Source organism: Apus apus, chromosome 1 (assembly GCF_020740795.1).
Source record: "Apus apus isolate bApuApu2 chromosome 1, bApuApu2.pri.cur, whole genome shotgun sequence".
NCBI classification, from domain to species: Eukaryota; Metazoa; Chordata; class Aves; order Apodiformes; family Apodidae; genus Apus; species Apus apus.
The window spans coordinates 67,788,647-67,932,825 of NC_067282.1; positions in this window are offsets into that span (position 1 = coordinate 67,788,647).

The following is a 144,179-nucleotide window of genomic DNA, read 5'->3' on the forward strand; positions in this document are numbered from 1 at the left end:
ATTATGTTTTGATAAGACAAAAGAAATTGATCCAATCAAAATTTGGACATTCATGCATATGTAAGCTAATTCAAAAAGAAATCAAGTCAAGGAGCTGACTCATTGCACAGGTAACTCAGCCCAAAAAAAGCCCTACCAGCTGTTCTCAGTGAAAGCAATGAGATAGATGAAATAAGAAACGGATTATTTTACATCTGCAAAATGAACTCTAATTAACATCCATCAGAGGTCTCCAGCTCCCTAAGAAGAACTTGAGTCAAGAAAAGTCTCCATACAGAGCAACTCTGAGAAAAATATCTAAAAACGAAAAGCAGGAGAGATGTCTGGAAGCAACAGCACTTTACAGCTTCAGCAACAGTTGCTTTAAGGGGTGCAGGGTGAGAGCAAAACTAGCAAAAAGTGGGGGGAAAAAAGAAGTTAATTATATTCTTGTTTTATAATCTAAATGTAGCATTTTGAGCACGCACTTTGACATAAAGATGGCCTGAAGTGGTATTACTTTTAGCTTTCGGTAACTAACCACTGACTATGAGGAATTTGTAAAAATATCTCAAACCAGGATGTTTTGTTGGAAGGCACTTGGCCACTAGCAGGCTCATGCAGCTCAGCCTACTGGCAGAAGGAAGCTGCCTATCACCACCCTTCCAGGGCCATGGCACTGACCTTTCCCTGCTGTCTACCAGTGCCCCAGAAGGGTGCATGGACAAGGAGTCCAGTGCTTCTCAGGTGCTGGGGGACTAATTATGGGAAACAGAATACCTGGGAAGGAGCAGCTGCTGCCAAAAAAACTCTGACTAATTCAAAGGGGCTGTATTGTAGATTGGGTTTACTGCTCTGGCAGGAGCAGCAGTCTGCTCCTGCCTGTCATCTTTGCAACATCCCTGATGCCCTTCCCTCCCTCCTTGCATGGCTGTGTGTGTTCCCATCAAGAGATGCTGAAGGAGCAAAAAGATGATCCTGGAAAAGATGGTGGTTGTGATGTCACTTGGTTGTCCCCATACAGCTTACAGCCTGTTCTCCGTTCACTCTTGGAAAAGAGGGAAATAATAATCAAGCTTGCTCTCTTTGGCGAGAGCTGTGTGGTTTAGGACTTGAATATGAAGGTGTCCGTTAAATCAGAAGCAAAGGGGCAGCAAGATCACATGGAAAAGTGTAAATATGTCAAATCAATAGTCACAATCTTTTAAAGAAGCATCAGAATGTTTTGCTGACTGCCTATTTAGTAAAGAAACCACAACCTGACTATATGAAAAAATATAGGAAAATGCAAACCTGACTGACAGTATACAAAAGAACAGCAGATCCTTGAAAGGTAAGGTACCATATGGTTTGTGCTCTGCTTTTTACAATTTGTACTGCTTCAAATATAAACTGTGTTCTTGTGACAATATGGAACAATTGGAACTAGACTAAAAGCATTTAACTTGCCTTTAAACTTCTGCAGACCCATTGAAATCATTAGGGTTATGCAGCTGCACCACTGTATGCAGTGTTAAACCCTCAGCATGAACAAAGACAGGTTAAATATGTGCTTTTTCTGAGTTTTGCAGCAGGAGGACCACTTTTTTTTTTTTTCCTAAAATGCCATAAACATTATTTTGGGATTTAATTTTCACCTGTTTCTTACAAATCTATGCCTGTTAAAATAAATCAAAACTACCTTATAAAGATCCACTAAAACTGCTTCTGGGAACAATATTCTTGGTTTTGTATTTGGTATGAGAACAGAGCAGTCTATAACATGCTCTTAGTTTTGTGACACATCACTCTTTTAGATAGGGATGGGTGGCTTAAGAGTCAAGAATGTAGTCTCCTCACTGAACCTGATGCCTCTTATCACCCAATCTGATGCTGTTTTATTTTATTGTCCCTATTTCAAAGTTTTAACGCTAATGTATCCAAACCACCTCCCCCCTCCATTCCTTGTTTTATCAGTTTAACTTTTGACACACCTCACTCCATGACCCTTTCTACCAATATGATGCTGCATGAAGAGAGTTTTAGTCGTGCAACATCAGGGTAGCTTAGACGGACATTTTCCATCAACACTTAAATGTTAAGTGGAGTATCCACCATCTGATAATACAGTAGAAGACAACAAAGGGTAGTTGAATTAAATTACTGCCAAATGCAACTGAAGAGAACAGGCATATATCTCAATCAGACATAGTATAAAAGAAACCATATTGTAAGTTACTAGCTGCTCCAGTCATTAACTTCCTCTCCTGAACAACCAAACCATCTTGGGCTATCTCAGCCTGGCAATTTCATTCACTAACCCAGTCACCAAGGAGAAAATAATATTTATAAAGGAATGGTGGGAGGGCTGAAGCCAAACCAAGAAGCAGACACTACGATTTTACAAAGTCTCTTAGTGGTGAGCCATAGTTCACACTATTTATCAGCCTTTCTGCAAAGCCTAAGTGTCCATTTCACAAAGACAAAACCAAAAGCAAACAATTGCAAGAACTTATCCAAACCCAGTTTACATAGTTCACTGCATCCATTCACTTCAGGAAAGTAAACCCTTTGGATAGGTTGCATTTGGATCCTTGGGATAGGTTGGATTTGAATATAACCATGATACCATTTTCCCAGCTCATCTAAAAATGCAACAAGTTAGAGGGATCAAAAAGAGGTTTATAGGTGAGTCACTTTAAGCACCACAATAAATTGGCATTGCGGTCTAAGAACATGTCACCTCTATAGATGGATGCTGTCTTCTAAGCAAATGCAGAGCTTTATTAAGTGTTAGTTTGGGAGACAAGTGGGTGGGGGAGGAAAGATTCGGATCCAAGGGATACTGTATAGCATAAGAGCAATGCTAGCTTTATTTTGCAACCCATTATTTTCACAAGAACATGAATCAAAGAGATAAACTATGCCAATTTCTTCATAGCTGACTTGTTACAGGATATTGTTTGAGTCTTCACTAATGACTCCTTGAGGTTAGTTATTACTGTGATTAGGAGTTGGGAGGATAGAGGTCTGAGACCTTTCAAAGGAAACATTTTGTTCAGAACTGTTACAGAAAATAAAGTCAGCATTACAGTAACTTTAACAACCCAACCAGGATAATGGTCTGTGCATGCAGACAGTGCTTTTGCTATTTTAAATGAGGGAGATAAACTCCACATAAGAAGCAAAGCTGAGATAACCAGCTATTCAGTCTTGGGGATCAGAAAGCTGTCAGCTTGAGAAATATGAGTATCTCTGGAAACGCTCTGGAAAAGAAAGGATGGTGAAGCTACTAGCAGGTGGCAAAAAAAAAAAAAAAAAAAAAAAAAAGAAAAAAAAAAGGGCTTTGCTTTTTGTTTGTGGCACAGATAAATAAATTAAGGAATCTGAGATGTTTCAATATCCTTGGTAGCCTACTAAGATTTTGTTTATCTTTTTATGCAAAAGCAGACTGTATGCAATGTTGTTCTGCTCTGACAGATACCCCAAAAAGATTGGTGGCCATGCCCATTACTGAGGTCAGCAAGAAAAACTCTACTGGCTTCATTAAGAATGAAGCAAAGAGGTAGCTCTGCACCGTGTCTCTTTGTAACAATGGCAGCTAAAAAGCATTCCCTGAAGACAAACGCAGGTTTTATGCGATCTGGTTCCCGCCCCCCCCACAGCCTCCTATCTACTTTAGTCACCAAATCTTAGTTTCTTCATGCCATAAAACTGAGATTAAAATAACTCACTTCCTCAGAAGTTGTGATGGGATGTATTTCAAAATTAAGAATCCTTTTCTTTCATTATCAACTCTATCATTTATCAACTCTATAATTTATCAGCTCTAGCTTTTATCATCAGCATTGAGCACTTGCCAGTGTGGCAGGATCAGAGGCATTGTGTTTGCCCAGATCCCTTTGGTACCTGAAATAGTGCAAGGTACCTGGCAAAGGTAGCACTGTACTGCAGTGAACCTTCACTGGAGGATTTTGGGTTAACCATGTATTCGAGAACAGCTAGCAGGTTTCTTTATTCAAAGCACCAAGTAATTTCCATTTCAGTGCAGGTGAAATGATGAAAAATACTGAGGAAAAAAATGTCTTCTGTATCCAGAGCTTTTAAATGCACATGGTCATTAATACCTGTTTTATGGGCTAAGCTCATGTTCTCATCCTAAAAGAGCCTCACAGAAAAGTTGTAGACTCAACTAATGACCAGACTCTATTTACTAAGAAAGCTATAGAGAAAATGCATTTGTTTCCTCATAATATGTTTTCCTGGGGACTGGGTGATGGTAACATATACCACATAACCTGGCAGATGAGCACATTTTATAGCATCAAAGAAGGGAGACGCATGCAGGCAAAAAAACCTTCCCCATCCACACCATAAGGAAGTGATCACTGTGAAGGATTTAATGGATTCAGATTGTCAAAATGATGAAGCTGAAAAAGCTTTTACAGAATATGTCCATGACAAAAAACTTTAGCATAATGTATATAACACAGAGTGGTTTTTGTCATGGCAAAAAGAAAGGAATATCATTAATTTAGACACTAAGTGTAAGGTTCTGCTGAAAATCTCCATGGGATAAATTGCAGAAATACAGACTTGACCAGACAAATGGAGCCAGGCAAGTCCCAGCTCCTTTTAGAAGTTATCGAAAGTGCCATTGAGTTTTTAAAGTCTGTCATCTCTGGTAGATGATAAGAAAAGGGTTGGGCTGTTTTCTTCAGATCTACAAGCATCTGGCTACAGTCTTGCTGAGGCATATACATGATTGGAATTGAAAATGAGCTCTTTTAAAAGTACTTCTTAAAAGGGACCCTATTCATACGTGGCACTTTCTCCCCAAATCTTTTATGGGAAAGAAGCTCATTACGGTCACACAGACAAATGCCGTATAATCTTTCACCCTGTCCACTAGCAACATGTTCAATCCAATTTACAGCACTTCCTGCTATTCTAGTTCTGGACTCCCCACACAGCTCTCCTAAATGCATACCCATCCTGACCCACTGCTCCCCACCTGCTGCTCTTTCAATTTCAGGCTTCCCTGGAGCACTGACTGCCATTCATGCTTAATAGCAAGGTGGAGCAACTTGATTATACAACTCTGAAAAGTGAAATTTCTGTGCCTTTTGTGCTGAAATGCCATAATTAAGACACATATTATTGTATCCTGGAATGCTCCGAGATAGGGATGACAGTAGCCTTCACTTCAGGACATGACATTTTATGCCCATGACAATTTATATTCATCTAAAAAACAAAAGTTTCTGATTGAAGCTCCTTTAAACTCCTTCCCAGCTTGCTGACAGATCTATCCCTGCTCTTTGCATCCACTTCCACGTTAGCACTAAGGGAAGTTGGGACTGGCAATTAGCAGCAAGAAATTTTCAAGGAATTATTTACTTGGCTGATTCATGTCCTTGTCTGCTTTTGGAAGGTCCACCAGCAGATTGCGTTTTTTTGTTTTTGTTTATGTTTTTTTTTTCCAATGCAGCCTGTTTTATTCTACCATTGGCAATGATGTTCACTAAGCATATATAGTCTGCTTCATGGCCTTGACATTTGGAGCAGGGGTGCATAAGTGGGACTGAGCAATACAATAGACCACATCATACCACAGACATACAGCACTGTTTTTACCTCCTGAATGGATTAATGTTAAACCCTTGAGCCCTGTACTCAACCCTTGAACCATGTAGTCAAGCCTGTGCTTAACTTCAAATGTGTGAATGCAATGGGACTCAAGCATGTAATTAAAATTTAACCTTTACTTCAGGTTCCATTCAACAGACATGGACTTACTCTATTTAACAGAAATGGACTTATGCATATGTTTAAATGGCTTGCTTTTTAAGAGACAATTTATTGAGCTGAAGTAAGAACTGAGAAGAGATGAAGACATCACTGGGATTTGGATTCATTCAGGATTAGAGAGGAGAGAAATGTTACTATGGAAGTATAAAAGACAGAGACTTATTTTAGAAGACAAAAAGCATTTTTTATTAAATACTTGATTCACTGATACTCTATAGCTCCCTGCTTAGGACAGTTTGATTTTCTCTCACCATTTTTCAGTGATGTCCAGTGATAGGACAAGGGGCAATGGGTGCAAACTGAAACATAGGAGGTTCCATGTAAACATCAGGAAAAACTTCTTTACTGTGAGAGTGACAGAGCACTGGGACAGGCTGCCCAGAGAGGTTGTGGAGTCTCCTTCACTGGAGACATTCAAAACCCACCTGGACACGTTCCTGTGTGATGTGCTCTGGGTGACCATGCTCTGGCAGGGAGGTTGGACTAGATGATCTTTTGAGGTGCCTTCCAACCCCTAAGATTCTGTGATTCGGTGATTTTTACAGATATGTGAATGTTATATATACGTCCATCACCATTTGCAGAAGGTTACAGAATTATAGAATCACAGAATCCACACAGTTGGAAAAGACCTCTAAGATCACCAAGTCCAACCAACCACCCAGGGTGGGAGGAGGAGGGAACAACAGAACCCACCTGAGCAAACAACAACAACAAAAAGCCATACAACCACACACTGCACAAAATAAACAACACCACACAACCCACAAAAAACCCACCATGCCCATTACAGCATTCCCTGAAGTGCCACATCCACACATTTCTTTAATACATCCAGGGATGGTGACTCCACCACCTCGGTGGGCAGCCCATTCCAGTGCCTGACTACTCTTTCAGTAAATAAATTCTTCCTAATATCCAGTCTAAACCTCCCTTGGCACAGCTTCAGGCCATTTCCTCTAGTCCTGTCTTTATCCACTTGGGAGAAGAGGTCAATGCCTGCCTCACTACAATGCCAACTCCTGGGCTAACTCACTTGCCTGCCCCAGGGAATGTGGGAAAGCTGCACAAAACCACCTCTTGCAGCCCTCATCACTCACAAGTAAGCTGACAGTTCACTACCTGAACACATATGAGCATGTGATTTTTAAAGTGGGCTGTTTGCTCTCACTAGAGTAAAGCCTGCCTGCCTGAATGTTTGTGAAAAGCAAACACGTGAAGGACGTGACTGCAGCTGGAGCAAACCCATTTGTAGAAGTAAGAAAATACTCATGGACGTTCTCTGTGTGTGTGTGTGTTAATGTCCACACAGTTGGTCTTTTAATAGCTTCGCTGGTTGACAATGGGAAAGAGTGCATCAGTGCTCATCCCAAGAAAATATTCACATCTGCCAGCCTCCCTCATCTGTCAGTGTGCCCGCGCACAGGGTAGGAGCAGGGGTGAATCAGAAGGACTGTGCACGACTGACAATAGAGCTTGCATCAAAGGTAGTATTCCTCTGCCTTTCTGAAATGCAGACATTTCACAAGCCTTTCTCCCTGAAGGAATTAGGATTAGACTTCAAAGCTGCAGAACAAAACGGAGTCATACAGGCACACAATTACTGGCCTAAGTCCATGGACAATGATACCAAGGGGTTTAATGTTCATGAGATCTCTTCAGACTATTGTAGTATCCTCTCTGCTCTCAGTCCTCCGCCCAGAGAAAGCCTCTGACCATGGCCGCTGTATTAGCTGGTGTGACAGCACCATGTGTCCCCTGCCTCACCGGTGGTATTGTGTTCCCACTAGAAAGATTCAGTATACATCTTTCATGTTTCTTAATAAAGGAAAGGATTACAAGGTACGAAGAGTATCAGGCACAACCCCACCAGTCCCTCTTTCACCCTAATTCTTTTCTCCCAAGCCCCTCATTACATCAACTCTGAATTAATTTCTCTTAGGTAAATAGCACAGAAATATTATAAACGGAATCAACTTGTCTTCAACTTCTTACATTTTTTTTCCTTTCACATTCTTCAGAAACAGAAGTGGAAAAAAATGATATATGTACATAACAGCAAATGTTCTCTCACTATTTTTCTTTTTTTTCTTCTTTTTTTTAACTGTTTTTATCTTATATAAACAGTGCTGATGGAATTATAAACACCATTATTCCACCTCCATGTTAATACTCTTATTATCTTGCGTAAACAGAAGTGAACGAGTATGTACATGACACCAATCAATCCTTATAAAAAAAAAAAAAAAGGAGAGAGAAGTTTTTATCTTTTATAAACAGCAGAGGAAGAACTTAATGAATTCAAAATGTAGTTTTCCTGTTTATATTATTATGATCTGAAAGTAGAAACCAAATGGATGTATATTCAATATCGTGCAAGCAGTCAGTTATGAAACACTTTCTTTTTGCTGACTTCCAGAGTAAATGCAGTATTAGTGAAATCTGCTGGTCCAAGAGATCTGAAAACTGATGGCCTGAATTTAACCACAGAGCAGGCAGGCCAGGGGCTGTGCTGTCTTCTCCTATGATCCTTTTGCCCAAGTTCTTCCGGCCCTTTCTTGAAGGGCCACCCAAGATAAAATAGGACGGCTCAATCTCTGTGGTAAACCGTTAGTACTTGGTCTTTCTGTTGAGATTGCCAGATATAGGGGGCCAATTAATACAGATGGATTTTGTGTAATGTGGACACCTGCCACTAGAAACTGGGCTCAGACCCCTAAGTCATTTCACAGAGGCCACCCAACAGCTGTTTGACAGTAATCACTTTGGGGCATGAATGACCTAGGTCAGATATAAACGTGTAATTTCAAGCTGATAGGCTCCATATGTCAGTACTAATCCCCATAACCACCCACGCCTTCTGCTTTCTTATTTTTGCATGTGTTTATTTCTGGCTCATCTTCTAAAGTGCATCTCTGAGCCTGGAAGATTCTTCCCTCTGCCTGATATGTTAGCCTTAACCAGGATGAAGAATAGTTTCAATTTATTTGCCCTCTACCATACTCTCCTATGGTGGATCATCATTGCTTTAGTCATGTAGAGTCTACCTCTTCCTCATCCTGAAGTCAGTCACGACAACTGACTTTCCCACAAAGAACAAACAGAGGAGATTTTTTTCAGAGTCTGCCCCTTTTCAAAAATGGGGCTGCATCAGGTTGAGGATGCTGCTGTTATCCTTTGCAAAAGCAACATGAGTTTTGTTTCAGCTAGTCTGGGTATAAACAGAATCTGGAGTCTCCTACGTAGCTGGGTGCAACTGGCATCCCAGGTGATCTTGCACTTCTTTTAAAAAATGTTTCTTCTGAGGTCCTGGCCTGAAGACAGCTCTCTGAGGGGTGCAGGTGTTAACTCATCCTGCTTTCCCATTCCCCACAAAGTCGGGACCTTTGTTGATGAAGAGAGTATAATTTAAAAAATTAGGACCCAATTCCACTGTACAGATTTTAATAGGAAGGATGGCCTGAACCACCTGCTAAAAGGCAAAAATCTTGTAAGAGTTATTTTATCTCCTAAGAAAATTCAGGGGAATTAGGGAATCAGGGAATGCAGAGTACCTCTTTTTAAGGACTAGAAGAAAGAGTTTTCCTTGGCAGCAATCTGCTTTTCTGTATCTTAGGCTATGCAAAAATTTCCTTAAAATAATAATTACACAGATGCACTGATCATGAATATAGAAAACAGTGTTGTCTCCCCTTGTTTCACTCCTTTATCCTCTTGTATTACATTTTTGTTATTTGTAAATATTCCAAGCTCAAATCAGTGAACCTTTTGCTTGCTGTCAGAGAAGTGCCCTGAGATGCAAAGTTCTGGCCAGTAGGACCTATGTCTGCATTTTCCCTCTTCATAGGGATGCTTACATCTAAATTTTGCAGCATAAGGCACCTCTATCTAAAAAGGCTTCTTAAAGCACCAAATTAAACACGCAAGGGAGAAGTTAGGCCTTTCAGAGGAGGGTAGCCAAAAATAGAAGGAAAAAAACATATTTCACCATTTGTTTTGAAAACACCAAAAATGATTAAAACATATTATAAATGAAACTAAACTAAAAGAGAACCAGCCTTAACATATGAACAAATTCCCTGCCAAGTTCCATTTTTAAATCAAAGCCATTTTAAGCTCATATGTCGAAAAAGAGTCTTAAACTAACAAACTTATGTAATGGATTTTAAAAAAACTGCACAGACGTGCTTAACTGAAATTGCCAAATCTGTTCAGACTACATGAGGGGAGAGGAGGAGGAAAGGGAAGGATGTACAAAGGTTTGGGATTCATCTGTGCAACTACCCCCAAGTTGAGACTCCCTTTGAAGCTGGTTCCGACTTTCAAGGAGCCAAGATAGATGACTCACTCCAATCTAGTTTCCCCTCCTGCCCCCATTCAGCAGATCTCAAAATTTGAGACAAATACAACTAGGTTTCCTTACTATGAACTTACATATTAGTAGCAAAGGGAAAATAAAGGGAAGGAGGAGGGTGAGTGAGAAGAGAGATACAACTATATCCACAAGGATTCTCATATAAGAAGCAACAAAGGGTAGGATGCTTTTCAGGTTGGCAGAAAAATATACACTGTAACCTAGGAGAAAAAGGTAAATCCAGTTGCAAGCAAAATGCTGCTAAGCAGCATGAATAGAAAAATGTAAAAGACAATTACATATCTGTATATCTAAGCTGGCTTTTGGATAGCTCTTTTCCACTTAAGAAGTATCAGGTTTCCTTTAGCTAAGAGGCTATCATTACATTCTAAGAAAGTAGAAGAAAATATAAATAATAAGAGAAAGGATTACTCAAGTCAGCTGTGTCACAACTGAGAAGGCAAATCTGGATGTCTCAACCTGTCCAGGCAAAGACTCCCTGCTCCTCTTCAAGCACTACCTGTCTTCTTCCTTCTTAAAAAGCATCCTGATACTCTTAACTCCACGCAGTGACATCCCCATGACTTCCTATTACCTTTCCTCTGTGAAGTATTGGGACATGTGAGACCTGCCTCGTATCTGTCCCTTTGAAATTCTCCATCAGCCAAGTAGAATACCCTCTAAGCTACTCAGGTGCACCTGCTCCTCTCTTCATGCCAAATTTTGGGTGGCCAGGAAGGTTTGCTCACCCTCTCTCAGATTGCCCATGTAATCTTCCAAGTCTTCCTAAGAGCCAGTCATGTTCCTTCATCCGACATCTGCCAAGGTCAACTAGCAGGCCGCTTTCTTTCCTCTCCAACAGGTTCCTGAATCAAGTTTTGTCCCTTTAGGATTTCAGCATTAGCAATAACAACAACATTACTTCTGCATCTGGTGACTGCATGGCCTTTCTTCCCTGGCACGTTTCTGCATTTGCTTCCTGCTGTTCAGAAAAGATTGTGTCTGGATACAGGTTTAAATAGCCCTTCAAAGCCCATGGCTGGTGGGGTGGTTCAGGGGCAGCCTCTCCCTGTACTAATCTAGCAGGAATGCTGTGAAGACCAAAGGGTAAAAGAGTTATAATTGCTTAGTATCATAATTATAGGAAGGCAAAGAGAGTTCTGCTACTTTTTTAAAATAAAAAATGTGTGCAAGTTCAAGAACACTCCTCTGTCAAATTTACACAAAAAATAATCTCAGTTTATAATAATGAACAATGACTTAACTGGAAAATAAATCACAGTCAGAAGGCAGGTCCCAGGATTGTGCAGTCAGTACAAGATATAAAATCCTTCATGATATAAGAAAAGTTACAATAGGGCCACAATAAACTATGCAGATTTGGTGGTCTAAATCACTCTCCTTGTTAACTCCTGTACAACTCAGACATCTACAGATGTTTCTTCCAGTCACACTTGTGCAACCAAAAGGCCTCAGAGACACAGTTGGTGACCCATGCTCTACCCCACTGTCTTCGGTGGAGCAGCAAGTGTGTAAACTAGGGAGAATTGAGCTGTTTGGGACAAGGGAGTTCAGAAATCACCTCAGGAACGTCTCATTACAGACTCGGATTTACAGACTTTATACAGGCACATGCCGCACTATGCTCTACAGTCCTTGTTTAGATGAAGGTCCCTGCACATGAGGAGCTGGAGTTCTGCGTTCCATGGCGCTGCCTCTATCAATGACACCAAACCACCATCATGCACCATGAGGCACATGCCAAGGGCATGATGTTTTCAGCCCCACATCCCTGAAAGAAAAGGTTGGATCAACAGTTGGAAGATCCCAAGTGTAAGTGGCCATAAGCTCAGACTGAGGAAGGTCCAATCTGAGTTTAAGTATCCCTTTGTGTCTGAGGCTTTAACCTAGGAATTCCAAAGGGAGGAGTTGTACCAGGCGTACAAAAAACCTGTACTTGTGCCTGAGCCTGGCCACTGTTCTTGACCGAATCTTTAAAATAGACTGAGAATCTCCAGGGAAGGTGGTAATGAAACAAAATGCCTATGCTAAACTAACCCCTTTGAAGGGTCTTCCCACAGCAGGAAACACATGCTATGGTAAACCATTATTTATTTAAGACATGCTATGAACACTGTGCATCAGACCAAGCACATTTATTCAATACCCAAAGAGAACTGGGACATTTAAACTAAAGTATACAACTGGTTACAATAATATAAAGAAAACAAGAGCCTGAAATATTCCTTCATTTGCATTTCCAGTTGAGGAAGACTGTAGAAGTTGTGTAGCTAGAGGCAGAATTTGGTTCAAAAGCTATTAGATGACTGATCCTAGAAGGTTCTAGGGTTCTTGGTTTCCACCCGTTTCCAAGGAAGTTGTAGGTGCTCAGCACTGTATCACAATGGTGTGGAGTCATACATATTCTGAGCTTCTATATTTGAAATTTCAGAAATTATCCTCACCAGTAAAACACAGAATGACACCCACACTTTTGTTTAATTAAAAAAAAAAATTAAATAAACCAAAAGTAGAAGTCCCCCAGCTTCTGTTCACCTTTTATGCATGTACAGAATTATCTTTCCTGGTAGAAGAGCAAGACCATGATGGGAAAATAATTTCCAGCTAGAACAACGTACATAGAAAAAAAAATGTAATTTGATCAAGAGAGTGATATCTCTTCCATTCTCAATTCAGTATTTGCTGCCAGATACGGGAAAGCTGTGACTCAAATCTGTAAATGCTTGTGAAAACATGATGGTTTGCAATAGAATACGCAAGCATTTTACTTACAACCACCTCTTTAAACACAAGGACGGAAGGAAGCACAGCCTAGAGGCTAGGGAGGCTTTGCAAATTATCACACAATTCTACCAGTCTCAAGGTGAAGAGCTGCTCTACAGAAGTTATCTGGCACCACTGGCCTGACAGTCCTGTGATGAACAGCAGTGAAAAGTGTGAAGCTCTTTTAAGCCCTCCATCAACAGCCCACCAAACCCTAATCCTTCCCCCACTTCCCTGCACCCTAGAGAAAACAGAATTTGCGAGTAGCTAGAACCAATTGCTAAGGAACAAGAAGACCTGAAGGACAACCTCATTTTTTCATGGGGACTCACAGTGAACCCCAGGGCAAGTAAGTTCACATGAACACTTCTAACCAGTCAGTTGCTTGGTTTTCCACAGGGCTAAAAAGGCATGAAAAGTACAGTAGGAGACTATTAAAATGCATCACCACACTACAGCAACGCCATGTTCTTTTAATGGGCCCATTCCTTTAACAGATGTTTGAGCAGTGGGCCGCAGCCTGCTATAGCTGAAACCCACAGAAAATGGACATGTGCATTGTTCAGTTTTTGGAAAGTACTCTGAGGCCTTTTTAGAGCTGCAGTCTAAATGTAAGCCCTACCTGATCCCAACTCCCAGAAATAATTAAGAGTCAGTGCCAACATTTATTCCAAGAGCGATTTACAGTTCTTGTCATTATAAATACAACTGTCCTTTTCTGCCACAGGGAAGGGTGAACTGCCTTACAAAAAAATGCAAGCCAGTCTGATCTTTTACCCAGAACACTGCTGAGTAACTAATCCTTTAGCCATGCCAGTTTGCGAATGAACAACAAAGGCAGCAGGCATTTTGTTCTGGGAAGTGTTGCATATTTGGCCCCTGAATCTTCTTAAAACTTTATAAATGCTGATGGAATTACTGAGCTCTTTATTACTAAATAAATACAATGAACTTTAGAAAAAAAAGTTTAGACATACAATGCATTTTGCTAGGCCTGTGACACCAAGCAACAGAATATTCTGTTCAACACAGTCCTTATGTAACTTGTGCTTTTGTTTGAAAATACAAATATTCAAGGACCCATTCTGGATACTTAGCTAAACTCATCTTCCTAGTCCTTTAGCTATAAGTACTCAAATGAAAGTTAAATGGACAGAAAACATGAAGATTCTGGAGCTATCTTCAGAAAACCTAGTCCCATCGAAGTCAGCTTTGACTTTGATATCAAGAAGCCAGCAGCATCCTCTGCTTTGATACTCACTCCCTTGTATGATCTATCAATTTTCTGCCTCAGTTTCCCCTTGCCACCAGGGAAAAAATTCAGTCGTAAAAGAATCTGCTGTTTTAAAATGATGATATTTTTTAAAAAATCCACAAAAACAACATACAAAACCCACAACCAAAACCAACATCAAATAGCCCTAGATCCGTACAAAACAGTTCAAAGAGGAGGGAAGACTCTAATATTCCACCAGCCCTAAGACAGTCAATATCTAAGCAAGACACCAAGAGCCTCAGCATAAAAGCTGAGCCTGTAGTGAGCTTTCTTACATCTTCTGCTCATGTTTCTGAAAACCACAAATCCTTCGGAAAACCAAAACTGGATCAGTATAGAAAAGAAGGGCTCTGAAGGGAGTTTAAAGAAAACTTGCTCGCTGCAACTCCCCCGTTGACCATTGAAGCATGAAGTTTGAACATTTCCAGCCAAGCCTTTAAAAATACATACACTTTGTGGATCTCCTCAGAGCCTTTTGTCTTTTTAAAATCTAACAGTCAGGTAGATACATCACATTATGTTCAGAACACCGGATCAGCTTTTGTGCTAAGCAGATGGAGCATACATGAAGGACACATCTGACCTCAAATGTAGAGCACAAGGAACTGGTATGTCTTAGAATCAGTCCTAGGCATTAGGATGTCAAATGTTGCTGCCACCCCACCTCTCTACGCACCACTGATACATTGCTGCCTGAAATACTCATGAAGTAGGTTTTGAAATGCTAAGACCCACAGTTCAAGGCTATAAAGCAAATCAGAAATGGGGATGGTTCTCTTTAAAATGTTTGGTAATAAACTGTCATAGTTCAAGGAATGCTTCAGAAGGAGCTCAGATGTCTGCAGAGTTGAGAGAGCAGACACTGCAATTTGTTGGCACTCATGAGTGAAAATTCTTGGGTTTTCTGCTCACCTGAAGTGCATCCCTTGGTGCCACAGCAGAAATCGCACAATCAGAGAGAACTGTGTTTCCCTCCCACCATCTCCCCTAGATTCTGGACTAATTTTCTTTACCGTCTTAGGTACTTATGCAGTCCACACCAAGCACTTCCCATTTTTGCCACAATTATCTTTATAGTACCCTTTATAAACTAGAGAGGTGTACCTACAGGAAGGAAGTGGTGCACAGAAAACCTAACACTGAGGTCTAAAATGGTATCTTGATTCTGATTTCCTAGTAAATCAAAACCAACTTTATCATTCACTTCATCTGCTAAAGAATAGTGTGAGCTCAATTACCTGAGCATCATGAAAAAAACACTAGTAAGTATTTGGCCAGTCAAAGGTTCAGATAACGTAGGCATTTTTCATTGGAACAAACAGACTACAAAGGACACAACCCAACCTGAGATAAATGGAAATTATTCTGTATCCTATGTCAAAATTTGCTGAATTTAAAGCTGTAAGTGATGCTTTGACTCTAACCTGGTTATTCTGAAGTGCAAGCATAGGCCTCGGTGTCATTTCCACTATCACTTTCTTATTTCCTTCTTTCTGTACCAAATATCATATGATGGAACATATAATGAAACTGAGTATCATCTGAGTGAATGCAACTAGGACTACTTGAGATTTTTCCAGTAGAACATATGGTCACTGGAAGATGCCGATTCATCAAGTGTGAAACACCGAAAATACAACAATTTCAATGAAATTTTCTTTAGAAAAAAGGGAATGATCTGCTACAATCAAGTCAATATTGCATCTCAAAATTGCACCTTCTAGAGGGCTTTTTATTCAGACGGAATCGCACAGTAGAAATTAAAAATAAAAGTAGAAGTCAGAACAAATGCAGTTAGTTTTTAACGGACTATCAATTAATATTTTGGAGCAAAATTGGGGCACTTATGCCAGAAAACAAAAAAACCCACCACACAGCAACAACCTCCCTCCCCAAACCAACTCACTGAATCCTACAGCTGTCTGAAAATCTGAGAACTAATTCTCTCCTAGTTCTGTGCACATCCTAAAATAAAGAAAAATCAGTTCAGCTTTGTTATGCAAATGACAGTGGAGCACATGGAGATAGGTCTGCTTTTCCTAAATGCCACTGAGATGCAATGTTTCAGGACCATCTGGGGAGTGGCAAGAAGAGTAAGTAATGGAATAAATAGCATGGCTTAGTGAGTTGTGTATACAGGATCTTCTTGCTAAATCCTACACATGTAGACTTAGTAGTATCAGTGGAGTCTCCTGGAGTCCCAGGGCTACGATAATTTCTGCAGTGGCATCAGTATGTTTGTGGGCTGGGACAAAGTCCCTTGCAGAAGGCAATTTAATGGGTGACGTCACATACTCCCTCTGACTTTTTTGCCTGACTCTAAAAGACTGGATCTGGAAAAAAAGCCTTTCCTGGACTACACAATCAAAAGATGAGAATGTCCCTCCTGAGACTGATTTCAGCATGACCCAGACTCCATAGTGCTGCTGCAGATCTGATGGGTCTGTCTTTAACGAAGCACCACTACTGAGCCTGTGCCTATTCATGCAGAGATGGTACAAGCATTGAGGTATTTCAAAACATGGACGCATGGCAAATTCCACACAGAAATATAACCTGAGGTTAAACCCCCCTAACTAACTCTCAAACCTCTTTCCTGATTATGTTAAGCCTCAAGCCCTGTCTTCGTCTAAGCAGCGTGGTTCTTGAAGAAACAGCATTACATTTTGCTCTGACTCCATGGGGGAAAGAACCATTGTTCCCATAGCAATCAGAAAATAAAAGACATATGAGGACATAGTTCAGGCATGAGACAACCTTACCCTAATTGCCGATTACTAAAGTACCATAATGTGCTAGAGAAGAAAGGATTCCTGAGAACATCAGGACAGGACATTAGCAGATTAATATTAATCTCTAGAGTTCCAGATTCATTTCCTGTCCATGCTAATGTCCTCTTGATTACTGCAGAAAACAATCACACAAAAAGTTCAATTACAAACAGAAGAGACTTAAAATATTAACTATTTTTGGAGCTTTCAACCAAATATGTATAATTAAACAAAAAGCTAGGCTAATGCAATGTTAAAGTTGACATTTTAATTGTGCAAAGGTCATGGAGTTGAGCATCAAAGTTCATCAGTACATTTAATCATACTAGGCCAAAGTCTGCTCTCAGTTACATTGGCATAAACAAAGAACATCTTTATTTTATTAAGTAGAATTATTTAAGCGCCATGTTACATTGGTGTGCATAAACACTAGAACTCCCTCACAACATATGCAATATAAAAGCTATACAATACAAAATACTACACTTGTACTAAAAAGCACATTGTAGACATGAGACGAAGCATAGTTGAATTTCATTACATAGTCTGTGAAGAAGATAAATGAAAAAAAAAATAAAAAAAATTGCAGGAGACTTCATAATTTGTCAAATGATTTCATATTGTCCAGGACAGCACAATGAAAACTTGTATCCCATGCTGGAAGACAACAGAAGTATATTCATTGTACTTCTGCAGAAGTAATAAATATCTGGATATTCAGACTGAGTTAGCATCAGTACACAGCTAAGGACCTATATTCAAAAGATGGCCTAATTTTGTCTGTCTAACCTTGCTCTGTGTAGTCCAACTTGCATATGCACTCTGTTAACTATCCACTGCAACCACAAGGGATTGAACTGTTGTTTTCCTGCAATGAACAAGACGCTGAACCCCAAAAGCTTTTGCAACCATAAACAGTCCTGTTTGTGAGCTAAGTGTAGTACAAGTGTGCTTGCCTGCACAGAATTGCATGTGAACAAATCTCACTTGAAGCCTGTCTAAAAATCAGATATAAAATGTCCTCATTCTCTTTTAAGACAACATAATTTAAAACAGGAGAAAACAGAATAATAATGTACTTTATTGGAATAAGTAGGTCATCAAAAAATAAATGCGTCTATGTTTATTGGAATGTCTAGTCCTCATAAATGGCTTAATGGATTTTTTTGAAACTTACTGAGACATTATTCACCTCTGAGCTTAGAACAAGCTTCAGAAATTTCAGCCAAAAAGGTAATTGCTTCAGAAAGTTATAAACCACCAAAGATAGGGAGCTTGCAATAAAAGCACTGTCTCAAACACAACTACAATAAATACAGCTAATGAATAAATGCGGTCTGGCAAGAACAAATAAAATTTGAAAAGTCTGATGTGGCCTGTACAAAATGCAGGAAGGCAACTGAGGGAGTAAATGTCAAATGAAGGATTATCCTGCCTTCTGAAGAATTCATCTCAGCACAAGATTCAGTTAAGGACTTCAGGATCCAAAAGCAGAATAGCTACGCTTTGCAGGGAAGGAAAACCTCTCCTTCTTTATTAGCCATTGTATCTGATGCCTGCAAGCAACAATGATGCATCAGAGATTACATATGACTACAGTCACCTGCACAGGTAATCTCTAACTGAAATGCTGGCAAGACTCTACCTTTTTCTTTCACAACATCCTGTGCTTAAACTGCAGCAGTCTACACATTGTAACATTCAGATACCATCCTTCCAGTGGCAACCCTGTTAACCTAAATCCTATCTGAGTTGTCTTGCGACATATTTCTGTATCTGCAGCACCATCATCTGTACAATTCACACCTTTATGCTCTAGAACCTACAGACACCAAAAAGAATATTTTATAACATAGCAAACAGAAACACAAGGAAGGCTATAATTACTTGGCTTGGGTACAAAAGTAAACAGTTTTTGGAGGGTGTACTTTGGCTGTAAGATGCTCAGAAAAACCTCTAGATAATGAGGACTGCCCACCAATATCCACTAGACACAGACAGACATTGCTTTCAAAGAACATTACCATCTTATGACACAGTCACGTCCTTGTTTATATGCATGGAGACACAGTCTCAAAAATCCTTCAAAAAGGGTAGAATTATTTTCAATTGGATTCAAATTGCCACTGTAAATAACCAGAAGGTGAATGTTCCCTGGTGCCATCTAGATATCAGTAAAATATTCCTCTAACAATCATTCTTGAAAAATACAGCACAGAAATCTTGTGAGAAAAGCTAGTCTTGCGTCATTTTGGATCAAGATATGTAGACAGAAAACTACAAGAAAACCTTCAAAACGACCACTGATTCTGCCTTGAAACCCAGCCACATCCATTCTTCAGTGTGACCTTTTTGGTTCAGCTGTGAAACGTGATACTTCAATTAAAATGTCATTCTCCACATCCTAAGGCAACGTTTGAGGAGGATTTGGCAACTGAGGTATGTTGTTCATTCCTCAACTGCCTGGATGTTATAAATGTCTCCACCAAAATAAACTAACAAAATCAAACAAATTCCGAATTGCGACAAACTATAACAAGTTAAGTAATTTCTGAAATTGTAAGTGAAAATTCCATTTCACAGCTGGTATTTATGCTTTCCAGGTACTGAAGTCAAGGGAAGAACTGAATGAGGTAAAGACTGAGTCCTTGGAGTCCTTTTATCATCTCAGTCTTAACCATAGATGCTATTTAGGACACTGGACTATCATTTCTTTATACAAGTTCTGCTGAAGTTCGTACAGTGCAAAAAAGGAAAGAAAGCAAACAAGAAAGTAATCCATAATCACCCTAACAAATGTTGCAAAGGCAAACAGTGCCACAGTTATTTAAACTTTAAACCAATAAAGCTCTAATTCAATCAAGGTCCAGCTCAAATCCTACTTCTGAGCAACCTTTTGCAGGCGTTTTACTAGCTAAAATCCCACCAAATTCTCCTCTTGTCACTCATTTTGCCATGTGCTTTGTATAGGACACCACCTTCATCTCTCTTTAAAAAAAAATTATTAGGAGTTGCCAGAGATCTGGACTAATTGTGTCAAATGAAGTCTAGGAAGATATGTAATTCAATGCTTGTGTTTTCATCACACTTTGTGAATTAAAAGGTTCCCAAAACCTTTTTCTTCCTATTTTTAGGGGTGCTGAATTGCCCTTAATCTGAGTCAAGGCACATTGAACTTGGTGGGAATTTCTCTATCAGCTCCAATAGGTTTTTATGTGGTCCTTCTAGATAATATAATTAAGTAAAAAAGATACTTATTAAATCATGTTATTTCAACTATTATCTATTTCTTATAGCATGCTTTCTAAAGCATTTCCAAAACACTTCCCAAATTATAAAACCTCCCAGATTCCTATAAAATGCCAATTGTGTTGAATTTCTCCTTGTGCAACTGCTAGGAGTTCCATTGCTATGTGTCATAGCTGTTTTGCTAGAAATTCTCTGTACTTTTTGCTTCATTCGCTAGAGTAAGGGTATCTATGGCTTTGAAATTTGTAGATTCAGGTTTGTCTCACATTTTTCTTTAGATGTTTTACAATTCAAAAACCACAAAGAATAGGACCTGTAACAAGCAGTGACATTTCCATTTAATTTGGTTTAAAAATCTGTGTGAAATTTTAGAATATCAACACCCCTATAAAATACTTAACCACACACAGGGACAAAGCTCTTACTTAAAAGAATTATTGTAAAAAAAGGACTGGATATTTTGCAAGTATAACTTAGGATGTTTCAACTAAGATCTAAATAATCATATCAATTTTACAACCTCTAAAAACGTGGCCAGACATTCTTTTGGCTAGTCAATATGCTACTTCAACAGCTTGGTATTTTATAATTTCCTTCTTGCTTGATACTTAGAGCCATCTTTACTCTATCGTGTCACTAAATGTACCATTTGGAAGCACATAATAGTCAAAACATAACATAAAGCAAAGTTTTTCTTTCTGCTTGGACTGGTGACGTAGATACCTTCTTCTGAGAGGCTATTTATCAAGCCAAACTGTGCTTCCTCTTGAATGGCTGAAGTTCACATTGCAGATGATTTGTCTGTTGAGTATTTCAGTGTGAACGTGAAGCCCACCAAGCCTGCCATCCCTCAAATCCATCTCCTCCCTGCTCAACAAACATAGCACAATGAAAAAAAATGTGGTGTCATGCCTTTCAATGCAGTCATCATTGCACAAGCTTTCTCTATCTATTTTCAGCTGAAATCTATTTTTCTAGCTCTCTCTTCTTTACACCCTCTTCTCATACTTATGTATTTCTGAATAGTTTGAAGGAAGCACACGGGAGCCATATCACACCCTCACACACTTCATACAGGAGAAGGCTTAGAGGGTACTTCCAGCTCCACTGGTGGGTGCACTGGCAAGCCTTGGAGACGGCAACGAAGATCTTTAGAGAAATTGTTATAATGCAATATAACAGCAGGCAGAGACCAGAATTTTAAAAGGCATCCAGTGCCAAAGGAACGACCCTAACCTGCTAATGTGCTCTTGAAAATACCTTCAGGCAATCAGTGACATATTTAAACACCTAAATGCTTTTGATAATCTGGCATTCAACAAATAGATCCCTCCACTGCAGTCTTTGTAAATGAGAAAAGTGACAACAACAGCATGTACGTGTAGTGAAATGCAACAAATAAAAACCTGCTATAACGCTGACATTCACCTCTCATCCTGAATATTGAGGTACAATCCAGAGAGGCTACACGGTTTACCACTCAGCAATACACTATCTTGTTCTAGGTAACTCATCATCCCCGCGTGTGACAGGAATAACAGCAATCTATTCTGCTTCTGTACAAAGTGAGGGTGACTGTGAAACTCCAGACATTATTTGCCCCAGGCAAAATCTGCATTCACTCCAAGGGTTCAGAGAGTATTGTTCATTTACTTTATTAAAGCATTTGTTCCAGTTTCAAAATATAGCAAATCTGAGAATTATGAAACATGCCCAGTCAGTCAGATGTCTGGGTACAACCAACAATCAGGTTGGCACGCCATTTTGAAGTCCTGTTTTATGGTAAAAAATCACCGATCAGGAAATTGTTTCTTTTAGCAAATAATGTTTGCAACTCAAAGGATCTAAGTAGGTTCTCCACTTAAAAAAACAACAACAACAAACAACAAAGCCTAAAATCAATGACTAGGTCTGATAAGCAAATGGTTAAACTAGTTAGAAAGCAGGGTTACTCCACACTTTAATTTGATTTCACTTTCAAAAGTACCAGCACAAACTGTTATCTTACAGGGAGCTAAATACCAGATATTCCTGAAGCATTAGGAGAGTGAAGTAAGGGTTCAGGTCCTGTGAACCTCTTTATTTATTTGACTGGGAGCAGGTAAAACATTGTCATTTGCACTTGCTCAGCTCTAAAATCCCGGGTACATCATGCCCACTGGCATTTCATGACTCCTGAGGGGGGTGACTGTCTGTTGCAGAGCAATGCCAGCCTCCTCCTATCCCCCCAGTTCCTGCTGGCACCCTGAGGCAAGCATCTGGGAGTGTATGCTGCCCCTCTCTGAAGCAGGTGCAAAGAATGGTAGTCAGTGTGTTCGCTCCCCATGAGCCTGCTGCAGGCAGACAGAAAAGCCTGGAAATCCCTCCAGTAACCCTCCCAAGGGAGAATGAGAATTTAGCCAAGTGCACTTAAGACCAAAATTGTTGCAGAACAGAGACACATACACTTGTTAAAATCCGTCTGTAACATTCCCTCCCACCCTCCCCTTACTGTGGACCGATCTGGATTTCTAAAGAGTATAATTATGTCTTGTACAATTATTATGAGCTTTGGGAGCTCTCAGAGAAAATTTCCTCACTGCACATGTGGCCATTGGCTGACATACCAAACACATATCACTCCATTTGTTATTTATTTCTTTCTTACGCTACATTTTGCTGGGAGAGAGGCCAAAGAGGAAGGACAGACACCCAAGCCCAGGGACAGTTTCTGCACTACGTTGATGTGTCCTGAAGGCCAAAAAGCTGTAAGAATGACCTTTGTTTACTGATGCTCCTCTGCCTGCCTTCCTTCCTACTGTACACAGCCGGATGTCTCATCTATCTGTACATCACCAACAGACCCTTTACCAAGAATGCATTGACACATTCTTGATTTGCCCCTCTTGTTTTATCTTTTCCCTTAAAAGACATACAAAAGAGATTTTGCCTTCCCCAAAGCAGATGCTCAGAATTCACTGTATGCCCACGCAGTGACATTAGTTTACAATCATTGTCAAGCTACCTGGTAGCTTTTAGAAAAAAAAAACAACAACATTGACTGGTAAAATGCTAACAGTAAAAATTGCTGTAATACACTATTCCTGTTTTTAAATGGATCACTCTTGGGCTGGACATCAACTTTGTCAATGGGATATGCCTTTCTACTGAGTACAAATAATATTTTCATAGAATCATAGAATGCCAGGTTGGAAGGGACCTCAAGGAAGGTTTTTAATGAAAAAAATCTTTCCTGAATGAGACGACACATTGTCCACTCATATGAAAATGGCACTACTATGTATCAGAGATTATACTGCCAGTTGAGAAGAAAATAAACTATTTCACCTGCATGCTGTGAAAATTTCAAGGCACCTGCACTTGGTAAAATGGAAGGTAGTCGGTCAGCTTGTATGCCTGAGGATAATGGACATAATCCTTTTTCCCACCCCAGTCACCACCTTTTCCATTTCCAAAGGGCCTCCAAAGATGAAAATGAACTAGACAATCATTCTGCAAGGCAAACTGATTCTGATTCTTCCAGTCACTTTGTAATTCACTGCAGATGGTGAGACTGAGATGTTTACTGGCTGGCAGGTAATGAGCCTCGTTGCAGATAATAGTGATGGACAGGCAATCTTGCCTGCTGACATGAAGTCAACTCAACATGGGCACATGGCATTCATCCATGACTTCACGTAAAAGGATAGCTGTGACAAAGTACACAGGCTATAAACTACCCTCCTCTGTTAATGTCAGCATGCAGCTACACTTAAGACGTTCCAGTTCACATTTACGTAGCATAGAATTGATCCTGATTGTCCATGAAAGTAGAAGAATCTGATTTGTGACCTAATGTTTTCTCTTCTGTGAGAAGAAACTAGATTTGTTTAAACATCTAGATCTTCCCTCTTCCCAGGTAACGCCATTCATCACAGCTGTCAGTGCTTCTTTAAAAGAGAAATGCCCCTCAGGCATACTATAAAACTCTGTGGAAGAAGCATGTACACCTTTGCCAAAAGAAGAAATAGCTCCTTTTTTTCACTGGGCTTGTATACACATTGTGAAAGGCCTACATACACTGAATTATAAGTCAGTATTTCCATTTCCATCCCCACCCCCATATAAAGGAACTCGTATTAAGAGACGTACACACTGTCCTGATTTTATTTATCTCAGACATAAGGGTAGTGGATTTGGACAAGCTCAGCCATTTGATGAGATATGCTTAAGCAGCTGGTTCCAAGGGAAAATCAGAGTAATTCAGAAATGCAACAGAAGATAACAGAAAAGCCCTAACTCCATTTCTACTCTCCTCATAGCTTCATAAAGCAAAAATAAAAAATCATACGCTCAATCAAATACCACTGATGTATTTTATTTCACCAGAATATATTGAAGAAAGGAGGTGTGGCTAAAATTATTAAAATGTGCATTTTAAAAATGCATTTGTTCATAAATGCATATGTAAATATACACACATTTAAACATGGATACTGTTATTTCACCGATAGACAACACTTGGTCTTAGTTTTCCTCTTCTGAATCAAGTATTCTTTCCCTCCTTCCCTGGTCAAATCTGATAATTTGTACTGTACCCAGGTTCAAGACTTGATAAACGATCCCAGTGCTATGAAAGTTTCATCCAAAACCTGTCTCTTCATAGATTCACTCCAGATATTCTTTCTACTTTAAAGACTCATGTGATCATCACTTTGATCGTCTCTCCCTCAGCTCTATTAGGGGCACCATCACTTCAGGGCTTGCAGCTTATAAAAAGACCACCATGTTTTGATATGCCTTTGATGTTGTCTTCCAAAGTATCTTTGATTTTTAAGTTCTGTTCAACTCTTTCACCATTAACCTTGATTTCACTTAGGAATTAATAGATCTGTAGTTTTCTTGGAAGCCTAATTTATAAATTCTGCTTTCTCTGCCATTGTTTTTTCCCTCTTAGCTGGAAATATATGTGAAACTATGAAAAACTGACCAGTGTTTGCCAAAAAATGAAACCAATACCTTTCTTGAATTTTGAATTGTGCTTACTGAACAACTCCGTTACTGAATCATTAAACTTCCAGCAAATAAAGTGGTTCTGCAGGGTAATAATGAGCCACACAGACCTTTCACAAGGCCTCTGGTGACTGAGAGCTGCTACTAATGGATGACTCCTCAGTATGATTGTAGTCTCAGTCCAGTGCTTGGAGACCAAGTCTCCTGAAAATACACTGGCATTCCCTCTTTTTAAAAAACTCAGCAAAGAGGCTGAAGCTGAAAGAGCCAAAGAAACTATATTGTTTGAAGTAAACTAAACATAGAGCAGTAAAACACTTACTCAAGAGGAGAAACTGGCATTGTCTTTCAAGTCTCTTTAGTAGGCATTTTCAATCTTTAGCTTATGATATCTGAGATTTATTCCCCCTCCTCAGGCACCACTAAGTGTAACTGAAGATTCATCTTCACTGGTATAAACAGACAGATGAAGGCTAAAACCAGGTCAGCCATATACACGAACACACACCCCACAGGATTTATTTATACACCCTAATTATATTCAGGTGACATTCAGACACATTTCAGGTTCCTGAAAAATACAAATAATGCTCCATCTATGGAAGCTGTACCTCAGTGTGTCCTTCCATTACTTAAAACTATCCTACTTTTTCTCTATGACACCATTTATTTCCTATTCTTGAGACAAACAACTTAGAAGACCTTATCGCCTCTCCTCACTTAAATAAAACTGCTACTAATGGAGATGAACACACTTAGTTCTTGCACCAACTGGCACGTACATGCCCATCCTCTTCAGTATCTCCACAGGGCCACCACTGCAGCCTGCTGCCTTTGCTAAGGCATTGCCAGCCCGTTTTAAGGGCTCCTTCCCAAGGGCACTCACAATGGTACCACAATTACCATTCTGAGCTAACATTCTAACTCCTGACCCTTGTGACACCTGGAGATTCTGATAAGACACCACAATGAGAGAATCCAAGTTCAGCTCATCAGATACATGCCCTTTCCACTGATCCTTCCTATCACTCATTGCACTCGCAATCTAAAACATCTTTGGCAGAGAAGCACAGGCTGGGTGCTACATGACCTGTTCACAGCACTTCTCACCCTCCACCACTTCAGTGCACAGTCAAACGTTGTAGCTTAAGAGTTCCACCCAAGGCCCTCTGCACAGCCCCATGGCCAGGCACTGTTCCTTATCACGCCTTTCCCAGAATCTTAGCCCTGCTGGAAAGCATTCAGCATTGAGAGGACCCGTCTTTCTGCTGATAACACTAAAATATAAAATAATGCCAACAGCTGGTGCTACAAATGGCTTTTAAAAACGATGTTCATTCACTAAAATTCCTCTTGCTACTTTTGACATGAAACACGCAGTCTCTAATTATTCTGATCAAGACGGTGAAATACAAAAACAAACTTTAATTGTGTTTAACAGATATTTAATCAGGACTCACTGAACTACAGATTAAAGCTGAAATTCATAAACCATAATTACCCAATTGTCGCAAGCTTTTTGGTCCACATTCTGCTTCCGTCTGGGCGTCTGGCACTTTGCCCCAAATTTCTTTTAGTGTCTTCTCAGTTTCATTGCTGTTCATGTTTTCCAGCAGAGATTTAGCACAGATTATAAAGTATCTGTTCTTGGCAACTTTATTAGTTGTTTTTTTTTTACAAAGATTATATCCCACCTATCCCTATTCTGGGGCTGAATGAAGAGGCATATGCCACTGGTTATTTCTTGCCACAAGCTACCTTTTCCTCCTACCAGGGTCCATGGTACTCACCTATTCTGCTCAGGTTCTGATTCCCTGATCACGGCTGTGCTACCAGAGCATCATTCAAATACTGCTTTGAGTCTGCCATCCGATATACCTACCATGAATTATTCCTTCCTTTCTCCAGAGATAGAAGCAGGTGCAATATGGTTTCCTTCTTTGGTACCGGGTTTTTTTATGTGCTTGATGCCCTGCATTTATACTTAAGAAGATGTGATGAAAGAATTACACTTCCCAGGGGAAGGCGAGAGTAGTGAGGTATATGCTAACCACGAGTTCCTCAGGGAATTAACTGCATGGGTTCAGACTGGGTCCCAAGAAAATTACACATTATCCTTTAGCACAGAGACTGATCGTGCCAGAGAAGCAGGGCTGTTGACAGTTTTCTGGGGACCTCTATACACTATGTGCAGGTTATGAGGGTACTCTGAAGGCAAGGAAAGGCAGAAAAGCAGAAAAGGCATGAACCTCAAAGGTGAAAGCACGGCCCATTACAATGAGATACACAGGAGAGGTTAGGAAGTGGTAAACCAAGACTCTTTGTGAGACCTTCTCTTTCAATCCACACAAATGTCTGAACTACAGAACAAGTGCTTTTGACACAACTTTCATTTTACTTTCACTGCAGACTTCCACAGTTTGGGGAGGAGCAAGTGGAAGAAATGCTATTCAAAAATTTCAGAGAAATGACAGCCAGAAGATAAAACCAGGAATAGAGAAGGTCTGTTCTGCTGCATTAGAGGCGAGTTCTGCACAAAGGCAATGCTGAACTTGCTGGGAATGGATGGGAGTTTAGTTAGACCTTGCTTATTTGTGTAAATAATCTTTCCAGAAAAGTGCTCACATTGCCTTTAAAATTCAAGATCCCTGTTAGAAGACAAATCCTTGAAAAAACTCCTTCAAAGTCATGACTGCAGAAACCCCTCACCAAGAATTATTTCCAGGACTTTGTAAGCAAGGGTTATCATGTGGCCTTTCAGACACTGGAGAAGCAGCTTACGAAACTGTAGGTCCAGCAGGTGAACAGCAAAAACACCCTATCAGAGCAGTGAAGAAGGTTCCCATGCTGGCACCAGGCCTGCACAGCCAGCCTGCTCAGTTGTGGGGAAACACACAAATCCTGTCAGCCTTAAGCCCTACTAAATTCAGGGTACAAGACAGGGTGGGAGGAGATATGGAAAAGCTGACATTGTGGAAGCATGGGATTTCAGCTCTCTACTGAAGATAAAAAAAAAAGTGAGCTGGATTTAAAAATGGCATGGTCTTCCATGCATACCTGCCATTGCTTTTCTCTTAAGAGCTGGAGTTTTCTTGAAGATCTCCGAGTCTCAGTGAAGATACATGGAACGACTTACTGAAGTTCTGTCAGAGATATTTGTCCTTTATGATGATTCATAAAGTTCAAACAATTTCCTTTATTATACTGACAAGAAGTATGAGAATAGAAGCTAAACATGTATCTATTTCCTTGGGACTATGTGCAGCTAACATGCACAACCTTCCACACCTTTTTCTGCATCTTTCAGACTTCTGTCATAATAAAAAATAATATTTTAAACATTTCTTTCTTTCACAGTCATGTCACCCTACCTCCACTTCCACTTCTTTTGAAGAGCGAGGCAATTCTTTTCCCACTGAATCAGTCACCTACCTTCCTCAACAGCTCCTTTAGAGCAAGTCTTAAACAAGCCGTATGGTACCACCTTAGCAGTCACTGCTGCATATATAGAAGACTGCTTCTCTGAAGCTCTCATGACTTGACTGACTTGAAGGTCTCTTCAAGAACCTGTATCTCATGTTTCACAGCAGTCAGACACCAGATTGGGAAGACAGAGAGACAAGGAGAAATTAGCTGTTTCTTCTATTTCCCTGTTTCTTTTCCTATGTAAGAGAGATCTGATTCTTTTTGTCAGCCACACAGTTTGAAGTCCAGTCACAGTTAGGTCTTTGTATCCTATGCAGAAGTCTAAGGAGAACACATGCTACAGGATGGTGGATGGCTTGCTATACAAGGTAAACCTGATTTTTCACAAACTGTTTTCCAGCTTGGCACAATTGTTTGTCCAGAGGTTTCAAGCTCTGTATTTAAACAGTGATAAAGAAATTGCTACCCTGTGTTAGTGTCATTCTTCATTCAGACTGTTCCTCTGAAAACAGCCTACAGCCTTTGAGATGCAAAATGTATCGTTTTAATGTAGTCAAGGTCCCTGCTTGCTACATTGCTAAATCTATTTAGCAGATTCTTCTTGGTATAATCTGTCCCCAGACCTGAGGATGCTCAGTGATTTTAAGTGTTTTAAGCTAATGATAATGGTTAGTGCTGAGAACAGATGTACCTGGCTGTGGTGTGATCTATTCTATTAGGCAGTTAGGAGCTAAGTATTCATATTGACTTACCATTTTATATCTACTTTCAAGGTGTGATGGCTGCATAGGGTGTAGTCAGTTTTTGTTCCCCTGGTACATGATGTATCATCATATCTATGTTTTTTGTTTGATACACAGTGACAGTACAGAGAGAGAGATGAAGAACATCTGCATGTTTGTTTTCAAGACCTATTGCTGCTGTCCACTGGCAAGATTATGGAAAGCAGTAATGTACAACTGGGTTCATGCTAGACCACAACCTAGGAAATGGTTGCACAGCTTAGATGTGCATGCAGAAAGTCTGATGACTATGCCAGGTATTGTTGAAAATTAGTATCCCTGGTGTGCAGGCATTGTGTTTGAGTGAATTTGCTATAACTGGTGGCTGCATTGGTAACATGCTACGTGGAAGCTGTTTTACTATTCTTCTCTATCCATGACACAACAGAGTGTAAAACTCTTCAGTCATATCAATACATGGTGCTTCACTTTCCTTCAAGCACAACAAAGTGAAATTTCTGCTGAGAATTATTTTCCTGATCATATTGCGGGCTTGGTCTTGCCATTCACAAACATCTGCTATTGCCATCCCCTGGGGATAATATACTATCTGGGGTCTGCTCTAAAGGAGTTCTTCTATCTTGAGGGATCACCTCAGTCCTCCAGTATGTAAGCGAATTCTTCCCACTTACACAGACTGATGCCCTGCCAGAATCAAGCTCTTGCAGAACAAATGCAACCTTAACTGGTCCATGTTATCACAGTGCTACGGGAGACAAGCCTACTGAAAGTGAATACAGCCTCCTTAAACAAATCTCATGCATATAACCTCTTCCCTGTGAGAATTCAAAAAGCAGACACAAATGGAAAACCATATGGGGCTCTAGCAGGGACACCATCTCCACCCTGACTAAATGAATGGAACATACAAAGGGAAGATCCCACAAGGTTAAAATCCAAGACCATTTAAACACTGTAGCCATGGACAAGTTGAGAGGTAACACTAAATCAAGACAAGACACTAGATCTTAATTGAGACATGTAAATTACTACCCTGATGGGGGAAGATTAATTGAAGGTGTCACAGTGCAGCTCTGGGTCAGCACATCACCAGTTCAAACTCTGTACCATACTATGAGCAGGGAACTCTGTTCCTGTGCTATAGGGCAGGTGCAGTGATGTGCTGCAATTATAGAAGCAAGAGGTTAAATGGCTAAATTCAGGAGCCTCTTTTTCTCTGATGATTTGGCCAACTTAACTAAAGCAGTGCCCAACTAAATGGCAGGCACTATAAGCTTAATTCTATAGCTTAAGATCTCTTAATCAAAGAATTACACTAGTATCATAAATTTAATTTTTATTTCAATACAAATAAAATATAACTCAGATGTAACTGATATATATTAACTCCATTCCCTAGATCATGTTCTGGGCATTTTGTCTCTTTGGAAATGGAAATTCATTATTATGAAAACAGTACAGGTTAAATACCAAGGACATTGCTTCATATAGCAGATCATTTGCTATGAAAAGGAAGAATACATAAAGATAAATTCTAATCTATTTACGACCTTCGAGTTTCTGCCTATATATGGATTTCTCTTTTTTTTCCTCCTGGTACCCCATTTCTTTCCTAAGTTCCTCTACCACACAAGTCCATAGCCCCTTAGAACATGTGCTATAAACACCCCTTCCTTTTCCCAAATCCTTCTTCCCCCTTTCAGGATTTTACAGAGATGCAGAGGGAAAAGGACCCATTATTTGATGTTTAATAAGACTCTCAAAGAGGATACACACAAAGTGCAATTCTACTTTCTTCCTGGTACTCAGGAGGGAGAGTGAAGCCTCTTCAACCACTGCTAGGAGACTGGTCTGCATCTTAAGCTGGGATCTCTGTTTCTACAGTGGGTACAGCCATTTCTGTCTCACATTTTACATTCCAGCTAATAACATCCATTTTCTAGCCTGAGAATAAACCATCCTCATTGGTAATCATGTTGGTAGAATCAGGTACTCCTCAATAAAAACACGATTTTAGTGGCAGCAATCTGGGATCTTACATATTGGAACATTATATTGTACCAGCTAGGCTTGGCTCACATTTTTATGGCATGTTATCAGCTGTAACGTTGCAAAATTTCTGTGGCTTTGATTTTAAATGAAAATCACTGTTGATGGAATTTAAGCTAAAGTTCATGATGCAAAATACAATATGAGAAGCTTTAAAAATGCTTCCTTGCCTTACATCACTCTAGTGATCCTACTCATCTCCCATGTATTGTGGTTATGTACTCTTATCTATATGAACTGGGATGTAAGTCCTTGCAAGGGACAGTCTGGACTCAGCTAATGGTGCTTTTTTAAACTTCAAGTAATAACAGTGACAAGAAATATCATCTGGAAATTGCAAAACTCATGACCATAACCTCCCAGACTAGGCAAGGAGAACAGGAGATGCCAAAACTATTCAGGTTTTTATACAGATACGGAGAAAATGTGAGAAACCCCCCTCAGTCATTTGGGTCATTCTGGCACTGATCATAAGCAGCTGTGAAGGACAGGGTATAAGGCTGGGGAAGGGACACAGAGCTCATGCCCAGCAGTAGCCACCCAACTTGGCAGTAGCACACCACAGCTCTCCTTCACACAGTCACTAAGGTGGTGGCCTTTGTTCGGCCAACATCAGCCTGCTCCACCCCTGCCCGCACCCCACAGCACGTTCTGCCACGGGCCATGGGCACGGTGGGACCAGCCTGTGGCAAGGGACAGCACAGACCATTTTGGGTAGGACAGCTGCTAATGGGACATGGAGGGGCAGTGGGAGAGGAGCAGGCAAGAAAGTGAGGGGGCTGCTAAATGACAAGAGGCTTCAAGGCAAAATGAAAAGCCAGACAGAGGCATCCTGCTATGCCTCTTGACACAGAGTCCCTGCAATGGCCATGGTTTCACCAGCCTAGATGAGGGACAAGCACCAGCTGCAACAAGGGTGACAGAAAAGACATCAGACAGACAGATGTTCTCTACCCCAAAGTCTCTTATGCGAGAGAGAGCAAATATTTCTGAAGTTTCTTTAAATGTTGTTAGACACAAGTTCTCATGGGCAGGCAGTGAGGCCAGAACTGCTCTCACACTGACAGGGGCAAGTGGCAAAGCTGGCATTGTGGCCAGCTGCATCCATACCTGGTCATGAACAACAAATAACTAGCATCTGAGGTTTGCCATGGCTTGAAAGATAGCTGAACACCTTTTTCCCTTTTGGGAAGTACTTGTACCAACCACCATGGCAAATTGTGGCTCAGAACTAAACTGAACCAGACAGACCCCAGGGAAGGGTGCAGGAGCTTGGGGAAGATGGTGATACACCCACAGTGTAGGATGGGGAGGATGGTGCTATTCTGTTAAGCAGACAATAATCATTTCTGTAACCAGAAAGGAAACGGGAAGATGGCAAAAACCTATTTCGACATGACGCAGAGAGGAAAGCATTCATTAATTTCTAGCAACAGCCTTTTCTTACAGCATTCTTTACAAACTGACCAGAGGTACCACTTGCTATTTGCTTGTCAAGCCTATAGTTCTGAAGAAAGTTCTCAAGAGGGAGGGGAAAAATTCCTAATTATTAAAAACAACCGCAAGATGTGCCTCCAGGTTTTGGTCTGAATCCAGTACCCACAACAGAAACCTTTCAACAGAAGGCAGCAAGGACTTCTCAGGGAAAAGCTACAGGATCAGGACACACGTTCCCAGTAAAAACTGGCCTTTATTCTCCCAATCTCATTATTCCCAAAAGATACAAAGAAAATACAAGATTGTTGGGATTTCTATAAGAAGATTTGGCAGGTTTTTTATATTTGTTTAGACTGCAAGATATAATTTGAATTTGGGGCTTGCCTCCCTCTCTCTCTCTCACTAAGAAGAAGAATGAGTTATTTGTTCTCTGAATAAGTATTTGTTATTAGTGGATCAGACATGGATAAGGTATATTATTACAACCATGTTTGTTAGGTATGATTTACATTGTTTGCTGCATATCATCTTAGGCTGTCTTTAATTTTGTTATACTTTAGGGGTTTTTTGTTTGGCTTTATGCATTTAGTCACAGTTGGTTGTGTTTTGAACTTTGAAAAAATTAATACAAAGGAAATTAAAAAAAGAAAAAGAAAATATTTTCAAAATGATGTGGAAATCAAATCTATCCCTCAGTAATTTGATTTGTAGGAAATGGAGAGCAAAGCATTACAAAGCATTACAAACAGAATGCCTTGAAGTGCATCATAATTACTTACATGTGCAAATACATTGTCTAGGTTTAGGCATTCAGTTAATAATAGTCATAACAATTCTATGCTCTTACACGGGGTCTTCATGCAGGCTTCTCCAGGTTTGCGTAAGCAATCATTAACCAATGCTTGGGTACCTGGGAGTACTCTGCTGCTTGTAAGGATGGAAAAATAGGGGCAGAAGCCCCCTGTTCGTCAAGGACAAATTATGATTTGGTGTCAGGGTGGGAGAGAATTGCAGATGATGATTTTCTAGATACAAGTGGATCAGAGATGCAGAAGCTTGTAGTTGATCCTGCATTTTTACAACTTAATGGCTCAGTAAGAATGCAGAATACAGTGTGCATCCCAGACCTCTTGTTCCACAAAGTTTAAAGGCTGAAAATTTACACGTTAGATCCATTGCTGATCTCTGGTAGAACTCTGGTATATATGAAAATATACCAGTATTTTGTATCAAAGTTCAAAGACTGGCATATTTGCCTTGTTTGGAACTCTTAACCAGTATGAATGGCTCTCATCTAAGGCTGCACAAGTGGTTTTCAGATCATGCTACCTTTGTCGAAATCTGGGCTGAATGTTGAAGGAATCTGGAAAAAGGTACCCTAAAAAGTTCAGTTGCTACAGAGAATCCCTGAGGCCAATTTCATGCTTGTAAATTATTCTCCCATTGATCTCTTAAATTTTAAGCCCATGAAACTCGTAACAAAACTCTGAGCATGCGATATTACCCAAAAGCTTTTCCACAACTCCTGCCAGGGAAGAAAGGCTGGATTTTATACTCTTCTACTGTTTACTTCCATGCCACTTCTTAACTGCACACCCGTGTTGCTCTCTCCCCAAGACAAGAGAGGAAGCCATGTTTTCTGCAGTCCAAGCCCTTTTCTCCTTGCTAGACAAAACCCACACTTAACCTACCAGAATATATGTTTTCATGCTTCACTAGATGACCAAAACCCAAGACTGACAAATTATTTTTGCTGTTTCATTTAGCCATGCAATAATGCTGATGCTTTAAACCACTGCCTGCTGAAATAGCAGTAAGTGCTGCACTGCAGTTACTGACCCACGCAGGTATACAACTGCCTGTTTGCAGCATTAACACATCCCATTTTCGTTTAGCCTACATTTCTGTGCTCCGAGTATCTGCAACGAGAAAGCACTCTCTATACCTTTCCATTACCTGTTATGCTTTACACTAATAAGAACACTGGATATTATTTATTTGTCTGGCTGACTGACAAAGCCAAGCATCAAAGCATGATTCCAGTGTCACATACTTCAACACTCTAATCTTTCAGAACTTGTAAAGCAATCTCTTTCAGCGCTTTGTGGGCTGTGAGATCACCCTGACAAACTGTGATAATGTTGGCAATCTCCGAATGGGTGTTCATTTGCAATCTTACTACAGAGGAATTGCCACGTTTCCAAATTTGAGGGCTTGACATAATCTGTCTCCACAAAGCTATCAGGGTCTGTCATAAGGCTGTCTGTGACCCAGGGATTTTATGGGGTTAATATCTATCCCCAGTGCACATTTACTGTAAGCAGTGGAATTACCTGTTGTATGACCTTCTCTCTCTATTTGCTTTATTTCTCTTTATTTAAAATATCCCTTATTTGTATTTTTTTAAGTGCAAACAGCACCTAGTAATAACATCTGAGTCAGGTAAGGGAAACTGATCCTTCAAATCATGACCAGTTTCTTACAGTTCATGCCAAACCCTCTGCTCCCCTCATCACACTTAGTGACTGAGAAACAATGCAAATGTCAGGTCAAGCGACAAAGCTATTGCCATCATCTCTTCCCTTCCGTATGCTCCCAGTACTGGCAGTCTCTGGGCTGCAGTCCACAGGATATCCACAATTATGGCCCAGATTGAGGGAGGGGTAGAAAAATGATGGTAGTCTGCCAAGTATGTCAGAACCTGAACTTGATCCATTTTAAAACTGAAGCTGGGGACTGTGGGACAGCACCGTGTTCACTATAATCCCTCTAAAGAAAGATAAATAACGTAGCATTTCCACAAAAAAACCCACAAAAACAAACCAAAACAGTCAGAGTTAGGGAAGACCTAGCATAAATAACTGTTTTATATTTGTCTCTGAACATTATCTTTAACTAAAGAAACACGCTGTCTTGAAGGAGAAGGAAGATATTTAAATGCCATAAGACTGTTAAGCACCCCAAGAAAACGTGAGACAGAGTGAGAGTCAGGCTTCATCCTATTTATGAGTGCCACAAAACTGCTAGTGAAGTAATTTCATTTTAAAATTACTTAGGAGTCCTTCAGAAAAGCCAGGAGCACAAGACGGAAATAGAAAACTAAAAAAAAAAAAAAGTGAATCCAGTGTTTCAAAACAAGTTCCCTGCCCAACACCCTTTTGCTGCTATCATCTTCTTGGGCATATTTACCAGCTCAGCATTTCCTTGCAGTTGACACATGGTCCAGCCCTCATGCTGCTCAGGGTGTGGGTGAGCTGCTGGGACCTGGCCATGGTCGGGTCAAAAAGCCTGTGCCAGGGCACAGGCGCTCCACGTCAGCGCAGCGCTGGAGCACAAGCTTAAATTTGAGCCCTGGCGTGGAAATTCTGCTGAAGTAATGCTGGGATGTTTTGTTACATTTAGTACATTTTTACAAAAGAAGTTCCCTTCCTTCTATTATTTCATCTAATCAAAAGAAGAATTGTTAAAGATGCACTGTACTTTGTTTTATCTCCCTTTAAGTATTTTCTGTTTCATTCCCTATGGAAAAGGAAACTCAGTGCCACTATTCAACCTCAGGAACCAGCACCTAGCTGCAAAGCTACTGGAAAATTTTTCAATCCAAATAAATTCCAAACTTTGCATTTTGGCCCACAATTACAGCAAACCTGTTCCTTGTTCTTGTTAGTAAAACGCCTACTGATTTTACCAGGAGCAGCAATTATCCCTCATGTCTCTTTAATCTTTCAGAAAAGCGTGTGCAGCCTTGGAAACCTAAGGTAAACATTTTAACGTGTTTTGTATCTTACTGAAGTCAGTAGGTTGAGTGGCTACAAAATAAAGGCTGCAAGAAAAGACAGCAAAAAGATCTGTGGGCTTCAAAAGGTTAAACAGCTTCACTAATAAAAACACTGCAAACAGGACAGTCCCAAACACAGCAATGAAAATGGTATGTGCTTTTCCTCCCTAAAACTCCCTTCTCGAGGGCTATTTTTTAAAATTTATTTTACAGTAAACTGAGAATTGGAGTGTAGACTAGTACGCTAGTTACTATTTGACTCTTCTCTACATAAATCTATTTTTTAAGTAGAAAAAGTCAAGGGAAGAGCCCTACCTCCCTGCTGGTGCCATTATCAGCAGCTTTTTGCTAACCACAGCTGAATTACAATCTTTCTCCCTTTTCATTCATAGTTTTTAGTATTTTTAATACTAACAATAGTCACCACGCACCCCAAATTTACTGAAAAAATAAAGAAAAGAAACTAACACTGGTAGATGACTTATAGAGGGAAAGAATACATAAACATATTAAATTTGCCATAAACAAGGAGTTACATACCGTGGCAGCTACTTTTAATGTAATTCGTTTGTCTTACAAATTACGTCCTTGGGGATATCCCATAAAATTAATTAGGTCAGAGAAAGAAGGAAAACAAGTAAAAAACTTCTCAAAACTCAAGCAAACAGTAGGTTTTAAACGTAGCAGTAGCAACAATCTCACTGCGTATTTCTTCCCTCCTCTTCCTCTATTCTTCTTTCCAGGAAACCAAGACCATCAGATTGAGAAACATCTTGGCCCACCAAGATCAAGGAAATCATATAGGTTCAAGTATACGACTTTTCTGAAATTGCAAATTTTGCAAGCAGCTCTGTCTTTCCAAACTACAAACTCCCTGGAAGAATTCTGAAATACAATTTAGTAAAGACATCCATTGTGTTAATGTGGGTTTTGAGCACAAAGCTACAGTTGCAAAATCTGGGCATGATACATTCATCACACAACACAGAAAAGCAAAGGGGTGGAGGGCAGAAGAAAACAATAAGAATTTTAGACAAATTTTAATACTGGCCAAACTAATCCTCAATTCAAAACTCTTCGCCTGTTCACTAGCTTTTCTAGTCTGGCTTTTTTTTTTTCAGGAAACAAGATTCAGCTTTTTTCACTCTTCTCAACACAGCTCACTGAATTGGAAGTGTTAATACATGTGTATGAAATCCAACACATTTTCTGATCCCTTTCCGAAAAGAGGTCAAATTTTGCTCTTCCTGATGCCTGTGCCTCTTTCCAGTGTGGACTTGAGTAATAAGGGCAGAATAGGAAGATGACAAAATGCAGGGGAGTAACTGAGTTGATGGTGCTTGATCATTAACAACATTAACAGACTGCACTAATGGGCAACCCCACAGTACAAATTTCATCTGGATCATGTGAGGGCATGAGATCACATTTCTGCCAGCCCTTATATGTATTAATGTTAGCAGTGAGGAACAACAGATATCAGATAAGGCACGAAGCTTGCTGGTAAAAGTCAACATACCAAAATACATTTTAAAAACTGCATCGGAAGAATGAATTTATAATGGATCTGTGCTTTGCGTTTTGAGGTGACGGAGTTCTCGATCTGGTAGAAAGTTCCCAAAGCTCAATTTACTACATTGTGAAAATATAGCCTGAGGGGACAATCTGACTTACAGCATCTTTCTGACTGGTGATGAAAGAACCTCACTTGGCTTTTAGATCCCAAGTTTGGCTCAAGATAGCGTAGTAAAGAACAGAACATCTTTTATTTTATGCTGGGAGTTCACAGTGTTCCTCTTCGACACAGAATTAGGTTTTACTGTATAGGATTCTCACACACAGTTGCTGATGGGTTAGAATTCACACCTTCGGATTTTGGGGATACACTTCACACCCTTCATTGTTACTGCTACTAAAGATACAGATGACAGTGTCCTCATGTCATTGCAGCATTTGTAATGAAAATCTTTAGAAAATTTGGGAAAAAACTCTATCTTTTACCAGGCCACAGCATGTTTTATTCATCCTTGGAGAGGCTTCACAGTGTAGTAACCACATTAATTGGACATTATATGGATGGCAAAGTATAGCTCAGTTACTGTGCAGCTTTTACTGTTCCTTGTCATGCTGCTTCAAAACACATTTTGTGTTTTAACCAGTCATATATACATATGAAAGCATTGCCCAACACTGGACAATGCTACAGATTCACAGGAAATAATTGTTTCACAAACACAAAGCAAGCTGCACAAATATAATTAGTGTGGCCCAAATCTGTTCTAAATTATGCTTATACAAATCCATGGAAGTCAACTAGTACTTCTAACAGAACAGAACAGGTAAGAGCATGTAAAAATATAAAATATGGCTCTATTGTACAGCTATCCATGGACAAAAGCCTGCACACTGCCATCACTTACATTCTCCTACTTTACCAGCATGGCTTTGCAGGAAATAAGAACATAAGAGTATCTGTGATTTCTAGTTCTCTCAGGCACTGGAGGACACATGTCCAAGAACATATGGACTTAAATGTGTCAGCATCCTACATCGCTCCTATTTCAAGACTGTTATTAAATTTTGTGGGTGGAGTCTAACATTTAATGCCATATTAGCACACAGTGGCTGTTTCTGTAATGCACATGTCACGGGGAGCGTATGTGTAGCAGCCCAAGGACAGCATTATAACTTGATTTCAAATGATTTTCTGAATTGTAATAATCTCAAAAAATGCAGTATTCATGCTACTACCAAGGTATTTTGCAACTTTGTCTTCACTCTTTCATCCATTCAACACAATTCTGACCTTCAGGATATTATGCTACTGTAGATCACGACTTCCACATACAGCTGTTACAACAAATCTCATTTTGCACTATAATGCACAGTGTGTGACCTCAGGATTGGTATTTTCAATGCTGAACCAAGCTGTATGAGTGATGTATGGTACTCTAGCAAAAAACAAGACTATACTCATTGCTAACTTTACCTAAATTTCAACCCAAATATTCTCAAATGAGTTAGCCTCTTTACCAAACTTACAGGTACAGACAGATACTGCAGGTATCAGCCATGCAACTGCTCCAACTGAATACAATGAGAAATGTATTGCCAAGGGTTTTTTGGCTTTGAATCAACAGGTGGTTTGGCACCAAGATTTCTACCTGTCTGTGGTTTTCCTATTTGGTTTCAAGACAGAAAATGAAATAATACCTTTCAATGCTGTATCTCAAGCAGGCTATATGGAGAGCAAGGTTTCATTCCAACCAAATCTCTCTCTCTCTCATGCAAAGTTGAGGAAAACTGCCAACCACTGCTGCTCTTGCCATCAACCCATGATGTAGATGTTTGAGAAAGGCAAAGTAAAGAGAGAGAAGGAAAAGGAAAAGAAAAACATAAATTTTACATAAACAACAAACTGTACATAATTACTACTTCTGAGGACAACAAAATAAAAAGTACTATAAGGAAACAAATTATTAAAAAAAACCAAAACCTTGGAAGAGTTTAATCTAAGAGGGGTTTTTTAGTTCATTGGATACAGAGAATTTTTGTTCAAATTTCGTTCCAAAAGATAAAATACTTTGAAAATATATGATAAAGGAAACAAACCTATCACAGCATCAAACTGAACTACACCATTACTGAGGGAGCAGCCTAAGCCTCTTCAACACACACCCTGCAAAGCAGCAGAAGCACGCACATATTCTTGCATGCAAATAGCCCAGAGTGCAAGAGGTGGTTTGATTTTTTTGTTTTTAAAGCCTTCTGCACGGACCTAACTCTGTCTTTGTTGAAGGTAGCGTTAACACACATTGAGTGCAGCAGGAACCAAATGCAGATAACTGCTACTTTGAAAAATCACACCAAATACATTCAACTGGTGCCAACATTCCTTGAGGACAAGTGTAGGCTATGGAATATCACAAATAATAGGGAACAGTAGTTTAAAGCAAGCTTTTCAGAACCAAGGGAGCATATTTTGAAACTTTCTCACAGATAATTCGGATAGTGTATCTTCAAAATAGTAGTCAATAGTAGGTAGATTCTCTACAGATCCTTACTGTGACAGAAGTTTCAACGGCTTTTTATAAAACAAGAGTTCTTCAAAGCAACTCTCAGTAATCATTAAGAGAACAGCCAGCAAAACTACGCTTTTCAGATTAAAGTAAGAAAATGGAAGTCAGTGCCTCTCCACAGACATAGACATAATGAGAATGACTTCAATACATCAGCTAGTACTCAAGATGGGTCCACTTTCATCAGTTCACAGAAAAGCGGAATCCTAAATAATCAGCAAGAAACTTTGTTTTGCCCCAATAACTGTAAAACCATTTCAGGAAACTGTATGTACTAATTTACCTACAGAATATATGAGCTACATGATTAAATTGTATTAAATAATGTATACTAATAAAGACAGATCTGAAGAGAAAACAGAACTACCCTACCATGAAGAAGTGTTCAAGACCAGGTTGGATGGGACTTTGAGCAAGCTGGTGTAGCAGGAAGTGTCCCTGTCCATGCAGGGGTTGGAACTAGGTGACCTTTAAGGTCCCTTCCAACCCAAATAATTCTATGATACTACGATATAATCACCTGGGGGAATCGGGCTCCAAAATGTTCTATTCCTGAGTTGCAATACACACCAAGTGGGTCTTTTTTTCCCCATAATAAGGTGTTCCCACAAAAATTCTCCTCTCAGGTAACCAAACTGGAAATATTTCCTCAACTAGCTAGAAGAAGGAGAAAAAAAAAAAAAGAAAAAAAAAAAAAAAAAGAAACTGTAAAGAGCCTTCCAGAACCAGCAGTTGGGAAATATTTGTTTTGACTTTTCTTGGGTAAAACAGTTATTCACAAGGAAAACTTTTATTTCAAGAAAAATAGTTTCCACTGAGAAATCACTGCAATGGAAAATGCCTGGCCACAGCTACAGAGGTCTGACCACTGGCCTCAGCTAGGGGAAGGTAAATGCCAAGGTCAGTGGACTGAGTTTGCCAGTCCTTCTTGCACAATCATGGCCAAAACACTTCCATGCCCATTAATACTATTTCTCCTCCAGCCTTTCTGCTTATGTAGACTCTCCATTTTCAGGGCAGGAACCATCTCTCACTGTATGTTGTATGCAGTCTACTGTTAGACATGTGTTTAATGATTTTCAGCACCGCAGTAACCAGGTTTTTCTCTCCTACAGCAGCTAGTTCCAACACTGAGATGAAGAGAAAAACACAACCCATGGCCGCAGCACACTGTTAATCAAACGCTATTGTATGCCATGGGGATGGGGGGGGCAACGCCTTTTCAGCATACAACTAATCAGAGTTTATACACACAAAATCAGACAACTCTATAGTCCAGTCTTGTGATCTGTATTCCAAGCTGCCAGAAATAAGGCAGGAAAGAAGTGGGGGTTGGGGTGGAATGTATGTGCATCTCCTGTGTTCATAATGAAAGAAGAGAGATGACTGGACTAAGAGCTGATGAGGTTACAAGGCAACAGCAGTGCCATGAGTTGTTTGGGCTTAAAGCCAGATGTCTTGTATTTCCTATGATTGTTTCTAAATAATTAATGGTATTAATTTAATCATGTGACCCACCCTCCCACCCCCCTTTTAGTTTTTGGCTCTGTGTACTAACATTAAATATAAGGGAGAAAAACGGGACTGTCTGCAGCACAGTGAATATTGATGCTGTGTGCCTGGACTGCAACAACAGCTGATACTCATGTCCATAAGACTATACATCTACAGCACTTGCACAGTGTCTGCACGAAGTAGATGAAGTAGTAGCCTTCATACTCCATCCATAAAGCAGCTCATCTATGGCATATGGACACTGCATGTTTGAAGTAGTAAAATAGAGGGTACAGCTATCTCTCCGCCCACACTAAGATGAACCTGCCACTACTATTTCACGTAACATTTTCTGGCAAGCTCCCAGATTTCAGTCATGCTGGTTTGCTTGAAAGAAACACACAGAGGAGACTGCTTGTCTTGCTGTTCGAACAAACAAAATAATCACGCATCTTGAGCTAATGGTCCAAAGCTTAATGAAGATCATAGAAAAGAGGCTACCCGTGATGTGAGCATTCCCTTCTGTCTTATCCACATAAGTCACTGCTGTTGGCAAAAGGAAATGGATTACAAGGATAATAAGTAACCCTGAGCTCTGGTCTAGACAAACCTTTACTTGGTACAGTAGCAGTCAGTGGACAAAGAAAACAACAACCAGTGGTAAAAATTTCATATCTCCATTATCTTCTATACCAGGGCACTGACAGCAACAGCAGAAGACCCATGTTCCTGCACCTCTCTTGTTGGGGCTGTATGTCTCACAGGCCCCAAGTAATCTCATGGTAATATTCTGAACATTAGGGGTGAATACTAGGACTGACGAGAGGTAACAGCAGAAATCCTGAACAAATGAAGACCAATGAAGGCAGCTCCTCACTCCCTACATGCATATGTACTCAGTAAAAATGTTTGCCCATCCTTCTACATAGTACAGCACACACTCAGTTCCCAATGTCAGGTGTCAAGTACCAGCCATCTTATCTATCCTTTTTTTCCTACCATTTTTCCACAGATGTCAAAAGAAATTTTCAAAAATGAGCCCAAAACTAACCTCATCAAAGAGTACCACGGGGAGCCAGAGAGGGGCTTGGTCAAGTCTCGTTTCTTACATTTTATCCATGGCTCCCTGTTTGGTTGTCATTCTGTAGCTAGATAACTCGATCAAGACTGGCATTAGTGTCTTCTACTGTTACGATTCTTCAGTCAAGGGAAGTGAACACTGAAGAGTTCTCCACTAGAAAGCTTGGTCCTAATATTGAAGGACTTTGCACTCAAGGCCTAGCAATCCAATTCTCCAAGACTAACTCACCAAGCCAGTTGGGGTCATAGGAAGAAGTTAGTTTCCTTACAGAAAGATCATACAGAGCGCAAAGCCAAGCCTTTCAACTGGGACTGGAGCAGAGTCAAAACCAGCACTGTACCTACAGACTTCAGAGAAGACCACCTGGAAGGAGCACCATGACCACTGAACTGCAGGCTGCGGCACTGCAGAGCTAGTGGCAGAGTGCTCTGGGTACCAGAGCTCATACTGTGAGGCTTTTCTGCAAGAAAGGAGCAGAATGAATACAACACTGACAGTGGTGGGAGGAAAACATCTTGCTTTGTCCTTTAAGTACTTCTCTAAGAAGTTTAGAAGGTTGAATAACATCATGGGTTTATTTCTCATGGACATATGTAAATGGAGAAAATACTAAATAACGGTGGTTAAAACAAGAAGAGGAATATGAACATACATACAAACTCCTTGAGTTCCTACCAGCTACCTGCAAAGAGTGGGAGCACCTACACAAGCAAGAAGCACATCAGGAATATCAAATATCCCTCCTAGGAGCCATTCACAGAAACTGGGCACTGTGGTTTTCAACTGGAACAAGAGGCAACTGCTTCAAGATAGGAATGCTCACCAAAAAAATGAAAAATTGTTTGTAAGGTAAAAGCACTGGAAATAGAAAACAATTAGGTGAACAGCATTTGAATTGCAGCACTTTACAAACATCCCCTGCACTATACTTGCTTTTCAGGACTTTATTTTGAGGGGTGGGTTTGGAGCGAGAAGATGGCATTTTTCCTGTGGCGACAAGGATCTCTGAAAGTGTCTCCATGTCAGCCTTTGCTGAGAATGTATCTTTTGTTCCTTCTTCTGCTTTATTTTCTTTTAATGATAGCTTTGCAGTGAATTCCATTTATGAGTGGCTCAAACAAATGCAAATTTTATCTTGCAAGCGATACCCTCCATAATACTACTACAACTGAAAATAAAAATGTTAGAAACTAAAAGGCCCCAGGTCTTCCCCAGTGCCCTCATCTTCCCAGTGCACTGGACTGTTTGCTATTATTACATGTGGAGTACCAGGCAGGGTACTTGGTATTATAAATATGTACTGTATTGAAATATATAGCCCAAGTCCCCAGGGCCCAACATTCTAATTAGAATTACAGTTGTGCATACAACTCATTTCTTTGGCTAGCTGACCAAACTGAGAACATAAAAAGGAAAAAAAAATAATCAAAACCCCACCTAGGTATTTAACAAAATGGGCTAGTTTTTTGTTTGTGTTTGATACATTTCCACTAGAATTGACTTGTTTTGAAACAAAAACAGAAACCTTGCTTAGAAATATCAAAACAAAATCTTTTGGCTTTCCAAAATATTTCTTTTAAATTTTTTCTCAGCTTATTTTTCCCATAGTTTTGGCTAACCCCTGTGTGAGGCAAGCATTTTTCAGCAAATAAAACATTTAACTCTATAGTTTTACCCAGATCTAAATCTAAGGGCTGAACTATGAGTCAACTGGCTCTTCACTTAATGAAAGAGCAGGGAGGAAGGGGATCTGAATTTTCTTCTTGGTTCAGCCCCTGTCTTTGCATCCAAGGTGAGTTATTATTTAGTTTCTTTATGGTTGTCTGGTCTCTCTGTGCACAGTTTGTCTCTGCCATCTCTGAGCTTGTCAGGGTTAGATGCATCTCCTACAGCGTGTCTGTACAGTGCCTAATACAACAGATTGCTCATCTCAACTGGGGCCTATATGATTTACTATAATACAAATAGCTGCTTGACTGCAGTCAAATCCCTTTTTAATGCCAACAATTTCACCTGCATATATTCAGTGGCCCATCATGGGAACATCAGCTTCTTTTTTTAATTAATTACTTATTAATAGAGGTAAAATATGAATGGACAACAAGTCCAGATTTTTCCTGCTTCATCAGTTTCAGTGCTCAAAGAAAGCACCTCGTTTACAGCTACCAGGAACATGTACAGAATGAAGCCTGAAACCCAAGATTCCCTCAGCACTTTTATACCCCCATGAGATGGGGATAAATCCTCTCCTCCCTCCAAGGAAGGAAAGGTAGCTGGATTGAAAGAGCTGCTTAGTGGAAAGTCTCACAGGCAGCCTCCAAATTCTCTGTGCAGGGCTTTAAGCACACAACTGTCCCTGAAAAGAATGGGAAATGGAAGTTCAATGTCTGCACAGAGGTGGAAACAGCCTGTGAGGCTGAAGGTAAGAGGTGTGCCTGCCTCTGTTTTGGAGACCCCTTGCATCTTGCAAGACCAACTTGCTTCATCAAATTATAACTTCAGAGACTGTTAGAAAATAAACAACACAGAAATAGAAACAAATGCAACATTAGGAACTTCTCAACTTTGATTCGTATCACTCAGGGCTGGGGGTGGGGAGGCTTCTCAGCGCACACATGGCTGTCACTGACAATAAAGTCAGTCACGTTTTTAAAACACTGGGGACAGAGAAGCAAATGCGTCCCATTATGTCTTGTGATGTACTCCCTGGGTACAAAAGGTGCGTGGGTTACAGTAAGCTTGTGTGTTACTTTGCTGAGACTGTAAAAGGCAGCACAAGATACAGACTAAGGACGAGCAACTGTAGAGTACACAGGGTGATTATTCCTACTGCACGCACGGGCCATTCCACCCATCCTGTGGTCCCACCACAGTTTTAACCCCACACTGTTGTCCATCCCCAGGGCTGCTGCTGAGCTCTAGGAGACATCACAGCCCTTTCACAGCCCCTGTGGCTGTGCCTCAGGCCCAGCCTCCTGTGAGGGGGCTGCGAGAGGTGTACAGACCACATCAGGCACTGTCAAGGCTATCAGGCTCTGTCTAAGGGCAGCACTTGCAGTCGGCTGTTCTCCTCTGCATACAAATGCCCCCGCCCCATGCTAAAGGAACAATTATTATAATTAAAAAGAAATCCTCCTCCCTGTCGATTGTCTGTACTTATTGGCCATTGCTGCCATCTAGCCAGACACACCTCCAGTATTCACAGAAGCCTCAAGCCTGTTTATTTTCCCTTTGCTGCTTGGACTGAAGCAGGGATAAATGCATCCCTTGTAGCTGACTGCCTCTGTGGAGACATTTGTAAACTTTCACAGGGCTTTCTTTTATTTTTTTTTTTTTTTTCCCAACAGGTGACAAAATACTGTATAGCTGCAGGTGCTCTGGGGACATAAACAGGAAAATGAAGATCAGATGCAGCTGTAGCTGGAGTAAGGGAAAAATGAAGATAAAGACAGCAGATACGAGAGTGCTAAAAAGAGCAAAGGAGTGATTGAGAAGGGGCAGTTAGCTATTTTTGTTGCGAACTTACTCTTGTAGCTCTGGCAGAATAATTTTGTCTATTTTGTTATCATGCCAAATTTTTGCAGGTGTTACCAGGGGAAGGTTGGAAGTTTATTGAAAAAAAAAAATTCTGGGCATTATTGGAAAAGGATTAAAAAGTTGTTGACTCAAGCTAGCATTGAAGGATGTGCTGGAAGTCACAGCTGAAGGGCACTGTCTGGTGTTACTGAACTTGTGAAGCAGGGATCATAAGAAAGTTGTTTCAGAGAGCTTCTGAGTTCAGATTTACTCTTCTAAGAATTTGTTCCCAAAATTCATTCAGGAAAATGTTCCTCATGGAGTACTCACTCTGTACCCATACCTTCACCTCCTTTAGGTAGAGATGGCACGAAATAGGATGAAAAAAGGAGTATTTTAAGGAGACTTAGAAATGGGAACATTCAAATCAAGTTTCATGACCTGCTTTCTGCCTACAATTCAGCTCTAAAAAGCCAATCCAATTCCAAGAGCTGATTCCAGACACTATGGTCATTCACTTCTCTAGACAGCCTGGCTTCAGAGCCACAGAACTATCAACATAATAAGCACAATGGGTAAAGAAAAACCAAACATGACTGTTTACAGACTGATTACTCTCTGGCCATAATAATTTGGTTTCAACCAAATAAAAGATGGGGGAAGGACAACAATAAATGTTTCTGAATCTTAATTTCTTGAACTGTACTTCCTATTCCATCAGGGGAAAGAAGAAAAAGTTGTATTTTGCTTCCCTGGATTTTTTTCCACTGAAAAGGGAGGTTTCATGGGTAATCTAGAGTAACATTCAGCTGCGAATCCAATTTATGCAGTAGGATAGGATTAAAAAAGGAACAGAAGGTCTGGTTTCTGAACCTGCTCTAACAGTTTTGATTTGAATACAATCCAAGTCTTCAAATGGCTTGTTTTCCACTTCTGGTTTGGAGCTGGTTGAAGTATTGCCACAGTAGCACTTCCTGTAAATTTTTTGTCCAAGATTCTCATTATTTGGAACTAAACTCTGAAGATTTTGGCACCGTGAAATCCAAACAAAACTCTGTTCCTGACTCAACTGGCCCAGGAGTCAACCCAAGCTTAATCTGGTTCTGGGTCCAAATCCAGCTTCAACCCATTTCCATTGTTATATAGATTATGCCATAATACCACCTCTAGCCTCAGGATTTATGATGCCCCCTCCAGGATGCATGTTTGTGTGTAAATACATAAATCACATCAGATAAACAAAGAAGACATGCCAGAAAACAGGAGGGGAGGGGAGAGGAGAGATACCTACCAAGCAGTTCGTCTCTAAAGTGTTGCCAGTTGTGAAAGGACTTGACGTGCTAATATCCGCTCATTCAGACTCTTACAGACATGCTAAGAGCGTGACGGCTGGCAGGCAGTGCATTTAAGTGCTGTTACTGAGGCCCCCAAATATTGACAGAGTGCCAGACTCTGAGAAACTATTGATGTATGCAGCCGGCCGCTGCTCCAGACACCTCTCAGACAGAGTCTTTAAATGTCACAGATTAATGAATTTTCATGAAATGGAGAATGAGAGAAAGAATTAAAGGAAAAATATCCCACAGCACCAACATGAAAGCATCTTTTATCCCTACACAAAATTCTGCCTTGAAGCCTCAAGATTCCTAATAGATTATAACAGATCGTCAGTCGGCAGGAGATACAGGGTGGAGGAGGTTAGATCCTCTAGATCATGCAGAGCATCCTCAAACAAAGCCAATACGTGACATACTCATTTTTACAAAAAACAATGAGAGTCAAGGGCCACCCAGATCTCAGTTTCATTTTAACCGAACCCACGAGTTACAAAGCCTAAAGGGGAGAATTGGTTAATTGGTTTTTATGTGAGGTACAAATGGGGCCAAACTGCAAAGTTCAGCTACTGACTTTGAACGACCCTAACTTTAGAGATATTCAGATAGACAGCTGTACTTGGACCCTCACTTAGCATTTGATGTTGCACTTGATCTTAGCCAAGAAATTGCCAAAGTTATGATATAACATTTCTATGCCATCAGATAAACCAAGTATGCTGATTATTTCTCTTTTTTCATTTATATCAGTGAACTCAAATATGTATGAAAGAAATTCAAATATCATTAAAATGTAATAATGCAAAATGCAGTTGGAGTGTAAATGACAAATCTATGCATAAGGCATCACTTAAAGAGGAAGGAAGTGAAGAGATGATGTAGATGATGTATGCAGAGGTAAAAATGGGTCATTTATACCCAACTGTGTTAAAAATATGGCTTCAGTGAGCCCCTCTGCACATAGCCACTTGGAAGCAGGGCTCCACAAGCCATTTGCTCCCTTGTTCCCAGAGGCTGCAAGGCTCAAATGCTCGCACCTCCCCTGTGGGATTTCTCCTCCATGCAATGACACTGAGTGAGGTGAGCACCAACACAGCCAGCCCTTGGCTGGCTGTGCCCTTCCTCCTCAAAAGCACAGCTGTTGACAACGCTGACAATAAGGGAAGCTGCTGCCACCCCAATGACCAGGCCTGCTGCAGGAAAATCCGGAGAAGCAAAGGGAGTGCTGTATGAAAAGCCAGGCAGCAAGACCCTGTGGTTCTGCACTGATATTTTCACTGCAGAGAAGTCAACATTCTTGACTAAAAACTGTTCCCTTCAGTTCTCTCTGTCTCTGGCCATATGAGGCTTTGCTGACCACAGCCGCTATAAAATCTCACTGTAAGAGCAGGGACTAGCAAGAGCTGTGTTCAAGAGGCACTTGTTTTCACATCATCTTGCCTGTCAGGTTATTTGGGACTACCTTTGCCAAAGCAAAAATATTTTTTTCTTTTTTCAAAAAATTAAGCTACCTTTCTGACTGTGAAGGCAAGTGGAAACAAATGCAAAGACTGATGATTTCCACCTCCTGATTACATAGAGGTATTTGTTTTTTGAAAGCCAGCACACTTCTGTAGGTTGGCACATGTGGCAATTCAACTGTGCCATGTACTGTGACAGTCAGCCATTTATGTTGTCCACTCTTGTCACCACCCAAAGCATGTCTTCCCTACCACTGCACATCCCATGACCACCAGAGTCGTAGCTGGGTCTCAAAACTGTTCTCCATTACCTGTAGCTCTACAAATGATCTGGATGAAGTAGCAACTAGCCATCCTCTGCTGACAGCCAGAGAGAAGACAGAGCACACATGCATTATGAGTAGATGACACAAATGACTGATTAAGTACACAAGAGGCAAAATGTCAAAGCCTTTCTATCCTGAGAACAATCTCTATACAAAGAAAAAAAAAAATCAGTATAGATTTTTACACAGGGAACTACTTTACAAATAACTGCAAACTTATTTTAAAATACTCAGTACTTTTTGTTTAATACTTTTAAAGGGCCTGTGTAACGTTACTGCCCCTTCTGGCCTGCTACATCTCTTCACACACCCTTTCCCTTTCTCTTCCTTCCTCATTCCCTCTTTTTTAAAAAATAGTAACAGAGAAGCCATCACAAAACACTAGCCGAGCAATTAATTCAGTCCAGTAGCACATCTTCAGCAAAGGCCAGCACTGGATGTACTGAAGGAAGATGTAAACAACCTCAATATTCCCCTTCTACAAAAGCCTTCTCCTGTACTTCAGCAAAGATCAGCTTCAGTCTGATGACTGAAATGGGAGTGGAGGGTGGGATGATCCCAGAAGCACACAGAGAAGACCATGTGCCCAAACCATGAAGTTGCCCCTCACAAGGGGCAACTCTGCAGTACTGACATGATGATCTTTGGGTCACTTCATGTCCTGAGTATGTGCCAGGGCATGACAGGCTTGTCGCACAGCCCACCTGATACCTCTCTCCCCAGGACTGTGGTGTGTGTCCCCAGGCAATGCAAACACCGTCTCCTCCAAGACCACCTCACATGGCAGCCAGTAACAGAAGTTTGTTGGCAGATTTGTCTCTTTTTTAGAGGAACATAAATAAAAGGCTGAGATTTCTAAAATGTAGCAAAATTCTTAAGTGAGCATGCTGGGGAGGGAGCAAGCTGGGCCATTCTCTGCCTCACTGCAAGGCTAGGACACTTTCCCCACCCCCCACTCCCACCCAGTGAGCCTTTGGTATTTTAACTAAATGAAGGGACTGAATTAGAAGACACAACAAAGTCTTATGACTTGTTCAAAGTTATGCAATAGTCTCTCCCTGTCTTCTTTTGCAAATACTAGAATAGCTAGGTCTTGTCCCTATTCTCTTTGTGTGCCATTATCACAGCAGTCACTTCAGTCCCATAAATTCAGCACCATCTCCAACACTGGGATAACAGAGGTGAGTAAAAATTTGGAAAAACTGGAAGTATTAATAGTTACACAAAATTTATCATAGAATAGAATGGAATGAAATGGAATAGAAAATACACAGAAAAATAGGAATTGCAAGGGAATTAATAGGAACAAAAGTGTTACAGAATGAAAACTATTAGGTCTGAACCTCCTAGACCTGTTTTAGGATAGTATCAAAGGCCATCTCCTTTGTCTCAGCTAGTCTCTTTGATTGTCACCATAAACTTTCCATCAATAAATTACTTTCTTGTAGTAATTTCTGATTTCGGCTGTCTACTTTCCAACTTTTTCTTTCTTTTCCTCTGTGTGCACACACATCACAGATCACAACTGGCTTGCACACCCCTCTGCTTCTTAACAGTCCCACCTCTTCTGCTGACTTACTGCACTCTTAATCAAAAGAGCAGGAGGAAGCCACCAGGATTCATTCTTCCCCCTCTCTCCCTCTCTTTTTTTCAAATGGCACAAATGTCAAACCTTTTGAAAGGATGTTTGACATAGCTGAGTTCAGCCATGTAATGTACAAAGTCGGTATGATCAAAAAGGTTGCAGGGCTGCCCACTGCTAAAGAAAAGCGGGGGAAAAAAGGAAAAGGGGATCTCTTCTGAAGTGTGAAAGAATGTGCAAGCTGACTGTTGCCACTGGAAACACCATGTCTATTAGCAGCAGCGGTGGGTCTGAAACACAAAAACTTAGGTCCTGATTCCAGCTTCTCCAAAATTCAGGGCTCTTCTGATCCGATTTTCCACCCGTGAAGAAACAGGGATAGACATACCTATGGAACCGAAGTGTTTTATTCTCTGCGCTTTGCATCCTTATATGGAAAATAACTGTATCTACATGGAAATATTAGCACTTATTTTTGTAGCCAAAGTTGCTGAAACTAAGCAGACAGAACAGATTCACACATCAAAAATACATGTTCTCTCTGGTGTTTTTATACCGCTAACTCTCACCATAGTATTTCATTCTGTTTCTACCCACCACTGAAAAGCAGGACAAATTATTCCTCCCCTCTACCTAACTAAGATTGCTATGATTTGATGTAGCAACTGGTTCCAATTGTAGGGTGCTTCATGTGTGCTAATCTGCATGCTCACAACTTCCTCTACATTTCTGACGGAACACTTCTGTTTTTATTCAGCTGTCCTATTTGCTCCACTCTCTTGAGTCTTTATAAAAACATTCGTGTCCTCTTAGCCAATGCCAACATTAGAGAACACTCCACCTATGCCACTCACTGGCTCCTGCAAAATGCATGCACTCAGGGTGGCCTGAAAAGTGGTGGTAAGAAAACTCAGCATGAAGAATCTCACCATGAACTGAGAAAGAATTTCCCTGCCAGAAGACAACCCTAAAAATGTAGATGAAAAAGCTCATAGTCAATATCCATTTAATAGAAAAATCTTAATTATAGCTAGCTTTCAGTCCCAGAACAGTAGACAGGAACTTGAGATTAATTCCCCCTATGACAAAGGATGTGAACAATAACCAGAATTTGTAATCAATACCCAGAGGAGAGAACATCCAAATTGTAACAGGGATTTGGGATTCATTCCCAGAGGGCGTAATATATGATTTGGAACAGGTAGACTGGGATTAATTTTTGATTATGAAATATTTGAGCAGCAATTTTCAACTTTTAATAAAGAGAAGATGTGGACACCACAATAAATATAATTTCTAAGTTTCTCCATCGTATTTCAAGACACAGATGACAGATCACAAACAGATGTTTGAGTTGTACACAAGTTAATGTGGGAGTGCCACCTAAAGGAAAGTGCACTAGGATGGGACTCCAGAGAGAGGTGGGCAAAGACCAGAGTTGCACTTTTGCCTTTTCTAACAAAGCTTGCTTATTGCAAATTCTGCTTCAGAAGTAATTATTCTGTGTTTGCTGACTTTACACAGATAATTCTAAGTCAGAAAACATTGGTATGGGAATATGGCTTTTCTCTTTATTACACAGGGAAAAAAAACATAAAGGTGTTCAAAGGAGAAATAATTCTCACTCTGACGGAAAATTTCAAAATAGAAGTTTGCAAGGCAAAATATACAGAACCTCACTGTGTCCTGAAGGGAGAATAGGACTCAAGTTTCTACAGTTCATTAGAATGTAATAAAAGAGATAATTATTCGCCTAGAATAAAGATAATAAGTGAGCTGTAAATCTCACCCCTTTGTGCTAGTTTCTACAAAATAATTTTCTTTGTTTTCCTCATAGGCCAACGAGTAATTTTAGTGATTATGAGCTGCATCTGTAGCCATGTAAGACGAGTCAAATGTCCTCTATCTGCATATTTTGCCATTTATGAGTTAATATAACGAATCAGTGTTTCAGGATGCAGGCTGATTGTCACAGGGGTCAGAACACCCAGCCTTCATGTCCAGCATTCAGTATTGCTCAGTTGGGTAGATGCAGCATCCAACTGATTCATCCATCTTGACCTGAACCAACTGATGGTAGTTGGTTCAGAAGCAGGACTAAAACTGAACTAAAAGCCTGTTTCAGCTCAACAAATGTTTTATTCTTAATTTATCTTTTTGACCTCGCAAAATATTTTAAAAGATGCCCTGAATTCTGAAATTGAAGATTTACCTCTTCCATTTTACACCTGCTGTGTAAAACTTTTGGGCAGCTCACTGAAAAGAGACAAGCCAGAACCCCCTCTGCCCTTAAGTCCTCAGACCCACATCTACTCAAGGATCATTTCCTAAGCCTCCAAAATTATATATAAGCATGCTGTCTTTGCCAGACCCTATTAATCATAAACTTCTTCTCGTTTCATTTCAGTATTAAACTCATATTGTTCAAATCTCTAATTTTCCACGCTGACAGAGAAGTTCTCTATACATCATTCAGCTCTATTTCCTAGATACGTTCAGAATTACAAAATTCATTCAAGCCCATCTGATCTCTTCTCACTAAACCTTCTGCCTTCCACTGACTGACAGAGAAGAATTAGCCTTCCTCCTGTCAAGTATACACCTTTTCCCCACAAAACTATGCAAAAACACATCCAAACACAGCCAATGACTCAGCTTGCCCTTGTACTTGTGTCTTTGCTCTACAGAGCAGTCAATTTTATGGAGCAGCAAGTCCCATTGATATAGTATCAGACAAACTACTAATATTTCTGAAGTAAAAACAGCTGTAGCATACCTTACACAGTGGCGTACCACATGCTGAAAGTAGCAATATGGATGAAGTGATACCATCGGCACTCCTCATTCTAGTGGAGGCAGGAAGTCTCACAATGAAGTCATGCTATGGAGCAACACTGCTGAGCCTAATACATGACGGGTCATTTTAAGTCATTAAAAATTAAAAATTGCCAACCACGGTTATCCTCAGTGATCCTATCTAATACTTAACCCAGATGCAGATCTCAGGGTTGGGAAGAAAGAGTGCATCAGATATTCTCTGTTCTTTCTCTGCTGCAGCAATGCCATTCATCTAATTTCTAACCCAGTGCCACAGCTTCTCTCCAGTTCTACAAAGACACTGCAGTGCTATGCCAGCAAAATAAATGATGGTACTACTGTAGCTGACAGGAGAGAGGACCAAAAGAGAAGTCAAGCCCCTCCTTTTGTTTTTTTCTGGTGAGCTAGGCATTCAGCAGAAACAACGATGCATCCTCCAGAAGAAATGTATCACAAGAAGTCTGGTGTTCCACAGATGGGAACAGTCCCTTTTCTCACCTAAGACCAGGTATCATTGCTCTAAGACGCTGTGGCTCTCAAGCAACAAGCTTTATCCCCACAACATGACTCTGCAACCTGCAGAGCCCTCCACTCCCACATCCACATACAGGCAACACGAGGTCTTCTGGCAAGTTAATCAAAATATCTATGGCAGGAGACTCGCAGTCAGACTCCATCAGGGCATGGTGTTAGATTAGTCACCTCACCAGTTTCTGCCTCAGTATCCCCAAGTGTGAATTAGTTTTTGGCACCTACAAGTTAAGAGATCAGTAGCTTTAGAAACACTGTATGTTAGACAGACAGATCAATATTTCATTTTAAAGAATACTCTCTGTTCTACTACACTTTCACTGATTTGAAAGAAAACAGACTGTTGCAGTATTATTTTTTTACTAAAAACCTGTAGAAGAAATTAAGTTACAGTCTTTTACTACCAGATTCTGGAAGGGTGTCCCATTGTAATATTTTCAAAGAGAAGTTGTGCATGCAGTATGTATGTGCATATGGTGTTTATGAATTGTTTTTTAACTTTAGATATTTTATTCATCTTTCCACATGGTACAAGTAGAACACACATCTTTGTTGGATAGACACCAATACAGTAACATAGCTTTAGATTTCAGGCACTCAAGACTCAGTGGGACAAAACGCTACCGTATCTTCATGCCAGGACATCCCGTCCTGAAATTAGGATGGATGCCATCAAACAGTCAATATCTCACTGAAGATATTCAGCCCTTGATACATTCAGGTATACTAAATGAAGGAAACTGCAACCACTTCCCCTTATTCCATACAGAGATAAGGACCATGGGAACTCTGTGTCTTGGCATACAACATCCTATTTTGATTTCACTGTATTGTGGGATCTGCTGTTATCCACAGTCTGTGGACTTGATTTTTTTCTCACCTGCAGTATGCAGTATGTGCAGTATGCACACAGCCAGAAGGTTCAGAAGTCCATAAAGCAGAAGGAAGCAGGTAAGGAATGGCACAAAAATACCTGGGTAGAGCTTTTTAGGACAGCAGCAGAAAGAGCTCAGGTGCAACTGATACCTGCACACATAGTCCCCACAGTCAGCAGCACCGAGTTAAAAATTCACTTCTCCCATTTATGCTGTGTGCATGTAAGCAACTCTCACAAATTCATGGGGAATACTGAATACATTCTATTATTATATTACATTCTCTAGGATAACTGCCTACCAAGACTCAGAAGTGGGGTTTATTGCTTAATGTCAGATGATATACAAGCATGAACAGCTTACCTTCAGACCAGAAAAGTCTGTCCTGCTACTGCAGATTGCCATGTCTAATAACTACACAAGCCTTTTTTTTACTTATTTCAAAGCTACTGTTTCATTTAAGACATAGCACCGCCTCAGGAATCACAGGTTGGTGGCATTTAAGGAGAGAAAAAGATTTAATTGATTTTCCAGGAAAAATCTAGGTCCAAAAGCAAAATAAGGAATGGAAACACTAATATAACTGAGTGCTTTTTATAATTTAACATGGTCCACCGTCATTCTGTTAGATTAAATGTAAGAAGGGAGAAACCAGACAAAATAAATAAATATTAATTCTGTGCCCACTGGTAATTTTAACACCTTTCTTGCACCCAAAGATCTCAGACATGAGGTACAAAAAATACTTCTTTCCCACTATCTGGAAAAGAATGAGGATAAGGGAAACAAAGATTAACATTTACGTGAACTGGAGATGCTATGGTTTTCAGAGAGCCAAATTAAAATGCCTACCCTGGGTATCTACAGTGTGCAAAACTAATGCTTCTTGTCCAGCGTCCTACTGAAAGTCTCTTCTTGTGCCTGGCTTGAATTTGAGGTTTTCTGAGAAGCTCTAATGAGTGGTTAACCTCGCTTTCCTGATAAAAAGCAAATGCTCCCTGAGTTCACTCTTTTCTTGAAACAAGCCAATATGGATGAAATATATGAATTTCTGTCAATGCGACTGCTGGTTTGTGCATCCCTTTTATGTTAAAATAAAAAAAGGGGAATTGCTCAGGCATGTCATGCCCCACCACCAGGAATTTTGGCTCTGCTCTCCCAGGCACAGACCTGGGGCAGTGCTGAGCCCTCCCCCCATCCCTATCCCCTATCCCGCCCTCCCAGCAGCGGAGCAGTCCCTAGGCTGCAGGCAGCGATTGCAGCGAGGCACGGTATAAATAGGAGATGTGCTGTAGCCTTGTGGATCACAGGTGGCACAGTGCATTTATCTTCCCATGTGCCAGGGTGGATATCTACCGCTTACGAGTGGGAAAGGTCAGGTATGTCAGCTCTGATGGCAACAAACAGCCTCACTAGCGAGCGCAGCTGTATTCACCTTTCCCTGCTCATGACCTGAGTGGAGCGGCAGCCCTGGAGCACCGGCTGTCTCTGGGCAGGGTCACACCTTGGCTCGGGGCTCCGGCGCCTTCCCCAGTCTGGCGGGAAAGTGATGGTAAGGGTGGCGGATAACAGTAGTATTTTGGAACAGCTCTCTTCCGAAGCCACTGGAGAGATTCATTATTTATAGGCAGAGGGATGAAAACATGAACTACGTACATAGGGGCCTGTGGGGGGAGGGCCGGTTACTGCCAGGCAGTAATTTCAGTCTGAAGTTCCTATGACTTAAATAGCCACTTGAGCTCTGCTCTCACAGTTTACAATGTCAATAGAACCCCTAAATGAAATTACAGCCTTCTGATACGCAGCGGGGTAGCTTTTCTTCACCGTGTAATATGCGCGGCCAGGAGAAATTGCACTATACGTGGAGTTTCACTAAAGCAGAGTTTATCATAAGAATGTTCCCGCTAAAATATGATTAGGCTTCTTGTTTGCCGGATAACACATCTAATGAATCAGGGTGTGCATGATAGCCATGTTTTGTGAACGCAGGCATATACCCTGAGGTGAACTGGGCACTCCACTGCCTCAAAGCACCAGCTATTTCATTTCCACCATAATTTGCACCTGCTTTGTTTTGCCAGCAGCACAGACCCATGCTAGCTCTGGAACTGACCTCGGTTTCAGGAACTGGGAAGCAAGCACAGAGGAACAAACAAGCAAGGCAGCAACGGGAGGATCTACACACTGTATTTACAAACTTCTTTTTTAAGCATGCCTAGCTACATGTGACAAAGTTTTCCTTTCATGTAGCCCTGTGAGGGCAGGAAAAAACATTTCATTCTACAGGTGGGTAAGTGAGACATAGATAGAGGGAAAGATCACACAGCAATGGATCTGTGATATAGATTCAGGTCTTGTAAAGACTATTCCATTTCCCTCTGTTCTGATTACATTATTCATCCATCCCCCTTCCCAGCCCAGGACAGGAAGAAAAACCTTCATTTTACCGTTTATGCACCTTGCTATTTCTTTATCCTTTAGCTGAAGACACGACTTTAATTGTTCGAACACTCCATGTCACCACACAACTCTGCAGTTGGTAATCAGTGACCTATGGTTAGTGGCTGCTTTACCTCAGCAACTTGCAGATCCCTTTTACTTTCAGAACTTTCCCTGTCATATGACTTGCTTCAAAATCAACTTTCTCTTTCTTTTCTGATATACAGGAAGGGAAACTAATGTTGTTTCCCTGTTGTGACCCCAGAAAAGAAGCTCTTGTTCAACTTCTGGAAAAGACAGGCTTAAAAAGAAAACAACAACAACAACAAAGAATTATATATATATATACAAGTTGAATACCTTAAAACAGGCAATGTAGTCAAAACAAGGCAACTGCTTTTATGTACTTTGACTGCAAAAATTGTCTCTGGATATAGCTTAAGTTTTTCTGCTTCTGAAGTGTCCCAGTACCTATGAATCTGTGTACCGTTATCATTGCATCCTTTTCTGTGCTTTGTTCTTGTCTGATGCAGTTAATAGTCACAGAACAACAAGCATATCACATCAAACAAAATAGTTGTACAGAAAACAGTGGTTATATTCTACTACATAAATATGTATCCTCTTCCTCAAAAGTATAAACTGGTGGTTTGAACACGAGCAGAAGACTACCATCTTCTCTTTGCTTGTGTCAGCCAAGAGATGATACCTTTCCCACTTTATCTTTGGGTAAAAGAGGGAGGTTTAATTTGGCAGTGCATGTAAAGCACTTTGAGATTACTAGTTGGAAGGGATACTGGAACTAAAATGGCTACTACTAGAAGCAAACAGTACATCTATAAAAGAATGAGTATGGAATTATTTCCATTTTTTAAAGCAACTACGGTAAACCATTATGCAGTAGCTGAAGAAGCTACTACTAATGATACAAATTATCAGCTTACACAGGTGTTTAAATGGACAGCTTAAATATTATTTGAAATTTCAGATTTTTACCCTAAAGTTTTTAGACCATAGACAAACCATTATAACTTTGGACTACCGTCAATAAGCAGCTTATACTATAAGAAAGCCTGCTGATTTTCTCCACATTGCTGTACAGAAAAACTAGTGAAGACAAGTTCCCTCACTACCACAGTGACTTGCAGAATAAATAAATTAATTAAATAATTCAAATATTGAGAGGTTTAGAACAACACACAGACTCTTAAAAAGGAGATTAAACATTGTTTTGCCTTCTTGGCGAAAGTTGCCAGAGTGACAGCCCTCGACTCCACTATATCCAGAGAACAAGCGTTGTACAGACAGAAGTTTGAAGTTTCAGACATTTAGCACAGTGCTTTGAGAACTTTCCATTTCAGAAGTACTTATGTCTTTCAGACTTACACTGCCTGGAGGGAGAAAGTAAATCAGAGATAAGCTTCAAAGATCAGACCCAAAAGTGTGTGTGGGCGTTCAGTATAGCCCATTTAGAGAAAAGAAAAAAATCCATTATGTTTCTATCTGTGATGTGAACTGCCTGAAAGTTAGGGATGTTCTGATCTGTCAGCAGCTTTGAGTAGACTGTAGAAAGGTGATGCAACAGCCAAGTCGGGATCTTAACATCAATTTAGTCAAAAGCTGAGACCATTCACACTGAGGCTTTGAAGTACATAAAGGTTATTTCTATGTGTATGTAAGACTCTTTACTGAGGGGAGCAGCCAACTTAATTGCGGGTTTTGTTAAGAGCTGGTGATTTAGTTTAGGTTCAGAGAGAGGTTCCACAGCACCAGGGAATGAACAGAAAGAGCTAACCCTCACTGCTCAGTGCTGAAAAAGGTCTGTGGTCAACTTATGGTTTTGTATATGAAAAAAGAGGAGTTCACAGTTCTTTATGGTTCTAATGCAAAGCCAGATGAAACTCAGAGGTTTTGTCTATCTTCCACTTAAAGTGTTCAGGCTTAGCCAAACTTCAGGCTGAAACTGAAGCAGGGGGAGGGACTGAGAATCACACATGGATCACAACCAACAAAAATATTTGCAAAAATTGCCAAGCAATAAAACCACCAAGTCTCGCATGACTTTACTTATTGGTTATAAGAAATAGCAACGACTTTAATTTGGGTTGGATGTGATTTGATACTGAGCTCAGTTCTGAGGTCAATGTCAAAACCTCCGATAAATCCAGTGGAGAACCACTCAGTGCCAGCCTTTATGTACTGCCCTAATGACTGACACTGGGCATGAAACCAGGGAAAGGGTGACTGGGATTCTCTGGATGTCACAGGTGACCAGCAGCATTTGGAGAGAGACCGTTTCCCTGCGGGTCAGAGAGACGTGCTTGTTGATACACCTGCTGAATGAACCCAGTTCAAAAGCAAGACTAGGGTGAGAAGAACGCTTCCTAGTTATTATTCTGTTTGAGATACATTGGTGCCATTAAACATCTTGTTCTTTTGCCAGGGACACGTTTCAAAGAACAGGAGAATAACTCAAAATACAAATATTTTGATGGCTACACTGTGTTTCCTATATGCCAACTTTGTTAAGAGTGAAAAATGTTAGTCAAGAAATGATTCATTTCTTCAAGTCAGATAACATGGGAGATGATGAAGGATGAATCGCCTTGTTTAGCACTACAGGAGTAAAAGATTAACAGAAGTGATACATTCAGCAGGGCAGGACAGGACAAAAGGAGACCATGAGCAATCTGGGCCTGGAACTAGAGATGCACATCCTACTCCTTTTTCTTTCACTGGCTTTCCCACGTGGCCTTGATCAAATTGCTTCCTATACCTCAGCTTCCCTATCCAACAGCTGGAAATAAGTCCACATAAATAACCTTAATGTTGGCTGAAATGCCTAATTCTCTAGCATCCAAGATTTTGTATATTAAGTTCTCAAAAGTGCTTTTTTTTTTTTTTTTTCCTTTTCTGATCATCAGTTCCCCATAGAGGCACAAAGAGAGCAGAAAGGAAGTGAGAGAGTTAATAAACTAAAAATAAAATAACTTAAAAAAAAAAAAACCCAGCCCTTCCCTCCTCTTCAAATGGACCAGCAGCCTATAAAACAACTAGTTCTTCCTATTCCCAGCGGTGGCTTCTACAGAAGCATTTTCTTTTACTATGCATCCACTGTAGAGTTTCTTTTCTGCTTGGCTGGGCAATCAGGTATTCAGAGCATAATGTAAATGCTCAGAACACAGAGGCATGAAAACTTGCCAGACAGAAACTCCAAGAGAAGGATTAACATTTCCCGCCCCCCCCTCCCATGCCCTCTCGCTCCCCCCCCGTCGCCCCCCGCCGGCCCTCTTGTCCATCCCCGCCTCCCCCAGCCCCCCCACGCAAAGCCCGGGCGCGGCTGCCCAGCCTGACCCCCGCTGGTGGCGGTGAGGACACACAGCCCCCCTGCCCGGCCGACACGGAGCTGCCTGCCCTGTGCTCGCCAGCTTCTGCTCCAAGCTCCATATTCCTCTCTGCTTCTTGCTGATTATTTTTTTTTCTATATAAAACAACCATACAAAAAAAAAAAAAAACCAAACCCAACACCAACAAACCCCAAAAAACTAAAAGCAGCAAAAGGGAAAAAGAAAAAGAAAAAAAAAAAAAAAGAGAGAAGAAAAAAAGGCAAAACACAACAAAAACCCCTTTATTTCCTGCTTCGCCGCGGCAGCCCTGAGAATAGAAGTCTTGACACATCAAATTCTGGGAGCTCACCACTCACCAGGGCTGTGGTTCCTGGTCCAAGCGGTGACGAAGGAGAATCACCTCACAGTCTCTGGAGAGTGGCAGGGCTTGGCTGCGAAGCGCGCCCTGCGCCGATGGGCTTTTTGAGTTCGCTCTGTTCCAGAGCGAGTGCCGAGGCAGAGAAATTAGGGAGGGGAGAGGTGGGAAGGAAAATCACTGGAGCCTCTTACGATCAAACTTCCACTAAGCAAGAGGAAATGTCTTATAAATAAACAACAGCAAGAGAAACAAAAAAATCCATCTCGTCCTGCCAGAGGAATGTACATTATTGTCTCTTGACGGAAAACTTTACACCACACCAGAAAGCAAGAAAGCAGCCATGTCTCCTGAAGCCACCCTCCCTTACGAGGGTTGGGGGGGGGTGGGGACGAGGAAGAGGAGAGCAAAGCAAACTAAAAAAAAATAAAATATTGGGAAGTTCATGCAATTTCCCAGTAGACAAACAAATCTGTCCAAATTCAACAGATGTCACCATTCCAAGGTTTCACGCCGTGCTACGTTTCTTTAGATCTGATCACAGCTCTGCCATTAGGACACGTTCAGGGAAGAAGTTCAAGGGAAGGGAAAGGAGAAGGTAACAGTACATGTATGTGTGTGTATATCTATTTGTATGTATATATGTGGACATTTATTTATGCAGAATCTTAACATTATATACTTTCATGATGCAAATTTATAATAATATTTTTATATATGTATTTTAAATAAACTACTTACTTTAACATCTCTTCCTCTACACTTCCCCATAATTTTTAACATTTATGGTCCGGAGTTTCAATGCTTTCGTTCTCATCTCAGAAGACTGCAACTGAAGTCTACTTAAAGCTAACATTTTATTGTACTGCAGTTCACAAATGACATGAGTTTGGTGGTTTCAGTACAGTCCCTAGCCTTGCAAAAAGTATTGCAGGATTTGGCACAATGCGCAGCAAATAACAGTCTCTTTATGAGGAACTACAGATGGCAATTGAAAGAGTAATTCAAATAATTTATCAAGCACATTTGGAGACCTAGAATGGGGGATGGCCCGAGTCTACGAGAAATCAGTATGCTACAAGTCATTATTAGGGAGCTTATTAAATCTGCTGTGTGTGTACAGCATTAGAAGATCACAGATTGCTGATGTGAACCAAGGTGCTTGGCAATGTTTTGTTTTGGGTTGTGACTAGGAAAGCTGAGTTCTGCCAGTGAGGACCTACTTCAGAGAAGTGGGACAAAAGACAAAAAGATAACAGGTAACTGAAAATGTCCCGGCAGTCTAAAATCTGCACTTTGCCTCCAGGGAACTCTTCCATTTGAGACAGAGCTCCAGTGCTGAATGTGTACAGTTCCCACCCCAAAACTCAGCTTTCCAAATCAAAAAACCTGCCTAATCTGTTGAATTCCTGAGGACTATCACATTCGCAAGACACAAATGAAAATATGTTTTTTAAAATAATTAGTTTTACATCTGTGTGTTCTTGCTGGCAAAGTAACGCTGTCATAGACTCTTCTTAGCAACAATCATCCAAGATGCAAGTGGATAAGGCAGAAAAGCTTAAGATTGAAGTATGGTTGAAAACAAAAGCTGAGAGTCTTTAATGCAAAAATTACAGTAACTCATAGCTCCTTCAGGCTCAGATTCTTTGGGGGGAAGCTATTGTTAAAGCATTTCTAGATCTATAATACCAAGGTGATCTTTACAAAAGGAAATAGGAAGCATTTTCAGAGACAATTTAAGATGGAGCAGTAGAAGTGACACCACCAATACAGCACCGGGGGAGATGTGGGAAAGAGAGGAGTCTATTTGATTTTACCAGACTAATTGACAAATTGTAAATCTGACCACCTAGTTCATACATGCTGGTAACAAAGATGTCCCATGCCTGAAAGGGCTTGTGGCAACAGAGGGAAGCTATAGACTGATCTGATCTCATGTAGAAGTGCTTTGTTCACTTCTGGATCAGCTCATCATTCACCTCTCACTACCTGCATGTTTACTAGTGTTGACAGAAATACTTATGGAAATTGAGACAAACTTCAGATCTTTCAAGGGAAACGTTATTACTGAGAGGTGTCCAGAGAGCCAGGTGCTCAGAGAGCAGAGTGGTCTGCAAAGGATAACAGAATGAAATTTGAAAGAACAATTCCTGAACATGCCAAGGAAAACCTTCAGACATTTCTAAGCAGACAACATGATTAGCAGGATTATCAACTGACCGCAGGTTCCCAATACCTTAGCTGTCTTTAGGGGATTTCCATAGATGGAAGTGAGGGCAGTATATGGCCCTCTGTGTTTAATAAGTCATTTGCTAAACAGACTCGAGATCAATAGCACACCTTAACTTAAGCACTCTGGCATTCTTATTATTTATTATCATTGAGCATTAGAGATGGCTGTACTATAAGAATGAACAGAGAACCAAATATAATCTTTTATTAGCAAAAAAAAAAAAGCCTATGAAGTTTCTGGAAATTAGACTAAACAAAACACATGCAGCAAACAGATCATGGAATTGTGATAAAAATCTTAGTAAATTCTAACGGTCTGCCCATCAGTGCAGACTGTTTCCATAACAGATTTCAGGAGACACTGAATTGTGCCATTCTTGTTTCACGACCATTAACAGTAGCCACAGCCTCAGAACTGCAAAATAATAAGAGCCAGGAGGACAATAATTTTCCTCTGATTTGTTATTTTGACATTTCCCATCCGTGTCCTTTTTCAAAGTTTTAATTTGGTAAGGGCACTTTCCAGCCTGTCTTTTAACAGGTCACTAATAACTTGGGATGCAAGATCTCGTATTTCATTGTTTGCTGCTGCCACCACTGAATATTTCATTTACCTTGAGTACAGCAGACCACTCTGCTGTTTGTTTTTTTCTTTCCACAATACTGTTTACATACTAGTTTTTGTGAATCATTATTTTGCATTAGGCTAGGTTGATCCTACCTGTTAAATTAAAAGCAACAGACTGCCCACAGAAATATTTTCATTGTTTACGTAGCTTGGTGAGGCAACTGTACCGACATTCCTTCTTCTTGGGACCTATATTCAAATAACTCAGAGGTGGTGCCTAATTAAAACACATGCTTTCTTTATATAATATTTTGTAATATTCATAACGTAGTGTTACACACAATGACATAGATCTGTACACACACACACACATATAAATAAAATCATCAGAGTTTTATTTCTATCTCCTGACTTGGCTGCTAGCTCTTGAACTAGAACACTAAATGCGTTTGGCTGCAATTCTACATACGCACACACAAAACACAGAGCTAAACGAAATTCTTTTTAAAACAACAGCACAATCTAAGCATTTCTCTGGCTGCCTTGTATCAGTGTAAGCACAAATGTCAGAGAAGTTGATGCTCTCCCCCACCTCAGCACGTAAAGGAGGAAGAAACACAGCAGAGGCAGGAGAGTACTTGAAGATCCTGACTTTTCTCTCCTCTCCTCCATGCGTCCCTGAATGCAGCAAAGGCTCTGGGCTCAGAGAAAGGCCATGCTGAGACCGTATCTCAGGAGCAGCTGCAGCTAAGTACCTGGAGATTAATTCTGCCTTTTGCTCCATTAACCTCTGCTCCACCTTTGTGACACCCTCAAGGAGGAAAGATAGCAAGACGGTACAGGCAGGAGAGCCAGGCATGTGCAGCAAGCTGGGCAGCACTACGAGGGGAGTCATACCATGACTGGGCTGCCTCTGGGTCCTGGACTACACAGGGTATGGAGACTAGTTTCCTTTGCTTTTGCCAATCCTGCTCTCAGCACTGAATACTTACAGGACCTCTGCAAGGGAAAATTCATGACAGTCCCCTGCAGCTTTCCCCCCTGTATGTTCCTCTATATAGGAGGAGATACACAGCCTTTGGCACTGGATGCAAACAGATGAGATAAACAGAGAGAGATGAGATAAAGATAGTGGAAAAGACTTCTCCAGATGTAGTGTATCTATCTATAAATAGAGATTCTCCTAGTATCCTCCAGATGCAAACAGAGTTGAGATTTTTGTTATTCTCTTGTTCAGTACAAAGCAATTAAAGGTAACAACCTCTCAGAATCTTCCTTTATTAAAAAAAGTAGGCCATAGACACAGAAGCAGTCAGTCATGGTTTGAAGTGGGCAAGCAAACGGTTTTTATTTGATTGTGCCCTTGTTTTTGTAACTTGCTTTTCTGCTGTGACCCGCTATACTTACCCTGTCTGCTGCGCTAACCAGCAACATGCCTTTTTAATCTGCCTTCCTGGGGTCTGCATTTGATTACAGCATTCATGTTCTATTTAGATTCTTTTGAATCATGCCCTGTGGTGCTAGCACGAAAGGTGTTATTTATAAAATGAAATTCTGTTGTATTGCAACGTGGATTCAAAGAGGACAAGTAATATTAAATACTTACTTTATTTAATAATATCTTGGATTTATTAACTCAATTTCATTACAAGATTAGAGACGGTAACCTGGAGGGGGTTATTAGCTAATAAACAGGCTTCTGGCAACTTTGTCCCATATAAAATAAAATAAATAAAAATACATATATATGCATTTAAATTACTTCTATTTTGAAGGCCCAGACACACACCTCTAGCTCAAAAGACTGGCTTTCTTGATCAATGGCACGGTAGAGAGCTCTTGACTGGAACCTGCAAGCTCACAGTGTGTTTAGGACAACAGACATCCATACACAACTGCTGTCCCAAGTGATATTTAGTTGGTTGCCTCACATGCGGGGTAAGTCTACTGCTCAGCTTTGACAGAACTGATGCAGGATGCAGTTGTTCCAAGCCACTGTGGGCAGCACACCAGAAACCATGAAACTCTGCCAATCCATTTGACCCTCCTTGACTTACCCAGCATCACAAGGCTCACATTTGTCAGTTATTTCACAGGTCTTGCTCTCCCAGCATCACTCCTGCACATTGCAGGACATACCACAGGAGACACACCTCAAGGACTTGGGGAAAACCATGGGCAACATCCCTAAAACTAACCCCTAAGGTATCAAGGAGCTTCTGTTTCCAGAAAGAAAGAGCACAGAAAGTTCCAGACTTTGTACATAGTATGATATGATTCTGTATTCTGATACTTAGCTTTTCATGGTAACTTAGACTACACTTAAAACCAGTGTATATTCTATTCAGTTGGATACTGCAAATCTAGCAGTTGACTTCAGCTGCGATCTCTTCCCCTAGCAAGCTGAAGTGTTTGCTCCTGTGTGATCTACTGTTGGCAGTTCTGCTCTAGCAGGGGAGTTGGACTAGTTGATTTTCAGAAGCCCCTTCCAACCTCATCCATTCTGTGGTAGTCTGTGATACTAGGCCCAATGTAGAAAATTCACAGAAGGTTCAAAACTCCCTAAGAATACAAGAATATCAAGATGCAATTTTGAGTCCATTTCCTAAATTAAACTAATAAATGATAACAAACTTACAGCACTCTTCCCTGAAACACTCTGCAAGAAGACAAAGCTTTTGTGACTTTGAACCTGTCAGGTCCCAAATAAAGCCTGAATCTGCCATGGAAAAATAGCGCAGTATCAATGTCATAGATACTACAGGCTGGGAATTCCCACTTGGAGGTGCACGGCTGCTGAAAGCTTTCACCCCACATCTGTTGCGCAGTTAGCTGTGAGTCACCTGCAGTCAGCTTCATTAGACCTGAGGTGTCACTCAAATAAGACAAGCTATTGCTAGAACAAGATAAAGCAGATTTAAAAGCATTTGATAGATTAAAAGGAAAGTGTCACGATCTGTTAAATGGATATTCAAATAATTTAGATCTCAGTTTTCTGGTACTTTCAGATCGTATGCCTTTGCCTAAAGCTGGATGGTAGGCAGAGACCAAAATAAAGGGCAAATGCTTTTTTTCACTCATGTGGTGTTGTTCATTGCAATGACTCAGTGAAATATAAAATCCAGATCATGAAAAAAAGATCATGAAAAAAGAGAAATACTTAATGAATTAAATCTGTCCAGAAAGAGATTTGAATTCAAAGTTATTTCTAAAATTCGGGTGAGGACACCTACAGCATGGTGGTGCACAGCTATTCCCAAAAGAAACATGTTAAGTAACAGAACCGTATGGAGAAGAGGTTAATTTGGGTCAAAAATGGAGGGAGATTGAGAAACAGATTTATGGTGAAACTTTCAAAGGCAGAAGCAATAATTGCACCCACAAAAGGCATGTGCATCATTGCTACAAACAAAAACACATGCTTGGACTCTCTACAGGCAATCTGGCATCTGTCTCCCATTCCCTCCCTCCTCCTGACCCTGAGACCTCACTCTCTGGAATTTTGTTCCATGAATATTCCATAACGCTCTGCTCAGCTCCTATTTGCACAAAAAGTCAGTGAAAACGCATTAGCTAAGAAGCGGAAGTTCACAGCATTACTGTCAATCAGTGATTGGTTTCCATGAGGATGAAGACAGATCTCAACTCAGAAAAGTAGTGAGATTCAGGCACAAGTGATATTTTGTCCACATATGTTATGTATACATACCACTTTGGAACTACTAAACTGACTTGTTTGGCACTGGATTTATTTAAACAACATTCATTTGGTTACTTTGAAGTGAGGCAGAAAGAAAATATATTATTGGATATGTTAGGAATACTGCAATTTATTCTCATTCTTTCTTTCCTCACTTCTTTCTATATGCTTCAAACTGCCATTAAAAAAAAAGACTGAAGCTTTTTTCCTAAGTTTTTTTTTATTATTTCATCCCCTGAGGTCTCAAAATGTAACAATTTCTAGATTACAACAATTAGTGAGAGAAAACGGTAACTGATAATGTGGATTATAAAGGGAAACAATCTTTGTTTTACTGATAAAAGCATGCTACTATTCCTGAATTAATGCAGTCTGTTTACAAAGAACAGACTAGGAGAGTGTACTCCATGATACAAGGGCACCCGGTATCCATGGGGTAGGGCTTTACAGAGGTACCGTTGCCTTCTACTGTTTTTACCCACTCATCAAAGTTTCTTGCATCTTCTCCTCTAGAACTAAACCTAGTAAACAGGGCGAGAAAAAAACACAGCAGTTATTTGCTTTCTTTAGGAGCTACCAAAACCAGAAATGCTGCAAAACGCAGACCCATTTCTAAATTTCAAATGTCTTTAGAATTTAATACAACTGCGTCAATAGATTTATAAGGAAGTGCTATGAAAAGAAGGTAGTTGCAGAATCTTTCTGAATTTATCTACCTAATGGAAAATTTATCTTCTTTCCTCAATGAAAGTTTAAAAAGTTTCTGGAACAGTCCTGTTTCTAAGACAAACAAGAATCACACTATAGCCACACAGTGGGAGATTTTTCTCCCTCTTGGGATACTCTCTTTTTGCCCATGTGAAGTCAGTCTTTGACGACCCCTCATGTAGCTCTATAATATGTTGAAAGAGCTCTCTAATTAACTAGTTACTAACATTAAATTGATACTTGGCTTCCATACTCAGATTCAGGTGCCTGCTTTAGGAAGCCGACAGACCTGGTTTGAACACAGTTGTAATCTTGTCTCCCTCTATCTAGTGAAGCCACAATTTAAAATTTTCATTCAAATGTGTTGTCATACAGCACTCTTGTGGAAGGAGCATTACAGCCACACTGCATGGCAGAACAAACCAGTCTGACCCAGGGCAAAGGCTTTATTCTCTCTGTATCTCAGTTTCCTCAGGTGTCTGGCTGGAAGAGTAATTCTTTTTCACTTACTAGAGATGCCTTACTTAACATCCAGATTATTAAAATAAATAAATAAATATAAAAGAAAGAAAGGTTTAGAATGGCAAAGTACTGTAGGGCTGAGTGAGTAGGCTTGCTGCAATAATAAGCCTGTTGACAGTAGGCAGCAGGTAGCACAGATCTCATGAAAGATCACTCATGTCGATTTTAGGTTACATTCATTTTTGTGCCTGTTCCGTAGGCCCCTGGAGATTAAATACAGCTGAGTGCTATTACACAGTTAGCTCCAGCAAATGAAAAATATACTCTTTTAGCAGTTTTACTCCTTTATCAATTACTACTTTAAGAGACTTGTACTGTATTATTTTATATTGGCCAGTTGTAAAAATAATTTATTCCCTGAAGAGTTTTATTCCTTTAACATTTCAAATTTTTGTTCAATGTTTATCATGTGACCATTTTTGACAGACAGTGAAAGGAATACTTTCTTAAAGGAGCTAGTACAGCTGCTTTTCTTAGGTACATTTTGACCATGTTTGACCTGTGTAGGATTTTTAGTAATGCAGTAAGTCTAGTAAGATTTTTCTGCTTCCGCGTTTGTTTGTGTTACTGCATTTTCACTGGGGGAGTGGGAAGAAAAAGAAAAAAAAGAGAGATCCTGTCCAGATTTCTGGTAAAGCACCAGACCTATCTACGGAGGAACAAAACCACTCTCCTCTTTTCTTCTTTGTACATCTTCTTTTCTTAAGCTTGCTCCTTCTAAGGGCCATATAGAATAAGAACAAGTTTCTTACACACTTGAAACACAGCACAAGAGCCACTGGGATGAAAACCTTTCAAGAGAGGAATCGCTACACAGCTAGCTGGAAAGCATGCTCAAACACTATTCAATGACTGACATTGTCAGGTAGCTGTGTGACTTAATTCCCTCTGTAAGTATCTCAAAGCACAATGAAAGTAGCTGTCGTGATGAGGAAGATGTCCAGTTGGATTGAAAGGGCAAATTTATGTTTCATTTGAGAACACAGTATCATGGATGTGGGGACCCAGATCATGTTCAGCAAAGGCCTGTGATATCACAGAATGGGGTAACATCATTGTGCATGCCTCAGTTGTGGTCACGGACAGTCTAGAATCAAGTAAAAATGAAGCCACTTGGGATGAAGCTCATCTATGGATGAACAGGGGAATGAACAGGTTGTGCAGCAGAGCAGAGCCAGCGTTTGATACTGCTGAAAGAGAACTAAACTTTTGTGGAGACAGTGTTACACAGACTCATAAAATCTCTGCTGCTCTATAGAGATCTTGATTTCATTGCAAATTCATAAATCAGATCAGACAAGGAAGGATTTTCTGAGGTTCACAAACCCTGTTAATGAAGGGGGGCCCCAGCTCAGACTAACCCTGGAGCTTGTAAAATGGAAACAAGCCTTATTCAAGGTTTTGTACAACTTCAGCACAAACCTTGGAGACCCAATAGACTCACCTGAGTTTTGCTTTAGGCTACTAAACTCAAGTAAACTTTGGGAGAAAAGACTGGCAAAGCTCCTACCCAGCACCTTTTGTCAGCATTTCTCAAAGTAGTTTACATAGGGATTTCCCATTTTACAAGGGCAAAACTAGTACAGTAAGGAGAAATGCCTTGTTCAAGATACTTCAGCATAACAGTAGCAGAGCAGGGACAGAATTCAGGTTACTTGTGGTCTGGGCCATCATTCTTCTCACCAGACATAATGCCTGAAGAAAACAGATACTGCAAATTAGCAGCGATGTTTTGGACTACTCTGTTCATCAGCTGTAGACATACTGATGCCCCAAAACACCTTCTCCTGCTCAGTCACGTAAGTTTATTCATTGGATCTGGACAAAAAGAGGTCCTTTACTGACTGGAATTACTTGTATCAATCTTTAGCTCTTTAAAACACTAATTTTAGACTTTGTGTTATTAAATGCATTTGAAAAGTATTAAAACAGTCTCCTGGTACATGGAAAACATATGGTTTCAACAATGTTATTCCTTCATGAAGGCCTATTTCTTCAAAGTTTCCTTTAGTTGAACACTAAGCTTGTTTGTTGTTTAGAATGCTTATTTTTCTAACTATTTCTCCTCCTTTCCACAGCTATTTATTTAAATTATATATATATATGTGCATGTGTGTATATATATTAAAATCAAGTAAGTATATTGACAGAAGATGTAGCTATATGGTGCTATTCAGAAAAAAAGTATAAAAGCTGCCAGGAACACACATCCTCTCACAGCTGGTGCACTGCAAGTTTGCAGAGAGCAAATGGTGCTCGTTGTGCAGTTTTAATTTCTTACAAATTCAGTTAATATATTTTTTTAAATGGGAAACAAGAAAGACCACCTATTCTGAGGCTTATGAATACATTAAGAAAAAAAGTCTTTAATTTTTTTTGAGCCAAGAGTCTAATAATGAAGAATATCCATGGTTTCCCCACCACTCCCAAAATATTAAGCTATAGCTGCCCTCAGTTTTTCCTGGTACCATTTTCTGTGTCAAACTGTTATCACCATTTTAAGTCCCTCTGCATTTGCCTCCCCTCTCTGAGGAGAGCAATCCTTGTATTAATCCCACCTCAAGTCAGTTTGTGAACTTGAGGGAAACTGCTGATGCTTGGCAATGCAGACTGCATTGGGTAAGCAAGTAATCTTAACCTTGTTTTGCACTGGATGGTTGAAAGGGAGAAGTACAGCAGACAAGACTAGACTAGTATTAAGTGGGAAACAGTCATCCTTGACCAAGGTATGGAGCAGGGTGCAAAACCAGGTACCCCACAAATTCCATCAGGCTTTGTAGAAAAATAAATCAGGAGGCAAATTTTCAGCAGCCGAATGGGCTACAATGAGCATCACTCATTCATTGCTGAAGAACAACAGGCCTAACACCAGGCCTGAACTCATGAGAAGTGGATGAGGAGAATATTCCTTAGACCAAAGCAGGAAGGTTGCTCTAAAGAAATTGAGAACCATGCCTCTAGGAAACATGATAGACCTGTGTTCACTAAACTAGGAAAAAGAGCTGAGCTAAGTGAGTGAACAGGACAGAGTAGAAACAGAATTGGAAAAGGCATGGTGATTTGACAAAAATACAAAGTATAAGTTGGGTACCATATTATATTGCTGGATGAGGAAAAGCAAAAGCCAAAGAAGACTAAATTCATGTCAGATATTAGCTGCACTGCTTAATGAACTTTTGAGACATGCTCAAATACTATGACTGCAGAATGATAACCTATAGCATTGAATTGAATATTTTTCTTTTCAGGCATGGTTTTTTCCTTGCATTTTACTTTTCTTTAGATTGATTGTTGTGGGTTTTTTTCTCTGTGAATTTATGCTACCAATGTTGGAACCAATTTATGTATGTGCATCTTGTTTACACAAAGAAATCTAAAATACTGCTCATGCAAAAGTCTGGATGGAACTACAGAGGTCAGAAGGAATCAATAGAGTCAAAATGAATAAATTAACAGATTTATGGCTCAAATAATCTGCCCAGGCAGCCATAGAATTTGACTTGGTTATATTTGCATTCAATCCATTAGGTGAGAGACTTGTTTGAATTGTAAAACAGAGGGAAAACAGACAAATTGAGAGATATCAACAAAATGAGAGTTTGACCTGGCATGGGAGAATAACTGTCAGTTAAGGAGATCAAATGAAGGGAGAGAAACACTTGAAGGAATAGTTGTCTGTACACTGAGTGGAGGTACTTGCAAAATACCTGATGTATCTGTAATGCAGATACAGATAAGACAGTACTAGGACAGCAAGGAAATAAGGAAAGATAGCGGTAAAGATAAATTCCCCTTATGCCTAGAAATAACCAAGGACAAAGGAAATATAATACATATTTGTTAGGTGACCACATCTGAACTATTGTGCTTGAATTTTGACCTCCTGCTCGATGTAAAATTATGTTTCAAAAAGACAGAAAGGAAAAATTAACTTGGCCTCCAGACAGGATGCTGAAAGAAGTACTGTTTGCTTTATTTGTCCATGCAGTTTTTTGCCACTCCCACTGGAACAGTGTGAAGGACAATTACTTCAAGTGTAATAAAATGAGTGCCCTAATGTGAACACTTCCAAACGTGAGATCCATCATACCTTGACAAACTGTAATGCCAGAACCCTTTGCCATCACTGCTCTGTCCGGGAACTGCCCTCAAATATTTGAGACATTCCTGGAATTAACAAATAAGTGCTGATTTGGCCAGGCTGGTTGCTGCCTGGTATCCCTGGCTGGCACTGCCTTACAATGGATGGCATTGTTATGCTGCAGCAATGCTTTCGCTTTCCTTCTTAAATTTCCCAGCACCAGCAAGAGGAAGACTGATTAATTTCAACTAATGTGACTCTTGAATCAAAGATATGACTTATTTTAAGTAAGCCTTTGTTGGATCCTTAGTCTATCAAACCATGCATTCTTTAGATTATTTTTCTTCTAGAGATGATATAATCAGGTAGACACAACCATTTTGGTTGAACTCAGGTGCATATTTTCTTTTATTGAAAAGCTGGACATGAACAAACACTTACAGTACAGCCTCATCTAAAGCCTATGACCAAGCTTTTCTGTGCTATGTGGAAAGAGTTGCCTAGTATAGTATGTTGAACTTCTTAGAAAATGACAAAAAGCAAGTAAAAAGGACAAAAAGTCTGTGTCAGTTCCCAAGTCAGTGAAGCTGCAGTGCTCAGAATTGGCTTTATGCAATATACATAAATGTCGGGTCACAATGCGAAAAATTGGAAAAAGAAAATAGAATATTTTTTCCTGTTGTGCTTTTGTCCCATGAAGGAGCCCATAACAAATCACTTAACTTGTGGTTGCTCACTGGTCTAAACAGAATACTGTATTTCAAATACCCCTTTCATGAATAAAACTAAATGTAATACTACAGAGATTGTCTCTGCCTTTTACAGCTAAGTTTCAGGTAAGGTTCATCAGGATGCCTATGGAAAATACCAGTCTAGGATCATACTGTTTTCTTTTCTATCCATGCGTGTTCACAACTAGCTTTCATTTACAAAAATCCTTCCAAGTGTCACTTGGTCAAGGCTCACAATGGCTCTTTCAGATGGGAAAACAGTGGCAAAGGGGCAATGTGATCTACTCAAGGCCACAAGATGAAAACATTGTCAGAGACAGCGCTACTAGAAACCAGGATTAGAAGAATTCCCTTGTATCTGAAACATGCTTTCATTATCATAGAAATAACTGCTCAGATCACCCACACTTCTTTAAGACAAATACAGTCCTGATCCTATTATTCAAAAGTGGAAAGAACAAATTTGCAAGGTGGATATGAAACATGCATGGTCCTTATACAGAGAAGAAAGAAGGACTGCTATGGATAATCAAATGACCTTCAATCGTTATCTCCCAGGTCATTCAAAGTGAAGCTGCTAAACGCAGTGTTTCCCTGAGGTGCATGTAGGTACATTTGTATACTTCCGTATATTTACACATTGACTATACATACAATACAATCTACATAGATTTGAGTATGGACACACAATATAAAGTGAAAAATGTGACATTATTTGGCATGGTAGCAGCACCGCATACTTGGGACTTGTTCCATGAGCAGGCTCAACTCTTTCTACTGGACTTGCAACAGACAGCTAGAAAGCCTGGAAGTAGCACTGCTGCTGTCTCACCAGGAAGACTAGTGATCACTTGCCCTTCCCTCATGTTCATGTCTTAACAGTCCCACACAGCAGTCTAGTCACATAGAGTAGTCAAAGAAACTTAAAGGAAGTATACTTTTCCACCTCCTGAATAGGCAGTTCAACATGCCCGTACGATGTATACGGAAGAATTCAAGCAGGAAGGGTGTGTGTATAGGTAAGAGGAACTGAAGTAGGAGATGACTTAGGAACCAAGAGCCTCTGGGTTCTCAATTCATACATTTCTGGAATCTGCTACCATGTCGTAAGACAAGCCTGTCTTCCTACTTACCTATTATTAGAAAAGGGACAAAAATAATTACCCCCAGCATCTGGGAGACTGAAAGGCTTGATATGTGTGAGTGTATATAGTTGTGTCCATACATGAAGTTGTGTCCATACTCAATAACACAGAGACATATGGGGGTAGGTGCTCCATCTATCCCAGAGCTCCCTCTGCAATGGAGGCCAAGAGTAGGCATATAGGAGGAAAGGTATAAAACCAAAGTAAAATCTCTTGTCATACCTTCCCAGAATATTCTCCTTCCCTTCAGTGACTCAGGTGATGGACTTACATAATAAAATCATAGAATATCTCAAGATAGAAGAGACGCACAGGGATCATCAAGTCCAACTCTGTGCTCCATGCAGGAGTGCCTAAAACTAAATGATGGGCTCCATTAAACCTGCAGGTGGGGCAAATTCAACCAGTAAATCTAGTAACCAAAACCATAAATAATATTGCTGAGTGGTAACAAAATGCGAACACATGCAAGTATATTGCAATGCCATATTGAAAAACTGCTTTGTAAACTACGAGTACCTAACCAAGCTGTTTCTTAAGGCAATGCTATTTCTCCTTTCTACAGGTAGCCCAAATGTCAATCAGGAAAAGGTTGTATAACCAACCACCAGAGCACAGCACAATATGTATGATGAAACCTAGATCTGAAAAATAGAACAGCATCATGGTGCACCTGAACAAAAGAATTATTTGAAGAGGCAGTGCTTATTGGCTTGGGCAGAGTGTCATGCTGTCTTACCTATGCTGGTTCTTGTTCCTCAAGGTGGTTTGTTCATTATTAACTTGGGTTCTCTGCACTGTGCTGAACTGTGCAGGTAGTGCCCAGTTTTCTAATTCCTCCTACACTAACTAGACCAGATTGGTGTTGTATCTAATGGCAACATGCATATGCATTACTGCAGCCCGGTATCTTTTCTTTAAATGTTTTCTGAGATACCAAGGCTTTTGGGAATGAAAGTGACCAAAAAAATTAAAACACTCTGGAAGTATGGAAGAATTCCCTGCCTTCAAAACTATGCTACCTGTGAGTCTGATCACTGTTTGAGTTAAAGGTCCATTTTTGTCCACCAATGTCAGCTCATGGAAAACCTCACAGGAAAGCTCAAGTTAGAAATGAAGAAGACCTGCTATCATTTTTCTGAACGCATGTAAATGTGGCAATCTTGGGTAGAATTCACCTCACTTATTTTAGCTATCTGAAAAGTCTGCATTTATCCAGTTACCCTTGCTAACCAGTGGATAGAGACAGGAACCTGTCAAGAGACATATGTCCCAGTCTAATAGGTCTATCAAAGGAGAAGAATAAATCACTTTCTGGAAAGGTCCATTTTTCTTTGGTTATTTTAGAGAAAAATCTAAAATTCTGATCGTCAGATTTCTAAGGTTAAGCAGGAAGTATTTTTAGCCTTAGCTAACTTTGACCCTGTCAGCTCATGAAGTAGCGAGGAGTTGGACCCAAATGTTGGATTCCAGCGTTTTAAAGTGTGGAGGATGTTTAAATCCCAACTGACACCAAACTTGACAGACTTATCCTGTATGCACATGCTTCTGTTTTGCTGCAGCGGAGGTGTGTGTTGGGGGAATTCCTCTGATTCTTTTCTGCTGTAAACTGGTACTCTTTTCTTCCTTCTCATCTGGTGAAATCCCCAATATACAGATGGGAATAATAAAACATTTGGGATCCCTTTCTCTATATCTACAAAAAGGATTTATGTATGAATCCCATTAATATCAGCAGAAGTGTTGTAAAGAAATCTGCACTAGGAAGAGATTATGACTGAGTTTAAAAAAATCCTAAATTCAGACATCTAGGGACCCCTGCCATGAAGGCAAACAAAGAAGTAAGGAATGCAGCACAGCTTATTTCCCCAACAACAGGACATCTAGCCTGATAAACTCAAGTTGATTCAGAAGCAGAAACTATCACAAATTAAACATTTTCAAGGTGGTTTCACTTTCGCTTATCATTTGTTTGGATATTAAAAAACCAAAGCCGGAATAACTGGCAGATGCTCATACAGGAAGGAAAGGAACCCAATGCCATTCATTATTTTTAAAAAACCAACCAACCAGAAACTGATTGTGATGCTACTTTTCAGTTAGTCCAGTCTCTCCTGTACTCAGAAGAAAGGTATGGAGAAGATCCCTAAGTGTACTTTCCTGTTTTTCTCATTCCCCCTGGAGAAGCAGAAGGAACCTGTGCACAAGTTACTCCCAGTGCATTCAAAGGCACTGTCTGTGGGGTTCTGCAGTGAACTGTGTGCCTACAGGAAAACCTTAGGAAAAGCTTTTAACAGATTCCTGCAAGAAGAATTAAACAGTACTTCAGAGGACAGATGGGACGAGAAAAGAACATTTTTCCATACCCTGCACCTGCTCCAGCCTCATATAACTAGGTGATTATAGCATTCCTGTCTTAAATCATCCTCAAAAGGGGACCAAGTTTAAACTTTACAAACCTCAAACCCTAATTTAACCAAATAAAATACCACTCAACCCTGTCAAATGCTTTATATGAATTCTTAAATAAATGAAGTAAGTTCTTCTCAAATGAGGTATCATATTTGTTTTTACTTTAGACCAAAGTTATATCCTGCAACTCTTTGTGAAAAAGAGAGAAAGAGAGAGAGAAAGAGAAAGGAGAGAAGGAAGGAAGGAAGGAAGGAAGGAAGGAAGGAAGGAAGGAAGGAAGGAAGGAAGGAAGGAAGGAAGGAAGGAAGGAAGGAAGGAAGGAAGGAAGGAAGGAAGGAAGGAAGGAAGGAAGGAAGGAAGGAAGGAAGGAAGGAAGGAAGGAAGGAAGGAAGGAAGGAAGGAAGGAAGGAAGGAAGGAAGGAAGGAAGGAAGGAAGGAAGGAAGGAAGGAAGGATCTATCTCAAGATATTGAGACAGATAATAATTCCAAATTGATTAAATACAATTTTCTCTTTTCAGTTCATTTTGCAGTTTCAACGGTCTAATTTTTTCTACTTTAGGTTAGTGAATAACATTCATGTTTCTTATTCCAAAAATGGTCCTGTTTTTTTGAAGTAGATTATAAGATTCCTGTGCAGTTTCTTTAAAAATTTAAAACCCTGATTATGAAAACATGCACTCCTATACTCAGCTTACATCTGCCTAGCTACTATCCTGAATTTTTAATTCTACAGGACTAGTTACAGCCTTAAACAGTAGATAGTGATAATCTAAGTTAATAAGTTCTATTAGAATTTTTGAAGGTAAAGAAACCTACCAAAATTCAAAATACTGATAACAGTATTTATAATACAGTCAGTGCTCTGAAAATACAACAAATATATAATGTAGAATGCATATGAAATGTAAATATTATAATAGTTACAAATGCAGCTCTCATTAGATCTGAGATGTCCCAAAATCAGTGACATTCTCAGATTCCAGAAGAAACAATCTTTCTGTGCTATTACATATTGTAAATTGCAGTAGCCTCCATATAATTTTTATAATTCTTATTGGTAGCTTTTCCTGCTGTTACCACTTTTTGACATGGAAAAAGTTCTACTTATAGGACAATTTATTTTCATTTATACTCTTTAAACAAGAGCGCAGACTATCTTCAGTAGTACTAACATCAGAAGTACCTGCCTATCCAGCCCAGACCAGAGCATACAGATGTTACTGGAAGCATTCTCACGTAGCTAAATGGTCTTTGGTGCAGGCTTATTGGGAAAGTTCCCGGAGCTGTCAGAATAATTGCTCTGAAGCCAATGAAAGTTCTGGACGTGCCATTAAATGAGAAAGGAATAGGTCCACATGGGCTTGTACAAATTAGAAATATTCTAAACAGTCTGCAAATCTCCTGCTGATACCTTAATTTGGATTTCTAAACCAGGAATCCCTTTCTCTGCTTTTCACATAACCGCATGTTCATCTTGTCTTGCCTTTCCCTCAGAAATCTGGCCACACACATGGTCAAGACCAGTAACGTAAAAATCCAGCATTGAATCCTGAAGTACTATTCACTTCTTTCTTGAGTAAAATTCTCTCCCAGATCAATAAAAGTGTATGGACTAAAAAAGCGGCTGAGAATTTATCTAACTCGAATAATAGATAACATATGATGACATAGTTCGGTGACAGTCTGCCCAAGCTGGGAGAACTGACATGCAAGAGGCTTTTTCCATGACCTGTCAAATGCCCTTTGACCTCTTTTTTTAGAGATTTCCTTAGGTCTTTTGCTGGAATTCAAAATAGTTCTAACCTCCTTAGCCAAAAATGTAGACACCTTAGAGTGCTTCGCTTTTAAATCTCAGGAAAACACCTGTGTACCTGTAAACTGTTCCCTTCACTCTGTCAAACGTTTGTAAAATGATAAAAACATACTGAATTGTCAGCCTGGGCACTGCATTCTACTGCTGATACTATGATTTCTAATTATCCATAGGAACCAGTAAGACCAACTTAAAACTGCAGCACATTACTCACTTTCATTAAGAAAAGGTGAATTTCACAGAAATGCCTGTAAGTCCCAACAACCTCTTAAAGTAGGAATGCTCCACGAAGTTTGTATAATAAGAATGCCAGAACATTTTGTTGATGTGTATATTGCACTTTTCATTAGAACTGACAGGAACAGCCCAGGCTGAAAAATATTTCTGTGGATAGTTAATACCTGCTAAACTGACCAGTAAAACCGATTGCATGACCAACAGAAAATAATGTTTACAGCAAATAATTGATGCTAGGTACACAGTAAGCTGGTACTGGATGAAGAGATTAACACAGAGACTGAAAAATTATATGGTTTAGTCTCTAGCCCATGACAGAATATGTACAAAGAGGTACTAGTGTTTATGCACAGGAAGTAAAAAAAGTACATGTAGATGAGTACAGTTCTCTGTAAATTTCATTATGTCAAACCTCACATGCACTCTCCTCACTAAGGGACAAGAAGAACTGCCACCAAGGAAAGACTGCTGAATGGCACTCATCTTGCAATCACAGTGCAGTTCTGAAGATGAGAGTGATATCTAATAAAAAGCAGCAGCAGTGATCAAATCCCAGCTTTCCTGATCCCCAGTACCACGTCTTCATCTGGTAAAATATTCTAGGTTCCATGCCTATTCTGAAAACACCATAAGGACTTCTGGGTAGATACAGAATCTGCATGATGATGGTGATAGATGTTGATCCTGGGGAGGTTAGTAATATGGACTTTGAAGGTCCTTAAGACAATGTCTGGAGCAAACCGGTCAAGAGTTTCCTTCTGTACACTGCCCCTTCAGCATGCAATGCTGAGGATGCCCGTGGTGTCTATCAGCTGCACTTGCAAGCCACAGCAGGAAAAAACTTCAAGCAACAACCAGAAGCCCAGAGAGTACAAGCAAACCTACATGTTGGAAAGGTAGGCTTCACTGAACCTGGGAAATATTACAGCATCTTGCTTTCCTGAGTAGGAAGCCCTTCACCTCCATTTTAGGCAAAGCACAGCAAACAAAAGTCTCTTCTGTCTCCTACAACATGGCAGCATGCAACAGTTCAAGTGTTTGCTTGTCTCTCCTCAGAGTAGGTGCTGCAGATTAGAGAGGTCTATCAGGGACAGAAGTGGCTGAGAGCTTAAGACTCATTCCAGGGGTGACCCGCAGAAAATGTGAGTTTGCTCATGAGCTGCGTCACCCCCTTGGTTTGATGAAAGCCTCCGCACCTCCCCTCCCTCCCCTCTCCTTTAATCTCTGCATGCTGCTATGCGGAAGGTGCCAACTTGAGAACAGACAGTTCTGAAAAGAAGGCAATTAAAAAAAAAAAGCACAGTACTTTAGAAATTTAAACAACAAGCCCTGTGATCAAAATAATTCATAAAGGGAAGGATTTTATGAAGTCATTTCACGAACACACAATGCTTTTTTTTTTTGCTTTGTTTTTTAAATAAATCCGTCAGTACACATGCCAAGGCAACACATCTGAATACAATATCAGGAGACACACCCTGAATCCCTGCGCCTGTGCTCTCCCAAGTTACAGCAAAAGCTAAAATCTGGGCTTTTTGCCCACATTTTAACAATTATCAATTTATTTCTTTTCATTTGGGTCCATTACTCAAAATCCTTTTTCACCCCTCTCTCCCTCTCTTTCTCTCTCCACTTTTATAAGTGCTTCTTTTCTCCTCCCTTGACAAAAAACATTATCTAAAAAATAGGGTTTTCTCTTACCGATGGTGTCTCTGTTTAAAAAAAAACACAAACCCAACAAAAACATAAAGAGATCTAACTTATAATGAATCCTTCTGGCATAAGGAAGCCTGTTCTAATCTCTCTTCATTGGGCTTGAGTGATAGTTTTGCTCAACGAGTATTGACAGGGCTGTCCTGTTTCTCAGGCTTTCATTTTCCCCGAGTTGGTAAAAGGATACATTGCATTTTCACATTCTCCAAGTCTGCAGTTGTTTTTATATAAGAAGCAATTTGCTTGGGTCACATCAGGTCAAATGGGAAGCCTGCCCAGCTCTTGGTTTTAAAGGAAAAACATACAGAACGACACAAAAACACAGCAGTTTCCTTCATTAAATTCCACTCTACCTGCCATGGGCTTGCAGCCACAATGGAATTTCCCACCCTGGCTGACCATAGCTAAACTTTTATTTTTAGTTGGTTTTTTGGTTCCCACCTCCCCTCCCCCCTTTTAAATAAAAAGTCTAATTAGGTTTCTTTAAGGAGAACTTTGAGGTAAGGGTTATTAAAGTCGATCCAAATGTCCATTTTAAAAAATAAATACATTTTAAAAGGCCTAGACAGGAGTGGGGCCAATTGTCCAAGTCCTTATTGAAGCCCAGATTCTGATTTGCGCTGTAAGTCAAAAGTAACTCTTCTAAAGTTGTTGGAGTTGTGCCTGGGTAAAAGATCAGGATCTTGCCTCAGCTTTTAACTAATTTCTCACTCAGGGAAAACCTCAGCTGACTTTGGTGCGAGTTTGTCTGAGTTAAGACTGCCTGTGAAGCACAGCATGAAGCCTGTCTCTGCAATGTGTTAGGCATTCTGCTGAGCTCTTCCAAACTCGCAGTGGCTTCAGTGCTTGAAAAGAATGGCACCCAAATAACTGCCTTTCTTATTGCTTAGTAATTGCAAAGGTTAGCAGCATTAGGAAAGCCTACTCCCAAGGACAAGGAAAGCAGCCACAGTCCTCCCCCAGCCTCCCAAACAATCACTGAAAGCCGAGGTGAAATTCTACCCTGAACTGCAAGAAGATGCTGAGGGAGTGACTCAGCATGTACATTTTTAAGAACAATAGATCACAAAGATGCTTCATTGATTTCAATATAGCCGTAAGGAGAGCCAAACATAGTTGTGTGCTTTGCTTTGACTATGATTTCATTATACACACAGGCACAGGGAAAAACAAAAGGAAAAAAAAAAAAAAAAAAGAATAAGGGATACAACCTGAATTAGAGGTGAGACTATTCCTTTAAAGATGCTAAAAAGATGTTTAATTCAAATTTTTGATCCATCTAAATATCAAAGTATTTGTACCTGGCCTCTCTGTACTCAATGCCCAGCTAATGCTACTGCTTTGCTACTAGCTTGCATTTAACTGCAAATGCTGTAATTAAGTTTGCAGAACAGTTCATATTCAGACAATTTTCCCATAACTTTCTCAAACGTTCTCCTTTCGGGCTGAAAGACTGGCCTCAAATGAATGATACAAGTATAAGGCAAACTGAGGGCAAGTGAAAAGAGAGTAGTGGAGGATCTACTCAGCCTTGAATTACAAGTGGGTGGCCCCCTCCCTTTCTCACAATTTCCTCCACCCTGAAAAGCCATTCAGCTTTTTTCTACAATAAATTAAAAAAAAAAAGAAAAACAAGGGAAAAAAAGGAAAAGAACATTTGGCTCAATGCCCCTGTATCCTCTGTTTTCCAGACACTCATGTGTGAAACAATGGCAGTGAAGCCTGCATCAGGGCTGAGGATTGGTGGCCTTGGCCTTTGAACGATTTTTTGGACTTACTATCATGACTTTCATCCAGAGATCACAAAGGGCTTTTCACTGTTTGTCACACTGGGTAGACCTTTGAAGCAGTGTGAGCCATATGATAGCAGAGGAACTCCTTCCCTTGCAGTCTCCTTTCCCCAGCAGTCTAAGAAACAAATGAGATTTTAAAAATTTCATATACTCCCTTCAATTTCAAAGGCTGGCTAGTAGGAAACTGCTAAGTTCTCTCCATTTTATTTTCCTACAGACAAATGGTTCTTTTCTCTACCTTTTCTCCCTGCTCTCTCTGGTGTCTGTTTTTCTAGTTGATTCATCTATTAGCCCTCTTTATACAATCAAATTTCTCTACTCAGTGTGTCATTGCGCTCAGGCTGTATTGTGCTCTGTCACCTCCAACTCTTTTCCTTCAGAAACTCTACACCTCAATTCCTCTTTAAAGATTGCTGAAGCGTTTGTTCTTTCAGCATCACCATACGTTTATAAACGGGAGGTTAGTCCACTTTGTCTGGCTTCCAAAGCCATTTGCTGCTTGAGACCATTTCATATGAGCTTGTCTATTCATGTGGATAAACACAAAACCCTCAACTATATTGTGAATTAGGAAGAGGAAACAGCAGTTGCATGGAACAAATACCAGTGAGGGTGAAATTAGTAACAGTCAGTTTTTAGTGGTGCTGGTCCTGCCTGCACTATTCTACTCCAACACACCTTTAGACAGTAGGGTTTTGCAAGTTAAAAGGACGATATTCTTGTTTGTTTGTTTTGTAGAATCAAGTCACCTACCATAATATTTTGCTCATGATTCCAGCATCTCTATACTGTATAGTCCCTACATTCACAAACTTCTGTCTAGATGATTAATCTAAATACTCTGCAGTTCCCCAGAGCAGTCAATTATTTCTTTCAAAGCCTTTAAAACTTTCAACTAAACTCAGGATTTTGTAGTGACGTCTGGCTAACAGATGTGCTTGTTTGGGAACTTTTAGATATCTTCCCTCAAAACAAGAGCCCTTTCAACAATTTAAATTTCATTTAATGGCAAAATTCCTATTGATTTCAAAAGATATGCTCAAATCTTGCAATAGGGAACTGGGCCTGAGTATCAGACATTTTGAAGTTAACATCAGAATATATAATAAAAGTCCAGTCTCTGGATGTTGTCATCAAATTGTATTGATTATTTGTAGGTCAAAAACACAAGAAGAAGCAAAAAACCCAAACAAACAAAACAAAAAAAGACAAAAAAAAAAGGCCTTTTGAATGGTTTACAGGAGAAATTATGGCTAAAGCTTGATGTTGCCCAATTAGTTACCTTGAGCAGCAGGCGGCCTGCAAGACGGCCTCCTTTCCCTTGAGGTCATTCAAGGTGTGCCATTTACAGCAGAAATTCCTCAGTGCTCTTCCACATCTCTTCCATTCCTTGCCCAACTTGTAAAACATCACACACCCTTTTTCTCTGCTTTAAACCCCTGGAACCTGCATTTCCTGCCACAGAGATGTACAGCACCAAAACCCTCCAGGATCCAGTGTCACGTTGACATTGGCAAGACTTGGAAGACAATCGCATCATCTCTGCCATTGGAAATTATATGAAGTGGATGAATCATAGAATCATAGAATCACAGGGGTTGGAAGGGACCTCGAAAGATCATCTAGTCCAACCCCCCTGCCAGAGCAGGGTCACCTAGAGTACATCACACAGGAACGTGTCCAGGTGGGTTTTGAATGTCTCCAGAGAAGGAGACTCCACAACCTCTCTGGGCAGCCTGTTCCAGTGCTCTGTCACTCTCACAGTAAAAAAATTTTTTCTGATATTCACCTTAAACCTCCTATGATCCAATTTGTATCCATTACTCCTTGTCCTATCACTGGTCATCACTGAGAAAAGCTTAACTCCATCTTCTTGACACTCACCCTTTATGTATTTGTAAACATTGATGAGGTCACCCCTCAGTCTCCTTTTCTCCAAACTAAAGAGACCCAGCTCCCTCAGCTTTTCCTCATAAGGGAGATGTTCCACTCCCTTAATCATCTTTGTGGCTCTGCGCTGGACTCTTCCAAGCACTCCCCTGTCCTTCTTGAACTGAGGGGCCCAGAATTGGACACAATACTCCAGATGCGGCCTCGCCAATGCAGAATAGAGGGGGAGGAGAACCTCTCTTGACCTACTAACCACACCATTTTTAATACACCCCAGGATGCCATTGGCCTTCTTGGCCACAAGGGCACACTGCTGGCTCATGGTCATCCTCCTGTCCACCAGGACCCCCAGGTCCCTTTCACCTACACTGCTCTCCAGCAGGTCAGCCCCCAACCTGTACTGGTACATGGGGTTGTTCTTCCCCAGATGCAAAACTCTACACTTGCCCTTGTTGAACTTCATCAGATTTCTCCCCGCCCAACTCTCCAGCCTGTCCAAGTCCCTCTGAATGGCAGCACAGCCCTCCAGTGTGTCAGCCACTCCTCCCAGCTTGGTGTCATCAGCAAACTTGCTGAGGGTACATTCTGTACCCTCATCCAGGTCGTTGATGAAGATGTTGAACAACACCGGTCCCAGTACCGACCCCTGAGGGACTCCACTAGTCACAGGCCTCCAACTAGATTCTGCCCCATTGACTACAACTCTCTGACTGCTTCCTTTCAACCAGTTCTTGATCCACCTCACTGCCTGATCATCAAACCCATACTTGAGCAACTTATCTACAAGGATGCTGTGGGAGACCGTGTCAAATGCTTTACTGAAATCAAGACAGACCACATCCACCGCTCTACCATCATCTATCCACCTAGTAATTTCCTCATAGAAGGCTATGAGGTTAGTCAAACATGACTTACCCTTGGTAAAACCATGTTGACTGCTCTTGATGACCCCCATCTCCTTGATATGTCTAGAGATAGTGCCAAGGACAAGTTGTTCCATCACCTTTCCAGGGATGGAGGTGAGGCTGACCGGTCTATAGTTACCCGGGTCTTCCTTCTTGCCCTTCTTCTAGACTGGAGTGACATTTGCTATCCTCCAGTCCTCAGGCACCTCTCCTGTTACCCATGACTTACCGAAGATGATGGAGAGTGGCCTAGCAATGACCTCCGCCAGCTCCCTCAGCACCCTTGGATGCATTTCATCCGGACCCATCGATTTATGGATGTCCAGATTACTCAACTGATCCCTAACCCAATCCTCATCTACCTGGGCAAACTCCTCCTTTATCTTGACTTCTACTGGGGCTATATGAAACTGGGGCTCATGGGGAAAGCCTGCAGGAGTAAAGACAGAGGCAAAGAAGGATGAAGTGGATGGAGGTGAGAACCAGAACTTCATGCATATCTGGTGAAAACCTCTGTGCAGTAAATGGTTCATCACAGGCTAATGATCTATCAGAGATTATGGCAAGACCAGATGAGCTGTTGCATTCTTAAAATAATAGCTGTCCATAGAACTTCCATTCTGGTCAGGGAAAATTAGCAGCCTTAAACACCACAACTGACTAAAAAAATGTGCCATTATTTTATAAATGACAGCAGGAATGACTTTAATTATGCTTTTTAGCAGATAAAATTGTCTCTAAAGGATTGGGTTGGGGGGCTTACAAAGCAAACAGGAAACCGGCTCATTGAACGCATCTGTAGTGCATGGTTAATCTAAGATGAAGTTTTATGTACTTTTATTTTCCATGCCAAGCAGGATCACAATAAGGTATGATTATATTCTATCAGTTATAGGGGTTATAGCTTGAACTACTATAGAAAACTAGCTTAAAATTATAATCATGTTAAGCTATTACATGTATTTTCTTAAAGATGTGCTTAGCAATTCTGTCTTTTGAGTGCTTCAATGATATTCTCAGAATCAAGCCTTTAAAATGAACTACTTCATTGCTTGTGTTGTTCTGGAGCTTTCTGAAGGCAGAATATAAAAAAAAAAGCAAGTTCTTCTCTATAACCTGCTTGTGCTCCATACTTTTTTTATTAAAAATACATATAATTTATGGGTTTTATAGCCCTCAAGGTATAAAAGCTTGGTAAGGTCTGGAAAGAGAAAGTAACAGATAGTAATCGACCCCTACCTCAATTATTTGGTTATTTAGGATGAAATCATGTGCCTAGAAAGAAAACATTTACCATTGATTTCAATATAGCTGGGATTTCAGCTTTCTTATTTGCTTAAATTGTAGATAATTTAATTACTAAAGTACCCAACTGCTAAAATAACTGGACAAAGCTAAAAGCTCAATGACAATAAGTTATCCACTAACAAAACCAATATTTATCTTTTTAAGTCTCTTACATCAAGAGCAACTAGCCTTCCTGCCTTTAAACCCATGCACCTTACCTAATCTCTTGACATCTGAAAGCCTGAAGACACATCCCACTGACAAAGAAAGATATGAGGTACGGGACCTCCAAAAGCAACTCGCAGATTGGAGATCACAAACTCTCTCAAGGGTCCTGCTGTTTTAGTGCGCAACTGGGCTGAGCTGAGCTTGCAGCTGGGATGCTGGATGAGTTGCTAAAGTTGGCCTCCCTGGTCCCCCCAGTGAGGGATGGAAATGATTCAGCAGTGCTCTGTGCCAGCACAGCCCTGCTGTGCATCATACATCATCCCTTCACAGCCCTGCAACTGGGTTGAACTCAAAGTGCTCACATGCCCGAGTACAGCTTAAAATTCTAATCTTTGCAGTCACTGTTAGGAGATCTGTAGATCAGGAGACTTGTAGTCTCTGGGTCTACACTGCTTGCTGTGCTGAAGGGTAGATATATATGGGCCAGTTCAGGGCTAGCAGAAATAAACACCATGGGGGTCTTTATTAGAGCAGCTCAATCAGCTGTCTTATAGGAATATTTAAAGGTTTATAAAAATGAAAAAGATCAGTGCAAGGCTGACTTTGTAAGGTAGGTGATGGTACCCAGATTTCTAGTTTAAATTTCATCATTCACCACAAGCAAAACACCTTTAATTTTCTTCACATTCCAGAACCTGCCAAGACCATACTTCTTATTCACTTAATATTATTATCATACTTTACCCAAAAATGTGCAATTCTTTCTTCAAAAAGAGCTAGCTGGGTGCTATGTTTGAGATGCTAAGGCTGTATGGATTTCTCTATAAATATTCACTATCCACTTGCTCCAAATGGCAAGTTTCAATGAGTTTTTCCTTGCTTTAATCTGTTTGAGCTAGCTCTTTGGCATTCTCTTATAAATAATAGAAACTACACACTGCACTTTTCTAACATCATTCATCTAAGGATCTCATCACTTAATTAAGAGGGACATTGTCAGGTTAAAAATCATATATTTTTTATTAAGTAATTTCCTTATCTATGTTACTAATAACATTTTAGGCTATTAAGTTGAAACAAATTCTGAAAATCGGATTTAACATCTACTGTTAGTGTCTATATATTATATATACACAGCTGGTTTACTTTTCTGAGATATTAAACCAGATGTCCTAGCTTTACTTTTGTTTCAAGTTAGTTTTATTTACAGAACTTCATGTGTGAACAATACTCTTCCTTCAGAGTGGTATAAACACTCCATGAGAACATTTAGATGCAAACAAAAAGCTATGTTAACATGTAAGAAAATAAACCATATGTTTTTGCAAATACAAGACTTGTAAGGATTCAACAACAATAAAATCTTAATTTTGGAAAAAAACTGCCTCACATTGTATGGTGTTTATTTTCACTTTCTCTAAAGGGAAAGTGACAAGTATTGCTTCTGTATTGCTTAATTATGGGAGAGCACAAACCTGTTTGCTGGGAGGGAACACATAATAAATTCATTCAGCTATATTTGAACCTTTTCAGATACCCAGAAATGCGCTGTTATTTCACTGAGGCTTAAAACAGAGGTTTGTTTTTGATGGGAGAAGTTATCTGTAGGGAAAGTTAGCATAATGAAGTTTCTACCTGTCGTAGTTCAGTTAAATTCTAAGTTGTTGAAGTCTACACAGCACTTCCTCAATGGGTGGACAGTACCTAAAACGCTGTGGGGCCTCTTGGAATCTATATAAATAAAGTATAACATCAAAAACTACAGTACATATTTTTCTAACCTTCACTTAATATGTGGGAAAACTAAGACACATGATCAAAGTCACAGTGAGTCAATAAAACCAAAATAAAATCCATAGCCTGCTCCAGTTACTCCTCACTAAACTACTTAGTTTCTTTCCTGACATTTCAATGTATTTTACATGAAGAACAAAAAAACGCTATTCTTCACTTGTAATTTTACCAGCTAATACATCAAGGAAGATGAGGTTTTGACTTCCAGTGAGCCATTTTGCTTAGAAAGAAATTCCTTCTCTTTCCTCTATTCCCTAGTGAGTGTTCACTTGCAGATCCAGAGCTCTTGCCACACAAACCAAAAGGAGTTTTACCTTTCATTTTGGTTTCTAATGGTTCATTACTCAGACATCAGTCCCAGGAGACATACTGACAACTACTAAACTTTTATAGCAGGTGGGGGTTGAAACAGGAAGCAGGTCAGGGAGACAACAGCAGCAAGTCAGACCTGTCTACTGTTTAAAAAGAAAACTGCAACAAGACTGAAAATAATAAATACAAATAATAAAACATGCAACAAAAAGGGAACTGGCTAGAAGCCATGGAAGTGTGTTAAGGTCATCTCTGAAGAACAGTGGTACAGCCTGGTATTTAAACCCCACACAACACTGTTGTGCAGAAGAATCCCTTAGATAAGAAACACTAGTGTTCTCCAGCATTAAATGAGATTCTCTTCAAACTCAGCTGTAAATTCTACATGCTCCAGGTTAATCAGTTTTGTAGCACAAAGAAAACATGAAATTAGGCAAATGACCACCTTCCATCACAGGAAGAACTGAAGAAATACATTGTTATTCTGCCTGAAAATGTGCTTGACTGATAAATGTGTGAGCTTTCAGAGGTACTCTTTCGCTGATTGATTGAAGTAGTGGACTTGAATGTATATTTTTTTTGTTCATAGCCAAACCCCTGATAACCTCTGGTAACCTGTTCTCTCATAAATCTTCCATTATTTCACCTTAACATCATCTTAGGTCAGTGTCAAATACACCTACATAAGAGCCATAGTCTTCATAAAGAGCAGGAAAGTGTACACAGGATGCTACAAAGCATGGTCCCCTAAGCCAGGATAATTATTTTCTGCGACAGACTTTTCATATTGCACCTGTTCTGGGTCCAGGACACAACAGTTGAGAACCCATGGCCTGGGGCTGAATGGCAGCGTTCCCGTGTCAGCTGCTGACCAGACAGAAAGTTGCATCATGGGCTTGGTTAAGTCTTTCAAATTATCAGTGTTTCATTTTCTTAATTTGTCATGCACTAGACATGTCTTGAGAGACAGTGCTATAGTACTATGAAGTCCAATTATCATTATGTCCATCTCAGCCAAACTAACCAGTGACAACTACAGACAGGACAAAGCTTTTCAAAAACGTATTTGTGTCTTTCTTTCAGTGTCTTAAAAGTACGAGGTCTGATTGCTCTGGTATTAATGTGTATAATAATCTCCTTAATCAGCACAAACCTTTTTCAACCATATGTATGCTCCAGCAGTGAATAAATTCTAACTTCTTCAAGTAATAAAATTTTTCAGTGTCACACACATGTCTGAAGACATCTGCCTTCCTCACTGGCCATTCCTAAGACCAGAATACTGAATTTAAAAGGTAGCTTGTCTGATACAGAAAAATAAATTCTGAGAGTCATGCACAGCTACCATTCTCTATGCCCACTCTGCCCACTTTAAGCCTATGAGAATGCGCACAAAGAAATATTAGCCTTGTATTTGTATGCCTAGGGGGTTTTCTCTTAACATTTAGAAGCAAATCCCTAGTTCAGATTTAAAAATACTACTGAAGTCGAAGTAAAAAAAAAAGACAACCCTGAACACATCAAGCCTTTATACATCTTTGAGTACATTTTTACTGTAATTACCAAGGAAAAAAATAATAGCAAACCAGCTGTATCTATTTACAAAGAAATTTAAGACAGACTCTGGGGTCCAATATCCTTATCTCATGGATAGGCTGAGCACACAAGGAAGTTGCTCACAGTTTAGTGCTCTTACATTGCTAAACAGATTAGCCAGAGCAACCACATGCCAATGGCTTCCTCCTATTCCACATAAAGGCTAAAGAATTCAAGTTGACCATTTTCGTAAAATAATCCTCTTAGGAAACCACATGGTGATATTTATTGTGTCCAGTTCAAAGGTGTTGCAAAACAGAGGTAGAGAACTTGGTTTTTCAGAGCCGAGCATTAACAACAAAATTTTCCATTTTGCAGTGATTATTACACAAGGAAAGAAATTAGTTTCTGTGTTGCAGTAGCTGAAAGCAAATATGATTGCATTCCACATCCTTCTCTCCTTTGCCCATTATTTTCTGGGCTCACACATGTACTAGTGCTCATCCTCAAACAGGCACAGTCTCATTTACTTTCTCTCTCCCACTTCCACTCCTCCAACCTCTCCCTCCATAACCAGCTATCTGCCCAGGGTTTTCCAAGGCATTAATGTTATCCCTCTATCTTTAGCCACTGCATGAGCCCCCAGCAGGGTTTTCTCCCCCTGGAGCCAGCCTCCTGTCAGGTTGTGAAGAGCCCCAGTAAGGCAGTAGTTGCTCCAGCAATTCTCTGCTGACCACGGGTCCCTTTGGGGTACACGCAAAGGACCAAAACAAAGAATCTTTTGGTCTGTGTTTGACTGAGATTGTCATCAGACAACACAGCCATGAATTACAGCTTTGTCTTGTCCCTCACCTCTCCCTGAAACAGTTTGCTCTCTTCCCTATAGCTCACAGCAGTGAAGTACAATCTTTGGGTTTGTAAGGAAGGCCTCCTTCATTAAATGCTATGAAGTGTTTTGATTTTCTCAGAAGTGTGGTGTTATTTAAGTGCTAATCACTCTAGTCTTCAGTATGTCCAAAATGATTGCACTTGTTACCAAAAAGCTCCACTGTCACACATTACATTCCATTGCACTGAAAAATAATTAACAGCATACATTTTGGGGTTCATTATTTAAGCTGTCTGACTGACTAGGGAATTATGCAGAAATCCCAAGTTTTCAATGTAGAAATTAGAAAACATTTAAAAGGTAGGCCAGGGAGCAGCTCTATGAAACAACTCCTACAAAGAATGAGGAAAGAGACCATTCTTCCAAGCATTAAGACAAAGCAATAGGTAAAAGTCAAAGTAATCTGATGCAACAATCTATATGAAAATTTAAGAAAGTAATATTTTAAATAGAGACCCAAAGTTTGTCAAACTCAAGTATTCAGTAAACCATTCTTAAACAACTAGAAACCCAGAAAGTAATGAAGAACAGCACATACTGTTCAAAACAGAAGGTGTAACATATGGTTATACCATTTTATATTTCAAACAAGACATAAAAGTGGATATATACAAGAGAAGCAATCTCTAGTCCTTAGAGCACTAACAAATGAGGAGTTAATTGTCTCCCCTCCTGCTTGTTCAGAACCTCTTCACCTCTCTGCCTCTCTAGATACAACAAACTTTATCAGTTTGAAGTCTAGCTAATATAAACTCTGTTATAGGTAGAACTCAGAGTCAATGTCCTTGGCTGACCCAAACAAAACCAGGTGGGACTGAAACTCTGCATTGAAATAGACCTCACACTTGAGCACCCACCAGACTGTGACCTGCATTTCTTCCTTATCCTTCAGAGCTCCCAGATTCAGTTAGCTAACACCGGACAAGTACTTTGATTACCAAAAACCTCATGAAACCCCTTTCAAAACAAAACAAAACAAAACAAAACAAAACAAACCCAAATTACCACAACTCAAACCACAAAAAAAACCCTAGGTAAAGTACCAGTGGTACAGAAAATTCAATCAATCAATAAACCTCCAAGCTTTCAACAGATACATAAGCAAGCTGCAAATTTGCACAAGACCAAATCCTTAGCTGGAGATAGAGTAGTGAATGTCTTGTAAAGGCAGTACAGGTATGTTAAGAACTTGAGCTCCAAAATCAAACTCAGCCTCTGAGGAGCAGCAGCCTGGGAAGGGGCATCTTTCAAAGACTCTTTCCTTACATTCCAAAACTGTTCTTTCTTACAGTCTCAAAGCGGTAGAAAGTCACCTTTCTTCTTTTTCCAGTTTCAGCTCCTGACTTCCAGCACTGCTGGCCAGGCTGACACCCAATGCACTCAGCCTCTAACTGCTGTGGAATTTCTCAGTCTGGCACCACATGCCCAACTGTGTTCATGGAAGTGGAAAATCTGACAGCATTGTCTGAAAGACACAGCTTGGGATGATTGCTCCTCATAGTTCCTCTGTCAGCGAATACTATTGTATTCCTCTCACAGGAAGGCTACTACACCTTTCATATTTCTCTGCTCCCAGCCACAGTATTCCTCTTTGCCTTTAAAGAAGTAGTTAAATGTGCTATGATGTGAGAAAAGGTTTAAAAATCCTGTGCAGATTAATGCTAAAATCTCCGTATCTATACCTGCTTTAGTAAGATCTTTGTGCAGCATAAACATGGGAAGAGGAGCAAAAGAAAACGAAAAGATACCAATGTTTATGTAATGCAGATAGATGTCCCTCATGACTAAAATCCTGATTTTATAAACAGAATATATAGATTACATTTATTTTAATGCAGGAAAAAAACATCACTATGACTCAACAAATACTTTGGTGCAAAATTTAAACGAAACTTAGAAAGAAAAACTGTGCAGCAGCTCAGAGCCAGGTACATAGCTGGTGCACTCACTAGAGATCTCAGCATGAGGAATCATTTTCATCACAGATCCACGTTTTCGACCTTCAGTTCAATCATAATTCCTCACATTGAACTTTGGTATCTATCTAACCTCTTTGGAAGGATACTGTTACAATAATATCTGAGCTTCTCTGGACCTTCAGTGCCTCCAGCTCACTGGCTCCCAGGGTCCTCCAGGAGAGTGGTGACAAAGCATGGGAAACAGCCCAGGTCTATGTGTCAGGTTAGTACCATAACAAATTCACTGTTCAGTTTTTTTCTCTCTAATGCATGTTGCAAGTTTTTATTTTAGGGATAGAGAACTGAAAAAACATGCTAATGAAAATTCTGCTTGCTCCAGCTCTCGCAAGGGCTGCACTTCCTAATATTCTCCTTTGATTTTCCTCTCCCTCTTCCTGTCCACTGCCCCAGCCAGTGACGTTGTATCTGATTGTTTGCAAGTCATCACTTTTTTTAAAGAATGCTAGCCCTGCTTAAACATTCATTCCACTGGAGACTTTCACACCCAAAGTCATGACTGGAAGAACGTTCTCTCTGCTGCTTTCTTTTGATACAGGTAAAGGTACCATTGTTATTCAGAGGAGAATAAACAACATTCCTATTTTATCCAGAGAACCTGAATGACAGTTTCTCTGAGCAATTTTCCACCTTGATATTTGTGCACGCTGCTGTAATGGCAAGCCTTGTGCAGACCTCATCTCTACACTTTTAGGTGAAAGCTTATGTTAATAGAGCAAACTAAGCTACACAGTTTAACACCACCTTGGGCTGGTTCCATCCCAGGCCGGATCTCTCATGTGAAGTGGAAATGAGTCAAAATCAAAATAGTTTAACTGAAGCCAGTCAAGTATTACACTGGTATCTCAAAGTAAATTTGGTGATGTGGAAAACAAATAAATAGCTGATGCCCAGTGTGGGAAGCAATGCTGTTGGTAATAAATTAAGTGATATTCTTTCTTTTGATTAGGTAGAACATCCATAGTCTCTATCTTTTTTAGTAGTCCCAACAAGTCTCCCCTCCATTTGTTTCTCCACAGAAGCAGGTGTAATAAAGCTATTCACGTATTGGTAGGCTTCTTAAAAAAATTAGTCATGATGTGAGGAGATTAAGAGATACCTTAAAGACTATAATAGAGCACTTAAAATGAAGGTACACAAAATCCCTAGGCATTCAATGAAATGTAGGCCAAAAAGATATAAAACATGCATAAATAATACATTTATTTAGTGCAATGGATGCCTTTTCCTAAATATTTTGTATGTTATAAATTGAAAGAAATGAAAAAACATGAAGTAAATACAAATACATGCACACACAGAGAGAAAATTATGTGGCCCTTTCTAGCATGAAAAGGAAATTATTAAAAGTTGGATAAACAACAACGGAGGATATGACAGGGGCAGCTGGAGAACCACACTGGGGGACAGAACTTCTAAGTGAATCCACACAAAAAAATGTCTCCCCTGACAATCCGTTGTTCTTCAAAGAGAATAATGATTCTAGAGATGAGTTTGCATTTGTCTTCGAATGTCACAATAAATGCTAAGAAAGCAGTTGAATGAGAGTTATTATTTCCTCTGAGCAAAGAAGGATTTGGGTAGACTGTCAGAACACCAGCACCCACAATATGAGGGCAGATACAAAGCAACTGCAAGCTAGCAGGAAGCTCAGAATCTGTCTCAGGCCCTGGGAAAGGAAGATAAAAGAGGCCATGGGGCAAACTGGAGATAGAAGAAAGGTGGATCTAAGAATCACAACTGCAAAGCAGCTGTTAAATCATGAGGGAAGTAGGAACATTGTTTGAGAAAGTGATTACAGGAGGCATAATGTTTTCCAAGACGAACAAAACACAAATGCAGGTGAATCGGTGGAGAATGTGATCCCCAGAGATCTGTGCCACCTTATTGGAATTACTCAGCCAGTTTCAGGGTACCAGGGTATCCAAGTCCTTACCCTATTCATATATTCATTACCCTGAGCACAGCAGAAAGGACTAGTAACCCCTTGGTGCTCATGAGTACCAACAGCTATATTACAGGCTATCTAATCCTCCCTTTCTAAATGAGCATGCTGGGCAGAACATAAATCCAGCCCTACCTCTGAGTAACAAGATGCTTTTCCAACTGGTCTGATGGAGTACTTGGCCTGATGATGTCTCTCACAGTGAGATGTGTAATCTACCCTCTGGCTCCCTGTTGGTTTGGACTCTTTGCCTATATTCTCTAATACCCAAGACTGCAAGAGATAAAAGAGAGATTCCTGTTTGACTGTATAAGACAGTATGTTACAGACAATAGGTAAGCCATGTCCCTGCACCTGCTGTTTGCAGAACCAGCCCTTTCCACCGTACACTCTTTCCTGTAGTGCTCCTATATGGAAGAAGACAACTGTAAATGACACCAGAAGTAACCTTTAAAGCCACAGTGTAGCAGCAGGAAAAAAAATTACAAACTGACCCAAGAAGCTAGGATGCGTCCTGTTGCATTTTATCAGACTGCTTTGGAGAGTTAGTATCACAGAGCTAAGGAACTTGTTTCTTTATTTGCTAACTTCCACAGCACATCTGTCTATCTTTGTTTAATCAGAACTAAGTCTAAAATGGACTATGGATTGTGTTATGAAAGCATTAAAATATTTTTCAGATCCACAGCCCGGCCCTCCGCCCCCATACCATTCTATCAAAACATACACAGGAAAATGTTTACAAGCTATAATCTTCTCAGATAGGCTTAGTTTCCTGTATATATTTCAAATGCAATGTCTCAAGAACGCACACATACAAAAATCTAAGAATGAAGGTGGGGTCCACAGGGACCTGAACTTTAAATTGTAGATGTGACCATGTTATCTTCTCATATGTTGGCTTTGGTTTTCAGTTTGCCCTATTACAGTTGGGTTGTGGGATGAAGTTCAGATGGGGGCTGAACCAAGGGAAACCACATTGGAGCACTGCTTTTTCTGCATATGAAGTTACCCACAATTAAGGGAAACTCAGAATCACAGTTTAATTTGGCATTTTCAGAGTTGAGATTTTTTCATTTCAAAGACCGAGCTAAGTCTGCAAATTTCAAAGTATCTAGCACACTATAAAAAACAAGAAAATGGAGCAATCACCAGAAGAGTCAAGTGCTTTAACTAGGACAAAGTAATAACTGACATGGAACTGGGACTTTCCCCTGTTTTCACTCTCACAGTCTTGTGGTAAACCATTTCACTTCATCTTTGCTTTAATTTAGAAAAAATTATTGAAAATTCTCGTGCTTGGAATCTATATATATTAATCTTTTGTTCTGAGTAATAAGGTGCAAAGAAGTGTAGTCCTGGAAGGACACTAATTTCTGATGTTGTAAATTAAAAAACTTTTCCTGGTGTTTTGAATGGAAAAATCTCTCAGAAAGTTTTTTTATCGAGGCACCCAGTTGAAAGTTCTGGATTATTAAGTTAAGCTCCATCAGCAGAGAGGCCAATACAAATGCTTTTCATACCATCTGCCTTGATGCCTTGACAAAAAGAAAAAAACTTTAAATAATAATAATGGATAAAATATACAGAAAAAAATCTCTGATTTTAACATGTTTCCCTTTAATATAAGGCTGGGAAATTCAAGTCCTAAAACTATAAAACAAAAATAATGTGATTACTTTCTTTTAATCTTTCTTCAAAACAACACAGAACATCCCAAATCATCACGTATTGCTAGGACCTGATTTATTTTTGTATTTTAAAATCAGAAAAGCAGTTTTAAGTAAATGTAGGCTCTAGCAAATTATTTTCTCCACTCCCGTTTGCTGTTCTGAAATGAGCTTGTTCCAGTGCATGCATTTTTACCTAATGCTTATTAGGAGGCTCTACATAATTATGAAGGTTTTGATTTTCCTGTTTAAAAACAAATTAGGATGGTATGCAGGGCCTAGCAGCATTAAGAGGCAACTCCAACAGCTAATGATGGAAGGCAGTGCCTCAGTGACAATGTTAGCGATCCATCTGGCCAATTAAAGAGCCAGGCACTTAGGCAGAGCCCAATGCTATTTCTCAATTATGGTGGCTGTGACATCAAGAGTTGAGAAGCAGTGAGATTTGGGGTGAGACAATAAAGTGAATCCATATGGAGAAAAATAATGGAAAAGCTGTAAGCCCAAAGCAGAGGGGAAAAGGAGAATCACAGAATCACCAAGGCTGGAAAAGACCTTTACGATCATCAGGTCCAGCCTCTGACCTAACACCACCACATCTGCTAGACCATGGCACTAAATGCCACATCCAGCCTTTCCTTGAACACACCCAGGGATGGTGCCTCCACCACTTCCCTGGGAAGTCCATTCCAATGTCTAATCACCCTCTCTGTGAGGAAGTAGTTCCTAATATCCAACCTAAACCTTCCATGGTGCAGCTTGAGGCCCTGCCTTCTTGTCTTGTTGCTAGTTGCCTGGAAAAAGAGCCCAGCCCCCATCTGACTACAACCTCCCTTCAGGTAGTTGAAGAGAGTGATAAGAACACTATCTATCAGAGATGTACCTTGAATTCCAACGAGAAAGGGGGCTGGACTTTAAAGAAAACAAAATAGCTCAGACATGCAACAAATACTGACAAAGTCTGTCTTCCTACAGATTTGGGAACAGAGCCTGTGAGCGCTACACAATATAAGTACAATTATCATAGGTCTCCTCTCCCACAGGAAAGATAAAATTCTCGGTGAGCAAAAGACAGCATGTGCTGTGGCTCTTCTGGAGCAAAGCCTGTGCTGGCCAGCCAACTGTCCTCTGCCAAACATGCCTAGCTGATAAGTTCTGCTTGTCTTTCCCTCAGCAGGGGCACCAATACAAGTTTTCTTCCTCCCCTTAAACACCCGTTTTGTAGAAGACAAATTATCGTTTCAGTTCTTTCCGACTTGGCTGAAAGCGATCAGCATACTCAACAGCTACGTATGGGTGTGACAGACAGGCACAGGGACAGACAGTCCCATAAAGTTAGATGAGATAACTTGGCAACAAGTACTCCAGAAATCTGGGGTTTTTAAAACCTGGAAGTGGATCCAAACTTTAGCTTAAGCCATGTCTAAGGCAGAGAGAGACCACAGCCTCATTCTGTTGCTGCCTCCCCATTTGGACCCCTGTGAAGTCTGACCATTTCTTCTGTGGCCATGACTGCAGAAGCAGGACAGCAGGATCTCCCATCACAGAATTTAAACATGGACACCCCACAAGACCACCTAATATATGTCATCTCACAGATTATTCACAAACTTTTTTTTTTCTTTTTCCGTGTCTTGCATCTTCAAAAGCATTTAACTTGACCTCAGAAGTCAATAATAGCATTTATTTCTGTCCTTTCCCACCTGAGACACTCCTTCTGCCTCTGCTTCCAGGAGGTTAGTACTTCCCTTCCTATAACCACTCTCCCATGCTGGCTTCTACTCCTTTCTCTCATCTTCCAACCATTACAGGAGAAGGAGTTAAAAGCTTCTCCTGCTTTCTGGCCAGTACCTTCTCAAGTACATCACCCTTCCCCACGCATGCATAAGTTACACTGCCCTCCCTCTGGATGGTTCCACATATCTGTCCTCTGGAGTTGCAGAGATGGGAATGATTTTCTTCAACATGAAATGCTGTATAAAGAGTGTGGGTGGGAAATATGCAGTGTAATGGAACTGAAACCCCATAAGGGAAATCAACACAGACAGCTGCTGATACGCTATTTACTTGGATAAATCATCCATTTTTCTTAAAGGCAACAAGACTTGAGGTATCACCTACCCAGGATGGCAAGTGCAAATATAAATAATAAATAAAACTATCTAAGAAAGAAATTTCACTGCAAAGGTTTGTAAGGTTTGTAGAGAACTTAGTTTCAGTTAAACTTAAGCCTTGCTGTCTTCTGTGTCTCCAGCAGCAGAAACATCTGGTCGGTTTTAGATTCCCCTTGGATTCCCAACTTCAAAGGGATTTATAAAGAATAACAAATACATGTACTGGCACGAAAAAAAAAAATTAGAGCAGCAGGAGAGAATGGTAAAATTGTCCTTATTTGACTGCTAGTGACAGGCGCCACAGGCAGAACTGTGAGAAAAAATCTTAACGGCTCAGGCAAATAAGCTTTTTTATTTATTTATTTAGTTATTTATTTATTTTAATGACTGGCTCTCTTTACTAATGACGCAGAAAATCTATGGGACCTGCCCCATAGTGGCAAGAAGCACATGTGCCAAGGAATACGCACGAATGGGCATGCAGCAAACAGATTTCAAATCAGATATGTCCTAAATAACAGACAGGAAACCAGCAACTAAGTTTTGTTCCCAGCTCCTTCACTGCAAGTGTTCAGTTATACATCATTGGCTAAATTACAGACAACCAGATTTTGGCTCTTTAAAGTCAGTTGGATGTTGTAAAGTACAGTCAAAAACAATGACTGTCATATGGGCTTTTCCAACCGTACTTCAAAACCTCCAGGAACAGGGGCAGGTAAGCAAACAGAGTAACAGATGTCTGTGGCTCTCTGCCTTTCCTCCACTCTCTGGTGGCTGGAAAGTGAATGCTGTGCTCCCTTTATGAACACAGCACTACCAGCAACAACTTCTGACATGGTCTGCCCTTTTGTGCAGTGAACAGAAGCATCTAGCTTTGTGCTGATCTTCTGAATCAGTGCACTTCTAATAATCACATCCCGTTCCTCACTTTACCCATGCAGCATCAGGATCTCATTTATCCTCTTCTGTTTCTCATCTTTTACCATTTCAGTCAGAGGGTTAATAAAATAAATGTACTGAGAAGGATGTGTAAGGATTCATGAACCTGTGTGAAGTCTCTTCTTTGCTAAACATTACCTCTTCTTGTGTGAACATTAACTGTCGTTGCATGAACACTAAACTTGTTACCCTCTTTCATCAAAACTATAGACTTCTAGATGCCTCGCATCATGTAATGCAAATTTACAAGAAGGATACCAGAGAGGAAAATTACAGAATAGACTTTTGCAAATAGTATTGAAACCACAGTCATACCTCTTTCACCTCAATTTACAGAGAGTCCATAGAATAGAAGTTTTGAAGGTAGTCATCAAATAAATTCCAGTGATTCCTGAACCAAAGGGACTGATCAACTTGTGGATATTTGATGAGACAAGAAAAGCTGTATTTGAAAATAAAATTGTTTTTCAAATAATTAATTCAGCTCTGTTGCTGGAGTTTGACCCATGACATTTTACAAGACCTTATTTTGCTTTATTACGTCATGACCTAAGTAGCTTCCCATTGTCTCATCTTTAAAGATATTTCAGGATCTCTTAAATGCCCCACATAACAGCAAGATCATATCAACATTTTTGCATAAATACACTAATCTCATATTTATGTCAGAACTTTCAATCATAAAAATCCTAAGTTCTTGGACAATATAATGAACAAAGGACTTCTGCAACAGGGTCCTTACTGAAGGACCCTATTCCCAAATTGATTTCTCACTGATTATCAGAAAACTGCAAGTGAAGATGCTTTATGAACTGCTATAGAAGTAAGTACTAAAGAATATACTATGAAATTTGTCTTCCGTGAGACAGAAATCAGCAATTTCTGAAGCTTACAGTGCCACACTATTAAACAGTTGAACCCGAAAAGGGGATCCAAAATTAAACTGAATGCACACCAAAGACAAGAGCCAATTCCATGTCTGGTGAACTGTTAATGCTTTTGAGGGAGCCATCACGGGATAAAGTCATGTCTCTTGCCCCGGAACTACTACTGGAAGCAATGCTCTGTGCAGTAGGTTCTCTAGGTACATCAGAATGTTGGGACCTGTGAAAGATGGTACTTTTGGAAGCACTACAATCCATGACATAGTGATGTCTCTTTGACTTCTTGACCTGAAGACCTCTAATTCTTGAAAGGGGGCTGCCTTCCTAGTAGGGCTCTATTACCTGTGTTGTCAATATCCTCCTGCCAGGAACTCCTTCAGCTTAATGCTTCAGATCTCAATTTTCCAGCAAAATGACCCATTTATCTCTAGAGATGGTAATGAAAGGTAAAAAAGCAGATCAGAAGAACTCAAGAGTTCCCAAAATTCATACTCCAAGAGGGGATTTCTTCAAGTAACAATATCAAGGTAACATCAGAAGTTTTCTAATTTCTATATCTGCAGTCAGAGCAGCCACAGTACCAGCACTGATTCCAGGCTGAGGGCAGCACAGGCTGCAATAGCTTGAGTGACAGTCATGGGTTCTGACTGCATTCAGCAGTCTGAGTGGAGAATTTCCAAAGGAGACTTGATCCCCAGCCTACTAAAGCCAAGGAGAAAATTTAGGTTAGGCTCAATACATATTCCAAGGAACCTTCATCTTTTTTTCTCTAAGAAATGCTATATAGATATAACATTTATATTAAAAAATGTTATAGTTGTATCTCCTGTCTATACCCCTGAACACTCACTCCTATACCCTGAAGAAGTTAAGGCTCAGAGAGATATGTCAGCATTTGACTGCTACACATAGTGAGGGAAATAAAACATACTGAATGAGAAAGGGAGGCAGAATAGCTTTTTTTTTACATTTGCTACAAGTTTTTAGTGATACAAATCTTTCCAGTTAAATCCTATCTCTGAGTTTGATGTGTTATTTATTGAAGGCAGCAGCACAATAAAAGGGACATAGGCTATCAATCCTGGGACACCATCTAACAAACACTTCAGTTACATCACAGGATTTCTCCAAATGCTTTTATAAGTGTTTCTTTACATCCTGTTTATAGCACATTACATTCTCCTGTGACCAGAGCTGGTAGACCAGATCCTGCATGGTCTAATAGTTTCTTGAGTACCTTTCCTGTCCCCTTATATGTCTGTAGGCATTCAGGCACAATGCAGCAATTGAACATAACCATTATAAAGACAGTTCTACTCCTGGCCAACCCTCCACAGGCACATATACATTTGAAAAGCATTAATGGCATGGTAAGTGAAAAACAACCATCCCAATAATATTAGCCAGCTAGGCAAGATGTACAGATGCTTTCTGTTTGCTTGGGATATTTTACTGCTTATATTATTATCTTCTTGATGTCTGCTGCTCCACTAGCATGCAGGAAATACTGTGTGTCTGCAACATAAACTATTTTATTTATTTATTTATAGAGCTATGAGGTGGGGGAGCTTTTTTTATATATATATTTTTAAGGTCTAAACACATGATTATTTCAGCTCTTCATGTCCAAGACCAGTGCAAGATATGTTCTTCAGATTGAATCAGCCTTTTTAAGACTAAACTCAATTTATACTGATGTAGCAGGTTACATGATTAGTCATGTAAAAAAATTCAGATGAATACAGGAGGTAGCTGCTGGACAAAGCTTGTCTTCCTGCCTGTCTTATCAGGCCTGTAACTGAGAAATACTGAACCAACTACACTATTGTCTAAATATGTATTTATTTAAAAGCAGTTTTTCTGTATCACAAAATACCCCTTTTCAGGTTTGAAAAAATGAGACAAAGGGCTACGTGATCTAACAAATGGAAAAGCTTTTCAATATGTTTTAATGTGTCATCTTGTGCTTACCTCTGATCAGTCTGAGAATTCCAAAGTTTGCAAAGCCACAATTTCCCCTGAATGGGTGATGGGATGTTGACTGCCCTATTCCTAACTTTAAAAAAAGTTGCAATGCTGATATTCTTAAGGAGTACAATATTGTTGTAGCTAGACAAATTTAAGGAAGCCAGATATGAGTAACCAAGGTATCACATGGGCGAGTTAGTATTTCAGTCCTTGTACAAAAACTAAGGATCGTCACACTGCTGAGACAGAGTCAGGTGCTTTACATTTTCCAGCAATAAAGCAGTCCTTAAATATCTTCTTTGCTTTTACTTTTCATCCTTGCCCTACCTGTCAAAAATGCCCCCCTTAAATAATGGAAATTTTTTTTTTGTAGGGTGTTCCCACTGAGATGGATTCAGGCCTATGCTGAAGAATTTAAATTTAGCCAAAACCATAATCTGAAGTAATATACCTCCAAGGCATATACCATATCGTGGCCCTGGACAAGACTGCTGCCAGAAGAACTTTATATGGATCCTACATGAGAATGGCGAGGGGAAAAAACTCCAATACATTAGGAGGAAGGAGAATGTTTTGGGTGTTACACAGGACAAGGAAAGACTCAAAGCAATAACCAGAAAGTGCTCTAATAAGGGAAGGTCACTTTTAAATCAACTCTAAGAAGCAACAGAGGGAAGTGCATATACCAATATTAACTGTACAGGCTTTAAACTCATGCTGTCATTACATTCAGCTGTTTGCTGACTTGGAAAGCAATTGTACCAAGGTAGGCACCCAGAATTTGAAAGATCTGGTCCATGACGAGCCCACAGAGTAGGAAGCCAGGAGAGCTGAAATGGTATCAAAGGCTTCTCAATTTCTTGAGCATAAACACATAATATATTTCCAGGGGAGATCTACATATAGTTGCAGACACATTCTGATTAACTGTTACAGAGATAGGAAGTTCCATTATAACACCAATACAAGAAGACTTCAGCATAGTTCAATGGTCCTCACACATTTTAAATTTTTTGTTGGTTTAACAGAATAGGACAAATTTAATAGCTGTTTTTTTTTTTTAATAGATTTACTGGAATTTTAATTAAGTACTCCCTTAAGCATCACCTAAAAGAGCCCAAACATAGCCCAACGTTCCTCCTTCACAGGGTAACTACAGACTTTGAAATTTGCTTTTGTTTCACAGTTGAATTAAACACTACGTTGCAAAGTTGCCCATGAAACAAACAAAAAATAACTTCAATCAATTGAATGTTTTGTTTTGACAAAATAATTTTGTTTTGATTGTTACTTTCAGTTTTGATTTAAATTTTATATTAGAACATACAATACATTTTTGAAAGAAAAGTTTGAAGCAAATGTATTTCTGTTCCACAAATGCCATAAAGCTTTATCTGGAAACATGAACAATTAAAATAAATCAGATTGCTGGAAGTTTTGGGCTTTGTTTTTGGTTTTTTTTTCTTGCTTTTTTTTTTTTTTTTTTTTTATTAATGAACCAGTATTTCTATAAGAACAGAATTAGCCTAGGTATTTTTTTAGTGCTTCTAGTCCTGACCTTCAGTACTCTTCAGTGGGTCTCAGAAGATATCAATATAACAGTGACAATCTAATTATAATTAATAATCCAGCTGGTATGTTGTTATTTTCCAAGAACTGGTGAAGCTTACTGACATATGAAAGGTAAGAGGCTTTTTCAGACAGTAATTTATGTAACAAGTAACATGGCTTGTTTGGTCAAGGACCCTTAATTGCCATTCTGAGTGGGATACAGCAGCAGACAAAGTCACATAGAGTCCTACAGAAGAATCTGGATGGAGGAGACATGAGGGGGATGTTTCTTCTATTATTTGCTCTGGCCAATAAGAAGGCTCTCCGTCACTGCTCATAGATTTCCAAATTAATAAAATGCAAAATACCATGAAGCCATGTGAAGCTTGGCTGAAGCTGTGAGACAAATCCTGGCCTAAAATGGGAAGAATTCAGAGATATCACCCAGATCAGGTAGCAGCAAGAGTGCCAGAGAACGAAAAGTATTCACTTAGGAAGACCCGAAGGAGAGCTGAGCTACAGTAAGGCTTTTAATGGTGACAGCACATCATTCCCAGTGATTGGCATCCGCTGGCTACTTCAGCATTCAGATGCTTATGAGAAGTGGTTGCTTCCAATGCTATTTGATGAAGGGTTTATTGTATACATCGACAGAATCCCAGTAAGAACCAAGTCATTTTTGTCTCTTATAAAGCGAATTCTGTGATTCTGTGACTGTGAATTTCTGCATGCAGTGCTTGGAGCTGTAGTCCAAGGATTCAAACAACCATACTGCTTAGTCCCCCACAAAAGCACTTTCTAACTGGAACTTGAACCTACCTAGGACAATTATCAGATGCCAAACTTTGCAAAGCAGAGACAGCGAAAGTCTTGGGAAGAACACGACCTCACCTGTGGTTTTTTAAAAAATTAGATTTGGGGAAGGGTATTTGGGAAGAAATAGAGTGGCTAAAATAAAAGGAGTTTGGACTGAGTATCTTTACAAATAGGTTATTACCGTATGAGAGAACTACAAAGGCTTGTTCAAAAGCCTGAATTGCAATTACCTCTAACAGAGCTTTTCCTGTTGCACACCAAACGGACTCTTGAATTTGTGTTCTGCATACTGGGCCTGTGTGCTGACACCTTCCACAATCTGAAAGGAGTTGAACACTCTCCTTCACCTTTTGTGTGCCTTCAGCTATGGCTGTCTGTAACCCCTTCCTAGCAGCAAGATTTCAGAGCCTAACTGCCTGAGGAAAAGTATTGACTCCCTCACTCTTCACAAAATAAAAATACAGATTCAGACATCAGAGAAAACAGACAATAGGCAAATGCATTCCCATGCCTCAACGTCCTCAGCACTAGCAGTGAATGATCCTCAGGCTTAGATCCACATGAGGCAAAAAGTTTCACTTTCCTAAACAGTGTTTCTTGCAAATGAGGAACTCTCAATCCTCTTCTACCAGTTTCCTTTTTTCTTAGTTGGTCTTAGTTATTAAAACAAGCAAACAAACTAAAAAAAAACCACCTCCCTCTGCTAAGCATCCCTCCTCTCTCTCAACTTCCCTTGTGTGTCCCTCTTGCCTCCCAGGGTCTGTTGTTTTTAAGCCCCTGCACTAATAATACCTGGTGTCTTTGCTCTTCTGTTTGCTTACAACTCCAGCCCCCAAAAGTGAATTTGGACAAAACTGGCTTTCTCTAGTTGCCCCATTGTTCTTCTCAGGCAAGATCTATTTCAGATGTTTCTATTTCAAATATTTAATGACAGACCTATTCATACAAAGATATGCCAACACCACTCCCGTCTCTTTGGCATGATGCAGAGCACAGAAAAAATTGTCACAAGATACAAGGGTTCAGTTAGTCAATAAAATCAAGTTCTAACTTCTAAACAGTACAAAGCAGATTCCATGCATTGCTACACTTCCCAGAAGCAAAAGCCTGACAAAGAGAAGTTTTCAGGGAGACCCCGCAGCTTCCCATCCAACAGGACCTGAAGAGAAGCCAGACTGTGTTGAGCCTTGGACAGTTAACTTACTTTTGGGGTCTTGCCTTCACTGCAATGTTGTTTGAAAGTACAATGCTAATGTTGCCCCCAGCATGACTCCCACCCACAACAGAAGCCTCTTGCTCAAACCAAGTGCTATTTTAACTTGACTCATTGGCCTAAAAAAAGATTTGTGTCAGCCCATGTGTTGTAGTGACTAGTGTCAGTAACACAGTGGGAACTCAGCAGTTCTCTGGTTAGGGGTTTGAAGTGCTGATCTAACGCCCTGTCTTGCAACTGGGATCTAGGCTGAAACCACACAACCCTTATACTCTGTTATCTACATTAAGCTCATGCAGATAGCAGGTGACAGTGTGACATTAATGTTCTATTTCTTCTCTCTTCAATCTCGACAGTACATTGCTGGCAAATAAATACTCCAAATTTGCAGAAGAAACTGCACGTGTACAAATCAGTTTAGGACAGAGGATCCTTACCTACATCAGTCTGTAACACTGTTTTGATAAAACCGATTCAATGCATGTAAAACTAGGCTCGTTTTAAGTATTTTTACCCACTTCCTCCATCTACCTGGGCTGTCACTAGGAATGAGGGGAGCTTTTTGCAAGTACCTTAGACTCACTGCCTGTGAAGCACAACATACCTGCAGTAGTAGCCAGCTCTCACACGAACACAGTGTGATCAGATTTTAGCTCCATGTGAACTGCAGACCCTATATATATGGACAAAAGTATTCTAAGGCACATTTTGGTGTGTAAGAGCAAGCTAACAGATATAGACATGGTCTCTGGAACAAATCCAACCTCTTGCACTTTGACTGTTACCTATATAAAGCCTCTCTTCACTCTAATAAGCTGGCATGAGATGAGCAAATCTGAGCACAGGCAACTAACACAAACCACCACAAAAGTGGCCATATTGTCATTTGAACCTCTCACACTCTAGTTTATTTACAGTCTCCAGGGCTGTAATCGCAGCTGGTAGTTTTAATTAGTAATGAATGTACTTTCACAACAAATTAGACCTTCTCCTTCTTGAGCATCAGAGATCCCCTTCACAGATGACTGTGGAGTATGAAGAGACAAATTTGGGGGACATTGGGCAGGCAGTTTTCTCTTATCATGTATCTGAAAAACTACCATCACTCTCTGGCTCACAGAGGACTTGGCAGCACATATGACTATTTTGACTATCCAGAGGACTCTTCCCTAGTGCCAAAGTAGTAAGATACAGGCATCATGGAAGCTTGTAACAAAGCATAAACTAATGCTATTTAGAAGTCAGTACTAAATTGTGGACTACTAGGCCAGCTGCAGGGGCTATCTTCTGCTTATGGGTTTTAAGCCAAAGCATGAGATAACACAGCAAGCATCATCAGAGTACATACATAACCTCTCTTTTTGCTGCTATCGTACAAGGGTTGCTTTGCCCATTCTGTAACCACTAGTTAATGCCCTCCTGTAAAACTGCAAGTGTAGCTGGGTCTTAACAGTCTTTTTCCTCTAGCTGTTCTGGGATTTTTCTTTTCTTGGCTGTAACCAGTTGCAACCAGTTGTGAATAAGTCGTTATCCCTCTGTGCAACTCACAGTAACTAAAAGAAACCAGTGTCATTATGCAAGTTTCAACAACAACAACAACAAAAAGTTTTGTTTTATGGTTAATTATCCATGGTCTATTTACAAAATAAATCAACCCATTGTGAACCACCAGGATTTGTGGCCTCATGTGAACTTTGTTTTTCATTAATCACTTTAAAAATAAAAGCTAACTAGATTTTTCCCCCCCCCCCCTTTTTTGGTTTATTACTTGCATCTGGGTATAAATTTTAAAAATGGTGAGAGAACAAAGTACGGATTATTCACCCTCAGTATGACTTACATGATCTCAGTCTTGTCTTTCTCCACGTGCCTAAACAGATGCACAGTCCAAAAATTCCAACATTCTGTAAGAAATGCAATCACAGGAAGATTGAAATATTTTTAAACTCAAACTTTGATTTCTTAAAAAAAAATAAAATATGTAAAAAGCTGCCCTTAAGAGACAAAAAAGTGAGCAAACATTTACAAACATATTTAAACTACTATCAGAGGCCAACAAAATTACTCATGTAGATACCTAACTAATACACAAATGTTTGTGAACTCTGAATGCAAGGCTATTTTGTTTAGACAAAACCTACTTGCAAGCAGGCTGGAGAAGGCAGAAAATAGATATCTGATTTCTTACTAGTGCTTACAATTTATACAAGAAACCAGATTTCTTTTTTTTTTCTGCAAATGTTTTAATTATATAAAATGTTTAGATCTTGTCCCCACATAGTGACAGAAAATTACCGAATTTCTGAAAACTAGTCAATGGAGAGGCAGGCAAAGGACATTTTTAGCTGCTCTTCAAAAAACCTAACTGTATTAACACAGATTTCACTCTGATAGGAAACAAAATATATATTTGCATTAAAACAGAAATTCTCCTCAGCTTCAACTAAGAAAGCTTGAACAACATATTTGTTTCCCTATGGATTCTTCAAGTATAACTAGAAGAATAAGAAAGGCTGGTAAACAATCACGATAAAAGCATATACAACACCAGGATATCAAAATGCCATCCTCTCCCTCCTCCACTTTCTTTTTTTCATTTACCAGTTACCCTTAAGCATTCTTTGCCTTTACTACAATGAACAGAAAGTCACAGTGTTCCATGTAATCACTAGTGAAATGCTATGGAAAAAGTTGCGCTGTCAGTAGGTTAAAAAATGTGGTTCTGCTGCACTCAAGACTACAATTTTGAACTTTAAAACTCCTGAGCTGGATGCAAGTATAAAGAAGAGTGAACACAGCCAACCGGTATCTTTTAAAGAACAAGATGAAGAGCTAAAGCTAAGACATTAGATCATTAATACTACATGCTCTTACTAACAGGAGCTCAGGAAGGTAATTTTTGCTTGCCTGTTGGTATGAAATAGAATCGTAGAGATTTGAAAAGTTAAAGAAACCCACTGCCTCCTCCTCCACTTTGCAGATGGTTCAGCCGCTTTTTTGTTTCCAAAAGTAAATTTGCTCCAACTTAAACTAAAGTAAAAATTTAAAGCTGCCTCTACCTGACTGCAAAGCACAGCTGCTGGGCTGGGAGGCGAATGGACAGGCCTTGAAAGAAAAATAAAAGCCTTTTTAAGCAACTCCTAATATGCCCGCCCTTGCAGCAGCAAGCTGCGGCCCTACAGCCGCTTTCTATTATAAATGCTAAATTGGGAAATGTTTAACATTCTTTGTTTAATCTTTGCAGTATAAAGAAAAAACAGCTGATTCTCAGAAACACGACAGCCTGAACAACCATTATGGATCTGCCCCTCCCTTCCTCACAGCAGAACAGACCATTCCCAGCCTCAGTGTCGACTGACACTTTTTAATCAGAAATGTATATTTAGATGGATCGTGGAAGACAAGCAGAAAAATAGTTTAAGAAATTTATGTAGTGAAAACTATGGGCAAAGATGCTTTCAGATGTTTTCTGCACTGCACTCTGTTAATATATTTCCACAGGCTTTCCATATAGAACATTATTCTTTGTTTTGATTTAAAACATTATCAATTGAGTGTGTTTTTCTCTTGTTCACTGCACAGTCAAAGCAGTGAGTCCATCTATTCTGCTGCAACCAGTCACAAATAAATCAGCAAAAACTCGGGAGCGAACTATCCTGTCTGCCGCTTACACAGGCGAGCTCTCCTTGTATCTTGTCTTTGCAAGAACTTCCCTAAAGGGGTTAGCTTCATCACACACTCTATAATCCAAATAAGCCAGAGGTTTCTTCAGTCAAATTTATGAAATAATAACCCAAATTGAGTCCCTACAGAAACTGAACTCTTTACAGCTAGTTTTCTTACAAGATTTTACCCTGAAGAATGCTTTCTGATTATCAAGTCTAGTTCCTTGTTCTCTTTTACTACAGGTATAAAAGTCACATCCTAATGATTTGTCTTCAAACCTCTGCATCAATTGAGTGAAGAGAGCTTAGCCATCCTTCCCACCCTAGCCACCAGCATTCAGTGGTTGGCAGGGATGAGACCAGACATCCAGGAAACAAACCCAGGAGCAACTGATGATGTCCTCCCTCCCCCAGTGGGTATGACAGACTGCACAGTGCATCATCTCATGGGGCTCACAGTGATGTGGGCATGCCACCAAAACAGAGCCCACTTCATTTAGTAACAACAGGAAAATGTTAAGCAATACGAAGGAGAAAGAGCGAGGAATATCCAGGTGTCAACCGTGTTCTAAGCACTGCACCCACCCTGACAACTCCCCTACAATGCTGGACTTCAGTGATCCTTCCCTCCAGGTGTCACAGCCCACCTGCAGACATCAGGTTTAACAGCAAAGACTAGAATACAGAGACTCTTAGACAGGAGAAAGGAACCCTCTGCTTTATTTGCTGTGAATGTGTGACGTAAGAATTTCAAAAAGGAGGAGTACAGGAACATTCGGTGCAGCTAGGCCTGATACTTTTGTTACAACTACTCTAAATATATATTGCTTCTTGCTTCATTTCTTACAGACTTCTGTAAGTCTGAAATACCCACGAAGCTACTGAAGGTGCTAGCAATGAATTACTGATAGTGAAGGTCACAAAATTATCATAAACTTCAGCTAAAGCATCGGAGTTGCAAAAAACACTGTTCTGAGGAAGGGAGGGAGGAAACTTTGCAGAATAATTACTAGATAAAAAAGGACTACTGTAGCTAATTCAGCACATAGCTGGATACAGCAAAATCCTAGTAGCTAGTTATTTTTCCAATATACCCAACCTCAAGCACATGTCCGGGAAGAAAAATAATGAAATTTTAAAATAACAATTAATGTAGAGCTCTTTTCTTTTTTGCTGTTACTTTTAGACCTCTAGGGTTCATATTTAACCTTTTCTCTAAAATAACAAACTTGAATTTAAGAAAAGTAAAGCACAGTTCTTTACAGTGGCAGGACTAGAACAGCTTATGTTTAAAAAGAAAATACCAGAATCTTTTTACATTGTGAAATTAAGTCTTATTCATTAAAACTGAATATTAATATCTCATTTCAGAAACTGTTCAAACCATCACTTTTGCCTATTTTGCCTGTGAATTTAGGAAGACAGAAGTTTCACAGGTTGCATGTCTAGCATCTGCTCAAGTCAAATCACCCTCTCCTCCATAAATTAAAATTGAGTTTTCATTCTGCAGAAAACACATAATTCCATCATTCTTGTTGTTGTCCAGCTGCAAATATACAACCAGACTTTTAGCAGCAGGAATTTCCATGGTTTTTCTTCTTGTTTAATTTGTAACTATTCAGAAAATAATAAAAAGTATGTTTGACCATGAATAAAGATTAGTGCCTTGTTACAACTCCATGTAACTATACAAAGCAAAGCTGTGGACTGAATACTCAGGAAGTCAGAGGTAAGCTAGTGACACGCAAGGAAACTTCTCAGTAACTGAAGAGCATGCAACTGTTTTTACGAGGGATATTTCCTTGTCTACTGTTAAAAGTTACCAGGTTTTGTACACCTATTCCAAATATGTCTTCCATTGTAATTACAGAGTAATTACTCATAGATTAAACTCTGAGAAGATGGGCAGAAAGCAATTTTCATTCAAAGATATATGACCACTCTTTTGATTATATTAAACACTGGAATAATTATTTATCATGTTCTCTGTAAAGCTACATAATTTACATCTTTCAAGCATTTTATAAAGGTTTGACAGCTATCAGGGCCACCAGGATAGGGGATTTTTGGGAGATTACTCTCCTCTACTGCATGCAACCATGTCATAAACTGCTATTGATATGTTGATTCAGCCCCATTTTACAACTACATAGGTTTCCTAGCCCTATAATTCCTATGGGACAGTATTCCAGAATTTAATTATCTGTTGACTAGGGTCATCTTCTGATTTCCAGCTAACATATATATATATATATATATATGTTTTATATATATATATATGGTTGGTGACCACAATTTGGTCTTTGTGGCAACATCAGACTTAAGTTTTTTTAACCTCTCCAGATTATTTCAACACTTTCTCCCCGTGTATTTAAATCCACTTTATAAACATTAATAAACTAGCTTTACAGTATTTCTGTAGGGCACAATAAACCAAATATCTACTAATGTAATCCCTAAGAGATTCTGTACTGAGACAGAAATGGAGACAGAAGTTTTCGTCGCCCAGAGCCAAAGCAAGGGCTGGTTTCAGAATCAGGCAGGGAACCCAGGTATTCAAATATGCTTTTGGATATATATCTGCTCCCCAGAAATTTGGTGAAATGCACTTATACAGCTTCTAATATACTTACAGAGCTTAAAATATTCCACTTCCTGTTTTCACAAAACCCGATTTCATTTAGAGCTTTTCTCAGGGATCACTCTTGAAAGATGTCAGCTTTAACTATTTTTTCCATTATGCCTGAAGTGGGCATAATTCACACTCAGGCTCATTTTATGACTCCTTTTCGATGCCAGAAAAACACTTTAAAATAACTGAGAATCGAGCCCTGTAACTTTATAATTGACCTAATAGACTCCTGACATAATATCAACAGAATTAGCAGCATTACACTGGGGAAGAATCTGTCCAAGAATGTGCATGCAGACAAGAACAGTTTGTAAAGGGCAAAAGAAAACAAACCCCGACATAATGCTCACAACCACAAACAGGTCAGATCCTCAGAGGATACAACTAGGAATAAATTGGGTGCAGTAAGTACAGGAATATTTTCTTCCTGTGATCAAAACATATGAAGTTTTCTTAGTATTGATCCTTTTCTTCCTTTTTTTGAAACCCTCCAAGTCCCTCATTTTTATTTTTTTTAGGAGGGTTATACAATTTTCACTTGCATTTGACAGAAATAAATTAAAATATCCCAGCCAATCCTAATCAAAGGATCTCTGGATCTCTATGGACAACAAACACTTAAATGAAATAAAAATGAATAAATAAAGTTAAGTGTAACCTAAAATTTCACTACACCTCTGCACTTGCTGCTGTTTTATGGCTACTAACCTGACACTGGCATTAAAGGTCAGGAGAGAAAAGGGAAAAAGCTCTCATTGTATACATCCAAAGTTGTGGGGGTGGGGGAAGAGAGGACGAGAGAGACAGAAACACTGTGCAGAAGCCAGGGATGTTCCAGAGCACACTGTGACAGGAAAATACTCAATAAGAATTCCTACAGCCAAAAACAGATCTTAAATAGATCCATTGTCTTCCAGCATGAAGCCCTTAAAAAGGCTCGAAATTAAAGTCTGTGCTGTGGGCACCCGGTCATTCTTTCCTTTCATCAGGATTTGCAGGTTTTAATACAATCCATCGTGAGGAAAAACAGTAGAGCTGTACAGTCCAGAGAGGTAACAAAAGCAAAAGGCAGGCGAGAGTTACATAACTGGCTTTTTACATAAATATTACATTGAGATACTTTGCTTTTCAGAAAAGAAAAAAAGATTAAAAAAAAAAAAAAGCATAACGCCATGCCAGAGAATTCCTCCCTTACAATACAGCCTCCTTCACTCCCCGTCCCTCTTTCGCTTTGTAACATGTATCAAGTAGTTAAAGTGAGTTTTTTCTTTTCCTTTTTCCATTAAGACTAAACAAATAACCAATTCAGCTTTAAACACTTCATAGTAATTTTTCTTGTATTACCTGAAAAGTGCACCACATCATGGAAGCTGGAAAAAAGTCTTATTTTAAAGCACAAGCAACTGTGCTTCGCTTATCTGTAGCATAGGGCGATTAGAAATGACCATGGATGTTAAACGGACTCCCCTCTGTACAGTCTGAGAAAAGGGAAAAAAACTGCAAGTCTCCCCATCTGTTATTTCCTTTTTTTTTTTTTTTTTTTTTTTTTTTGGCTGTAGAAAAGCGAAATTATGCAAGAGCTTTTGAATGTAAAGTCTGTGTGTGCTTTTTCCCTTTTTGTCTCTGTGTACACGGTATGTGATATTGCGTAACCAAGTGCAGAGTGGGCGGTGAGCATTTACTATTGATTTACACTACTCCATGTAATGAATTCAGAGTTCTAAGAGAGAGACACAGATGAATAAATGCAGAGGGGTGAGATGCAGATTGAAGGTATTCGTGAAGAAGAAAAGAGAGAAGAGAAGGGAAGAGAGAAGCCAAGTGTATGGAAACAGAATTATGCCTTTCTGAACCAAACGTGCTTTTCCCAGCCTTTTCATTTTCCTGCCCTTTGCTAGAAGAGCAGATGCTCAACAAAACCCATGGACCCCTCCATCCAAAAGCCAGGTTTCCCTCCCACACCCACTGCCCAAATCCAAATTAGAAACTACAGAAAAATCCATATTAATGCTACTGTGGCACTTCTTGTGCTAGGTATAAAGATGCATTGGAAGACTACATTCAGCCATGAGGGTCATCATGGTTAATAAGAGAAATTTTTCTTTAATAATAATATGCAACAACTTTTGTCTTCACTTCTTCCAAACTCAGAGGCTTGTAGGAACCCTGAAATCATGGTCACTATGCACTATACATAATACAATGCCTTGCATTTTTTGAGGTGATAAGGTGACATGGGGATATGGGAATTAGAGGCTAGAAACAAGGAACACTTGACCTACTTTGCTCACTCGTTAGGCCTGCCAAAATGTCCCCATTGTTCTCTTTTGTACACAAGCACATACCTGGAATCCTGAATTTAGACACAGACAGGCCCCTGGCTCTGCAACTGAATAGTTTTGAGTCAATAAAGTGAAATTCTCACATTCCTACGTGTGAAAGGCCACCACTTTGTTGAATCCTAGGTTCCACAAAGCTGGGAAACACCACCAGGCTGGCACAACACTGGACTCCTGGGCATCCATTTATTTATTCATATTGGGCTGTAGATTTTGCTAATAATGTCACTGTGATTCTAAAGCACATGAACACAGTTTCTAAAGCAAACTCAAGGACTGAAAACTAAAAGGGATGTTTATTCCAAGCCACAGCAGACACCTAGCCTAGTATAAAAAATGAAACTAAGTATGCTGATAAGAAAAACAAACAAAAACATACAAACAAAAATCAACCACCAGTGGTCTTAAAGCTTCTTTTGCATTATCTTTACTGGAAGACATGCATTCTCCTTATAGTTTTCTTCACATTCTGTGTAATGGGCAACATGCTTTTTTCTTTACTAGTCTGGCATCAGGTATTTTTAGAGGTTCTAAATCATCAAAGCAAGAAAACAAAACCCTCTGTGTTTTAAGAAATGTAAACTCTATTTTCAGGAAATTTCACAAATATATAACATTTCTGAGTATTCTGTTGATATTTTTCTTTATCTGAGATCCACATCGACTAACATTAACGATGATACTACCAGCCAGCATACAGTCAGGATCTCTACCAGGATGTTAGAAAATAAACAAAAAATCCAATAATTCACTGTCTTGCACATGCCTATTAATTTTGTTTGTACAAAACTGGAATTGAAATTACCCCCAAAAGTTTTACACAAAAAGTCATGTGCAGCCTAACTTATCTGTCTTGTTTTAAAATGAAACTGATCCTTAAAGGAAAAGATTAAGGTATAAAGATGGACCTAGGTGTGCAACCTGGATTAAGCACTCAATGATGCAGATTGGGCCAACTCAAAACATACTCAGGTATGTTCAGGTATGTTTTCTTTATTGACCAGGAAGAAATGAGACACAGAAGATACAATCATCATCACATCACTGACATGCTGTCACAGAAGTGATGATATCGTACCAAACTTTGAGAGATGCTATGCAAGGTGAGTGTCTTGGGAAGACTGGACCATAAGACCAGTTTAACAAACAATGAGAACCTGTACTCCTCTGATGAGACTGCATGTGAAGAGGAACACATTTTTCAGCACCATTTATACACTTCAAGCCAGTCTGGAAGTCTAGTATGTCTTCATCTTATGGGTTGCAGCGCAGAAGCTTAAAATGCATTAGTCTTACGGGATCTTAAATAAAAGAGACAGAAACTTACAAAATGCCAGCTAAGGGAAACCAAGCTCAGATATCAGTGAGAGCAGCTCCAACACTGCTATGCTTGCACTATCACCATCCAGAGTACATGTATATTTAAGCATTTGTTTACATGCTAGATTATAAGCAACTGGTTGTGTATTGTACATATCAGGTTCAACCAGAGATCTGAATACCCTAAAAATACAGGGAAACAAATTGGGGAATTCAGTTCTGCTATATTTTGTACTTGAGGAGCTATCAAGTAAAGATGAGTAAAGTTTCCATTATAATCAACTTGCCTTCAGTCACTCAAAAATTTTGGAAACTTCACTACATAAATTTTCTATTCTTAATGTTTACCTAATCGGAAATTGCATGAAAACTTCAAAAAAAGAAAAGTTATTCTGCTTTGCACATAGGGAATGTGAAAAAAAGAACATACAGAGATCTAAGAGAAAGGGGAAAATAGAGAGATAATTAACTACAGTAAAAAGCTTTAACAATGACAAGTAAGAATGGACTCTTAAAATCAAAATTGGCTAGATACAAGTTTCAAGAAAAAGTTTTCTAATCTGATTAAAATAATTAAGTTTTTAAAAGTCCATACAGCTATGAAATCCTACCAAATAGTTTACAAAGAGCATCTTGGATACATACTTAGGTCAGAAAATCATAGAGAAACCTTTGTGTGTGCTAACAAACTGTCTTTTTTGTATGTAACTGTATGCCACAGTCTTTAACTTCTCTGATGTATGTTGTACCTATAAAACAATACACCTGCAAAGTAGCATTATTTTTCACTATGCTAGACAGCTGGTTTGGTTTTTTTTGGTTGGTTGGTTGGTTTTGTTTGTTGTTTTTCATTAGTGAAACACATTAATAGTAGATGCCATTTGCATGTATCAAAGATTCTACAGCTCTGCATTTGCAGAAAAACAATGGCACTTCTCAGTAAAGACTGTATCATAAGGGAGAGACTGATGTTATAAACAAGTTATTACTCTAGGATTTCATGATTTTGCATGTAAACTTAATGTTCCTCAATACAGTTTCTGTCTTTTAATGACTGTAGGAGGAGATAAGCACAGTGCTAGGTTGCCATGGACATTTAATGGCAAAATGAATAACAAAAAAATATTAAAATGATAGAGACAAAAAATAAATACATTAGAGATGCTTGCCAAGTATTCTTGCTAGTTAAAGAGTCAATAAACCTTTTGCAGACCTCCTGCAACATTTTTTTCTTTGCAGTGAAAGTAACTCACAACAAATACTCTTTCTTGGCAAGTTACCTTTATTTTTCTCCTACCAACTTCTCTTTCACATGAACCTTTTAGACTGTACCATTTTGGAATGACCATGACACAGCAGAATTTACGAAACTTTCCCCACCCCTCAACCAACCTATTAAACATGTGTAATGCTGTCATTTCCTAATGGTTCTTACAGACTGACATATTTCCGAGACAGCTTTAGTCAAAAGGAATGGCAGTAAAATTGGCAAAGACTCAGAAAGCAAAATCCAAGGAGACTAGCAAAGACTCAGAGTCAGAAAAAAAGGTCTCTGGATATTTTTGCCATGTCTGGCAGAACCAAAATTATTGAGGTTATGTCAATGTTTCCATAATAAACCTCAGTTTTCAAGACTGTAACTCAGCTGCGAAAATCTGATCCAGACTGAAAGCAATACATGCAAGGTTTTAGATCAAGAGCAAATATTTCATTTTTTTTATAATGTATTTTCCCTACTACAAATACAATGTCATGTTATAATTTAATCTGGTAAGGAATTATTAATTTATCAGAATTAGGGAGAGAAAGGAGCAGGGAAGCAAAAAACAAAGTTCAGAATTCACAGTGAATGCTTTCTGGGCTAGCATAACTTCCCTTTGAGATATTCACCATGAGATGTTCAAAAGATCATTTTTCTATAGTAACTGAGGGCTCAGTGTAATCTCTGTCCAACAAACCTTAATTTTTGCTTTGGTCTCTAAAAGCAAAATTCTGTTTTGAAGCAAGTGTGGACTGTCATAATATGCAGGAGACTCAGAAGAATTTACTGCATAGACCAATTGATTTTTTAATTACTGTAATTTATCCTAATAATTCACGTTACACCTCCCAAATAACACTCTTGCACGACACAAGTCTCATCCCTGTTCAAGTAACTCAGGGATATTCAGAAGCCAACAGGTAGCTTGCACACCTGAGGACTCCCCAAACTGCAGAGGGTAAACTACTCCTGCAAGGCATGTGAGAGCTGTGCCTAGAGCTGAGCACATCCTCCAGCCCAGAGGTGAGAGCTGCTGCTGCCACGGTCACCATGAGCAGCAGCATTTGAACAAAGTCTGCAGATCCCTGTTTCACAGAACTATCCCACTAGCTCAAGGACAAATTAAAGTGTCAAGACCTCCTGTATCAGTTAGAGATTCTTATTGTTCTTAGACATATGATCTGGAGTACCTCCCAGGCTGAGAGAGTTGGGTTCATTCAGCCTGGAGAAGAGAAGGCTCCAGAGAAACCCTGGAGTGGCCTTCCAGTACTTGAAGGGGCTACAGGAAAGCTGGGGAGGGGCTTTTTACAAGGGCATGTAATCAGAGGAGGAGGGGAATAATTTTAAGCTGAAAGAAGGTAGATTTAGACATTCTAATATCTAATAAATTCTTTACTGTGAGGGTGGTGAGACACTGGCACAGGCTGCCCAGGGAGTGTGGTGGCAGTTGCTGGGGGCGGGGGGAGGCGAGAGGCTTTTGCACATACCTGAACATATCTGTATATAATTGTATATATTTTCTTATATCATTAGTGTTTAATTAAAGCTGTGTAGTTTAGCTTTCAATCCAGCTAAGTCTCTCTCTTTTTTTCTCTCTCCTTCCCTACCAGGGTGGGAGGGGGAGGGGATCGAGAGCGTCGTTGTCGGACCTGAATCAAATGGTGACACCATCTTGTAGTGACTGAACACAGTACTCAAGTGCAGACTCACCAGTGCTGAATACAGGGGGACAATCACTTCCCTATTCCTGCTGGTTATGCTATTCCTAACACAAGCCAGGATGCTGCTGGCCTTCTTGACCACCTGGGCACCCTGATGGCTTATGTTTAGCTGGCTGTCAACCAGCACCCCCAGGGCCGTTTGCTCTGGGCACCTTCCCAGCCACTCTGCCCCGAGCCTGTAGCGGTGCCTGGGGTTGTTGTGACCCAAGTGCAGGGCCCGGCACTTGGCCTTGTCGAGCCTCACACAGTTGGACTTGGCCCATCGATCCAGCCTGTCCAGGTCCCTCTGAAAGGCCTTCCTACCCTCAGGCAGATCAGCACTCCCACTCAAGCTGGTGTAATACGCAAACTTACTGAGGGTGCACTCAACCCCTTCGTCCAGGTCATTGATAAAGATATTAAACAGAACCGGCCCCAAGACTGAGCCCTGGGGAACACCACTTGTGACCTGCCCTCAACTGCATTTAACTCCATTCGCCACAACTCTGTGGGCCCAGCCAGCCAGCTTTTTACCCAGTGAAGCATGCACCAGCCCAAGCCATGAGCAGCCAGTTTCTCCAGCAGAATGCTGTGGGAAACTGTGTCAAAGGCTTTACTAATGTTGAGGTAGACAACATCCACAGCCTTTCCCTCATCCACTAAGTGGGTCACCTTGTCATAGAAGGTTCATCAAGCAGTACCTGCCTTTCATAAACCCATGCTGAGTGGGCCTGATCACCTTGTTTTGCCATGTACTGTGTGATGTCACTCAAGAAGATTTGCTTGATAAGCTTCCCCAGCACACAGGTTAGACTGAGAAACCCGTAGTTCTCTAGTTCCTCCTTCTGGTCCTCCCTGTAGATGGGCATCACATTTGCTAACTTCCAGTCAACTGGGACCTCCCCAGTTAGCCAAGACTGCTGATAGAAGCTGGAAAATGGCTGGTGAGCACAGCCCCCTCATTACCCTAAATATGTTATTTTTAAACATCTTAAAATTGACCATGAAGAACTTATTTTCTGGTAGCAAAATAAGAAAGCTGATTAAAAAATGGCTTTTGCTATACCATGTATGGAGTTCAGAAGCAGAACCCAGATGTTCTGAGCTGCCTTTATCTTTTTATCTGCAGAGAAAAATCAGCTTAGACTAGATACTTTAAGAAAACTTGTGCTACCTGAGCTAAATACCACAGCAAGGCTTCCACTCCCTGACATTTTAATTTTCTTTCTTTGGTTAGTTTTGTCATAAGGAGTAGTGTTAGTCTGAGTATGAATACATACATGCTGGTGTTTACCTTTCTTCTGCTTTGCTGCAAGTTCCTCAGCACACAGAAGCTTAAAAATACTCGTCAGCTAATGGCATATTTTGAAAACAATTAAATAAATTTAAAATAAGTGAATTGTTTGTAACACAATACAGAACATCAGCACAAGCATCTTCTACTGTAATTTCTTCGTTTTTCCTCAAGACTATCAAAGCACTTAATAAAAACAGATATACTCTTATTGAACACCTTGTCCCACGAGTAGTTCCAATGAAATCTGAGAGGTATTAATAAAACAAGGTATTATTCAATTACACAATTCTGTGACATAATTATTATCAATCCTACTCACAAACAGGGAAATAAGTCTATAGACTTAGAACAGTTTGTGCAAGATCTCACTCTAAGAAAGTGGCCAAGCTGGAAAGAGAATGCCAAATGCCTGGCTGTTAGTCTCCTGTTGCAAACACCTCAATACTACCTGTATTGTACAAAGAAAAAGAAAACACAGTATTGGCAATTTTCTGGAATTTCCCAGCAATCTTGATTTATCTCATCAAAATGTTACAGAGTAAGAAAAAATTGATTTTTCAGCCCCCCTGAATAGCTGCAATGTTTTCTTTATATCTAGTAAGATTAAGACCTTTTTGACTTTAACTGCCTATATTACAGCTATGGATTAGCCAAAGCTATATCGTTACAACAGAGAGAAAGGTGACTGTTAAAAGAGGAATCAGAGATTTGCAAGCAGATGGCAAAGATACAAATATACACACACACAACATTATTTCTGAAAGTAAATTTTATCGTGAACTTAAATATTTTCCCAATACCCTGCCACCCAAGTTCATTTGCAGGATCACAGGATCTGAAGCAAAGATCTGTTGTTCAGCAGAAACAGTAAGTTGAGAAACACAGTGTGTGAGGCTCATTGTAAAACAGAAACTGGAGGTTGCATTTTCTCAAACTGCAGGTCAGGATTTTTATTTTTTTACTTACTTTAAGATAAAATTTCAATGTTATGTTTTGTTTCCATCCTCTGACTTCAACCTCAGAAGAAGCTACACAATGACTTGTATAACAGAAATGATTAGAGATAGTAAATCTTCTGTCATAATTGGTGCTCATATTGGAAGGAAGTTTTCTTACCTTTTTACTACATTTGCTGAGAGCCAACAGTGTCATCCCCTCAGTCATTTCAGTGTCAATTACTCTATTATACAGAAGGCAAGTAATAATGAAACTGTGCCGATCTGCTTGCTTTCACTCTATATTGTGTCTATATTTATAGGCTTATGCTTCTGTTTGAATCTATATTTATCTGCTTTATCTGCCTACAGTGCATCTGTTTCTCATACACAGAGACATATATACATACACGCGCGTGCATGCACTCAAATATACACACATAGATAAACACACATACGGGCATACCCAAGAATATGCATACTTACTGTGGGCTTCTGTTCAACAGCAAGATTTGTATAAATATAAACATATGCAGTATACACAATATAAATGAAGACACATGCACAAAGAAAATCATAAACAATTACATAAATATGCCTTTCTGGCTTTAGGAAGGCTTAGTATTTATTGAGCTGCCTAGTCAAGAAGATTTTATACCTTTAGTTTCCTTTACATTACTCTGCTGCAGTAGCTTTACAAGAAGTAGCAATTTTGTTGTTACTTTGCCTGGAGTTTTTTCTGTGTAAATTTACTTGGCGCAGTGGTGAAATAACTGCCATCCTGTCTGTCAGCTGATTCCCTATTGGTACCACCTATAGGTTCCCCCTGGGCTAGTCATTAAATAGGCCAGAGTTAAGCCACCTCGTGCCACTTCAGGAGACCATCCCCTGGAGGGAAAGAACAAGGTACAACTCCAGATTGAGGTTGATCTGGCAATTTTAAGACCAAACATTCTTTAGGCCTTAAGAATAAACAGCATTTTCCCAAATTACCAGATGATAAATTGGGGCATTTACCTTCACATGAGCAGAAATCAAGAGTGCTACACTTCTCTGTATCACCAGACTTGCCAGTATTCTGCCCCGTCACTTAGGTAAGACTTAGGTCTGCCTCAACCTTTCTTCTTGCTAGCCAGGTTTTTGTTGAGTCTACCAGAACTGCCAGAGGAGATGACTGAACTGAAGTCTGTGACTCTAAGGTCTCTATGCTTGCATTAGGCCAGTTATGCAAAGATATTACAGTATGTCTCCCATGGATGACCTTCACTCAGTACTTGATTTGTTCACATCCTACCATCTCCAAGGTGCTCAAGATAAGAGCAAAGCTAAGCAACAAAATTTCTTTCTGTGTCCCTCCTTTCTGCAGGATAAGCTGTATTTTGGCTTCCCAGTTGATCATAAGGCAGTGAAAATTAACTGCTGAGTCAATACAGGACTGTGGGCTCTTCTGAAAGGAGCAGGAATCCCTAAGACAAAAACTACTGGATAGGTAGGCTAAAGAAATTAGATTCAAAGAACCCACTGGGTGTCAAGGGCAACTGAAAAAGACAGCCTTACCCATAATATTTTTGAAATTCTGCAAAACTTCAAATCTGGCCAAACAACATATCTTGGAATTTTATGGGAGTAAAAAGCTGTATTCAAGCTTATAAACAGTCTACTCTGAAATCCAGGCAATAAATGTTTTTACTAGAAACTTAATGAACAAAAAACTATTCACGTTTAAAAACACCAAAGAAGTTCTAAAATATCCTCTAACTCAAACTAGGGTAAGAAACACCAAAAGAAAAATTTTTGTGTCAATATTGTGTTGGCTAACTAAACTGGAAAGACTACTTTCTAACTCTAGAACTTCTGGATAGCTCTTTCATTCACTTGATCATACTGAGGAACTACTCCTGTAGCCCTTTCATGCTTACCTGGTTCTAGATGGTCAATTTAAAAGAGTTTTCAGAAAACCTAAAGACAACAAGGCATTTACATATAATATGTAAATACCTTCCATGAAGACAGATTTTCTAAGTATCTTAATTTCTTTTTGATCTTAGTAGTCCCATTTCTCAGTCATTATACTGAACTGTAGCTATTGATCAAAACTTTCTTCATGTTTCCCTCACTTTCAAAATTACCCCTTATGCCCGATAGATGACACAACCATTTTAAACTTTAAAAAATAGAACTTCATCCTCTTAACTTACTGTTTTTTTAAACTGCTCAGCACAACTTACATAGTAACATGGGATCCACACTATGTGAAAAGTTTTGCCATCTAGAAATAAAATACCAATTTATAAGGGGAAAGAGAAAGCATTTTCAGTTAACTTCTACATTATCTGAGCATCTATCTGGTATGGTCTATGATAAAAATACTACCATTCTGCTAAAAATTACAGCTTTGTGGTAACTGTAATGACTCTGCATTTATGTTTTCTTTAGCAGTGACCATTTAGCAACCAGTCCATTTATTTTTTTTCTCAGCCGAGTATTTTATGTTTTTAGTATGTTTAAAAGCATTTTTAAATTGAAAAATATTATTTAATTATTCAGGTGGCAACAGACTGATTACAGAATATGGTTTCTCTTTGAGGGTGCCTTACAATGTACCTTTATACATATAAGAAACTATTTAAGCATTTCTTTGATGCACAAATGTACAAACTCCTATCTCATTTGTTCGGCATTCTTTGAAATTCTGTAGATAGAACATAAAAGGAATCTGTTTAGTGGAAACTCTTTTCTTTCTTATGACAATGCAAGTGAATATTTCCAGAGTTCAAGAAATGCATCCTTTTTTCTGTATGCAATGCACTGAAAAAATATAGGCTGGGACAAATGTCTAATACATCTTATATTGCTTGAAGGAGAACAGCTATGTTAATACATAAATACCTCTCAATTCTTGGCACATTGTCTGCTAATGTATCTTAATATCTGACATACATCTATTCCTCCTTATGAATCCTTCTATTAGATTTGCTAACTGATATCTGTGATCTTAAACATACTATATTGTTTCTTGGAGAAGATTTTTAATGGTATGTTAAAATTCAAATTAGATAAAGTGGCCCTCTACTTCCAAATAAATTAAAATATAAAAACTTAAGCCCTATCCTTGCCTCAACAAAAGAGTCATGTCATTTTATGCTGATGCAACTGTATGGGTTTATAATTTAATCTTATATTAGTATAACTATAACCATGCGTAAAGTTGATGTAGTATAATTACTTCAATAAAAGCATAAATCCTTTCAAATACAACAATTATATTAGTATAAAATGTATGCACATACTAGGCCTTAGTAGATGTCTGAGAACTCCTAAAACAAAAAAATAAGGAGCAGTTGCCCATTTCAATGGACACAATTCCTGGTTAATCTTAACAATGCCGAAACTTTCCCAAATTTATCAGACTTAAAGCAAGTAAACCATGTGGGTCATACACTAACGTGAAGAATCAGAATTTCAGAGATCAACAATGAGCATTTAAAGATTAAAAGAGAATCTTTGTCCAATTTATCAACAGACAAACTGTAATTAGAAAATATAAAATATAAAAGGGAATTACTTTGTTTGGTTTAGTGGGACAAAATCAAAGAACGACATGGACAATATAAATCAAACAAGTCTGTTTAGCAGCTTTTCCTAGAACAGGCTGAAATCTCATCAGCACAACTGGCTAATGCTGCTTCCTAACAAACAACAAACTTCAGCAGTAGAAATATGTGAACAACTTGACACTGTTATCATCTCTCCACACGGCAGAAGATTTCATATGGCAAACAACACCTAAAGTTTGGAAACAGGGTAGGCAGTACGTTTTCTGAAATATGCTGTTTCTTTTACCCATACCCATACCAGAAGACTAAAAGTGTGGCTTCAAAAGGCAGTAGCAAAAACAATAGAGCTGTACTAAAATTTGAATGCTGCAGGAATGCCTAATTTAGCACAATGCACAGGTTTTATTTCTTTTTTGTTTCTTTTTTTTTTAAGGCATCTCCAAGTAGTATAGATGACTTAAGAACAAAAAAACACTTAGATAAAAAACTTAGATATCAACAGACAAATTTTAAAACATTATAAAGGACCTTCCCTAATGGCAATGCTCCAGTGATTCAGTACTGAGTTTTATATATCTTTTCAGGAGCTCCTAGTTCTTTATAACTGTCAAATATTCTGTGATTCTCTGAACACAGAAAACAGCTTTATTCCTCCTTGGAAGCCAGCACAAACACATTCTTGAGGGGGAAATTAAAAAAAAAAAAAAAAAAAAAAGTGTTTAACTCTGTAGCTCATCTCAACTAAAATAATATATTATCTCAACAAATACAACACTGGCAAAAAACTAAGAAACTATCTTAATCCATCATTATTAACTTAAATTGTTCATCCCAGCTTTCCTGAAGAACTGTTGCAAATCACTTGTCTCCTCACACAACGAAAGAAAAGTATCCTCTTCTCTGCAGTAACCACTGAAAAGATATTGGGTAAGATTCTTGTAGATAATTATCTCAGGCAGTTATCTTGAAGGCTCAGAGGGAACCTGAGCAATATGTAAAATACCCGACGTGGGGCAGTGAAGATTAAATTCTCCATGTTATCCCATGAAAGGACAACAGAAAATGGGCACAAATGGAAATACAGGAAATTCCATTTATACATGAGGAAAAAAAATCGAGATGGTGAGGGTACTCTTAACACCAGAATGGTTACTCAGAGAGACTATGGAGTCTCCATTCTTTGAGATACTCAAGACCTACCTTGACACAGCACTGAGCAACCTGCTTTAGGTGACGCTGCTTTGAGATGAAGGATTATAGCAGATAATGTCCATTGACTCCTCCAGACCTCAATGGTTCCGTGAAATTTTCTTTTCAGATATGAATTTAGGAGCTACACCAAAACATACTGAAATATCTTCCTGTGCATGGCTTTATTTGACTTGATCCTGCTCAGAAATACAGAGCTTGTCTCCAGGCTGTATAAGACTAGCAGAAAAGATGGTATAAGTATCAGTAGGCTTTTATAATGCCTTCAGGTGTAGCAAAAGGCACATCCTTTATAATGTACTTTGTTTATGATAGCTGCTGGAGGCTGATGGAGACTCAGGTCACCATAATCTATGTACTATCAGATCTCCCTATCTCTGCATGACACCTTGCTTTAGAAATCAAATCTTTATTCTGCATCTCAAAAAAGCGTAAAGATTCTTTCATCCATCTGATGCAAGTATGTCCAAGAAAGAAGTCATTATCTTCTGTACACATTCAACCAGATATACTTTTCTAGGCTAACAGACACTTCTGAAATTCCAATGTGAATGAACAGATCTGACACAACTGATTTACATCATTAATACTAATCTAAAAGCTCTCTCTTACCTACCCCAAATTAAATTTTTAAAAGTATTATTATTTACAAGCCAAGAGAAAGTAGTGATATAATTCCTAAGAGTCTTAAAAGTCTTTCCATATTTTCTCTTTATTTGGTACGAATAAGAAATAGGAGTCACAGCAATTGCAGCACAGAAAGAGATGAATCAATAATCATTCCACTGAGGTTTCAAAGCCAAACAAACACAGACAGATACTAACCTCCCCAGCTAAAAATTCCTAAATTTGGAGAGCCCCAGTTGGAGCTAATATAGAGCTATAATGCTTCTTAAGCCTTAAAACCAGTCAGACATGCCAAAGCAATGAAGAGAAACACACCAAAGGCCAGTTTCCCCTCTCAGTCATGACCTCTTGGCCTCTGATTTCCTCAGAAGTATAGAGAAAAGCACTAAATAGTAAATATTATAATAGAATCAGAATCCTTTGGCTTTTGTACCAGTCTAAAAGATGCTAAGCTTAAAAGACAGTGTTCTCAAGCATATCAATTTTTGCAAGCTTTTACTACAGGACAGTGCTACTGAAATTTCAGCTGCTCAGAAATAAAAATAATTTACTTTCTTGGGATTTCTGTAAGTATCTACAAGTGAGAATCTTTTCAGATGTGATTGCTAAAAGATGTTATATGCTCTACGGCAATTGATTAGAATAAATGCCTGGACAAAAGTGTAATGTAAAAAGAGTTTTCACTGCTACTGCCCAATTCTATTTTAAGAAGAATTTGCATTTGGACCATCCATCTCTCAACTTGGAACCTTTAAATTCCTTACATGGCCAGGAGATCATATTTTTTTGAGGGCTACTTTTGAAGGCTGAGAAAATAATTAATAAAAGGTTTGATAAATGCTTATTAGCTGTTATAAAGGATTGAGTGGAACAAGCCAATTGATGTTTATAACAACCTATAGATAGATCTGTGATGTGAAATGCATATTATCCATCACAAAAATGTTCTTGGAATACTGATAAATCATATATAAATGTTTATGAATTGTTTATCATGTGTGTCATCAATATAAGTGTAGCCAAATAAATGCAGGAAATAACTTGCAAGGAGGCTATTTTCAGCACCTATAAACACACATAATACTTCACTGTGCATAGACTTGAGTAACAGTCTGCTGTTTTTGCAAGGATTAATCCTTCTCATCCCTCAGCTGGTGATCCAAATCTTATCTCCCCGTCCTGCATAGTACCTGCAAATATCTCAAACATCCCGGAAGACTGATCAAATTGCACCCACAGTGACACGCAGACCATCAACTCCCACAACATCGGCAGGGAGCCATATGGCTTCAGACTTTCAAAACCTTGTAGGAATTTCCATCCATAAGGAACACCAGGGACTATATATGTAGGGGGAATTTGTGAATCTCCTTAAGGAATTTAACCAATGAATGGATTACTGCTAGGAACACATGCAAGTTTCACCTATGTAACGATTACAATATTGGCGGTATTTCTCTCTGTACGCTTATGTAGACATAAATTATGCATTCTACTGTTAAATCAGTAAAAAACCTTTAATGTCAGTCAAATGACCTCACATTTCATGGGAAGCAGAATCTGGTCCTGAATTCCACATGGTGACAATACAACAAAATGGAAATCTCTTGTGAGAAGGCATTGCAGACTTTCACGGCACATTAATTAATCTTTTCTAATTGTAGTAAGGCTTTCACTTCATGGACATAGGTAATTAGGTAGCACAGACAACTATCAGTCCTTACTGTCTTTTTTCCAAAAGTTTCCTTGTGACAACAAATACCCAGTCATTTATATACTGTGAGGAAATTCACTGGAAGAAAAGAAACACACTAGATATTACCAACTGAAAAATATAAAGAATAAGGCTTATACTGCTAACTATGTAATTTTACCAAAATTGAGACTAGAGTGTAACTTCAATGACTGCATTCATGTTTCATGTTTCTGCATTGATCACAGTTCTGCTTTAACAGTAGTACCATACATTTACTGTTTTCAGAAGTAAGTATCAGGACTTACATGCTCCAACAAGAAGTCTGTGTTTGTAGATCTGTCATGAGAACAGGATTGTCCATTTAAAAAAAATATTATTATTTAGCCCCTTATTCTACTATTTTAAGGCAGCCAAGTGAACTGAAATTCAAGCACAACTTCCTGTCTAACACCACTGACTGAACAGTGTGCTGCAGTTCCACAGGTTTTCCCAGGAGGACAACTACAAAGCACGACTCTGCAGTGTGATGGTTATGCACAAGAAAATACGGATAACGTACCCGGTTTGGGAAACATTGTCAGGTGAATGCATTGCCCCACATCAACTCTGACCGCGTCACAGTAGCACATCAGAAACACATTATGGTTCTGATGGGAGAGTAAGTGAATACAGAAACATATTACACTGAGTACAGGAAAAATCTAAGGGCATCATAGAAAAGCTGGAGAGAGTGATTATATAGGCTCAGAGGGATACCAGCAATTATGAAAAGGACATTGCCAGCCACAACTGAAAAGCAAAGAACAAAGCCAACAATATGGTATTAATCACATGCCCTGTCCGCATATGATGCCAAACTATTCAAAGCACAAAATGTTCTTTATTCACCTCGCTTTATATTGCTGAATGAATATAGCATTTACGAAAATGAGAGATTAAAAACATTGATATTAACCAACCTTTGGGCCAAATCTTACTTATCTTATTGATGCAAGTAGTTCCACTGATTTTAATAGATGTAATTAGTATTGACTTCAACAAAGCTACTCGCAGAGTTAGGAGGGCAGGATGTGGCTCATTGCACAACCAAGCTTCCCTTACCACCATGAATGGTGCCAACTCATCATTTCTGACGCAACCCTCCCTGCTTTTCTGGTACAGGATGCCTTGAGCAGAAACAACTGTATGCACCAAATTCTGTGATACTTTTGATGTAAGCACGGTAGTAATTTGAATGAAATGACCTAATTCGTTTTTACTCTCCCCTTCAGAAGCAATAGACACAACCCTCTGACATAGTGAGCTTCATAGCACAGTTTTAATCTTCATTCCTCCAATTCCTTATGAATGAAACATCTGGGTGGGGCTGGAATTAAACTTCTTCAAGAACTGCCTATCCTCTGATGATTATAGTGTATTTGAAAAGGATAACACAAACTAAACTGATTTACAGTCAGTCTCTTGGGTAGAAGAATAGAATGTTTCCAGCAATATGTTTCAAGCAGTGGATAGCTTTTCTAAAGGAGATTCCACTCACCCCATTATCACTACTTTCAGATTTAAATGCAGCCTCATTGATGACTACACCTATTTTCTTCCGCAGTTTCCCTTAGGATCATGCCAGAGCGAAGGAGATTTGAAGGGGGGAAAAAGAGAAAATGAAACTAACACCATGAGGAAGAAAAGAGAAGTGAAGTACCTTGGGTTTTGACAGCTTAAGAGCGATGCTCTGAGATGCTGCCCTTTAGGGGTGTAGTCCTTGTTCTTCAGTCATACTGCTTCAATGCCAGAGAGGAAGGGGCTGTTAAACATGTAAGACGGCTTGATGCACATGCAAACTAGAGAAAAGCAGAAGTCTGGAACTCTTTTTTCAATTACTTATAATTGAAGAGGCAGCAAACCAGTGCTTTGTGGCAGTTAAACCCAGTGGAATATACTATAAGCCAAACACATCTGTCTTCAATCCTAGTCTTCCACAATCCACTTGCTACAGCATATTCTGAATGGCTATTTATGGAGGGGACCAATTCTAATCTCCTTATTTCATTACGAAATTCAAGTTATCTCCATCAATCTCAAATTTCTTTATGGGCAGCTGAGATAAGAATCAGACTGAAGATGTTCTGCTGCACTGGTTCTTACTTCTCACTTTGAGAGGTTATTCACTGCCCTCTGAAATTCCTCACTGGCTCCTGAATTCAGTTATAGATTCAAAGCTGACACAGGTCTATATATTTAAGGACACACATTTCAGACACTTTTAAAAAAGGGATCTTTCTTGCAGAGAAAATCTTAGCATGTAGGACATTATTAAATTCTTCCTCGTTTTGTAGAAATAATACAACTAGGCTTAGATCCTGTTTTAACTAGGTTTAGATCCTGTTATGAGCACATTTTTTTAACAATTATTATCTCAAGCACATGGAATAATGGTTAACATTTGAGATTTTAAAATACAGTGGAGCCTCAATTATCCAAATTTGGTGAACCCAGACAAGGTTGTTGCCCCTTGTCATTTATTAATTAAATGGTAAATTGCTTCTATTACTAATTATTTCCACAGATCCATGGGCATGCAGGGTATTTGGGTTACTGGTAAATGCGATTATCAAGCTCTATTCAGTGTTCTTCCCATATTCTTCAGATAATTGAGATTCTGATGTACCCTGAAAACCATTTAAAGCATTTTTTACCATGTATTACTGGGAGCGCTTCCAGGTCTTGTAGGTCCTCTGGGCTAGAGGCATCCCCAGCATTGTGGGAGGCAGCACTCTTGACAAGCCAAATGACAGGAAAGTGTGTCAGCCAATAAGTAAACCAAAAGAAAACTAATTCTTGAGCACAATCTGACAATTTCTAATCCTGTCAGTATACCACTTTGAATGACTGATGATTATCTGAACAGGATGCTAGCAAGTTAGACATTAGGTTAAATTTGCTCTTTTCTTCTCTGGTTGGTCTCTTCAAGGGAAGAGAAGTTTAGGTGAACAATCCTTTAGATGCAAGGGATCCTATAAAGGAGAAACAGTTCCAACTAGACCAAAAATGGACCAGATTTTAGAAAAACCTCTCTGTTCTCACCTGGAGCAGAGTATCTAAACAGACAGGTCAAATGTGTAAGCACTTCAGCAAAAAACGAAAAGTCCAAGGACTAAGATAAGTGCAGTGTTATTTTTCAAAGAAAATACTTAAATAAGACACAATTTCAGCAGCTGGAGAGGATGATATATGTTGCAATACTAGGGTGCATTTAATAATAAAGTACAATGCAGAGACAAAAGACTAGTGCTGTGAATTAAAGAATATATAAATAAAATTAATAAATGAAAATTTGAAAGTACCACAAAATCTCCATGCATTTTAATTCCAGGTCTAAAAAGAAAGAGAACGGTGTTAGAATTATACTACACAACATCCTATCAAAACACTGACAGAGACTATGAAACGCAAAATGGAAGATCTGAGAGGCAGCAGCTAGTAGGAAAACCAAAGAAAGAATGAGCAACTTTTATTTAGTGCTAAGATCACTAAATCTACTTTACAGAATCACAGAATTGTGAAGAGTCGGAAGGGACCTCTTGAGATCGTCTAGTCCAACTCCCCTGCTAAAGCAGGGTTTCCTAGAGCACATTACTCAGGACTGCATCCAGGCAGGTCTTGAATATCTCCAGAGAAGGAGACTCCATAACCTCCCTGGGCGCTCTGTCACCCTCACTGTAAAGAACTTTTTCCTTATATTTAAATAGAACTTCATATGTTCCAGCTTGTGCCCATTGCCCCCTGTTCTGTCACTGGGAACTACCAAAAAGAGTCTGGCTCCACCCTCCTTGCACCCACCCTTTAGATACTTGTAGGCATTAACAAGGTCTCCTGTCAGCTTTCTCTTCTCCAGACTAAGGAACTACCATGTAACAACGAACATGATGCATACAAATTCAGTTCTCTATAGGACTGAAAAAAAAAATAACAAAATCTACTACGGTAATATGTAATTTCAGGGGGAAAAAATCCTATTTAAAACAAAGAACACAGGAAAAAGCAATTAAAAGGAAGCAGCTGAGGCTAAAATGCTTTAAGATGCTACTGTTAGAAGAGATCTGCACCTCTTACAAGTACCATTAAAGCCTTACCTTAGAACAGCTGTAATAATCCTGACCTCCAGTTGTCTGCCTCAACCATTTTTAGGAACATCTCAGCAGTTTGTCTGGCAGACACAGCAAATTATAAGCCAAAGGTTCTAAAGAAATCCCTAAACAGGTCTGATTTACCTGAATATACTGGGTTGTAAACTGTCATAATTCAGGTGCCACTTTAAAGGAAAATCCTTTTCAAGAGGGCAAAAATCTCTGGAAGGAAAGCATGCTATGGTTCCTTTAGATGCAGAAACCTTTAAAATTACACTAATTCATTTCTACTCAGAAGTCACAAAACAAATGTATAGTCACATGTGAAAAAAGAAAACAATGGAATTTTTCAAAAGTGAGCCAAGTGAAGGGATTTACTAGAAGTAAAAAGAAACCACCTAAAACCAGGAAGTCATAGCTAAATGCAGAAAGCAGAAAAAAAGGTGTATATTTTTGTGATTATTTTTTTTAAAGAAAGTAAACTTACAGGCACATGAACATGTTGAAGAATATATTTTTAAAGCCATAAATAACCTTTCTAAACACCTTACTTGTCTGTCTCTGCCAACAGATGTTTAAAGAACAAAATCCACAAATTAGGTCCTTGTTCTTGTATTCTCTATGTGTAAGTTTCTAACAATTTGCAAAACAAAAATGCTTCTCAAGTCTGAGAAAATGTATACTGGAAAGAAGAAATGGTTCCCTTCTAACAGTTATAAAGAAACTCAGACATGAAGAGCTTAACTAATAACTCTTGTATATAATCATGGTGGGCAACAAAAGAATAGAAAGTGATTTAATGGTAATAGTAAAAAGAAGGATTTAGGAAGACCCACGTAGATCAGTTGGTCTATATTTTATGTCATAGAAACTGGTAGAAAATACAAGAAATAACAATAGACACCCGGGTAGATAAAACAGAGAAGATTAAACATGAGGATTTTCTGGGGTAACTTCTGTGCTAGGAGAGATTAAAAAGAGGTGGTTTCTTTGCCCTGGAAAACAAATTATTGAGAAAAATATAAAGGAGTTTTATAAAATCTTAATAAACAAGGACAAGGCAAACTGTTAATAATTGCTCCCTATTTCTCATTACATATTTCTAGGAAGCCTCCAAAGAAGTTATCAAGCACCAGGTTTAAAGCAAACAAAAGGAAGTACGTTTTCACACAATATGTAATTAAATTGTGGAATTCACATGCACAGGATGTTCTTGATGCCAAAAGCAAAAATGGTTTCAAAAAGCAATCAGGCAAAATCAGAAAAGAAAGCTTGGGCTTTAATCGCCCCTTCTACCAGGGCTATTAAATACAATGATGCAAAATCAGAAAACATTATCCCACACTAAAAAAATGGGAAGGCTCATCTGAATGTTTCTGAAGAGCAGAATGAACGAATCTGACATATGTATCAGACAGCAGCTAAGCTTCAACATAGCTAACACACAGATCACAAAGATTCTGGTTTTAAAATGAATTTATGGAGCACATGGATTATGGCTGCAACTGATAATTTACTATTGCACTCTCTACCTACTGGATGTTGATTAATATCCTTCCCCAGGTACAACCAGACTTAACGTATGTTAAGGACAAGAATTAAGAGTGAAAACAGATAAATGTTTGGAGAACAAGGTGTTCTTTCAGGAGACTTCTGATATATAGATACAGCAGGTCTTCCTAACCAGCTGAGATTCCAGTAAGTTATATTCATTCCCAAGATGAAAACGATCGACTTTATGTAGTTCCTAGTGATGATACCCTCTTTGGTTCTAATGGATGTTTAACATCCCCAGTATGGAGTAACTTCTGTGGGAGCCCCAACTAGTCTATTCTGCATGTTATGCTCAAAAATGCCTTAACTAAGTTAAAACATGAAGGTCACAAAGCAAAGCACGCTAAAGTATGAAAATATCAAAATGAGTCTGTCACAACAGCTGTAGTGTTACAATACAATCTTCCATGTTATGATTGTATATTTTGTGTTCTGTGTAATGGATAGCATCCAGGGAGTGAGACTAATTCAAATACTCCTTTTTTATCCTCTCTGTTCAGTGTGTGGCCCCAAGCCTTGTTTACTGAGTGGCATCCAAGTCTTGCATGAAATAAGATGTTTTTTTTGTTTCTGGATTTTCTGTGGTACTCATCACTATAGCATCTGAATATCTCAACAATCTTGATGAATTAATCCTCACAATGTTTCCTCAGATGTCTGGAATTATTTTAATTCCTCACTGAAGAAAACTATGAGAGAAATGATGTGACTTTTTTTGTGGCCACACAGGAAGTCTGTATCAAAGACATGAAGACAGTTTAGATCTGTTCATTCTAAGGGGTGACAAGAATCTCCTGAACTCAGCCTACAGAAGCAGCACACCAAGGACTCGGGCTATGCCAGCAGACTCACAGCTAACCAGTAGCATAAACATTTTCCAGCATGTCGGGTCATCATGTATAGGGACCTCTTTCCAACTGCACCATATAGCTAATCCTGTGAATTGGGAAAAGCAGCTCCAAGTATTCACTGCTGCAAGATGTGCAGAGGCCTCAGAGATACTGAGATCATCGGTACAATGAAGGGCAAGGTTTGGCATTTTGTTGTTATAATTTCCTGCCAAAATTTCTCCTCCTGATTTGCATTCTCTGGGTTTCGTTATATTTTCCTAAAAAGTCTCAAGCAGGGACAGTGTAGGGGGGTAAGAAACCAATAACTGACACACGAACTGTTTCTATAATGTTCAAGATTGCAGTTTATAGTTGTGGTGTAGTTCATAACTATGAATTACAACCGTATGAAACACTCTCTATATTCTGTACTTGTGCTCTAAATGCGTAAAAGCACACAAAAAAATTGCTCAGATATACCTTAGAGGTCTGTCCCATACCTACCAGATCCAAGAAACTGAGAGTAAAGCTCAGTTTTTCCTCTTCTATTGTGTTCTCTATTGTGCCTACATATTGCAGCATTTGTGGTCTGTAAGATCACCCACTGTAGGAACAACTTTCAGTTCTCTGTGACAATAGGGTGAGCTGAGGACAGACTGGCGATCTTTGGAGATGAATTTCCTGCCCTTTGTGGGTTTCAGTTAGACTCTTAGCATTATTTGAACTTCTGTGGTTTAATTTTCTTTGTTGTTGTTTTAATTCTAATGGCAGAAAACAGGAGAAGAAACAACATCCTTCTGGAGGCACTGAATCTCAGGATCTGAAGAATAAATGGTTGTTTTCTCTTTCTGGCATTTGAAGATACATCAGAAAACAGAGAAAGGACCTAGTAGTTCTGTATAATGGCAAAGGGATGTAGAGATGCTTATTTCCTGGTAAAGATACCAAAAGCCTTAGGACCTTTTGCAGGTTTCTGAACTAATTTCTTCCCATTAGCATTCAACCACTACTACCAGCTCAGGAACTACTCACTACCATTCTCTTACTACGCCCTGAAAAAGAATTAGGGTAGAAGAAAGGCATGAAGGCTATCGAGCAATAACAGTATGAGTCACACAAAACATGTAGGAAAGCATCTGCCAGCATGAGACCCAAATCTTTGTTTCACTCAACTATTACGGTCTATAGTTGTGCACATGTTATGCAGAGAACAGGAGCTCTTACTCAGGGAGCAATGGAAGTCCGGTCTCACATTCTTAATTTGTAGACTTATAGTAGACTGCCCTTCTCTCTCCTTGCTTCCAACATGTGGGGCAAATCCACTATGCTTAGGATGAAAAAGGAATGAAAAAGATGTTTTCTCTGGAAATGTGTAAGCCTTGCTGGGCAAGGATATTTTTCCACAACCACTGGTGGCTCGGATCAAGTGATCCTTTCAAATAACAGTGAACTTCAGATGCGAAGATGAGATCAAAAACTATACTTCAGTAACTACAGTTATTAAATTCTTAATGGGGCTCAGATCTGTTTGCTATGTTCTCCCTTCATAGATGCAAAGGACATTATAAAATAATATCCCTCATATGTATGTAGGAATTTTCCCTTTATATGTTTGAAAAAGAATAACAAAATAACTCCACTGTAAAAATAAATAAGCCACTGAAATAAATAAGAAATTACTTCTCCAAGGGGGAAAAGTGCCAGCTATAGAATAATAGTTGCTAGCTACTGCCATGCCTTTTCTCAGATTCCAGGGATCATCAGCATGAAAGAGTTTTAGTTAAGTCCATCTTGACTAACACATGCAGAAGTGAACATTTGTTTCTTCATTCCCTCATTCTCTTGGGTGTCACCGCTACCTTTTGCTTCTGTTTATAGCTGTCTCTCACCATGTATTTCAGGAAAATAAAAATCTAAATAAAGATCAGAGCCTGTTCTATTATGTGCCCTTCCTCTTCTTCTTCTTCTTCTCCCTTCTTGCATTTGTGCAGTGTTGTGGCACCTATTAACTACCCGTGTCTTCAGAATGACATTATACAAGGTGCAGGATGTACCACTGTGCCCTAAAAATATCAACAACTGCATTAGTCTCACAATAATTAATGGCAGACATTATGCAAATGACAACTTTTTCACTGCAAAATAATGACATTTCTTCATTTTGAGCAGAGTTATGCAAAACAATGAATTGGGGATGATAAATCACACAGGAGAATTAAGAAAGCCATAACGTTCCTGCCCAGGCAGGCAGAAAGACAGACAGACCAACGATTTAGAACATATTGTTTGTTCTCAAACAACTATTAAGAAATAAATAAAAGCATAGCCAGTTGGTCATTAGAACGTATGTGTAATTTAGTTTCTCTCCTTTAGGCAACTATGCATAAGGGGATGTTAAATTCCAGCAATTGGATTATTACAAGTCACAAACAAATTTTTTTTATTAACCTTAATAAGTCATTCACTCAGAGTCTACAGTCATCAGGCAAATAAAATGTATCACATGTCATTCTCCTACACATTAACTAATTTCTTATGCAAACATCACAATGTATAGCAATTACCACTGCTCAAAAAAAACCCAAAGTCAGTTTCAATTTATTTTATTGCTTTTGTGCATGGCCATTTCCCGTAGTGCTTTATTCTCTATGTTTTAGATGTAAAAGAAAAATTCAAGAAGTAAGAAGCTACTTCTCGGAAATGTTCCAACACTTTTTTTCTCCTTATTGTAAATGCTGCGGGAAAAAGACATAGATAATGATCCTCTTGTAAGTCTAAAGAAGCTTCCAAAAGGTAAAAAGGTAACATTCAGCAGCTGAAAGCACCCTCCCTTCCCCTGTCCTTTCTCCACTACATACTTCCATCTCCTGAAAGAGAAATGCCTGCCCAGTCCTCCCAGTGCCTCCTGCAAGGAGCCTGGCACAGGATGATCTGTGAGTTCCACAGAGCTGCCATTCCCGCACTGCTCCCTGAAGAGCAGGCTTCCCAGCGGGAGTGGGACTGGAGGGTCACTTTGAACTCCCCTACGTACAACACTCCTCCACTGTTCCATACAGTGTTTCCTGCTGGAACAGAAATATCTATGGGGTTTTTAACAGACAGCACTCACAGATCTCTCTTTCCAGTGATTCCTGCTGGGGAGTCTGATGCATCAAAGAATTACAGCTACTGGAGACGGAAAGACCTATGGTATTTCATAATTCATGTCAATCTCCCACCTGAGCTGGGGTATTCCTTACAGTATTTTTTTTCCTGATGTTCTATCTAGTCTAACTTTAAAGACTGCCAAATTGGGCTCTCACCTCTTTTCCTAGGAAGGTTACTCCACAATGGTATGTGTTAAGACTGGAAAATTCTCAAGGTACATGGTGTAGTTTCAGTTCTTTATGTTTAGTATTATTAAGCAGGAATTAGTTTTCAGATTCTCAATACTATAACTAAGTACTGTTAGTAGAGACTGGAACTGCACCAGTCTTCCACACATGCAGAGCTCATCATGATGTTTGACAACACTGCCTACTGCAAAAAGCTGGATTTGCAGCACCTAAAGATTATCCAAAGACTGTTTCTATTCTTCACAGTGAATTCTGACGAGAACTGGTATGAAGAGAAGCAGGACAGGACCTTTACAACCAATGCAGAATTACCTCTCTTCTAGCCACAACAGCTACTCCCCTCACAAAGCACTGGTGGCAGTTGCAAACACACATAAATCAGAGCATCAGCAAGGACTACATATTCCTCATGGTGCCTGCAAGTTAAATTGCATGGCTTCTGTTAAGCATAGTGAGGGGGACTGGAAAACTAACAATTCATGCATCACAGAGAAGAGTCAATTCCAGCTTTATCTGAATCAATACAGGAAGATCAGCTACCACTTGTTCTCCCCAAATGCAAAGTACCCTTGCCTTCATCCAAAGACAACTAAGTACATCATCGACACAGTCATACAGAGCCCAAGAAAGAGAACACTTGTGCTGGAAATAACTGGTGTCTTTGGAAACCAAGTGGTACAGTTGACCCCTCCTCCCCAGGTTCTTCCTCTTACTTACTATCTATCTGAGGACTTTTTAAGATTCAGTGCAATTCACCCCCTTGGAACACTGCAAAAAACTCTCCACCTCCAGCCTCTCATCCGGAAGTTAATAACATTTTGCAGCTCTCCTTAAATAAAATCCAGCCCATCCTGGATCAATAAGACTGATGCCTATTTCCCTAATGGCAGCCGATTGCCATTTGCTATTCAAATCAGACTAGATAAATTACAGTACATGCCAAGGAACAGGCCAGTGAATTAAGACAGGCCTCCTGAGGACCAGCGATATTATTAATCTTTTAAGACACTATCATATTTCTTCTTGACAGTGTGCGTAGACTCTCAGACATGCTGCACCCAGATTGAAATATCAGCTGCAGCAAAAAATCAATAGCGTTAGAAACACAATAATTTTCTGTCTGCAGGGCCCCCAATAAGCAACACTTGTGTTTCTCCTCCTTTCCACATCTCTGCTCTAAATGCATTTGTTTTAAAACTCAGGCCTCAAATCTGAATAATAGTTGCTTTTGTTGTCATCCATTGCCACAGAAGCCACAACTGTGATTCTTGATAAGGTTGCGGTTCTCAGAGACAGCAGAAGGTACTCAAGGGTCAGACACTCACTTAGTATATTCTACCCTTCTCCCCACACCCTCCTGCTCAGTCTCTTGCTCTCTCACTGCAGGCTTTATAAAGACAGACATGGCTAGAGCTCCTGCTATCCCTAAGAAAAATGACAACAAGGACCTTGGACCTGATCCGACAAAGGGAGACTGTACATGACAAAAAAGAAAAAAGCTTAAGGGATTTCTCCTCAAGCTGGCAACAGAAAGGGTCAATTCAAACAATGTTGATCTCTTTAGACCTGTGGATGAATTCAGTTGAGGCTCTGACAGACCAGTAAAGCTGCCCACCTGGTTTCTCAACCACTCTTCATGCTAAAAGGGAGAAAGGTTCTAAAACTGGTAACTATTCCAAAAAGGGTATTTTATGATTTACAAGAGCAGCAGGTTAATGGAAAAATATGTAGCTTAGGGGACTGGCAGTAAGATGATAAAATGAGGTTTCTCCTTATTCTTGACATGATAAAGTTTAACCGTGTGGAAAAAAAAAACAACAACAAACACAATTATAAAACAGCAAAATCAGAAGTCTCCACACAATTCTAAGCATAAGAATACTTTGCATACAGTTGGGTAAGAAAAACATCTTCAGAAAGTGACCAGAGCAGATAAATCAACTCCAAGCTGGCTAAGTTGCTATTCAAGATTGCCAGATTGCTGGCATCCCAGGTCAACAGTGACCAGAAAGAGTTGATGAATGTTGCAATCAGGTGAGAGCAGTAAGGCGATGAAATCATTCAAGTTACATCACAATTAGCAGTTGCCTTCTGCCCTTAAAACATTCTTAGCAGCATTGGGAGGACCAGAGACCAAAAATATTAACTCTCCTCTCATGCTTGCAGAATCTTGGGGGCTTCAACTCAATCTCTATTTAAAAAGTGGGATAAGCATGGCCATAAGCAATACAATCATAGCTGTGCCTTCTGGTGATTGGTGAAGTGACCTGGTTGATGGCCATGGCTTATCAGCAGAGCACTCATTAGTGAATGGACAAGAAGTCAGTCTGTGCAGCTGTGGACTATGGTCTGCCTTCTATACGTTGAGCAGAGGATTTGGCTACTCTTCTCCTTCCTTGGGATTCTCAGGAAAGAACGTCTCACCAGAGCACAAAGTGACGTGTTTAGAAAAAAAGAATGAGAAGAAGGACAGTGAGTTTGTCATCTTCCTATATTAAATTCTGTTCTCATTAATCCAGGGGAAAACTGTCCCCAAATCAGTGAAGTTTCAGTAACTGAACAATAATGTGGGAAGCTGAAACCAATGCATTTGTAAATGTGACCTTGTGAGCCACAGGCACGTGGAGTTCAGTCCAAACTGCAGGGATAACATGAGCATAGGTGCATGACTACAAGTGAGGAAGCACCATGGCATAAGTACTGAAGGTCCAGCACAAACAACATCATAGGCAATGAAGGATGGGATTTGAGTCTCTAATTTCTCCTCTTCTATCCTCAAATCACTCATTTACTTTCTTCTCGTTCTCCTGGAGTCTCCTCCTACCTGTGCTACTTCCTCTAACTTCAGATCACTGCTACTCAGATTGTGCACAGCAAAAATCATTAGCTCACACAGCACTAGGGCTAGTAGAACAAAGGTTTTTTAGAAGATACCATGGCATCTATTCTAAGACAATTGGGACCTACAAATTTCACTGAGTGAGAGAGATAACAACTCATTTCTCCAGCACAGGTAAGAGGCTTAAACAATGCATACAGCTGCGAACACTCTGAGTGAGGCCTTCTGACAAGTTCCTATGGCAGCCCTAGTACCGCGGTGGCAGTCCTAAGCTGCCCTCGGACCCTGTGCCACATCTATGCAGAAAGTCCCCAAGTTGTAACTGGGCTGCAATATTGCATCATGGACACAAAACTTCACATATCAAAGTCTGTGACAGCCGTTACATTAAGAATGCCCTGTCTGTGTGTGTAAGCATACTGAACAGTTGAATACGAAAGGTGGGAACTCCACATCACTGGACACTGAAACTGGGCTTTCCCACAATAAACTTGTGCTCCAGCTGCATGTATCTTTTCCCTGTTGCAAAGGAACACAATTTATTCTGGTCAACATACACTAATTTCTTCCTCTCTTTTAAAGTGCTATTATATGGTACCCTATGCCCTCCATTATCCTTGCATTTGGAAAATAACCATTTTTATAGTAACTCGCCATACAACTATTGTTCAGGTTCCCCTAATATTTTTCCCCTGGGAAGAGGGATCATCAGTGCAGCAGACTGGTATTAGCAAGGCCATGTAACTAGGTGGACTCATTCATGCTGAAAACTACTCTCTTGGGATTTAAAAGAAGCTGTGCACATCTTCCTTCTGACATTTCTGTTTCTAAAGCAAAGGATTAGACTGAGGGCAAAAGTACGGTATAAATAAAGCGTGAGGGCCATCGCTGCTGGTCAAAGCTGGTTCAGAGGAGATTCTCTAGACAGCCCCCTCTGGATAGATCCTGCTGGAACTGAGTCTGCAAACTGCAATGTTTAAATACCATTCAGAAGTTAAAACACTAATGACAAACCTAGTTAGGTTTAAAGCCAGATTTCCATTGCAAAACACCCTGCATGCCATCCCTGCTGACAGGCAATGCTAGGCGCTGCTGTCAGCTACAGGGTACAAAAGGAAGAGGAAGAAAGTAAACGTATTGCAAGTTTAAGGCACAGACACATACTGCTAACAACTGCTGTCTGATATTTTTCCTCAGCCCCAGTCTCTGCCCCGAGACATTGCTCTGATTTTGCAATAGAGAATTGATCTTTGCACAGAAATCTATCCAGAGGCTATAACTCCAGGATATTTAAAAAGCAGTAATCTTATTCTGTGTTTAGCCTCTTTAGTCCTACAAGCTGAGCAAGGCCTTTCTTCGAAGAGGAAGCAGCACAGGGATCATCATCAAAACTGTAGCTGTGATTCACAACAGAAGGCTACCAGCTCATTCTAGAACAGGAGGTGGCTAGAGATGGAAAGCAAAATGCTTTTAGGGGAGAAGAGCTGGGAGAAGAGTGACAGTGTAATATCTCCATGCTAGAAGAATGGAGTAGAGAGTAAAAAATACAATTTGAATTCTATGGGTTGTACAGAATACATAATGTAAGAAGAAAAAGAAAGATTCGGCCAGAAATGGCCAAAAGACATAAAAAGATGCAGAATTAAATGCAGAGAACATTGAATGATGAGAAAGTAAGATGAGATAAATCAGGATTGGGGTGGTAGTTGGAGGAAGAGAGCCCAAGCATTGAAAAGATGTCAGCAAATTCAACCAGACTTCAGGCCCAAACAACACAGAATGGAGTGCCCTCTCTAAAAGCTGCAGTTAGATAAAAGCTGTATTTCCGTTTCTCATCATTAGTATCTATGTCTAGCAATAACGAGAGCAAACAAATTTT